The sequence below is a fragment of the Eutrema salsugineum genome, unplaced genomic scaffold, assembly GCF_000478725.1.
Source record: "Eutrema salsugineum unplaced genomic scaffold, Eutsalg1_0 scaffold_17, whole genome shotgun sequence".
In the NCBI taxonomy this organism is placed as follows: Eukaryota; Viridiplantae; Streptophyta; class Magnoliopsida; order Brassicales; family Brassicaceae; genus Eutrema; species Eutrema salsugineum.
The window spans coordinates 1,122,272-1,266,450 of NW_006256852.1; the positions used below are offsets into that span (position 1 = coordinate 1,122,272).

General features: G+C 40.9%; 7 protein-coding genes, 2 non-coding genes and 4 pseudogenes across 9 annotated transcripts; 6 read left to right on the forward strand and 7 right to left on the reverse strand.

Moving 5' to 3' along the window:
• Nucleotides 1–29,546: 29,546 nt before the first annotated feature.
• On the reverse strand, nt 29,547–41,389 carry LOC18020507. Its single transcript, XM_024157518.1, is given in 10 exon segments — nt 29,547–29,683; nt 29,886–29,996; nt 30,076–30,162; nt 37,959–37,964; nt 40,312–40,384; nt 40,473–40,531; nt 40,619–40,754; nt 41,051–41,136; nt 41,139–41,171; nt 41,294–41,389. Coding segments are annotated over 10 exon segments (699 nt in total). The 5' UTR covers nt 41,355–41,389; the 3' UTR covers nt 29,547–29,636.
• Nucleotides 41,390–41,537: 148 nt separating this feature from the next.
• Nucleotides 41,538–44,629, forward strand: LOC18020508 (protein transport protein SEC23). The gene is made up of 2 exons (XM_006403145.2): nt 41,538–42,512; nt 42,878–44,629. The coding sequence occupies exons 1-2, from the start codon at nt 41,796–41,798 to the stop codon at nt 44,540–44,542; spliced, it is 2,382 nt and encodes a 793-aa protein (XP_006403208.1). The 5' UTR covers nt 41,538–41,795; the 3' UTR covers nt 44,543–44,629.
• Nucleotides 44,630–44,682: 53 nt separating this feature from the next.
• Nucleotides 44,683–45,577, reverse strand: LOC18020509 (PRA1 family protein D). Its single transcript, XM_006403146.2, has one exon. The coding sequence runs from the start codon at nt 45,360–45,362 to the stop codon at nt 44,814–44,816; it is 549 nt and encodes a 182-aa protein (XP_006403209.1). The 5' UTR covers nt 45,363–45,577; the 3' UTR covers nt 44,683–44,813.
• A 3,378-nt stretch (nt 45,578–48,955) lies between these two features.
• On the forward strand, nt 48,956–51,684 carry LOC18020510 (transcription factor bHLH92). The gene is made up of 3 exons (XM_006403147.2): nt 48,956–49,328; nt 50,008–50,295; nt 51,547–51,684. Exons 1-3 carry the CDS (start codon nt 48,969–48,971, stop codon nt 51,643–51,645), a joined length of 747 nt encoding a protein of 248 aa, XP_006403210.1. The 5' UTR covers nt 48,956–48,968; the 3' UTR covers nt 51,646–51,684.
• Nucleotides 51,685–54,319: 2,635 nt separating this feature from the next.
• Nucleotides 54,320–75,684, reverse strand: LOC112087564 (annotated as a pseudogene).
• Nucleotides 55,713–75,096, forward strand: LOC112087562 (annotated as a pseudogene).
• LOC112087674 lies at nt 62,588–62,694 on the reverse strand. Its single transcript, XR_002900220.1, has one exon. It is a non-coding gene; the product is annotated as a small nucleolar RNA R71 (small nucleolar RNA).
• Nucleotides 75,685–78,135: 2,451 nt separating the features above from the next.
• On the forward strand, nt 78,136–85,169 carry LOC112087601 (annotated as a pseudogene).
• A 373-nt stretch (nt 85,170–85,542) lies between these two features.
• On the forward strand, nt 85,543–86,097 carry LOC112087563 (annotated as a pseudogene).
• An 18,601-nt stretch (nt 86,098–104,698) lies between these two features.
• LOC112087602 lies at nt 104,699–106,944 on the reverse strand. The gene is made up of 3 exons (XM_024157544.1): nt 106,507–106,944; nt 105,821–105,957; nt 104,699–105,682 (listed from the first exon to the last, which is right to left on the reverse strand). Exons 1-3 carry the CDS (start codon nt 106,907–106,909, stop codon nt 104,699–104,701), a joined length of 1,524 nt encoding a protein of 507 aa, XP_024013312.1. The 5' UTR covers nt 106,910–106,944.
• Nucleotides 106,945–109,673: 2,729 nt separating this feature from the next.
• LOC112087651 lies at nt 109,674–109,780 on the forward strand. Its single transcript, XR_002900197.1, has one exon. It is a non-coding gene; the product is annotated as a small nucleolar RNA R71 (small nucleolar RNA).
• A 15,117-nt stretch (nt 109,781–124,897) lies between these two features.
• On the reverse strand, nt 124,898–126,173 carry LOC18020511 (40S ribosomal protein S15-4). The gene is made up of 4 exons (XM_024157487.1): nt 126,096–126,173; nt 125,856–126,007; nt 125,714–125,771; nt 124,898–125,208 (listed from the first exon to the last, which is right to left on the reverse strand). The coding sequence occupies exons 1-4, from the start codon at nt 126,096–126,098 to the stop codon at nt 124,960–124,962; spliced, it is 462 nt and encodes a 153-aa protein (XP_024013255.1). The 5' UTR covers nt 126,099–126,173; the 3' UTR covers nt 124,898–124,959.
• A 14,391-nt stretch (nt 126,174–140,564) lies between these two features.
• On the reverse strand, nt 140,565–142,548 carry LOC112087603 (meiosis-specific protein ASY2-like). The gene is made up of 5 exons (XM_024157545.1): nt 142,293–142,548; nt 142,088–142,222; nt 141,714–142,020; nt 141,332–141,668; nt 140,565–141,248 (listed from the first exon to the last, which is right to left on the reverse strand). Exons 1-5 carry the CDS (start codon nt 142,546–142,548, stop codon nt 140,565–140,567), a joined length of 1,719 nt encoding a protein of 572 aa, XP_024013313.1.
• Between the last annotated feature and the right edge of the window lie 1,631 nt (nt 142,549–144,179).

Consider the following 144,179-nt stretch of genomic DNA (forward strand, 5'->3'; position numbering starts at 1 on the left):
ATGATTCCTATCTAAACCCCACATTTTTAATTTTTTGGGTCAGTTATTTTATTTTTTTTAATACATATTGAGTACAAATTTAATAAATAAATAACATTTTCGATGGACCTCTAAATTACTAGCTACAAAATAATTAAATACCGAAAATGAAATATATCAACAACAAATCGATTAATGATGTTCTCTCTTCAGTTCTGTTTCATGGTCATAACTGCACAATTCAATATATATGGAATCTAATTTAATTTTTAAAAGCTTAGGCAATATTTGATGTTGGATTGATCCACAGATGATCATGAGCCTAAGTTTATATCATCATGATCATCATCATAAGTTAGTAATAACCAATAAGTAGGCAGGCAAAATGAAGCTAACATTTTCTAATCCCATGACATGAATAATGCTCATTTTATGTAACCTCACCCAACATTGCAACCAATTTCCAGACATATATCCCTTTTATTTATTTCATTTGCGAAAGAAATTGGGGAACCTATAATTTTTTATATATAGCTGTTTATCTCTCCTAGTATGAACTACATACTTCTGATCAATAGATTAACAAAATAATTAAAAGACGGAAGTTTGTAGACGTTGTTTTTTGGGTAAAAATTATAGCTTAGTAGTTTTGCTATTCTGATATAATCCAAGTTCAAATTCATAAACATGAGTATGTATGTATGTGCGTTAACAAAAAAAAAAAAGAAATAGTTGAAATAGAACACAATCAAAATATTAAAGAAGATTATCAAAATAAATATTTAACTTCTCGTATACAAAATATGTGAAATCGTTTTGCGTAAGTTTTCCACAAGCCTTAAATATCAGAACTCAAGCTACAATTACATCCAAAAAAATTATATAAAATGAGAACTTTGTTTAAACGTTTTTGGATGTAACGTTTTAATTTGCATATAAACAGAATTCTCATTTTATGTAATTTTTGGATGTAATTGTAGCTTCGATTCTAATGTTTAAAAACTCTATAAAAATATGATTAACATTTTGCAGAACAATTTAAAAAATAGTACTAATTTTTTTTAATCATGAATATAAAGAAGTGAACGAAAATATGCAAAAACTTTAGTAAAGATCGACTGTGTATCCAACTAAACATTTGGAATCATTGATAAATTTTAGATTATTTAGTTATTTCTAACAAATAAAAGAAAAAATAAGATTTAAAATCCAAAGATAACTTTGAAAACCATTGAATTTATATTTTGTACAAAAAGAATGCGTGCAATATTTTCGATACAAAAAATTTTGAAGGTACTTTTAAAAACTACTAGCTGAATAACTTTGCATTTGCAATTACATATATTATAAGCTGTATAACAAATCACAAATGGTTTTATAAACTTGTGTCCATCATTGTTTAAGATAGGATTTTAATAAGTTCACAAACACTTAACTGATTTAATTACTTTATTTGTCAACAGTGTGACTGATTTAGATGTTTAGCAGAAAATAAAACATATGAAATAATCACTTTGTATTTAGCTAAAAATTATCAGTCAACAGTAAAAGCAACATGTAATTCCTTTGATCCTGGCTAGGTAGTTGACCAACAATAAAAATAAAACCTTTCTGAATAAGAAAAAAAAGACTGAGTTTTCATGTAAATCTATTATATAATAGGAGAGTTTTCTCTCCATCTAGAGTGTCCACATCAGCAAACTCATAAATTTTAACATCAAAACATATTTAAAAGGTGCATTCATATATACTTATATATATTATTAATATATTTAGTATAATTAATAATTAAAGAAAATTGTAATACTAACTCTATTAAAACTATATAGATTTTATTACAAAATCTATATAATTAAATTGAAAAAAAAAAGTTAAAGAAAATGATGATAGTTAAAAAAATTAAAAGTTGATGAAAAAGAATAAAAAATAAAATAAAGAAGAGAGATCAAAATATATTAAATAATATGTAAATGAAGACGAAACAATATCAGAAAAAGAAGAAGATGTAGAAGTCAAAAACCATAAAGAAGAATTTGAAAAAACAAACACAAAAAGAAGAAGAATATGAAACTAATGAAGATAAATTTTAGAAAATATGAAATCAAATATGTTAAAAATAAGAAAAGAGAACATAAGATGAAGATAACAAACTATGAGAAGATGAAGATAGAGAATAAGAAAAATATTTTTTAAAAAAAGATATATACATATGATGAATTAACTGTTCAACAGTTCTAAATAATAACAGATTAAAAATAAAATTTTGCACAACACACAAGTATAAATTAAAAAGATAAAAAGAATGTTTATGAAAAGATAATTAGAATCACACAATAGTGATAGACAAAATATAAAACCACACAAAAAATTAAAAGCATAATTAAAAGAAATTTGATCTTATATAAAAACAATAATAAGAATAACTAACAGAACACAAACATTATTAATACAATGCAAACATAACCAAAACATCTATTAAATTAAGAAAAAAATTATCAAATAAATTGTATTTTAAAATATAACACATAAAACAAATAAAAACATAAATATGAATTAAAACCCGCGTGAAATGTGGACTGAACTCTAGTATTATGAAATTAATAAAAACTACTACTATAGAATTATCTTTTTCCTGACGACGAAAAATAAAATAGAATTATCTTTTTCCTATAATCCGCCTTTTGACTTTCTTGTATGTGCGAGTTTTTTTGTTTGGTGATTAATAAAATTTTATTATTGCACAAAAATTGTTATATTCTTGTTGAACGTGTGATGAGCTGTGAGTAACTGAGTATACGACCGTGTGGCGGACATATGAATGCTCAATGCTCATTGTAGAAATGTGGGTCCCAGTGAGGAACACGTACACGTGAAATCGACGGTCCAGCGTGGGGTCAATTAAAAATTGAAATGGAGTATGTTATTTTGACACGTAGACTAATAGACGACCACGATATTCTTTTGCATCTCCTCTGTTTTTCAGTTTTCAGTAAAATGCAGAGAAAAATCTCAGTAATTTTTTTTCTAAAGGATTTGATCAAGTATTTTTTTCTTTTTTCTTCGAAATCTATTTGTAATAAACTTTGAAATATACATCGTAAGATATTTTGTAGATAACAAAGCTGGAAAAAATATAATATCTCCAAAAAGATTTCAAAACTAAAAAAAAAGATTCTTCAAAATTAAACTTAAACATTTTCAGAATGAGAAATCTAACAAAGAAAACTTAATTCGAATAAAAGAACACAACTATCAACTACAATTTTCACTCTAAACTAAATTAAAAAATACACATTTTTCACATTTAAATTAAAGAGATATTTATTGTGTTCGTAAAAAAAATTGCAAATGTTTTTTAATGGAGATCATATCACAAAAATAAAAGAAATATGATATATATAAATATTTCCCAAAAAATAATAGAATCTGAAACATCCGAGTCCGCAAAACCTTTTTTTAGTATTAACTATGGTCAAAAATATATTACTAAGTAATTATCTAAATTACTAGGTAATTATCAAAAGTAGAGTTGAGTTCGCGTTTCGTGCGGATTTTAATTTATGTTTGTGTTTTTATTTGTTTTATATGCTATATCTTAAAATACAATTTAATTTTTTCTAATTTAATAACTTTATGTTTGCATTGTGTTAACAATGTTTGTGTTCTGTTAGTTATTCTTATTATTATTTTTATATAAGATCTTATTTCTCTTAATTATGTTATTAATTTTTATGTGTTTTCATATTTTATCTGTCACTATTATGTGATTCTAATAATTTTTTTTAATAAATATTATTTTTATCTTTTTAATTTATATTTCAAGCATTGCACAAAATTTTATTTTTAATCATCTATTATTTAGAATTATTGAACAGTTAATTCATCATATGTATATATCTTTTTTTCTTCTTATTTTTTATTTTTGTTTTTTTTCTTCTTCTCGATCTTCATATTTTTATAGTTTGTTATTTTCATCCTATGTTCTCTTTCATCCTATGTTCTCTTTCTTTATCTTCATGTTTTTATAGTTTGTTTTCGTATTTTCTAAAATTCTTTTTTATTAGCTTCATGCTCTTTTTTCTTTTGTGTTTTTTTTTTTTAAATTCCTCTTCATGATTTTCCACTTCTACATCTTCTTTTCTTTCTGATATTGTTTCGTCTTCATTTGCATATTTTTTTTGTATTTTGATCTCTCTTCTTTCTTTTATTTTTTATTCTTTTTTATCAACTTTTGAATTTTTTTTAACTATCATCAGTTTCTCTAACTCTTTTCTTTCAGTTTAATAATATATATTTTGTAATAAAATATATATAGTTTTAATCCAGTTAGTATTATAATTTTCTTTAATTATTGATATCTATTTATCACTTATCTTTTTATTTACACTAAAATTCTTTTTATTTATTTAATTCATACTAAATATATCAATAATAAATATAAATATTCATGTATTAAATGCATCTTTTAAATATATTTTGATGTTAAAATTTATGGATTTGCTGATGTGGATACTCTAGATGGAGATAAAATTCTCCTATTATATAATAGATAACACATTCATTTTCTCATGGCTCATGAGCCACTTTAAAGCATAAGGACTTAATTCCATTTTTTTTATTGGTTGGAGAATACGGTGTTTGAAAATTGAGGTATTAGCTATTCCACAATATAGATATTGGGTCCATTGATATTATTAATAAATTTCTAATGGATTTCTGATAGATTAATAAATTTCTGATAAAATTATTAATATCTTACAATGTATATTTCAAAGTTTAATAAAAATAGATTTCAAAAAAAAAAGCAAAAAAAAATACTTAGACATTCTCAAAGTCAGAGATCTAACAAAGAAAACTTAACTCGAATAAAAAAACACAATTCTTAACAACTTTCACTCCAAACTAAAAAAAAAAAAAAATACACATTATTCACATTAAGATTAAAGAGATATTATTGTGATCTAAAAAAAAATTGCAGAGAGTTTCCAATGGAGATCTTATCACAAAAAAAGAGAAAAAAATACGACATATAGAAATTTTTACCAAACAAGAATAGAATCTAAGCCCGCAAAACCTTCTTTTTTAGTATTAACTATAATCAAACATATATTACTAGGTAATTATCCAAATTACTAGGTAATTATCAAAATAACACATTCATTTTCTCATGGCTCATGAGCCATTTTAAAGCATAAGGACTTAATTCCACTTTTTTCTTTTCTTGGTTGGAGAATATGCACTACAAGAAAGAGGTCCATTCAAACGAATTTGTTACGTCGATTCTAAATCATCATAAATTTACGACTCAATTATGTCGAACTTACGACGTAAAACTATTTCGTCATAATTTCGACGTAAAATATTGGTCTCGTAAAATCGTCGTAAAATTACGACGATATTACGACGAGTAAACAATGAATTTTACATCGTCGTAACTTTGTCGTAAACTTTACATCGATTATACGATGAATTGGCCTCCATCTTGTTGATGCGGTGTCGTGTTGTCAAGTTTTACCCTAAATGAAATCAATAGCCGCAAGTGCACAGCTGATCAATTGTAGTACTTAGGGATCGAATCCACAGGGAGGAGGATCTTTCCTGCAAAAGCCTTCGAAAGAAATATGAAGTAAGGAAGTCTAGAACCAAACGATTTTTGTGAGGGTTTTGGTGGTGTGTTTAAAGTGTAAAAACGAAATTTAAAAAGAAACTACGGGAATTAAAATGACCTAATAACTAAACTTAATGAAAACGGGTAATAAAAACGGGAAAAACGGCTAACCTAATTGCTCAAATAAAAATCGATTGAAAGAGTAAAGAAACTAGACTTAAGCTTGAATGAAAATCGGTGTAAATCTATAAGAAAGAAAGCGCTGGGGTTCAGTGAAGTTTTCTCAGGGGTATGAACGATTCAAAACATTGCTAGAGAGTAAATTTGATAAGATCTTAGCTTAAAATTTTCGAACTGGAGTCACGGACGTATGAATACGCCACTGTCGTGATCATAGACAACTATCTCTCTCAACCCTGACCAGTAGGTTTCCACTCTGGCCCTGAGAAGAAGAGATGCATTATGTTTAAGACTCGTCAGCATTCACAAATCGCCCATAGGTAGGTTTCCACTCCTATGTTTGTTTTGCTCTCCCAAACTAGATCTGACACCGGATGAACACTTTCGTGTCACCAAGCATCTGGATCAGATTGTAGTTCATGATGCTACTCTCATGCAGTAAAAACGAATTCAGAAGAAAAAGTTCTAAGATTCGGCTCAAAAGCTCATGGAATCCTCACCGAACATATAAATCCCCATCGAAAATCCCTTAGACCCAACAATAAAACTACTCAGACATGATAAACGAAATCAAAAACATAATATTAAAAAGTAGAATAGAAACCGAAATTGAAAAAGAAAGAACAAGGGTTCAAGAGACAAATCTCTCTCTCCCTAAAACCTAAAACTTAAAAAGTATTCTAAAACAATAAGAACATATGAGGTCATACGAATTAGGATTCCTAAAACATGAATTTATAGTGCTCAAGACATCTCTAGGGTCTAGGGTTCCGGAATCAAGGCTGGGAAAATGATATGGGCTTCAGAAATGGGCCTTCTGAGTCGGAATTAGCTGGACGCGGTCGGGATGTGCGTGACTGCGGGAAATGGGTGGCTGGCCGCGGTCAGGATGTGCGTGACCGCGGGGATTGGTCTGTTGGCCGCGGGTGGAAACGCTTGCCGCGGGTGGAAACGCTTGCCGGCTGGTTTACGGGACATCTTGCTCTTCGCGTATCTTTTGATTGAACCGTTGGATTGTCAAGCTGTAAAGTGTGCTGGAAAGCTGATACTTCCATATTTAAGATCTCCAAATTTGAGCTGGATCAGACGGTGAGAAGACCTTCAATCGGAGGTGAACTTCTGACGGTTTGACTCTGAGCTGAAATCTGGTTTTCTATCCATTTTGTTAAGCTTTTCCCAAAGTTACCTGAAAAGAGTCTTGGAACTACAAATACTAGAAAAAAAGTAATAAAAGTACTTAAAAGCAATTAAAAACATAGAGAAAGTATTTCAAAACGATCCATAAAAGTGGTCAAAATACGGTGTTATCAACTCCCCCAGACTTAAACCTTTGTTTGTCCTCAAACAAAGCAAAAGCCTGAACTGGTTAAGTGAAAACAAAAATAGGGAATGCACAAATCTCAGAGACATGAACTCCTAAACTAGGACCAAAGATAGTGCATCAATCCACAACTTAGTCTAGAAAATTCTCACCAATACACAAAAGATACTAGTCCACTTTTTCCGGCATGCAAAACTTAAACAATCTAAATCTTGATTCCAGTCAACTAGCTCTCTACATTCATTAAGTTCAATAGTGAGTTCTCATTAAAGACATCATCCAGGGTAAACGGCGTTTGGCATTAAAGGGCTGTTTAAATGGTGGAGTTAAAGTGTTTCGGGTTACCTGAAGATCTGGAGGAAGCAAGATAATATGCAAAACCGCAAGAGAGATAAGGACCTGTTGATGACCGCAATTTTCAGTCACTTTTTCTTGCCAAATGTTGTTGCATAATCCTTCCTCCTTTGTTGTAAACAGCTATTCCCCCAGACTTAGATTCTTTCCGGGAATCAGAAAATGATCTCCAAAACTCCATAAAATCGAACTCCAGTTGCCTTGGGACTTAAAATTCGACCTCTCTAGACTCTCTAAGGCTTTTATTTCATTTCTTTTCTTATTTTTGGATTTTTTTTTTTTGAAAAGGAAATGCCTTTTAAAGAGAGAGAGAGACTAGAGGACGAGATTGTACCAAAATTTGAGATTTTTCTAAGGAAAACTGAGCTTCCACTTGTGTTGAATCCTTCCGGGAACTTTTTCAGCAAATCGCAGGTCTCTGTCCTTGGTGACTGAAAACTGCGTCGTTCCTCTTTCTCTCCACCGTTTTTGCACTTATCTGCATATAAGACAATAGAAAACAAGAGTGCATGTGGTTTGAAAGAGGATTGGTTAAGGTGGGGAACTAGCTAAAGATGAACTAGCCATTCAGGATCAACAGAGAGTGGTAAAAGGATATAGGAGTCCTGAATGTATGATTCGTTTCCCTGGTCTAATGCTTCAATGAGAAAGTTAAGTCCAAATAAAACAGAGCTAGTGTATCCCTTCATATAAATCGAAATCATTCAAATTCCTCTGGGGTACTTCATTTCAAATGTGCTTAGCTACCGCCTAGTCTAGTCCTAAATCATGAATGAGCATGTCACTAGGAACATTCTAAAAGCACACAGTCAACTATCATTGATTCATGTTCACCATTCCTTTTTAAAACGTATTTTGTTTTGAAAAACGATTTCGAAAAACTTTAAGGAAAATGCAAAAAGTGTATAATGCAAGACTCATGAAAGAAAAGTGGTTAGAAAGGGATGAAATCCTCCTCCAGACTTAAATCACACTGTCCACAATGTGAAACAAGTTGAGATTAGATGAGAAAAATGCATAGGTAATCGAATTGGTAAGGCCAAAGAGAACTTACCTGGATCCGGGATGCTGGTGGAGATGAACCGGATTCATTCGAAGAGGTTTGGGAAGGTGATAGGTGGTGATGAAGGTGGTGGGAAGTGATGAATGAGGTGGAGTGGGGATTGGTGAGGTGGAATGAGGTGAAGTGGGTGGTTTGGGGTCGGGTTTGATCTCAACGACCATTTGTCGCGGTCAGGAGCCACGCGACCGCGGTGAAGTGGTGCTCGGCCGCGGTCAGAAAAACGCAGCCGCGGTTGAACATGTGTTTCCCGCGGTCAGAGCATCTGCGACCGCGGGGGCTTATATCGCGGCCTGTTCTTGCTTCTCCTTGGTTCCTGCTGGGCCGAGCAGTCAGGAACCATCCTTCTTTTTGGTCTTTTCGGTTTTTTATTTTTATTTTTATTTTTTTTTGCTTTTTTGTTTTATAAGAAACACCTGAAACTAAGAAAAAAAAAAGATCAATAGAAAAAGAAAGAAAAATCCTAAAGAAAACAATACCTGAATGGGTTGCCTCCCATTAAGCGCTTCTGTTTTAAGTCGTTTAGCTCAACTTTTGGTGTTGGACGTGGCTTAGTCTAATGAAGAAGACCTTGTCCTGAGACAAGTCTTTTTCGACATCTCCTTGCTTTCCTTTGTATATCCCTTATAACACCATTCCCAACTGGAAATGTTTTCCTCAGGTTCGAGATCGTAGCCTCCTCCATGATCGAAAATCAGTCTTGGAGCTCCTTTGAGGCATGAGTCTTCAACACCACTTTTGATAGGAGAACGTCTTAGATGCTTGTATGATGAGGTGAATAAGGTCTCTCTCACTTCATGACATTGAACCATGTTGCAAGATACAAGGACAGATAATTCTTTATGATCTGAAGTGGTGGAGATGGTTAAGCATCCAAGGTGGGGACAATTTGGTTGGAGAGGTGTCGCCATGGCTTGTGAACTGTCCAAGGGTCGGTACAAAGAGCATTCTCCGCGGGTGGAAGTGTCGCGACCGCGGGGAAAGGTGGTTTGGCCGCGGGTGCAAGTGTCACGACCGCGGAAAAACATGGGTTGGCCGCTGGTAGCGCACACGCGACCGCAGTGCCAAATGTCCTAGGAGAGATGTACAGAGCCTCTTGCTTTTTGTCTCCAATTCTTTTTCCTTGTGGATATTCTTCGTAAAAGAGTCTTGATGGCCATTTATGCTTCATTCTTGCTTCAATTAAGGAGCATTGATTGAAGGTGTACATAAGAAAATACCTTTGTTCGTCAAACTTGTAAATCCGGCGTTTTCTTTGGGTGCTCTTCTTTCTGGAATGTATCCAACATCCTTTGTTGCTCCTCCAGGGTCAAATATTGGATCATCTACGACTCCAATGATCATACAATGAGATTTCCTTGTAAGAATCGCCGGATGTGATGTTTTCTTGCTGATATTTGATAAGCACATCTTTTGATTCGGGTAGTTGATGAGTGTTTCAACAGATGCTAGGAACGAAGTACCAAATATCAAGGGTTTCGTTTCATCCTTTCCCATCTCCATAACATGAAAATCAGTAGAAACAAGACAAAATATCCCTTGAAGAGGCAATTCGGGTTTGAAACCAAGTGGGCCTGCACCAGAAAGATCTCCATAGTAAATATAAATCTTAGAAGGATGAAAAATTGAAATACCTGTATTCTCTGCAATGGTCTTTGGTATGAGATTCACATCAGGTCCAGATTCACATCAGGTCCAGATTCACAAAGAGAATCAAAAAATTCCACTCCCTTGATCGAGAATGGGGCATCAGACTTCTCGGGATCCTTCATCTTAAAAATCATCTCCAATGGTGGTTTTGATGTCACCATTAGTGTCTCATCTTTCACGTGGCCTGTCTTACAGTAAAGGTTGTGAGGAGCTGAAGGAGAAAAAGGCTTTGGTTCATCAACAGGAAGTGACTTATGATCTTGTTTGTCATCTCCAAAACACTTGAACAAATCGGTAGAGATGTGATCGTCACTCGGGTTAGAAACAGTTCTCCTTTTTCTTGATGGCTGTCTTCCATGACGTGATGATCCAAAGGAATTTCATTATACGGCCTCTTTCTAACGAACTTGATGGAGGATTCTCCATCTACTTCACAAGCTGCCCAATACCCGTCATCCATAGATTCATTGAGCTTCTGAAGCATATCATCAATTTCGGTTTGGGAGACAGACGACATATCTTCATCAAAGAGAGGATCATGGATATCTCCGTGGGCATTGTAAGTTGAATAAGGGTCGTGGTCCCAGTAGAATCCTTGTTCCTCTAAACCTTCGCGAATTGATTTGTTGTGGCTGCGAAGTCCTCTTGCGTGGTGGTTCGGAATTGAATTCTGATCCATTGAGGAGAGATCACAAATGTATTGTGCTTCTCGGTGTCGAGTGGCTTGAGGAGTGTTGTAAAAACCTCCCTCATAGTAGTAATTTTGTTTCATATGGTTCATTGCTTCATAACCTGAAACAAGAAGAACAAAAAACAAAAAAAGTAGAAAATGTGTTCTAGAGTCGATTTACCAACCTTTCTTAGGGTTTTGCAGAAAAGAAAGTGCGTGACTTCCCCGAAAACGGCGCCAAAAACTTGATGCGGTGTCGAGTTGAGGGTTTTCAAGTTTTACCTTAAATGAAATCAATAGCCGCAAGTGCACAGCTGATCGATTGTAGTACTTAGGGATCGAATCCACAGGGAAGGATGATCTTTCCTGAAAAATCCTGCAAAAGAAATATTAAGTAAGGAAGTCTAGAACCAAACGATTTTTGTGAGGGTTTTGGTGGTGTGTTTAAAGTGTAAAAACGAAATTTAAAAAGAAACTACGAGAATTAAAATGATCTAATAACTAAACTTAATGAAAACGAGTTAAAACGGGTAAAACGGCTAACCTAATTGCTCAAATAAAAATCGATTGAAAGAGTAAAGAAAATAGACTTAAGCTTGAATGAAAATCGGTGTAAATCTATAAGAAAGAAAGCGCTAGGGTTCAGTGAAGTATCTCTCTCAACCCTGACCAGTAGGTTTCCACTCTGGCCCTGGAAAAGAAGAGATGCATTATGTTTAAGACTCGTCAGCATTCACAAATCGCCCATAGGTAGGTTTCCACTCCTATGTTTGTTTTGCTCTCCCAAACTAGATCTGACACCGGATGAACACTTTCGTGTCACCAAGCATCTGGATCAGATTGTAGTTCATGATGCTACTCTCATGCAGTAAAAACGAATTCAGAAGAAAAAGTTCTAAGATTCGGCTCAAAAGCTCATGGAATCCTCACCAAACATATAAATCCCCATCGAAAATCCCTTAGACCCAACAATAAAACTACTCAGACATGATAAACGAAATCAAAAACATAATATTAAAAAGTAGAATAGAAACCGAAATTGAAAAAGAAAGAACAAGGGTTCAAGAGACAAATCTCTCTCTCCCTAAAACCTAAAACTTAAAAAGTATTCTAAAACAATAAGAACATATGAGGTCATACAAATTAGGGTTTACTAAAACATGTATTTATAGTGCTCAAGACATCTCTAGGGTCTAGGGTTCCGGAATCAAGGCTGGGAAAATGATATGGGCTTCAGAAATGGGCCTTCGGAGTTGGAATTAGCTGGCCGCGGTCGGGATGTGCGTGAACGCGGGAAATAGGTGGCTGGCCGCGGTCTGGATGTGCGTGACCGCGGGGATTGGTCTGTTGGCCGCGGGTGGAAACGCTTGCCGGCTGGTTTACGGGACATCTTGCTCTTCGTGTATCTTTTGATTGAACCGTTGGATTGCCAAGCTGTATAGTGTGCTGGAAAGCTGATACTTCCATCTTTGAGATCTCCAAATTTGAGCTGGATCAGACGGTGAGAAGGCCTTCAATCGGAGGTGAACTTCTGACGGTTTGACTCTGAGCTGAAATCTGGTTTTCTATCGATTTTGTTAAGCTTTTCCCAAAGTTCCCTGAAAAGAGTCTTGGAACTACAAATACTAGAAAAACGTAATAAAAGTACTTAAAAGCAATTAAAAACATAGAGAAAGTATTTCAAAACGATCCATAAAAGTGGTCAAAATACGGTGTTATCACTTGTATTCGACGTAATATCGATGTAAATATATGTAACTTTTATTTCGACGTAAATTTGATGTAAATATTCAATGGCAATATGTTGGTAACCAAACAAAAATCTATATATACCGTCTCTTCTCTCATTATTCCATCAACCCAAAAAAACATACAAAGACACAATTTTTTGAGTCTTTGAATGTTTGAGTAAAATTTTTAGTAGTTGAAATTTATATCAACGTTTAAAAACAAAAAGTTAATTATTTGTTTTTGAAATGTCTATATACGATCTACAAAAGTGGATGTATACGCCCAAAGATGTTGAGGGGTCGTTGATTGAAGACTTCAAAAACGGATTGGAAATATTCATGTACCAGGCCGGCCTTATGCAAACTGTAATTGAAAGTGGCAAAATGTATTGTCCTTGTGTGAAATGAAAAAATAGGAAACATATTCCTATTGACAATGTCTAGCAGCATTTATTGAATAGAGGGTTCATGCCGCAATACTTTATTTGGTATCAGCATGGAGCGATATGCTCAAAGTAGTGGTTAGATGGCTGCATGGAGTAGTAGTAATCATCAAGAACATGGAGATTTTGAAGTGTCAAATGATTATCAAAGTAGTCAAGTTCAGGGTGAAGATCAGGATAGGATGCATGATATGGTTACTGATGCATTTCATGAAACACATGCTGATATTGCTGAGGAGCCCAATGCAGATGCGAAACGCTTTTATGATATATTAAACGCAGCAAAACAGCCTCTTTACGAGGGATGTAGAGAAGGTTTATCTAAATTATCATTAGCAGCTCGGATGATGACAATAAAAACTGATCACAATCTATCTGAAGTTTGCATGAACGATTGGGCAGATCTTATTAAAGAGTATTTGCCAGATGATAATTTGGCTGTTGAAACGTATTATGAAATTCAGAAGCTGGTTTTTAGTCTTGGATTGCCTTCTGAGATGATTGATGTATGTATTGATAATTGTATGTTTTTTTTGAGAGATGATGAGAAGCTTCAAGAATGCCATTTCTGCCAAAAGCCAAGATATAGACCGCAAATTGCTGGGCGTAAGAAGATTCCGTACCAACGAATGTGGTATCTTCCTATAACTGATAGGTTAAAAAGACTATATCAATCTGAACGGACAGCTGCGTCGATGAGATGGCATGCAGAACATATACAAACAGATGGCAAAATAACTCACCCTTCTGACGGGAAATCTTGGAAACATTTTAACACCGTACATCCAAACTTTGCTAGATCTAAGCGAAATGTTTATCTTGATCTTTTCACTGACGAGTTTAGTCCATTTGGTATGTCTGGTAGGCAATATTCATTATGGCCTATGATCCTTACGCCATATAACCTTCCTCCAGATATGTGCATGCAAAGGGAGTTTTTGTTTCTAAGTATCTTAGTCCTTTGTCCAATCACCCAAAGGGGGCCCTTGGTGTGTTTTTGCAACCACTCATACATGAGTTAAACCAGTTGTGGCATGTCGGAGTACGAACATATGACTGTTCGAGTGGTAAAAACTTTACGATGCGAGCGGTGCTTATGTGGACAATAAACGATTTCCCGGCATACAGAATGTTATCAGATTGGACAATGCATGGGAGGTTATCATGTCCTTATTAATGTCTTGATAGGACTGATGCATTTCAGCTTAAACATGGTCGGAAAACCTGTTGGTTTGATTGCCACCATCGGTTTTTACAACCAAACCATCAATATAGAAGAAACATGCGTTTGTTTATAAAGAAAAAATGGGTTCGTCTCCCCCCCACCAGTGTACCTAATAGGGGTAGATCTTGAAGCACAAATAGATCATTGGGGTGGACTTGAAACGGTCCCCAAAGGAGGAAATTGGCACACTCCAGCGAATATGCCTGAAGGATATGGGGTTCATCATAATTGGCACAAAAAAGTATATTTTGGGATCTGCCATACTGGAAAGATCATTTGCTGAGACATAATCTTGATGTTATGCACATTGAGAAGATTTTTTTCGATAACATCATGCATACCGTTTTGAACATCCAAGGAAGAACCAAAGACAGTGTTAAATCACGGATGGACTTGCCTGATATATGTAATAGAATTGAGTTGCATATTGTGAGTAATGGAAAAGCACCAGTTTCGGTATTTCGGTTGGGTGCAGAACAAAAAGAGGCATTGTTTAATTGGGTATCATCAGCTGTGAAATTTCCTGATGAGTATGTATCAAATCTGGCTAAATCTGTGGATAAAGAACAAAAGTTTTCAGGGATGAAGAGTCATGATTTTCATGTGTTTATGTAACAATTACTTCCTTTTGCGTTTGCGAACTCCTACTGGGACATGTCCATGAGGCACTAGGAGACATTGGAGCTTTCTTTCGTGATTTAAGTACAAGGACATTATCAGCATATGTAGTTGCACAACTTTTGACAAATATTTCAATATTGTTGTGTAACTTAGAGAAAATATTCCCACCTGCTTTCTTTGATGTTATGGAACATTTACCTATACACCTCCCTCACGAAGCAGAGTTAGGAGGACCTGTTCAATTTAGGTGGATGTATCTGTTTGAACGCTTTTATGAAGCATTTAAAGGGTAAGGCTATAAACTTAGCAAAAGTTGAAGGGTCTATCATGGCGGAAAGTCTGACAGAAGTCATTTCACGTCTTACTATTTTGCTCCAAAGGTTCGTACACGCAAACGGGCTCCAAGACGTTATGATGATGGGGGTGTAGGACAAACTTATGCAGTAGAAAGTGTGGCAAATATTCTCACCAATTGGACGTCTAAGTGGGAAACTAAAAGAAACTTGTTGGTCAAACGAAAAGGACTACCACAGCGCACATACATACATACTTCTGAACTGCGACAAATTGGCACCTTACGAGAGGTACTACATGATTATATATATGCATGATTATTGATTACCATGAATTGATGATGCCAAAAAAATATATTCATTAACAATGTTTTTTTTCAACACTTTTGTCAGTCAAGTCCGAGAATGCATTGACGGTGTTTCAGTAGATGAAATTAACAATCGGAAAGACCAACATAATGCATCATGGTTAAAAGCTCAGGTCGATCATGATGACATGACATATGCAGTATGGTTTCATGAGTTGCTCCATGGTCCTATATCTAAGATAACTACTGCAGCTATGTACTTCACCCGTGGCTTTCATACTTATAGTCATGGCACTCAACGGGCAACTACCAACTATGGAGTTTGTGTACGAGGTGATGTGGACTTTTATGGGATCATAAAAGAGATAATTGAAGTGGAATACCCCGGATTAGTAAGGATGACAACTGTTTTATTCAAATGTGATTTGTTTGATCCAACGGTGGGTCGTGGAGTGCGTATTAACAAATTCGGAGTGGTAGATGTAAACGCCTCACGACGATACAATAAGTTCGAGCCTTTTATACTTGCATCACAAGCAGAACAAGTCACATTTGTTCCATATCCTCGAGTTCGAAGTACTGGAATTTCATGGTTGGCAGTTATTAAAGTTGCTCCAAGGGGTATAATTGATGGTGTAGATCTCCCGCCTATGCAACAAGATGATTGTGTAGACATTACTGAACCTGAGGTTGAAGAACGTGTTCTTTTAATTGATCCACGTAATCGACAAGTTAACGATCTCCATGGGGACGAAACTGAAGAGGCTGCTGATGAATTTGAAACAAGCAGTGATGAAGATGATGAGATTGAGGATGGCGAGGAAGATGATGATGAACACAATGACATATCTTCGGAAGACGTACCTAAATGCTAAACATAAATAATTAGTTTGTCGTTTCATGCCTTAAACGTAATTTTAAATATTTTGGTCAAAGAAAGTTTGTTAATTGTTATAAAAGTAACGTTTTATACTTCGAAATGTGAAAAAGTGAAAGACAATTATTTAAAGAAAATTAACAAAAGTTGACTTTGGACAGGTATTGACTTTTGCGATGGATTTATGACGATGTTGATGAAATCGTCGTAAATTCGTCGTAACGCTTAAACCCTATACCTATAGGGTTTGGCTTTCTCACCTTATATAATTTTTTTTGTGCATTTTCCTGAGAAAACTCATGTATTCTATAAGGAGTTCTAGTATAAGATCCAAAAACTTGTAAATCTATGGTTTACATTATGACGAATTTACGACAATATGTAGAGAATCGTCGTAAATTCGTCGTAATGTACCATAAAAATTACGACGAAATCTAACCCCTAAATCTTGTTATCATCATTTCCTTGGCTATATGATGGATTTCAAGCATGAGAATTATATGGTTTACCATCTCATAAGATACATATCCTTTATATACAAAAAAAAAAAATTCACATATATATGTTTATCAAGTGTTCTTAAGTACTTATATATATTTAGGGAAACATGTAAGGATTCATCTTAAACATTAGCGAATTCATCATTAAGCTGTATATACATACAAGAAGTTTGACTGAACACATATACAATGTTTAGTAATGCATGTAGGTACTTACGCATGTATAAATTTTTTATTTAATCAAATTTTGAAAAATATATCGTAAATTCATCGTAATGTTACGTCGAATTTACGACGACTTGTAAAAACTCAGTCGTTATATAAATTATGTTTTATAATAATATGTCGTAAATTCGTCGTAATATTACGACGAATTTACGACAATGTGCCATGATCATCGTAAATCCGTCGTATAACCCAAAGACAGCCACGTGTGTTTGTCCTATTTGATTTGTGGCTCAGTGGATACTGTGCGTCGGAATTACGACGGTTTCGTCGTAAATTCATCGTAACTTTACGACGAATTTACGACGAAAATAAAAACTATATATATGGACGCACCCCTCTCCACTTCGTCTCTCATTCCTCTTGTCTTCTCTCTCTCTCCACCTGCCTTCTCTCCTCTTCTCCAATTCTTCTCCTCCACGTCCTCTCTCCTTTTAAGGTAATTTTTTTTTAATTTTTTTAAATATATAATTAATATTAGTTCTTATTAATTTAGGATTGGAATTAGTTTAAGTTTGGAATTAGTTGAAGTTCAGAATTTGTTCGAATTAGGTTCAGAATTAGATAATAGGTCCGGAAAATCATTTTAATTATTTTTTTTCTTTTTGCAGACAATGCCTCCTCGGAAGACCCACTACATCAACTTTATGGCGGACAGACATTCTCTTTCCTGGACGTCTGCCTCGGGAAATACCAAGGTCATATCTTCCTCCGAAGCCTCCCAGGTTCCGAACACGGCGGCTGAGCAGTCTCCACCACCGCCTCCACCACCACCTCCACCATCGACACCCGAACCCCGCCCTCCGCATCCGTATGCACGATATACGGTGGATGACTTATTAGCCCTACCAGGACGGGGGGGATTTATGACGTCTCGTCTCCGGAAAAGCGGAACTAGACTCTTATTGGTAAATATAATTTTTTTTATCTTATTTTTAAAAATAATTCATTAATTGACTTAATTATTAATATAATACGTTTTTTTTGGTTTCATAAGTTTGGCTTGGATAATTGTGTCGGTCGGAGCGTTTGCGACACAATTAAGAGCTATTCCGTCGAGCCTCATTAAAACTGGGGCAAGGTGTCGATAGAGACGTTCGACACTTGGTACAAATGCTTCGCGGTAAATTTTTTTTTTCTCCTTTTTAATTCTAATTTATCAATTATTTAAAGTTTAATATTAATTTTAAATTATTTATATTTTGTTTTATTTTGCAGCAACGGTGGAACTGAGACATCAGGATCAACGAGGAGGTCCGGACAGCGTTCCGCCTGAAGGCGCAGAGACGCCTTGTCAACACCGTTTCCGATTGGAAGCGAAAGTGGGAGATAGACGGCGACGACGCGAAGCTGAGCTCGATGTCCACTTACTGCTGGAACGGGTTGAAGGCGTATTGGATGGATCCGCATGCCCAAAACGTAGCTGCTAAGTGTTCGGGCGTTCGAAAGTGGATCGGTCCTGACGGTCGGAAGTTAGTGACCCCGCATACTTCTGGCCAAATACCATTTGCGGGAAGACGTCTGATATGGTAAGTAATTTTAATTATTTACTTTTCTATTTTTTATTATTTATAATTATATAATATATTTTGTTTATATACACTAATGTTTAATTTTAACTTTTTTTTTGTAGGCCGAAGAGAACAGATGAGAGCTTCCTCCAATGACGAAGCTCTTTGAGATCACTTACCGGAAGAAGGATGGGACTTTTGTAGATGCTCGGTCTGAGGAAATCTACAACGCAGATATGCAGAGGATCGCCGAGCGGGAAACCTAGGTCACACCTGACAGTATTATCCAAGTACTTTTGACTGTCCTCGAGCAAAACAAGATCTTCGAGGAGATATGATTTTAATTTTTTTTTTTAATTTAATTACTATATTTATACTTATATATGATCTAACATTTTCATTTTTATTTGTAAGTTGCTCCAAGGAAGAAGGGCCACACCTTAGGGATGGGCTCTATTAGAGATTGTCCCGTCGCCTCGTCTTCGGGATGCCGTACGCACGAGGATCCGAGTCAACTGCGACAGAAGCTTGCTACGGCCAATGCAGAGATCACCAGTTTACGGCATGAGCAAGTGGCTCAGAAGCAGGAGCTCATCCGAGATGAACGGCCTCTTCAACATCATAGCGGCAACGGTTCCGCAGTTCGCCACCGCAATCCGAGAGAGGCAAAGGCGGGCACAGATTCTTGGAGGGGGTTCTTCCGGTGGATCTTCTGACCAGCAGACGACACCGGATCAGAGTTCGGATCCCGTAGTTCAGACAAGAAACGACAGTACAGCGGCTACGGGCGAACATGACGGGAAGCCTCCTCGGGACGTTGATCTCAACCTCGACGATTATGAAATAACTTTGTAGATTAGTTTTATTTTTCAAAACATTTTGTATTTAATTTTTTATTTTAATATATTAATTACTTTCGAATTTAAATTTTAAATTATAATTTTGTTTTATTTAATATTCATTTATTAATTTATTTTTAATATTAATTTATTAATTAAAAATAGAATTATTAATATTTTTCTTTATTATTTGATGTAAACTCGTAAGTTTACGTCAAATTTACGGCATACATTTTACGACGAATTAACGTCGACAGGTTTTACGACGAATTAACGTTGATATTTTACGACGAAGTTACGTCGATCTCTGATAAATTTAATTGTTTTTGAAGAAACAGATTGTCTTGTAATCGTTATAAATTCGATGTAACATTACATCGATTTTACGTCGATGTTGTGTTGAAATAATTTCGTCGTACTTGCGTTGGAAAGATTACGTCACATTTTCGACGAATTTGTTCCGACGAAGTTACGATGATTTCTGGGAGTTGGAAATTTTACGTTGATTTTACGACGATTTCATTTTTACGACAATTGTTTTACGACGATTTTTGTTTCATCGCTAATTCGACGCAAATGAGTCATTACGTCGATTTTACGTCGATATGTTCCGACGTAAAATGGCTTCTTTCTTATAGTGATGGTGTTTGAAAAATGAGGTGCTAGCTATTCCACAATAGACATTGGGTCCATTCATGATATTATTAATAAATTTCTAATTGATATATGTATTTGTGGGAAGATGCTCTAGCTATGGATATGTGTATAAGGCTGAGGCCAAGCGAATTAATAGACGCTCAAATGCTCATTTAACAATGTCTCTCGGCTCTACTACAGGTATATATGTTTCACGCTGATTCTCTATGCTGCTATCTTGATGTTTCATGATAGCAACTACGTACACATTGTGCTGACATTGGTTGGACCCTCCAAAACGGCATGGGAAAGTCACTTATACATCGACACTTTCTTATCTTCGGTGGAAGTTGAAGCTATAACACTGAGGATAACGTGGTCTATCGTAATACAAAAATGTAATTTTCTATACTTATTGTCAAGCTTTCCTTTCTTAGCTCTAGCAGAGACCGGTGATATATGCCTTCTCGCCGTTCTCGGTTTACATTACTGATCGTGAAGCTCGTTGAATCTCTAAACAAATTTCTCTTCAAATCAGTTGCAAGAGAAGCCAATGTAGTTGAAGACGCTTAGCAACGGATGCGAGAATATCCTCTAAACCAAATGTTCTCTTGACTTTAGTTCACAAATGTTTGATTTTGAATTCAATTAATTGGGATATTGTTCTCCAAATTGTGTCATTTATCACTCATCCAACGAATTGCCATCGTAATAATGCAAAGAACAAAGGTTTAATCTTGTTTACAAATCTTTAGTCAAAAAGTTTTTCACAAAGTTCATATGAGAGTTGATACTTGAAACATTTTTCTTTTTTTTTTTAACAGCAAAAAACATCATTGTTAATATCAACGTTAATGTATATTTCTTTTATAAATTATATTCTCTTGAATCCAATTTTTAAAATAAAAACGTTTTCTAAGTAAGGCTTAATCAATGATCCCAAACACTACTAGTTGCATGCTGAATAGTGACCACAATAACTTTGATCCGTTGCGGTTAACAGGTTAATTAGTTTAACCCAATACGAAACAAATCAACCAAGATTTAAATGAATTCATTGTTCCAATGTACATGCATATGTCTAAACATGCAATGTGTGAACACAAACATAAAACAAAATTACATATTCTTGGATAGGAGTCTTATTTCAGCAACATCATGTTCGATGTTTAATGGAATCTATAATCAACTGACAAGTTGGCACTTGGAAACCTCTCTAATCACACATTATCTTTCGTTTTTAATCTTAGTAAACAACAAAACCGAAACCCAAGAACAGATAATACAAATAGAATGCCATGTTTAACATACAAAATTTTCATTGATTCATACTCTTAAATCCCATACAGAGCGGCAGGAGAAATATTTACAAGATGATCAGTGAACTTATTTCAAGATCCTCCTTTTTTTCTCTCCCGAACCTTTTTCAGATCTGAAACTCTTTTTTTCCTTGCCGACACATTCATCCTCTCCGAAATATACATTAACGTTGCCGGAGGAGGGACCTCCTCACTCTCCTCTTTCGTTTAATATGCCTTTAAGCGCGGTGGCCGTTGGTTCGGGTGTAGCGTCGTGGTGAAACTTTCAGGCGAGTCTTTTCTTCGGGACCTCAGTGTAGAACCAAAATATTGAACACCACAAAATAGCAATTGAAATACGATAATTAGAAAATAAATGTTAAAGTAAAGAGAAACGAGTGGAGGCGAGACTATGATCTCTTTCCTTGACTCTTTGAAACGCCCGTAGTGCGACGAGTTTTTGTGATGCAAGAGTCGCAGGATACAACCACAACTATCCGTTTTCAGAAACACTAAGAAACACGGATCTACACGAACTAATTCTACTATACTCTCGGCAGAGGACTTACGAAAAATAAAGAGGGAGAAAGAGAGACTGTTGCGAAAATTCCAGAGTAGAGAATGAGAGGTGAAGTTGTAAAAATGAGAGGAAAACTCGTGTATATATAGTGGAGGAAGAGACTTGATGAGTTTTCAAAATCCCACAGAATCCGCGAGTCAAACACGAATCTCGGCCATCAATTTAGCAAAGTCAAAGGCGAAAAATCAGCAATGTGTGATTAATCACAATATGTTACGTTTTTGTGGGGATAATGAATATCCAATATTCTTTTGACTGAATCAAAAACATATGCAGAAAGTCAACATAAAAACGTTGACCAAACGCTCATAAAAATATGGCCCAAAAAGAATACCCGCCTTAAGCCCGAAGACCCATTCGACCAACACGACCCGCGCCCGCATCCGGCCTGGCCCGGCCCAACTTGGCTTGGCGGAGGCGGCACGCGCGTGGGGCTTATTCCTTTCTCTTTCACATATTATTTGAACATGTATGAAGCATATCTTAATATATAGTAGAGCTTCTCCCAACAAACCATCGATGTGGGACAACATCACTTACAAAATCACTTCATTTCCTCTTCACCCTTACTGGGTTTAAAAAGTTCGGCCCAACAGTCCCCCACAGAAAGAGAAATGACTCGAAACATATGAAGACTCAACTGGCTCGATAAAACTTAACTCGACTAGACTAGACATGACTCTGACTAGACTAGACAGACTTTCGAGAGTATACAAAAATGCAACTGTATCTGAGAGGTAGCATTTTTCAGCTTTGAACCCATCATTTTTAATATTCGTCGGGTTTACTTGGCCAGGAGGTGTACATGATGTCTTGAACCACCCAGACTTTGATGTAAACCGAGACAACAATTATCACGCAGCAACATTTTCTCGTAGACTTGAGATCTCTATTGTGTTCATTTTGGCCTTAAACATTCCTGGTTTCATGAGTGAACTTGGAGAATATAGCCTTCCTTTCATTCTCCTAGAAACGGCCCCATTTCACACTCATTAGGTGATCTGCCATTAGTTTTGTTTTGAAGAAGTAACCTGTAATACTTCATGAATATCTCAAACATATGGAATCATGAAAAGCTACATCTTAACCTTAACACTCACAGGTAACACTGTTTATCATCTTTAGGAACTGAGAACAAACATAGTCTCACAGTGCTCACTTCTGAATCCGCTTGATTTCGTTTTCCCTTTGAACCTAGATCTTGGGATCTCCAGTCACATAGGTAGGGTTACCATCAGGCTTCACTTTTATCTATAGGTTTTAAACACATTCCTCTTGATGATTTAACAACTTGATCTCGCGCCAGAATTTTCGTAAACGGGTCTGCTAGATTTTCAGCTGATTTGATTAAGTCTATCGTGAGTACACCAGTCGAGATCAAATGTCTAATGGTTTTGTGGCGTCTTCTAATATGACGAGATTTACCAATAATGAGCATGTCATCAACGTATAAGCAGAGCAAAACATACCTGTGAGGAGTATTTTTGATGTATACAAATTTATCACATTCATTAATGCTGAAATCATTTGACATCATTACATTGTCAAATTTTTTATGCCATTGTTTTGGAGCTTGTTTAATTCCATACAATGATTTAACAAGTCTACAGACTTTGTTTTCTTGTCCTGGGACAACAAACCCTTCAGGGTTTTTCATGTAAATTTTTTCTTCTAAATCACCATTTAGAAATGCGGTTTTCACATCCATTTGATAGATTTCTAGATCTCTCAGTGCTGCAATTCCAATCAGCATTACGATTGAAGTTATTCTCGTTACTAGAGAATAAGTGTCGAAGAAATCTAGACCTTCTTTTTGTCGAAATCCTTGCACTACAAGCCTAGCCTTGTACTTGTCTATCGATCCATCGGTTTTTAACTTTGTTTTAAAAATCCATCTACACCCTAGAACTTTAAACCCTTGTAGTAGATCGGTTATCTCTTAAGCATGATTCTGTCTAATTGAGTCCATCTCACTATTGACAGCTTTCTTCCAAAGAGGACCATCTGGCGTTGACATTGCTTTTGTAAATGTTCTTGGTTCATTTTCAGCTAGGAAAACTACTAAAAACTAACAACCAAATGTTTTTTCTTTACGAGATCTTTTACACCATCTAGGTTCTTCTTCTTTTTCCTTGTCGCTAATAGCAGTGCCCGAAGTGCTTGCTTCATTTCCAGAAGTAGAGGCATCTCGTTGATCACTAGATCGTTTATTGCTTTCTCTATCCTTGCATGGAAACACATTTTCAAAAAATAAAGCATTTCTTGACTCCATTGTTGTATTCACATGAATATCTGGTATATCTGATTTATGTACCAGAAATCGATAGGCACTACTATTAAGAGCATATCCGATAAATATGCAATCGGCCGTATTAGGTCCAAATGTGACCTTTTTAGGAGGTGGAGCTGCAACTTTTGCCACACACCCCCACACTTTTAAGTATTTATACGAAGGTACTCTTCCTTTCCAAAGTTCATATGGGGTTTTTCTCGTAACTCGGTATTTTGTTGAGGATATAATTTGTGGTATGCAAAGCTTCCCCCCCCCCCCTATGTTCTGGGGTAACCCAGATTTTTGCAACATTGCATTCATCATTTCTTTTAGAGTTCTATTTTTTCGTTCTGCAACTCCGTTAGACTCTGGTGAATAAGGAGCGGTAGTTTGATGAATAATGCCATGTTCTCTACAGAATTCATCAAAAGGTTCATCATATTCTCCTCTTCTACCACTTCGAACTATTTTAATAGTTTTATTAAGTTGGTTTTCCACTTCCAACTTATATTCTTTGAATTTCTCCAAAGCTTTATTTTTACTGCATAGTAGATATACATAACAGTATCTTGTGCAATCATCTATGAAGGTTACAAAATACTTCTTCCCACCTCTACTTTGCACATATTTTAAGTCAAATAAATCAGTGTGAATTAAACTTAGAGGTTCAGTTGTTATTTCCACGTTAGGTGATGGTGTTTTAGTGAGTTTAGCTTGAACACAAATCTCACATTTGTCTTTACTTATTTTGTGTTTAGGAATCATTTTCATGTTCATCAATCTACTCATAGTTTTGAAGTTAACATGTCCTAAACGTTCATGCCATAAAGTAGAAGACTCAAACAAATAAGCAACTGGTTTTTTATTCTCATTCATCTTCGAGGTGGAAGCTTTGGTTACAACATCGCTGCGAATAACAGCTTCAACACATATCTTAAAAAGACCATCACTAACAAACCCTTTTCCCAGATACATCCCTTTTTTTGGATAGCACCATCTTATCCGCATCTAACTTAACAATGAATCCATGCTTACTCATGTGAGATCCATAGATCAGATTCTTGCGCATGTCCGGCACGTGGACCACATTTTTCAGGGTGAGCTCACGTCCAGAGGTAAGCTTCAGAACAACTTTCCCATAACCTTCAATCTTTGATTTCGCAGAGTTTCCCATAAAGAGCTTCTCATCACTCTTGTTCTTGGTGTAGGCAGAGGACATTGACCTGTCCAAGCAAATGTGCCTGGTAGCTTTAGTATCAAACCACCAAGTCTTGGGATGGCTCTCAGCAACATTTGCCTCAGTGATCATCGCGCACATGTCTGGATAGGCGAGATTAACTTCATTTTTCTTTGGATTTTTTTGGCTGCGACACTCAAAGCATTTGTGGCCTGTCTTTCCACAATTGTGTCATGTTCCAGCAAACTTTTGTGAGCTTTCGCCACCACCAAACTTTTTCTTTTTGAACTTCTGTGAGTTCTGTGGTGATAATTTTCCTTTTCCTTTGTCTTGGCGTCCTTTGTTCTGGCGCCCTTTGTGTTGGTGTTCCACCACATTCGCATTGGGTTTGCGAATTTCCACACCTACTCCGTGGGTTCTTTTGGTTAGTTGACTCCATACGGAGCTTCATGGTTAGGTCTTCAAGACTCATCCACTTCTTCAGCTTCAGATAGTTTTTGAAGACCATCCAGTTAGGTAGAAACTTCTCAATGATACATGCGACCTGATAGGTCTCACACAGCCTCATCCCTTCAGCATGGATTTCATGGAGAAGAGTTTGTATCTCTCCCACTTGATCCATTATTGGTATGGAATCCACCATTTTGTAATCTAGAAATTTTGCCACAACGTATTTCTAAGATCCAACATCTTCCCTGCGATACTTCTTGTCTAGAGAATCCCATAGTTTTTTAGACGTCTCAACATTGCTATACACGTTGAATAGTGAATCAGCAAGACGACTCTTGATACAAGCACAGAGCTGTCAATGGCATATATGACTTCGGATAAACAGATCTTCAAGCAGCGGATTGATAGAACAATTTTGGGTGGATCGAAGAACGCCACTCAAGGGTGTGAAAACCCTTGTGATGAGTTCACAACCCTAGTCTCAAGGAATCTCACACAAGAGACATAGATTTAATGTTTACTAAGTAAAAGAATCCCACCTAACTTAGATAAACAAAAACAAAGCCTAAGCTTTAGAGAGAAAACTATTTCTTTCTATTTTTCCAAAAATCTGTATATAGTTTTACAATGACAAGTGATGAGGTTTTATAGGCTCATTTACAAGACCTTCAAAGTCAAAGAAATTAATTACAAGAGAAAATTATGCACAATTTAAATAAAAAAGAGGAGAAAAAATCAGCTAAATTAACTTTATGGTCTTCTTTCACCAATTTAGCTATCAGATTTAATGGAGATGAATACTTTGTATCTAGACAACTTCTTGATATATCCATGATCTGATTTTCTTATAGAAAGTTCTTGAGATTTTGGGCTTGATTTGAATTGGATCATTTGTTGATAGATCAAAGATGTGATTGCTGTTATCATGGTTGCATCAACTCTGAATGTATCCTTTGCACAAGAAGTCTCTGTGTCCATGCTAACTTGCTTGCAAGTGCATAAGCATCATCATTATCTGAGGAGAGAATAGGTTTCTCTTCACAGGTGTACTTCTCCAGCTTAAGTGTGGCCAAATAGAAGAACATCTTCTTCTGCCACATCTTAAAGTTGCTGCCATCAAACCTGTCGGGAAGGCCAGCTACTGGAGTTACAGCTGGCATCTGAACAGATTGATATTGTCCAGTGACCGCAGTTTGGACAGTAGCAGAGATCGGAGGCGGGATAACCACAATCACTGGTGGGAAAGTCCCAAACTGGATCTGTTCAGTCCCAACAGTGGTAGTGTGATCAATTGAGGAGACATTGAGAGTTTCGTTTTCCATTTCTGAAATGAAACACAATCCGCAGATATAATATGTATACTCAACACAATTTTCAGAATAAAAACGAGTTTAAAAGTATACAATTTAAAATATTATATGTATATTATTTATAAAATCCAACTCAAATCGCTATCAAATAAAATCGATAAACACCACAACCATGCATTTATTATTTCAAACCTCCAATGAGGGTTCGATCACAGGTGGGTTATGATTAGAGATGGAGAATAATAAAAAAAAAAACGTTTAAAGAAAATACTCGTATCCAATCCGTTCAATGTTTAAATAACAAGAACGGATTTAAAGAGTTAAGAGTGTAGGACCAAAATATTGAACACCACAAATAGCAATTGAAATACGAGAATAGAAAATAAACGTTAAGGTAAAGATAAACGAGTGGAGGCGAGACTATGATCTCTTTCCTTAACTCTTTGAATCGCCCGTAGTGCGACAGGTTTTTGTGATACAAGAGTCGCAGGATACAACCACAACTATCCGTTTTCAGAAGCACTTAGAAACACGGATCTACAAGAACTAATTCTACTATACTCTCGGCAGAGGACTTACGAAAAATAAAGAGGGAGAAAGAGAGAGACTGTTGCGAAAATTTCAGATTAGAGAATGAGAGGTGAAGTTGTAAAAAAATGAGAGGAGAAGTCGTGTATATATAGCGGAGGAAGAGACTTGAGGAGTCTTCAAAATCCCACAGAATCCACGAGTCAAACACGAATATCGGCCATATATTTAGCGAAGTCAAAGGAAAAAAATCAGCAATGTGTGATTAATCACAATCTATTACGTTTTTGTGGGGATAATGAATATCCAATATTCTTTTGACTGAATCAAAACATATGCAGAAAGTCAGAATAAAAACATTGACCAAACGCTCATGAAAATATGGCCCAAAAAGAATACCCACCTTAGACCCGAAGGCCCATTTGACCAACACGATCCGCGCCGAGCCCAGCCCGGCTTGGCTTGGCGGCAGCGGTGGTGGCGGCACGCGCATGGGGCTTATTCTTTTCTTCTCATATGTTATTTGAACATGTATGAAGCATATCTTAATATATAATAGAGCTTCTCTCAACAAACCATCGATGTGGGACAACATCACTTACAAAATCACTTCATTTCCTCTTCACCCTTACTGGGCTTAAAAAATTTGGCCCAACACTTAGCAGTGTCGCTGGGGTCGCGGTGGAGGAAGGTGTCCTCCATGGGTCGTGCCTCTCTTCTGTCTGCCTTGACGGGTCTTCGCTGCTTCTTCCTTTGCTCTCCGACGATTTTTTAAACGGATGCTCTGATTTCTTTTTAGGGCCTCCTCCGACGGCGTGCACTCTGTCCTTCTTGGTGTTTGGGTGGTAGTCTTTTTCCTCTCTCTCTCTCCCCAATTATGGTCTCACTCATGCTTCGGGTTTTCCGACGCGGCGGCAGGATAGCGTTTAGAGATCTGGCCTCCTCAGCTCTGATGACGGTGTTCAGAACCTTGAGGACTGGTTCAGCCTCCGTTTTTGGTGTGTAGGTCGGCTTGTGTCTGGTGGCAAGCTTCATAGTGGTGGCTCACGCCTTTCCGGCGGGTGTGGCTCCACCACCGGTGTGTCTCAGTGGTGACTTTAGACGGGTGGCTCGGCGTTAGCTTTCATCGGCTTTGACAGTTTATGCTTCGTTGCTGTCTTCCACATCGGTGTGGCACGGGATACCCAAAGGTGTGTGTTTCCAAAAAATGTGTAGTTGGCCCGCGTTAGTGTCTCAGAACTCGTTTCGTGTTGGCTCCGGGTGGGGTCTGGTGTTGATGGTGGAGCAATGCTCGACGTGATTATTAAGGCGCCGGTTTGTTGTTGCGGCTTGCTTGTAGCTGTGGGAGCTGGTTCTTGCGGAGATTCGTTTTTGTGGGAATAGCGGTCTGAGGTGACGCTTTGACTGCCTGCTCGGCCTCTCTTGTCGACGGTTGCAAACTTGTCCGTTACGGAAATCAGAAATCCCATTAATTCTCGGAGAAGCTGTAGGTGTCCCCTTAAGAGGTTTGAGGGCTGACCTCGGGTTGATGCTCGTGGCAACAATGATAAAAGTTCTAGTTCTTCGGGGCTATAGCAAAATGAGATGGTCCGCGTTAAGGTGTGTGATTGCTGCGTTCTCGTTTGGTATTGTTTCGGTTTTAGTTTTTTAATTTCTCAAGCCGTTTTTCTTAATCTTATGATGTGGTTTGCTGCGTATTTATCGTTATTTCATAGTTTTTTTAATCTGTTTCTTTGTATTTTTTGTAACTTTTGTCAAAAACCCAAAAATTGATAATATAATTTTTACATTTTATATAAAAAAAATTTATTAAGTTCAAATCACTCGCGGCCGCAATTAGAAACAATAGTTAAGCTCTCAGCCCATTTAGCATAAAAGCCCAATAACCAACAAGGCCCACGATCCAGAATCGTCAATTCTAACGCTACCTACAATGACGATGCCCGGGTCTTTTGTGATCAATGATAACAAATGATAACATAAACTTGACTTCAACTTTCTCCTTTCTTGTCACTGTCACCTTCACCGAGAAGCTTCCCTGCAACAGTCAAGATTTACAGAGAAGGCTTTCAGTTTCACAAGAAAATTATATTAATTAAGACAATTATGATAATCAGGAAAGTAACCACGGTTCATGGATTAATCTATGAGAGCTTGTAGTTTGAGTCAAAAATGTAGTGGATATAGTTCTTTGCGTTTATCTTAAACAGCAAGAAGAAAGATCAGAGGTTTTGCTCCACCTTTTAAAGACGGAGTTTCTTTCTCGGCTTGTGGGAAAAAGTGTTTGGCTTTGTGTGCTACTTCGGCTTCAAGAACTGCCTCCAGCACTAAATCAGATCCTCTTGCACTCTCTGCAACCAAATGAATTAAGAGATAAAGTTTCTGTCTTTTCACTCAAACCAAAACATGGTCCAAAACATTTATTTCTACCTTTGCGATTAGGGAGAAACTTTGCCATTTCAGCTGAAACTGGAAGAACAGGCAAGAGACTTGAATCACTGCTTAGAGTACGTATGACTTTTACCATTGACTGTTGGTGGTACGCTCCGTTCCCCGGTTCGGACCGGTTAAAGACCGAGACCGGCCCAATTGATCCCGGTTTACGACAGTTTTGGCCGAAATGGGCATGGCCTGACAGCACGGCCCATAGGAGAAAAAGCCCAGCGACAAGAGGCGGTGAGAGCTGAACGAGAAGCCCTAGAACTTCTCCTCGTTTATGTACTATAAATAGTGGAATTGTTACCGTAGAAAGGATCTTTTTCGGACCCGGAGAATAGAGACCTGAATATTGTATCGAGTTCATCGAGAGACCTCCGAACTGAACGAACTGTAATTGAGAACTTAATAAAATATAACCAATTTAATCTTCCGAACTCGAATTACCAAACCGACCTCAGATAGTTGAGAACCACAATCAACAATTGGCGCCCACCGAGGGCCGATTCGGTAATCGACCTCGAAGACATGACGACCGATGATGGACAACCGACCTCAGTCCAGGTCGGGAGTCAAATGACCTGTGCAGACGATCCCACCCAGATTGGAGGACATACAGGGGAAGACGAACACAGCCCCGTGCGACCTCAACCTGGAACACAACAAATCAGGGCAGAGCCGAGCTCAAGCATCGGGGCTCACCAGGCTTCGCCAGCTGCCTTCGATCCAACCGCACTCATGAACGCTTTCGCTGCTCAGATGCAAGAGCTAGTCCGAAGCAATGATGCCAAATTCGCGACTCTCACCGCGCAGATCTCTAGCCTGCAACAAGAGAGCCCGCTCCGACGACGGAACCTCATCAGCGACTTTCAGGGAGAGCGAGACCCGTAGTGCACGGTGGCACGGTCGGTAATACAGCAACAGCAACAGTCCGAAAGCCCGTCCCAGCACGTACGAGCTCATCCGATGGCGCGCGACCTGGAAATCGAACGGATGCAGGCCCAACTGCGAGAGATCAGTTCCAAATTTCACCAAGCCACCAGTTCGGCACCTAAAATTGACCGCGTAATCCAGGAAGCACAGAAAACACCGTTCACTTCTCGGATTACCAACGTCCCCTTCCCTAACCTAGAAAAGTTTAAACTACGTTCATACGAAGGGAACTCGGACCCGAGGCATTTTCTTACTTCGTTCGGCATCGTGATCAACCGACTAAAGTTCACCTTGGCCGAGCAGAAGGACGCGATCCAATGCCAACTGTTCGTTGAACACCTCGAAGGCATAGCTTTGGATTGGTTTTCAAGATTAGAAGCTGACTCCATTGATAACTACAAGGAGCTTTCAACTAAGTTCGCAAAGGATTTCTCGATGTTCATCGGGCAGAAAACCCGTAACTCCGAACTGTGGGAGATATCACAGGGTGAAAATGAATCACTCCGAGACTTCATGGCATGCTTCAAGCAGATCGTGGCGCACTGCACGGTGGACGACGAAGCCGCTCTCGAAGCTTTATACCAGAAAACATGGAACAAATCGCCTTTCCATAAAGAGCTTTGCAGGAACAGACCCCTCACCCTTGAGGACGCGCTCCACAAATCAAACATCTTCAAGAAGAAGAAGAAGAAGCCGCCAAAGACCGGCAGTATTCAGCGTCAAAGCCCGGCCAGACCTTGACCACCAAAGATAATTTGGAAACGAAAGTCCAGTCCGGCAAACCACGCGGAGTAGTTAACCAGGCAGGACCGTCAAACCAAAAGTCGGGACGGCCACTGAAATCTTGGAACACGTGGAATAGAGAAGACGATACGCCGCTAAATGAACGTTTTTGCGAGTATCACGAGCGATATGGGCATAGCACGGAGGAATGCCGACATCTGAGGGACTTCCTACTTCAATAGTTCCGCAAAGGCGAAATCGACACCGCTGACTTGCCTAAACCAGGACCCCGGCGGCCGAACCCGCGACCAAACAAACCCGACAATCAAGAAGGTGCTAAGGTAGCCGACTCTGATGAAGAACAGGTCGCTCCCCCTAAACGAGATCGCAAAGCACCTAATAGAGAAACGAATGCACCCAGAACAAGGAAGAAGGTCAATATGAATATGGGAGCCCTCGAATCATGCAACCACTCCGTCCAAGCCCTCAAAAAGTACAGCCGTCAAGCATCGAGTTCGCAACCCCAGACAACGGTGACAACCGTACCACTGTTATTCACCGAAGCCGACCTGTGGGGAGTGCATATGCCTCATAACGATTGCCTCGTCATTGAGCTTCAGCTTGGATACGTCGAAGTAAGCAGGATATTAATCGACACGGGGAGTTCGGTAAACGTCATATTCAAGGAAACACTCAAGAATATGGATTTTCCGGATTCCGAGATCAAGCCTTATATGGAATCATTGACCGGGTTCACCGGCGAGAAAACAAGGACAGTAGGGACGGTGAAGATACCCTTTTATGTCGGCGGGTCAGCCCGAATGATCAAGTTTTTGGTCCTCAACAAACCGGTAATATATAATGCGATTTTCGGAACGCCATGGCTCTTCAACATGAAGGCCGTCGCGTCAACGTTCCACCAGTGCGTCAAGTTCCCGACCCCGTCAGGGATTTTCACCCTCAAAGGAAGCCAAACCGCGTCCCGATTATGCCACCTAACCGAGTGTAAACTCAGTCTCGCATGGACATGCGTCATCAGCCCCTTTCAGGAAGACCATGCGGCCGCAGTAAGCCAGTTCAGACCACCTAAACAGAGCCGAGTTGAGCAAGTCGGTATCGACCCGACAGATCCAGAAAAATGTGTCGGCATAGGGGCCGAACTCGACAACAATATTCGGGAAGCACTCATCAGTTTCCTCCAGAAAAACGTCTCCACATTCACATGGAATATCAGCAACATGCCCGGAATCAATCCAGATAACACTTGCCCCGAGCTAAATATCGATCCTACATATAAACCTATCAAACAGAAGAGACGCAAGCTCGGACCCGAGAAAGCACGGGCGGTTAATGATGAGGTCGAAAAATTGCTCAAAGCCGGATCGATCACGGAGGTTCGATACCCGGACTGGCTAGCAAACCCGGTAGTCGTGAAGAAAAAGAATGGAAAGTGGAGGATCTACGTCGACTTCACCGACCTGAACAAAGCTTGTCCCAAAGATAGTTTCCCACTACCACACATTGATCGGTTGGTAGAGGCAACTGTCGGCAACGAACTGTTATCTTTCATGGACGCCTTCTCGGGATATAACCAAATCCTAATGCATCCGGATGATCGGGAAAAGACTTCGTTCATCACAGATCGAGGAATCTACTGCTATAAGGCCATGTCGTTCGGTCTCAAGAACGCGGGAGCCACGTATCAAAGACTCGTGAACCGCATGTTCGCCAGTCAGCTCAGAAAAACGATGGAGGTATACATTGACGACATGCTGGTTAAATCCTTGTACGCTAAGGACCACATATCGCACCTATCAACGTGTTTCGACATCCTGAACGAGTACAGGATAAAACTCAACCCCACCAAGTGCACCTTCGGCGTGACGGCGGGCGAATTCATGGGTTACTCCGTCACCGAGCGCGGCATCGAGGCTAACCCAAAGCAGATATCCGCAGTTCTAGACCTACCTTCCCCGACTTCAAAAAGGGAAGTGCAAAAACTCACAGGCCGAATCGCCGCTCTGAACAGATTTATCTCCAGGTCGACGGATAAGTGTCTGCTTTTCTACCAGTTGTTACGAGGTAACAAGCATCATACTTGGAGCGCCGAGTGCGAAGACGCCTTCAAGCAGCTGAAAACGTATCTCTCGACTCCCCCCATTCTAGCTAAGCCCGAGAACGGCGAGATGCTATTCTTATATATCGCTATCTCCACATCGGCGGTTAGCAGTGTTCTAGTCCGCGAGGACACGGGAGAACAGCGTCCAATATTCTATGTCAGCAAGTTGCTAAGTGACGCCGAGGCCAGATACCCGACCTTAGAAAAATTGGCGCTTGCAGTGGTAGTTTCCGCTCGGAAACTTCGGCCATATTTCCAGTCTCATTCAATCACAGTCTTGACCGACCAGCCGCTCCGAACCATTCTACACAGTCCAAGCCAATCAGGTCGCCTCGCGAAATGGCCGTCGAACTAAGCGAGTACGATATAGAATACAAGAATCGAACCAGTGCGAAATCCCAAGTACTCGCCGATTTTCTGATCGAGCTTCCTAAAGAATTTGTCGTCGAACAGCCGCCCCTCGAGCTATGGACTCTGCACGTCGACAGATCGTCATCACACCGGGGATCAGGCGTCGGAATCCGCCTAAAGTCTCCAAACGGCGAGATCCTCGAACAATCGTTCCACCTTGAGTTCCCAGCATCCAACAATGAGTCTGAGTACGAAGCCATTAGCCAAAGATCTCGGCGTGCGACATCTCCACGCCTTCTGTGATTCGCAGCTCGTTGCAAGTCAGTTGAGTGGAGAGTATACGATTAAAAACGAACGAATGGACGCGTACCTAACGACAACTAAGGCACTCATCTCAAAGTTTGAGACGTTCGAACTCACCAAATCCCTCGCGGTGAGAACTCGTCTGCCGACGCGTTAGCCGCCCTAGCTTCCAGTTCCGACCCGCATATGAAGAGAAAAATCCCGGTCGAGAGTATCTCAGATTCAAGCATCAAAACCGCGCTGAAATGCAATGTTGCCACCCGACGACGGAATTATGACGAAAATCCGACCTCGTCGAATACGCAACGCAGGAATCCGGCACGAGCAAATCAGAATGCCGAACAGGTTCTTAAGGAGAATGTTGAACAAGCTCTCGAGGATCTAGCCGCCGATCACGACTTCGAACACATAACTGAAGGAATCCACAGCCCATCGACCAGTGAAAAACGAGCCCGCTGAAGATTGGACAGCCGAACTGCGAGAATACTTCCTCAACGGCAAAGTCCCTGAAGACAAATGGGCTGCTCGCCGTCTTAAAGTCCGGGCTGCTCATTACACAATGCATAAAGATAAACTTTACCGTTGGAACGCATCCGGAGTACTCTTGTCCTGCGTCGCCGGGAACGATATAGTCGAAATCATGCGCGAAATCCACGAAGGGTCTGGTGGTAATCACTCGGGAGGTCGATCCCTTGCCCTGAAAATCAAAAAAGCCAGCTATTTCTGGCCGACGATGAATGCGGACTGCGAGAAGTTTGTCATGAAGTGCGATAAGTGCCAGCGTCATGGTCCAATGATTAACGTGCCAACCGAGCTGCTGCAAACCAGTACGGCGCCTTACCCCTTTATGCGTTGGGCCATAGACATCGTTGGCCCTTTATGCCGATCAACAAGTCAAAAACAGTATATCTTGATTATGACTGACTACTTCACAAAATGGGTTGAGGCCGAAGCGTACTCGGAGATCACCGCACTGGACATACAAAAATTCGTTTGGAAGTATATCATTTGCCAACACGGGGTCCCGCATGAGATCGTCACGGACAACGGACCATAATTTATCGCCGGAACGTTCAATGATTGGTGCGCAAAGTTCAAAATTTGTCTTAATTTCTCGACCCCGCGATATCCGCAAGGCAACGGTCAGGCCGAGGCAACCAACAAGACCATCCTGGACGACCTAAAGAAGCGTCTCGAGGCTAAGAAAGGCACCTGGGCGGACGAGCTCGACGGAATCTTATGGTCGCACCAAACTATTCCCAGGTGGCCGACCGGACAATCTCCTTTCTCTTTAGCATACGGACTTGAAGCCCTCTGCCCGGCAGAAATGAGCATCCCAACATTAAGATACTCCGTGCTCCCCGAGAACCCCGATCTCAACGACCAGATGATGCTCAACAACCTCGATAACTTGGAAGAACAACGATGCTTATCCCTCCTCCGAATACAGAACTACCAAAAGCTCGCTGCTCGCTACTACAACAAGAAAGTGCGGGGTCGGCATTTTGATGAAGGCGACCACGTTCTGCGCGAGGTGTTCCATAACACCGAGGAACTAAACGCAGGCAAACTGGGAACGAACTGGGAAGGTCCTTATCAGATAATGAGAATCGTCAAGCCCGGGGTTTACGAACTTATGCAACTCGACAGAACGTCGATCCCGCGATCATGAAACTCAGCTACCGCAAGCTCGGATTATTCATTTCACCGCCATAAAAAAAAAAAAAAAAAAAAAAAACAGTCCGGCTCCGGCCGAACTCACCCCTGTAAACTGAACTACGAGTGGCTTGATCCTTTGCAAAAGGGTACGTAGGCAGCTCGATTTCGAGTCCAGCTACAAATCCAATAAATTTCATCTTTTTCACTAACTCTACATATCGACTCCCCGGCCAGGAGATCGAACTAAGTATTCCCCATGAATACAATCTCAAAAGCCGAGATCCATCTCGCCCGCACCCCCATGGTGCCCACTATTCAAAGCCGGAACCCAATCCGCAATCACTCTTCCGAATAGCAATCCGCCAATCGCGATTCAAGCTCGGAGAACCTCCCGAGTTCGTCCGCATCGTCACAATAACATCACGAACTCCAAATCCAATAGAAACAAGCCGAACTCCCAACAGTTCGCAATAAAATATGAGAAAGGAAAATTCTAAGTAAAAGTCGCGATAAAAGAAAACCGTGCTCATGTCATTAATACTCGAAACTGCCGAACCAGACGGCAACAAATACAACGCCTAAAATTGGCGATCAAAACAAATCGTTAAGTTAAAACACGAGCTACGCGGGCAAGATAGTCTTTACAACAACAACAAAAACAAGAAAGAAAACTAAGGGAAACTAAGGGAATCATTGGCGAGCAACGGACGCCGGACTCTTAAGACTCGCTGCCCGATCAGCCGAGATGGACTTGGAGTTTGAGCCAAACTGGTCCAAGCCCTCCGGAACTTGCGTCCCCGTTGAAACACAATCCTAGGGATGAGATCGTCATCACTCGGGAGGAGGAAGTCTTCGCTCTCGAACCGCGGAAGGGGGATGACATCGACCTCCTTTGTGCAGTTCTTGACCCTACGCCCATACACCTCCACGATGTGAGACGAAACAATCATGTTGTGCTCCCTTCTGAGGAAGTCGCAGAAACCAACCAGAGTCGTCGCTTGGTTAAGCTTGAGGAACGGCGTCTTTCTGAGCTCGGACTTGTCCATGAAGTCCTTCATCTTGGCAAGCTTCCCCTCGCATTTGCCTCTGAGCGCGGCCATCATCTTTCGGCCCTTTGCCTCGGCATCTCGGTACTTCCGCCTCGAGCTCGCTTGTCTTGAACGACTTGGACAGAGCATCCATGTCGCCCTCCAGTTCGGCAGTCCGCCTTTCCAGAGCCCCAACCTTCTCCTCCAGGGTAAGGTTCTCCTTCTCCTTTTCGGTGAAGGCCAACACCGAAGCTTCGTACCTTTCCTTCTCGTCCCGGTACGACGCTTCCAACGACGCCCTCTCAGCAGCGACCTCGGCGTTAATCTTCCTCAGTCTCTCGACCTCAGAGTCGTACTCGCGGACGAGCTTGTTGGTATCACAGACGAGCTGAAAATAGAGATCAAAGTCAGATACTTCAAAAAAGTCTAAGTATTCAAATCAGAGAGAAACTTACAGCGGAGGCGGATTTCGCGACCCGAGCATAAGACTTGGGGCGGAAGAGGTCTTTAGTCTCAGGCATTGGAGACGAGGCCGGGACGATCTGCCTGAAGAGCTCGGCGCAGGCAGTTGCGTCGTCAAAAAAGGACCTCTCCTTATTATAGCTGAGACGGACCGAGAAAGATGACGAGTCAGAGGTCCGGCGCCTCTTGGACGACCTCAGGTTCCCTGTCTCGACAGCCAGATCCGGCGGAAGAATTTGAGAAGCGGTAGGCGAACCGCCGATGTTTTCACCGTGAAGGACCAGTGTCCCCTCACTCACAGCCGTCTCGGGGTCACCGCCCCTCTTCCGAGACGATTTCCTCGAGGACTTCCCTTTCTTCCTCCGGGCACGGTCGGCAATGGTGAGCTCGTCTTCGTCCTACTCACCAATCTCACTTTCTTCCATCTGAAGCTCAGGAACCGCCTCAGGAACACCAGTCCCCACCACTTCGACCTCCGGGTCTGTAACCGGGATCAAAGGATCAACTGGGCCGACCGGGACGTTGTCGACCTCGTTTCCACCCTCGGCTTCTTCCTCATCAGCCCCGAAGTTCATCATTGGAATGTCCGACTTGTCGAATGCCATCCTCCGACTCTTTTTGCTGCCTTTCTTCGATTTCTTTTTCTTCAGTACCGGCCTCGACGAGCTGGGTTAAAAAAAATAAATAAATAAAACAAGTATGTCAGCCGTAATCTATACAGCTAAGTAATAACGACCTCAAAACGACCCGAGAACTCATACCTCTATCCTGAGCTCTCTTTATCCGACGGTCGATCTTCTCCCGGTAAGCAAGGGGCCAACGGTGCTGTCCGGCGAGACTTAGCTGCTTCGCTAGGTCGGACGTAAGGGAGCGTTGAATAAATCCTGGAACGTGGTGATCTGCATAAGCAAAAAAAAAAAATTTATTAATACCGACCAAGAAACAGGGGAGTTAACCGTGAGATATGTACCAAAATCGACACTTCAGCCAGTCTAGAACGTGCTCTCCGGATTCTCAGCAGACAACGAATCGACGCGAACAATAGAAGTAACTTTGGTCTTAGTTCGAAAATTTGCTAGCCTTGTTCCCAGTAACCAGGTCGAACTTCAGGTTGCAATTCACCGACAGAAACCAACTTTTGGCCGATGAGACCTTCATGATAAAAAGCTCCTCGAATTGGGCCACGTTGATGTGAGCCCGGATGTCACGCCCGAGCTGGAGAATCCCGACAAAATTTACTATCGACGCCGGCTGAAGTTGTTATATCGCGCAGCCGCGACGATTGCAGTAGGCGAACAGCAAGCGGGGCAGAGGGAAAGTCAATCCGGCCTCGCGGGAATAAGCTTCGTAGACACAAATGAAGTCCTTGGGTGCATCCCAAGGGCGCTCTTCCGGTTCGGGAACTTGGATTATGATTCCAGGAGGGGCTCCGCCGATCAGCATAGCAGCCCGAACAGTCTCTGGAGATGACAAGGTGGATTTCACCGGAGCGCATATGCATGGCCGATCCATGATCGACATCATGTCATCATCGTTTGGATCCTGCGCTCCTCCATCCCCGACCTTGCGCGGTGGAGCGTCCTCGTCTGTCTTCACGTCAGGCTCCCGTCCCGAGACCAAGTCAGTGGGAGCCTGGCCTTCGGGCTCACGGAGATTCCGATCCATCCGCTCCGGAGCTCGAATCGGAACTCGACTACTAGAACCGACCTCGACGACCCGGGAATTCTTCCGAACCAGAGAAGCGTTCGAAGAATGCTCTGTAGATCCCGAGCTCGAGACGTCAGTGGAGGATTCCTCCCTACGGTGTTCGGGAAGAATAGCGGCCTCAGAGTTGGAGGAGGAGTCGGAAGACATCGTCGGAGCGGCTCGAGGAAATAACCGTCGACGAGAGAGCACGGCGGACGGCGACCGGAGACCCTAGAGAGAGAAAGAAGAAAATTTAGAGAAGGGAGAGCGAATACCTTGGCAGTAGGAGCGAAAGTGAGAAATGGGGAGAGCTGAGCCCTATTTATAGAAGAAGAGCGAATCATTGCGACTTCTCAAATTCCGCGCCTCGTAACGTCTCGGTTTCCTGCCTAAACTGATGCAACTTTTCAGCTCCCCACGGGCGAAAATACTTAAATACCCTTGCCGAAACACCAGAAGAATGAAGAAGGGTGTAAGTCGAGAACTCGATGTCACCGACCTCGGTCATTAGCCGATCCTGCTTCAATTTGGCAAAAGTCAGTCAGGTCCATTTACCGAACTGGGGGGGAGACATACTGTTGGTGATACGCTCCGTTCCCCGGTTCGGACCGGTTAAAGACCGAGACCGGCCCAATTGATCCCGGTTTACGACAGTTTTGGCCGAAATGGGCATGGTCTGACAGCACGGCCCATAGGAGAAAAAGCCCAGCGACAAGAGGCGGTGAGAGCTGAACGAGAAGCCCTAGAACTTCTCCTCGTTTATGTACTATAAATAGTGGAATTGTTACCGTAGAAAGGATCTTTTTCGGACCCGGAGAATAGAGACTTGAATATTGTATCGAATTCGTCGAGAGAATTCTGAACTGAACGAACTGTAATTGGGAACTTAATAAAATATAACCAATTTAATCTTCCGAGTTCGAATTACCGAACCGACCTCAGATAGTTGAGAACTACAATCAACACTGGCTGTCTCAGATAATCGTGAAAATGTCGTTGCTTGAGCGTGTAGGTTAACCGAGCCACTAAATTCTTGAGCCTTATGGACACAAAACAGAGAAGCTGTGAACGACAGCAACTAAACTACAAAAGAAAACAGATTAAGAAGGATAATAACATTGGAAGACCTTTGTCCAATGATCTGCACTCTTGTGTCTTTCTTCAACATTGACCGATGTAACATTCCCTATAAGAGGACAGAACCAGATAAAGGAAACAACCTCAGAACAAACAAGAAGGGACAAAAGTAATGAGTGTTGGTTTATAGTTCTACCATTGGTGCTTGGATTAGACTCTGGAGTTTGATTGTCAACTCTTCGAGTCAAAGGACTTGAATTAAAAAGAGAGAAGCTTGCTCCATGGCTAATAGCGTCCACTTGTGCTCGCAAATCTTGAACTTCTTTCGAAATCTAAAGCAAGTTTATGAGAACAAACGACGGAGATCACAAAGACTAATGCTTTACACGATACACAAACTAATCTAGCTACCAATATAACAAATAACACAAACAAGTCCCTATTTGATGTAGAACAACAATAAGTAAGAAGATTACAAGACTAATTGTTACATGATACACACTAATTAAGCTACCATTCTACATATAACACAAACAAGTCCCTTTGTTTTTTGATGTAAGATCAACAATGATCTTGGGATCAAACACTGTTGAAAATTGGAAAATTGTAACAACAGAAAAACACGAACCTCCTGCATTTGAGGTTGTTTCATGACACCATCTATGTGGCCACGAGCCATTTGGATGGAGCCAATGGCTCGTCCGAATAATCTTCTCCTGCTCTGGCGATAATCGGAAGATTCTTAGGACCTGGAAAATTTGGAGATTTTGAGTATCGGAGCCTTTCGATTAAAACTCACATAAGAATGAACAAAACATGAGATTTTGACAGAAAAACACAAATCTCGATGTTATAGATTGAAGAGACTAACCTACAACAGCAGCTGTTGCACCGATGATGACTAAGATCTCGCCGTAAGAAAGCCCGAGCATTTGCTTTCTTCTCCGGCGTCTGATCGTCGGTTTCTCCTCCGTTCCTCTCGCCGTCTTCGGTGAAGGAGAAATCTTCTCGATACAGGCTTGATTATTGGGCCGTAAAAAGCCCATTAATTGATATTTTAAAAGCAATTTTTATCTTTTTAAAATGATAATCGTCTTTATGCAGAAGAACGAATCTACTTCTCGTGGACAGTCTCTGAAAACGTAAAATCCAAGAATGTTTTCGATTCTTCTCCGGTCGTAGAGATTCTAGAAACTCCGGTGAAATCCTTTTACCGGGCTCGATCGAAGTTACCTTTTTTGAATCTTCTCTGCTCCGATTTTCCTTCGTTTTCCTTCATTTTCCCGAGAAACCAAACAGTTTCGCTTTATTTTATTCGGGCGAAAATTGAATAAAGCCTCACCATAGTTGATCTGCGAATCGAAGATCGAGCAATGGATTTCTTAGAACTAGAAGCGATCGAGGGTGTACGGTGGACATGGAACTCATGGCCAACAACGAAATCGGATTGTAAATCTCTAGTTGTTCCTCTAAGCATCATGTACACTCCATTGATGCAGTTCTCCGAGCTTCCCACGATTCCTTATGATCCGCTGATTTGCTCTCGATGCGGCGCAGTGTTGAACCCTTACGCTCGTGTGGATTACCAATCTCGAATCTGGGCTTGTCCCTTCTGCTTGCACAAAAACCTCTTCCCTCGCTCTTACGCCGGAATCACCGAGACCAATCTCCCGGCGGAGCTTTTCCCGACTTACAGCGCCGTCGAATACTCTCCGCCGCGTAAATCCGCATCCACCACGGCTGCTTCGACCGCTAGCTGGACGAATGGGATCGGTCAAGGGCTACAACCGTCGAGATCGATGTCTTCCTCTTCGTCTTTCTCGTCTCTCGCTTCTACCGTCGGCGGAGCTGGTGGTGGTAGCTACGGCGAGCTTGGGCCTGCGTTCGTGTTCGTTCTTGATGCGTCTATGGCGGAAGAGGAGTTACGGGCCCTGAGAAGCGAGCTTTTGCTAGTGATTGAGCAGTTGCCAGAGAATTCCTTGGTGGCTTTGATTACTTTCGATTCCATGGTTAGGGTCTATGATTTGGGTTTCTCAGAATGCTCTAAAGTTGTTGTCTTCCATGGCGAACGTGAGCTTCCTCCAGAGCAGGTAAAAATCTTGATTTGGGACTTTCGGTCAATGCTTCCTTCTTGCACAAATGGTGGCATTTGATTACAGTAGATACAATAGAGGGATACATATGATTGAATCGATACCTTTGTTTTCATTTGAAATGACTATATTCGTATTTTTGGATTAGTGTTTAATCAGATAGTTTGATGAATTTGAAGTGTGTTGAATTGTTGATGTGTGATTTGACTCTCTTTGTGTAAAAACAAGTACTCATTTTAGGCTTCTTGTTGTTCTTAAGCCAGAAATCTACTGTCTTCTTGTGTTTCATTTTGATTGTTTGTTTCGATAGATTGTTCTTTTTTGCAGTGTTTGAGTTTGAATTTGACAAAGTTTTTCATCAGATACAACAATTTCTCGGACTTGGATATTCGAAGCAGCTTCATCATGGGAAGATGTCAGCGATTCGGAAGCAGAGTTTCTTGCTTCCGTTGGGGGAATGTGAGTTTAACATAACATCTGCTTTTGAAGAAATCGTTACATCGGTTAATGTCAAACCCGGTCATCGGCCTCATAGGTCAACCGGTACTGCGATCTCGACAGCACTGGGACTGCTCGAAGGATGTTCTGTAACCACAGGATCCCGGATCATGGTTTTCACGTCAGGGCCTGCAACAAGAGGCCCCGGGATCGTTGTGGACTCGGATCTAAACCGTTCGATCAGAACACACAGAGATATCATCACTGGTCAAGTGCCTTATTACGACAGATCTTGCGGGTTTTACAAGAAACTAGCAAAAAGGCTCTGCGATTCGTCTGCTGCTCTCGATTTGTTCGCTTGCTCTCTTGACCAAGTTGGAGCAGCGGAGCTGAGGTACGCAGTGGAAATGTCTGGTGGGTTTCTCTTACTTGGAGAGACGTTTGAATCCGAGCAGTTCAAGAAATGTCTCAGACATATATTCAGCCGAGACGCAGATGGGAACTTGAACATGTGCTTTGACGTGTCTATAGAAGTTGTGACGACTAAAGATATGCGAATCTGTGGTGCGCTTGGTCCGGTTGTGTCGCTTAAGAGGAAGAATGATATAGTGAGCGAAACAGATATCGGTGAAGGTGGAACATATTCATGGAAGACGAGCACTGTCACTAATAAGACTTGTGTTTCGTTCTTCTTTCATGTGAGCAACGAGCAGAACCGAAAACCGCAACCCGGTTCAGCGTTCTTCATTCAGTTCATTACTCGTTACCGGTATGGAAATGGAGGATTGAGAAAAAGGGTTACAACGGTTGCTAGAAGATGGGTCGCCGGAAAATCGCCGGAGATCTCGTCTGGTTTCGATCAAGAAACAGCTGCTTCGGTTATGGCGCGGCTTGCGATAAACAAAGCAGAAGAGTGTTACGCTAGAGACGTTATTAGATGGTTAGATGACGGTTTAATCCGGTTCGCTTCACGGTTCGGAGATTATATTCAAGAAGATCCAAAATCTTTCAGGTTGACTCCAAACTTCTCGCTTTACCCTCAGTTCATGTTCTACCTAAGGAGATCACAGTTTCTTGACGTCTTCAACAACTCTCCAGACGAAACCGGGTTTTTCCGGTTAATGTTAAACCGAGAAGGTGTGGTTAACTCAATCATCATGATTCAACCAACGCTTCTCCGGTATTCATTCGACGGGCCACCGGTTCCAGTCCTCTTGGACATCCGGTCAGTGACACCAGACGCGATTTTGCTGTTCGATTCATATTTCTACGTTGTGATCCACCACGGTTCGAAAATCGCGCAATGGAGGAAACTCGAGTATCACAAAGACGCGAACCACGAGACTTTCCGTAACCTTCTAGAAGCGCCGGAGATCGATGTGGTGCAGCTAGTGAGTGATCGGATTCCGATGCCACGGATCGTACGGTGTGACCAGCACGGTAGCCAAGCTCGGTTTCTTCTCGCTAAGCTTAACCCTTCGGTTACTCAGAAAACCGATCATACCGGTGGTTCAGAAATCGTTCTCACTGATGATTTGTGTCTTCAAGATTTCCTCGACGATTTGCAATCTCTGGCGGTCAAAAGCTGAGAGAAAATCGGTAAATTGGTTTGGTTTTTTGACTAATTGGTTATACGAATGATTACCTTATTAGTGTTCAGCTTTTCCAGAATCGTTTAAATTTGAAGTTTGTATGATTTGGTTTAGCTGTATAGAAACGGTTTTAATCCTTGAGAACCAATCGTGCAATTACCAACGAACCGGGTTAATTCACTTTACATGTTTGAATCACACGGGGAAGAAGAAGAAGAAAAAGAGAAACAAAGATCCTAAATCCCCAAATTCAGATAAATCAAAAAGCTTATAATCCGCTGTAATCGCCGCGAGCGCCGCCATTGTCGTCGGCGACGTTAGAGAGCATAGCTCCGTATGGAGATTCGAGATCGTCCGTCACAAGATCGTCCGTTCCTCTAACCGCAGCGTGCAAAATCACGAGCAAAACGCCGAATCCGACGGTTGTAAGCGCTCTAAGCCAGACTCCGGTGATGAAAAGTGAAAAGAGTGTAAGACCGGCGAGAAACACCGCGACGACGCCGTCGTTAACAGAAAAACCGAAGATGTCGAGTGATTCCTCGCGAGCGAAGTAGAGGAAGTACCAAGCGAGACCGACGGCGATAAACGCGAGAATCGCGATCGGGCGTGTGATTAGAGCGAAGGCTAGGAGGAAGTAGATGATGATACTGTAGTTGATTCGGAAATGCGTGAGGTTTTGCGTCACGCGCGTGGTGGCGTCGGCGACGGAGGAAGGGAAGCTCAAAGCGGATAGATCTAGAAATTCACTCCAGGCACGAGCAGCAATGGAGATCGAATGTGCCGATTCTTTGAAGCTTGAAATCACTTGATTCGCCATTGTTGTTCTGGATTCTGGAAACTCCTGAAACCCTAGATTCGTTCGAGTGCGAGAGGTATGTGAAAAGAAAGGAGGAGCAAGTCAAACAGATTTCTGATGAGCTAAGACTTTAGAACGTTAACAGGCTCAAGCCCAGATAGTAAAGCCCAATAAAAAGTCCAACTAATACGATACTAGTATAGTCCGTGAAGGTTTTATACATTTATATTGTTTTTTTTTCCCAACTCGTATTAGAAGTTTCGAACAAAGAATCTGGTACAGCAATTCCATAAGGCGCTAGTAAATTCATAGAGGAACAACCTAAAAAGTTTTATTTTGTCACATTTTATGTAGATTGTTTTTTTTTTATAAAAAAAACATGCAATTATATCTTTATTTTATATAGTAATAATTAAATGTAAACCGTTTGAAACTCATCTTACTACAGTTTATCGCCCAAAATTAAACTGCATTTATAAAAGATAGACTTCTCATTGAAAACCTTCTGCTGGCATCTGAGCTTGTAAAGGATTATCACAAGGCTCCTATCTCTCCTCGCTGTGCAATGAAAATAGACATCTCAAAAGCCTTCGACTCAGTTCAATGGGATTTCTTATTCACCATTCTTAAAGCTCTCGATATTCCTCCACAATTTATTCATTGGATCAAATTGTGTGTATTCACTGCATCATTCTCTGTTCAAGTTAATGGAGAACTGGCTGGATACTTTGGTAGTAAACGGGGGCTTCGACAGGGCTGTTCACTCTCGCCATACCTGTTTGTTATATGCATGAATGTCCTCTCCAAAATGATCGACAAAGCAGCAGTTGAAAGGAGAATCGGCTATCATCCTAAATGTAAGAATTAAATCTTACACATCTCTGTTTTGCTGATGACTTGATGGTATTCTCAGATGGAAGTCTTGGGTCTATGGAGGGTATCATTACGGTATTTGATGAATTCGCTAAAATCTCTGGTCTTCAAGTCAGTTTGGAAAAATCCACAGTGTATCTTGCTGGTGTTTCAGGAGAGATGCGAACGACAACGCTTGACAGCGTTCCGTTCGTGTCAGGAACGCTACCAGTACGTTACCTAGGCCTGCCACTCTTCACAAAGAAGATGACGAAAACAGATTACGCCCCTCTCATTGATGGTATTCGGCGCAGAGTGCATTCTTGGACAGCTCGATTCCTTTCTTTTGCAGGACGTTTACAGCTGATAAACTTGGTGATCTCAAGCTTAACCAATTTCTGGATCTTGGCATACCGCTTTCCCAGAGGATGTCTTGATGAAATTGAAAGCATCGGCTCAGCCTTCCTGTGGTCTGGGCCAGACCTTAACACTAAGAAGGCCAAGGTCGCTTGGAGAGATGTTTGTTGCCCAAGAAAGGAAGGAAGATTAGGGTTTAAAAATGTTCGAGAAGCAAATGACGTCTGTGTGCTGAAACTATTCTGGAAAATCCTTACGACCAAAAATTCGTTTTGGGTCAGATGGATACACTCTTGCTATATAAAAGGATCCTCCATTTGGGCACTTAAAGATCCTACAAGTTCTTCACCAGGTTCTTGGATGTGGAAACAAATATTGAAAATCAGAAGCAAAGCAAAGGAATTTGTGCGAATGGATGTCAAGAATGGGAAAACAACTCATTTTTGGTTTGATCACTGGAGTTCAATGGGCAGACTTGTGGATCTGACAGGGGAACGTGGCTACGTAGACTTGGGTCTGAACTATAAAGCTACTGTTGCAACTGCTCTTAGTTCGCATCAACGACGAAGACACCGTTTCCCCTTATTCAATATGATAGAAGAGGAAATTCAGGCCGCTCCTCGAAATTATAAACCAGAGGAAGAAGACGTAGCTCTCTGGCGACAGAAGACCGGTGAATAAAAACATCGTTTCAGCACACAAAAAACCTGGGAACAGTTACGTCAACTGAAGCCACTTGTCGAATGGAGTAGAGTGGTTTGGTTTCGTCACAATACTCCCAAGTTCGCCTTCCATACGTGGATCACGATCCTCAACCGGCTGCCTACGGGAGATCGCATGCTAACGTGGAACCAACAGCTCTATACCTCGTGTGTCTTCTGTCTCCATCCTCTGGAAAGCAGAACTCACTTGTTTTTCGAATGCCCTTACACAGAGCAAATTTGGACCACTCTAGCGAGAAATCTGCTTGGAGATGCCTTTACATGTGATTGGGATAGCTTACTGGTGCACATCACTCACCAGAATCAGGGTCGTCTAAGAGCCTACACCACCAAATACCTGCTTCACATCACTCTATACCACGTGTGGCGAGAACGTAACGGAAGGCGTCATGGAGAAATTCAGTCAACACCGCAACAGTTGACACAGAGAATTGATAAAGGGATGAGAAATAGATTTAACTCTATCCGATTCATTGGCGACCAAAAATATGAAGAGGGATATCAATATTGGATTGCATCAAGGCCTCTTGCCTAATCTGTATTTTATTTAGCGAATTAAGCTGCTTCTGTTTTCGCAAACATCTTTATGTAAAATTTTTTGTTTTGGGTTCGAATAAATTTAACATTCATTCAAAAAAATGATTAAATGTAAATGATTTAAATTCAAATTTTATTTTCTTCGAAGAAGAAATATAGAAATTGAGTGTAAAAAATTATATTGAAAACGTGGAATGAAACCTTTTTAAAATAAAAAACAAATTTAAAATAATATCTTATTATATAAAACGGAAGGAGTAGAAAAAAATTAGATGCTTTTCTTGAATAGTTGGTCTGTAATAGAAATAAAATAGAAATAAACGAATCAAAATCGGTCAATTTTACAGTCAAGTCGTTCACACAAGGAAATTTCCTAAGGCTCAAGAGTAATGAGTAAATGACACATCAAAAAGATAATATCAAAGACTATTACAATTACAATAATAGAGGTAGAGTAAATAAGTACATCAACTGATCCACACAAAACAAAATCTAGTGATGATTTAAACATAACTAAACTACTAAAGCAACAAACACTCCAATACTTTGACCCAAAAAAAACTGCGATAATAACGATTTAATTGATTAACCTTTAACAATTAAAGAAAATGATTTTTTTTGTAAAACTTAATCATTTTTCGTTTTATGCATTCATTAAACGAGAAAACATCTACCTTCTCGCAGGAATTTCCAACCTTGCGGACAGTAAGCGAAATATATTCTACTAAGATCATCTCTTTTTTTTTTTTTTTTCCACGGTCTTGTTTTTTTCACCTCAGTAAAGGAAAATAATTGTCTTCTAAAATTGGAGAAATAATGGCTAAAGCTTCTTTTTTTCGTTGCCAATATATACGTTACTTGACTTTCTCTAGCTACATGTTTCCTACGTCAACTGACTTTTGTCTTGAATTCTCCTACATACGTGATACGTCACTAATATAAACAAGAACTTGTGAAACTATTCATTGACTTAAACCAAAACAAAAAGAAACTATTCATTGACCACGTGCTTGATATTGTTCACGTGTGTTAAATCAACAATACCTCACGTGTTTAATTTACAAGATAAATATACACACGACTACACGACACACACAACATCAACTCACAACTCAACATTCGAAAACAGTGTGTGTGAGAGAGAAAGAGAGAGAGAGAGATGGATTATTTCTTTCTAGATTGCGTTTGCCAAGAAGAAGAAGAAGAAGACAAGTTCTGGGATCTGATCGCCGGTGACGTTTCCGGCAACGGTGACGACGGTGAAAGAACCGTAAACAGAAGTGCGTTTAGGTCATACGTGAAGGATACGGAACAGAGGATGATGCCGTCTTCATCGACGGTGAATAACGTGAAGAGAAGAATGGTGAATCTTTTGAGAAAGAATTGGGAGGAGAAGAAAAATGCGGTGGCGCCGGAGAAAGAGAGATGCCGGCTACATATGATGAAAGAGAGAACAAGAAGAGAGAAACAAAAACAGAGTTACTTAGCTCTCCATTCTCTTCTACCATTTGCCACCAAGGTAGAGTACTTCATTGTGTTTATTAAATTCAAATAACAAATAAACAAGAAAATTAAAATACAAGACAATTCTTTAAATTATAATACCACTTTTTTAAGTTTTCGATTCAAAACATATATATATATATATATATACTAACATTTTTAGGGGAAAAAAAGAGAACATATACCAACACTAATTTATTTTTCCAATAATACCACCAATTCAATATCACAAAACTCTTATAACCTGGGGAAAAGAACTAAATATTAAATTAGAAAAAGAAAATCCAAACATAATGTATTAGTTTTCTTTGTACTTTCTTTAGGGTAAACAAATATTTTACACAATAATTTGTAGTATTATTAACAAAATAAACTAGTGATAGTGTGCTTGAAACAAAAACGTATAAAATATAATATTAAGGCATTTCTCTTAAATCAAACCTTTATAAATAATGGATTCTTTCCTTTAAACTATATATTCGAAAGAGACGGATTGGAGGTCCTTAATACACTACTTTATTCAGGGCTCCTAAATTTCTGATATTTTTTGTTTGTATAGTCAACACAAATTTATACAAAAATATAATTTTCATTGAATAGGCCTATATTAATAGAAATTGGGACGGACGCAAAACAATTAAACAACATCATTTATCCTAATAATGTGCATTGATGTTTTTGATTGTATGTTTCAGAATGACAAAAATTCAATTGTTGAAAAAGCTGTGGATCAGATTGGGAAATTAGAAAGACTAAAGGAAGACCTAGAGAGAAGAATGAATGTGTTGGAAGCAAAATCAGCAAAGGATGATGATGAATTGATTGGGACAAAGGTTAGGTTTAATCTACAAGAACCTTTGTCTGGGATCGATTCAATGGTAGAAGTTCTTCAATGTCTTAAATCAGTGGGGACAAAATTTAAAACAGTCCAAGCCAATTTCTCTCCTCATGAATTCTCTGCGACCATGAACATCGAGACTCAGGTACATATTTACATATTCAATTTGATTTTCCGTTCATTTTCTTTCAATTTGTTGGATTTATTTTTCTGTTTATAAAACACTAGATTATGATCCGCATGATGTATATGTAAATTCTATATAGAAAACATTACTTTGATCATGAAATTAATAACTCGCATAATTATTTTACAAAAAAATAAGAACCCACATAATTATGATTTATGTAATTAGATTTTGGATTCAGACCCACATTTATTTTATCTTGTGAAACTGAATCATCAAAGATGCAAGAACAATCGTAAACAATAACAACATATTGAACCTGTAAATTCGATACGTGCAAATCGGGAGAAACCAACTTTACATGAAAACATAAAATTTTAAGCACACACACACTCACAATAATACACTATTATGGAAATAGTTTTTTTTTTTTGTTGTTCAGAATTATGGAAATAGCTTGCATTAACAAAATCAAAGCATACACATTATACATACAAATTAATTATTATGTAAACTACATTTTTTTTTGTTAAAGAACGTATTACATAAACTACATACAAAATTAGGATTATCATATCATGTTGTTACATAGTCACAAAAATAAGTGTATATAGATTATTATTAATCTTCTAAATTTGACATTATAAATTTTATATTTTATATTTTTCGATCTTATAGTTTTTTTTCTTTTGCTTTTTTATTGTTTAGGATTTTAAAAGAATAAACGAAAACACCATGCTTTACTTAGATTTATGATTTAAACTTGAAAGATAAAAAGATATAAAAATATTGAAAACATGAAAAATAGAAAAAAATTATTTTTGTATAATTATTTTGTCATCTTTAGAATCTAAATAACTTAACAAAACAAAATATTTACGACAAAAAAAACATTTATTATTATATTGACATATAAAAAATCCAATCAACAACTACACATAACAGCACATAGGTAGTTATAATCTGATATGTGTTAAGCTCACGTTTCATTTTCTATATTTTATATAGAAAACAAAATAAAATTTCTTTGTTTTAATCGGTTTTGGTTTATAAACGAGTTTTCTCCAATGTTATTTTATTGTTATCATATAATTATTTTAAGATTATTTTAGATCTATTGTATAATTGGTTTGAAATATTCTCTTAAAAAATATTCTCTAGTATTTGGATTTGTAGTTAGAAACATATTTTATTGTATTTTTGTTAACAGTTACGTTATTTGGATTGTAGTTAAAAAAAGACTTGTGTGATGATATTAACTTTTGGCAGATACGAGGAGAAGAGGTGGAAAAGAGAGTGGAGAGAAGACTCCAGGAAATTGAATGGAAACTCCTCTTCCCACCAGAAGCTTCGTTTCTTAAAGACTAATGAGTTCCATTCTATTGTTTCTTTTATTCATTTTTTTTCGTCGTCTACTTCTTTATTTTTAGATCTTTAAATAAATTGAGCACTGCTTTGTTGACAAAAAACTTATACATATGCACTATTTTTTGAGCTTTGTATGATTCTGAATCCGTGGGTCATTTATTATCTAATTGAAATGTTACAAAAGTAGTATTTACAAAAGTTATGTAAGTTTTTGTGCTAATGATTTTTGTGCCAATGTTAGTAACTCAGAACCACTAGCTCATTCGGTTCAAGCGTTTTGGAGTTGGAAAACTTGCAAAATCAAACAAAGGTATGCTCAGCAATTTACCAGTGACATTGGATCCACACTCTCGAAGATGGGTTACAGTCTCCGTCGACTCGATGGATACAGAGATCCCAATGATCTCTAGTAATGTTAAGAAAGGAATAGTACTGAAACAGAAAGGCATGGTAACCTTCCACGATGTATTCCTGAAAATATGTTAATAAAAACGTCAATTATATTTATGTTTTTTTGTAATTCGGTAATTTAATCGATAGGAAAGCTTATAGGCCTTATCTAAATTAAAAGTAGTCATAGACATTAATTTTTTAGACTTTATGCAATTACTCAAGAAACTTGCAAAAACTTTTTTTTTTGAATTTATGTATGGAATAAAAAAAAACGATAGACTGTAAAAGCTTTTAACTCTAATATTAAAATAATATAAGAATTTGATGGTGACTCTTATGATCAGATAGATATGAAACCAAAGATAGGTGGTCGCCCTCTCCTTTGGTCAAGTGATGGTTGGTGATGAAGTGATCTGATATGTATGCGGTCACCCTCTCATGTGAAATCGGTTTAATGGAATACTGGCAGGATAAATATACGACACATAAGAATGGTGAGTCTCTGATATGTGTTAAGCTCAAGTTTCACTTTCTATATTTTATATATAAACCAAAATATCATGTTTTTGTTTTAATCGGTTTTTGTTTATAAATTAGTTTTCTCCAGTACTATGTTATCGTTATCATATAACTATTTTCGGATCTAAAATCAGATTTGTAGTTAGAAACATATTTTATTGTATTTTTATTAACAGTTACGTTATTTGGACTGTAGTTATAAACAGACGTGTGATGATATTAACTTTTGGCAGATACTAGGAGAAGAGGTGGAAAAGAGAGTGGAGAGAAGACTCCAGGAAATTGAATGGAAACTACTCTTTCCACCAGAAGCTTCGTTTTTCGAAGACTAACGAGTTCCATTGTATTGATTGACTTTCTTTTTATTCATTTTTTTCGTCGTCTTCCTCTTTAGTTTTAGATCTTTCAATAAACTAAACTGAGCACTGCTTTGTTGACAAAAAACGTATACATATGCAATACTTTTGAGCTTTGTATGATTCAGTCTGAATCAGTGGGCCATTTATTATCTAATTGAAATGTTACAAAAGTAGTATTTACAAAATATATATACAGACACAATTTTTAACTAGTATTATTTTCTTTTCTCCAACTTCATATTTATATGTTACGGTTCTTCTATTACAATCTTAATTAATCTATTTTAAACTATTTTATGATCAGCATCGAACACCACGTATTCAATTATTTCATCATAATGCTCATTACATAAATATGATACAAAAATATGATGCAAATTTTTTATAGAAGCGCTACACTATTTTGACTGGCTAAGTAAAAATTGTTAGATAGTTTCATACTTGTGAAAATCAATCCTCCACAATTAAGAATTACTAGTCCATTATTACTCAATTAAAGTGAGGGGTTTTCTTAGCTTTGATTTATCAAATTTTTGTTTTGGATGATGAATTATATTGTGGATATTTACAAAACTATAATTGGTACATCTAAGCTGATTTTTAAAATTTTTGATACGTGTGGTACACATATAACCACAGAGGCGGAGAGGCGGAGATAGTGAAGCCGGGACGGGATCATGTGCTCCATACTATTTTTATTTTTGTTTAGATAATTTTAATTAAGATATTTTTAATTTAATAATAAAAAAGAAAATATTCCTCTTAATTTTTTTTCTTTCTATTTATAAAAAGTATGCCTCCAACTAATTTTTTTCAAGATCCACCTGTATAACCACATCATAATTTAATAAATTTGAATAACACTGCATGTCAGACTCTTATAAAACCCATTCCACTTTTCAACTATCACATTGCTTCGTTGTACATATATGGGGACACAAATATATTCATTTGATCGAAAAGGTGCATTTTTAATTGAGATATATACTAAAAAAAAGTATTCAAACTTTATTATACACATAAACTTTTAAAATCATCAAAGAGGACCACGAATTTGTCACAGAATAATAAATACTATATAAACCTCACGGTCCTCATCTACCTAGTCAACATGAGAAAGAAAAAGAAAAATAATTCAAAGATATCTATAATTGCAGGTACCCAAAAATATTGTAGACAAATAATCTAATAATCATAAGAGAAAATTGTTGATTTTCAAAATTACTCTGCTTGATATTTTTCCAACACATTGAACAAGAATTTAGATAAACAAATATATAAAGAAGAGAGAGTCGAAGCAGAGTAAGATTACAGAAAACAGAGACAAAAATCTTCTAAAAACAGAAAGGAAGACTCAATTTTGGAGTTGGAGGAGAACGTAAGACTCTGAATAAGAGTTTTATTCACTTGAGAGGGATAATCCTGGAGGAGTTGGTAGCACTATGCAAACACCAGGCCTAGGCCTACCGTGCTGAATCGGTTTATATGAGATTGAGAACTCAATCATCTCTGGTTAATTTCCACTTAGTTAAAAGTCGTTCCATTGAATACACCGATGATGCTTCCAATCATTTCAGGCACAATAAGTTAATGACCATGTTCCTCAAGTGGGTTCTCACTGGTTCTGGCTTCTCACCCGCTGGTGCATCTCTCCTCTGCTCAAAACATAGAAAAGCCATAATCTTTTAGTGATTATAAAGCCATTTGATCATAAAGAACGAGCAAAAGTATATAGAGAAGCAATAATATATGCATAGAAATGGAGATACAATAACATCAGCACGAAAATGGGTACATTGATTATATCAAACAAAGATATACATGACGTTGAACTCGAAACATTCCTTAGTGTCATAGTGTGTAAAGCCATTTTGGTCGCAAAGATCAAAAACAAATTAAATGCATAGGGAAGAATGTATATGTGCATAGAGAAATGTATATCGAAATTAGCACAAAATTAAAACACTTTCCTAGAAGCAGATGTGGATACGTAAAAATTAAAAAAGATCTAATTAGTGACTAAGAGGGTTTTACCGCTTTGCGCAGTTTCTTGATCAAAGCCATTGGCTTTCTTGTCAATCCTCTAGAGAATCTATAAAAACAATTTGCATAAGAGTGACCGATCAGTCTCAGGAACAAAGTCACAGATGTACACAGAACCGGATCTGGGTCAAATCCAATAAAACATTTGTTTTAAGCTCCTCAAATTTTCAACTAAAATCCAATCCATAATTTTTTTTTTAATCCATAAAACCAAAAAATAATTTTTTTTCAACCAAATATTTAGGCACATTTCGACTCTAGTAAGACTCAGCAAAATAATTAAAAGAAAAATTTATAGAAAACAACTTTTTAAAGTCCACAATGACAATTAAAGTGAAAGAAATTTCTAAATTTTCTATATAAATAGAATATGTTGCTCTAGATTTTATAATTCGCACGGGCCTCCAAAAATAACCCACCTGAGATTTATCAAATTTGACAAAATCCAACAAGTATAATATTAGTTAGGCCGACGAGTCACAGAAGCTTTGGTTGGCAGTTTCTCAAATCGATTTATTTCAATTATTTCTATTTTAATCACAATCAAAATCTAGCAATGTCAGGTAGTATTTTTTAACAATAGAATTAAAAATTGAGATTCCTTCTTATTCTGTTTAGAGTTGGAATTTTGATTTTTTTTTTAACATGAAATTTCTAGGAATTTCAATACGAAAAACAAAGTGTAAATCAGGAGCTCAAAAGAAAAGAGAGAAGAGAAGAAAAGAAAATTCGGATAAGTCTCAAACAAATTCTATGTGGAAATTTGTTAAAAGATCAAAAGCTCTTCAAGTGGATGAGGGTGGTGAAGTTTGTGATGAAAATCCTACTGGTTTAGAGAATGATAAGGCAGAGGAAGAAGAGAAGATATCTGAAGAAGATGATTTGATCACTCAATAACAAGAGAGATTTTTGGATAGAAGTGATCCTGCAAGCTGGAAAATAATTGATCAGAGTTTGAAAGATTATCTAGTAAAAAAAGGTCCTATGAAAAGAGCATATGAGAATTACGTATTTTCAAAAAATGATGATGGTTGGCATTTTTCTTGCAAGTATTATAAAAGAGAGTTGAAAAATGGAGAGAAACAGGACAGGAATTGGCTACTTTATTCAAAAGTATCAGACCGAGCATATTGTTTTTGCTGCAAGTTGTTTGCTCGAGATCAAGATGCTAATCAGTTGTCAAGCAAGGGGTTCAATGATTGAAAGAATATCAGGATACGACTTACATGAAACAAGTCATTGCCATATTTTGTGTATGAGTCAGTGGATGGAATTAGAATTAAGACTAAAGAAGAATCAGACGATTGATAAGAGTCTCCAAGAAGAAATTAATAGAGACAAAACCCATTGGAGGGAGGTTTTGTTGAGAATATTTTCACTGGTGACAGCTCTTGCTAAACAAAATTTAGCTTTTGTGGGACTAATGAAAAGTTTGGTCAAAGAAACAATGGAAACTTTCTGAGTTTCGTTGAATCGTTTAGAGAGTTTGATCCAGTCATGCGAGAACATATCAGACATGTTAAAGAAGGTGAGACTCATTATCACTATTTAAGCCACACTATTCAGGATGAGTTGATTGTTATGCTAGGGTCTGAGGTCAAATCTATGATCATCAAAAAAATTCAAGAAGCCAAGTATTTCTCGGTTATTCTCGATTGCACTCCAGATATGAGTCATAAAGAACAAATGAGTCTTATTATCAGATGTGTGGATATCTCCATGTCTAAAACACAAGTTGAAGAGTTCTTTGTGACATTCTTAGAAGTTGCAGATAAATCTGGAGAAGGGCTTTTTGAGTTGCTTTGTTCAACGTTGGTTGGTCTTAATTCGAGTATTGATGATGTGAGAGGGCAAGGCTACGACAATGGATCTAATATAAAGGGAAAACACAAAGGAGTTGATACGAATTCCCAAAGAACGGCACACACTTGGTCGGTATCGGATGGATAGATCCTTGACTCCAGCTGGATCTCGGAGCAGATGCTAAGGCGTGAGAATAAATCCCGAAAATTCTTAGACCCAAACTCGCGGAGAATAACTTGGAACAAGGGGGTGGAACAAAGAGAAAGAGTTCGCCGGTAAAAGGATGTTAGGGCGTGGGAAATGGATTTCCGAAAATCCCTAAGCCCCGATTACTACTAACGGAAACTTAAACTTTGCAGGCAAAGACTGCGTCAAGTTCTATGGATTGAACTTGATAAACCGAAATGATTCAAGAGGCTAACCACCTAAGGAATCGAAAAGTTCAAAAAAAACAATGGAGAAATCTCAGTTTTATTTGATAAGTGAATGACGAAAATGAGAAGGGGTACAAGCCTTTATATAGCAGGCGGAGTAGTCCAAGAGACAAACTCGAAAATGACAGAAAAATTAATAAAGTCTTTGACTGAAATAAATAAGCTATGGACTGACTCTTGAATTGCCAAGCCGAAAATGACTCTTGCGCTGCCGACCCATGAACCAGACCGCAAACAAACCTAGGTCGAGAGATGGGTAATGGACTTAACCTCATTAAAACCCCACCCGGTAAACCCATTGGGACAAACCCGGGTATAAGAAAAAAGATTATTAAGCCATCACTCGGACCAGATTAGTTACAACCGTCGTTCATGAGCACGGTCACAATCTTGGGTGATGCTGGGTCGCCTGGTCCGATCTTGATCCCATTAAGTACAGCCTGAACCGTCCCTGCCAGCTTCTTAGCTCTAGATCGCGTCATAGGTTCATCCGGTACGGCCAAATGTGCTTCCGGAACCTCGATTCCCTTGTCTGGGTCGTCCTCCGGGTCCATGATCGTATCATCCTCCCCCTCTTGAAAAGGACTTGTCCTTAAGTCTGGTCCATCTGCGACAAAGGGAATAAGGTCAGAAATGTTGAAGCTGGTACTGACTAAGTACTTACCTCGTAAATCAATCTTATAGGCGTTGTCATTGATCCGCTCAAGGACCGTAAAGGGACCATCCACACGAGGCAATAACTTGGACTTTCTTTCCTCCGGAAACCTGTCCTTCCTCAAATAGACCCATACTAGATCGCCGGGTTCGAACACTTTTTGGCTCCGGCCCTTGTTAGCATGCTTCTTGTAAAGCTCGGTCTTTCTCTCAATGTTCTGCTTGGCCTTCTCATGAATCTGCTTGACAAGCTCGACCTTTTTCTTCCCATCCATACTTACACGCTCAGACAAAGGTAAAGGCGTAAGATCAAGAGGAGTAAGAGGGTTAAAACCATAAACCATTTAAAACGGGGAAAACAATGTAGTAGAATGAACCGCATGGTTATAAGCAAACTCTACATGTGGTAGACATTCTTCCCACGTCCTAAGGTTCTTTTTAATAACAGAACGAAGTAGTGCGGACAAGGTTCTATTAACGACCTCGGTTTGGCCGTCGGTCTGTGGGTGGCAAGTGGTGGAAAAGCATAACTAAGTACCTAGTTTTGACCAAAGTGTTTTCCAAAAATAACTAAGGAATTTAACATCGCGGTCAGAAACTATAGTCCTAGGCATTCTGTGCAACCTAACCACTTCTCTAAAGAACAAATCAGCCACATTAGACGCATCATCAGTCTTATGACAAGGTATAAAGTGCGCCATTTTTTAGAACCTATCGACCACAACAAAGACAGAATCCCGACCCGTCCTAGTTCTTGGCAATCCTAACACAAAATCCATAGAAATGTCCGTCCAAGGAGAGCTAGGAATGGGTAAGGGAGTGTACATACCTGGGGATTGGCTTTTGGATTTCGCATACTTACAGGTGATGCATCGGCCACAAATTCTTTCCACATCTCTTTTCATATGCGGCCAGAAGTAATGATCCTGGACCACACTAAGAGTCTTGGCCACTCCAAAGTGTCCCATCAAACCGCCGCCATGAGCTTCTCTAACAAGCAGATCACGAAGGGAGACATTAGGTATACAAAGGCGGTTTTCATAAAACAAGAAGTCATCACTCTGAAAATATTTTCCAGTGGCAAATTTAGAACAGGATTGATAAACTTCCTGGAAATCTGGATCAGAGGTGTAGGCTTCTTTAATCATTTCAAAACCGAGGACCTTGGCGTCTAAGGTCGAGATCAGGGTGTATCTGCGGGACAAGGTGTCGGCCACAACGTTTTCCTTTCCTTGTTTGTACTGGATCACGTACGGAAACGTTTAATAAACTCCACCCATCTGGCATGCCACTTATTCAGTTTATGCTGGCCCTTGAGGTGTTTAAGAGATTGATGATCCGTATGAATCACAAACTCCTTTGACCAGAGGTAGTGTTGCCAGGTTTGGAGCACACGGACCAAGGCATAAAGCTCATTGTCGTAGGTGGGATAGTTCAAGGTCGCGCCACCAAGCTTCTCACTGAAGTAGGCAATAGGCCGTTTCTCCTGCATTAGAACCACACCAATACATACACCAGAGGCATCACACTCAATTTCAAAGGTTTTCATAAAATCAGGCAAAGAAATAAGAGGTGCATGAGTTAGCCTGTTTTTAAGGAGTTGGAACGCCTCTTCTTGTGCCGTGCCCCATTTAAAACCAACGTACTTTTTGATTACTTCGGTGAAAGGCGCTGCTATGGTACTGAAGTCCTTTACAAACCGTCGGTAGAAACCGGCCAGGCCATGAAAGCTTCGGACCTCTCCAACCGTTTTGGGACTTGGCCAGTCTTTGATCGCTTGATCTTCTCTTCGTCGACCTGGATCCCATTGGCACCTACAACAAAGCCTAGGAACACAACACTATCCGCGCAAAAAGTACACTTTTTCAAGTTCCCAAACAATTGCTCCTTCCTAAGCACTTCTAAGACTAACCGCAAATCCTCTAAGTGCTCGGCCAAGTTCTTGCTATAGACTAAGATATCATCAAAGTACACAACGACAAAAACGCCAATGAACGACCGCAAGACATGGTTCATAAGTCTCATGAAAGTGCTAGGAGCGTTGGTTAAGCCAAAAGGCATTACCAACCATTCATAAAGCCCATGCTTTGTCTTAAAGGCTGTTTTCCATTCGTCCCCTTCTTTCATCCTTATTTGGTGATAGCCACTTTTCAAATCTATCTTAGAAAAAAGACAAGATCCGTGAAGTTTGATAACACCGGATTTTGACCATTTTTATGGATCATTTTAATATCTTTTACAGGTGTTTTTACTCCGTTTTCAAAGGTTTTCAAAGGATTTCTATGTTTCCGGATTTTAAAAGACTTTTCAGGTAATTTGGGATAAAGAGGCACAAAATGGAACAAAAAGACTCTTTTGGATAAATGCAGACCGTCAGAACTCTCATGGAGAGACGAAGACCTTCTCACCGTCTGATCACCCTCAAAATTGGACAACTTATAGAAGAATCAACCAGCTTTCAAATGCACTTGGTTTGGAGACATTCCAACGGTTGGATCTCAAGATATTCCATTAACCCCGAAGCCACGCGGAGTCGGCCAGCAACTCACGCGACCGCGGCCAACAAGCTATTTGCCGCGGTCAGAAGCTTCCCGACCGCGGCCAACAAGCCAATTGCCGCGGTCACAACACTCCCGACCGCGACATTCAACCTCCGACGTAAAGCCCACTTATCTGAAGCCCAAAGTCATTCCCAGCCTCAATTCCGGAACCCTAGAGACCATGGAGTATTGGAGACTATAAATACATGTCATTTAGGTCGTTTTTAGGAGAGCTTTACATACTTTACAGAAACCCTTTTCCTTTAGCCATTTTTATGAGATTTTTGTAGAAGATTGTTCAAGTCCGAGTTCTTCAATAGAGAAGCTTTCTTTATCTCTTTTCTTTACTGTTTTTCATTACTTTTATTAAAACCAATGATGATGTCGAACTCAGCCATGTCTGAGTAGATCCCGAGTTGGGCTTAGAGTTCCCGAAAGGGGCTCTCATAATCGATTAAGACATCTAGGTTTATAGATCTGGGATTTCGACCTGTTCTCTGTTTATTCTTGTTCTTATTGCATGTATGCTTGATTGATCACCTAGTATCTGATCTAGATAGTTAGTGTTGCAAAAGTTTTCATTAAGTATCAGCCCTAGAATGAAACAGGCGATTTTTCCGTAGGAGTGGAAACCTACCTGCGGCGAGATCGTGAGTTGACGAGTCTTGTGCAGCTCTTGCGTTCTCTCCCTTCCAGGGCCAGAGTGGAAACCTACTGGTCAGGGTTGCGAGAAACAGTTGGTTATGATCACAACAGTGACGTAGTCATACCGCCGTACTCTAGCTCTAGAACCCATATATTGTTATCCGTCAATCCCAATCTATACCTTAGTGTTAAAACCGATTATGATCCCTTAGAGTTCCCAAAAGCTCAGCGTTTTTAGCCATAGTTTACAATTCCATCGATTTTTACTTGCTTTTCTTAGACCTGCATTTCAATTTCCTTAGTTCGTTATTTACTTGCTTTATTTACCTTTCATTCGATATTTACTTGCCTTATTAGTCTTTCATTCGATATTTTACTTGTTCTATTGCCTTTCATTCGATTTCTTTACTTGCTTTTTAGGATAGATTTATTTACTTTCTTTTGCCTTAGTTTAATTCAAGAAAAACAACCAACCTTTAAAACCAATTTAGTCTACACATAAAGTTAAAAACCGTAGAAGAATACCAGGCACACAAATCTCTGTGGATTCGATCCCTAAATACTACAACTGATTAGCTGTGCACTTGCGGCTTTCATTTGTTTTGTTAAGGGTAAAACTTGTTCCCTCACGTAGCGAGCACGCATCAAGTTTTTGGCGCCGTTGCCGGGGATTTGTTTCGCTGCCTTTTGCTATTTTTCTTGTTTTAACTTCTGTTCTAGACACCTGATCCCTAGTTCTTTCTTAAAGTTTTTCTGAACTATCTTTCCCTTCTTTTGTCTTTCTCTGAATTGCATGAATACCAGGCGTAGACCTGCAGGAGATATTCCAATTTTAGACGAGATAGACAGACACGAAAGAGAACTTCGAAGACTTAGACGAACGCAAGGAATGGCCAACGACGACCAGCCTGGAGATCCTATCAATCGAAATTTAAATATGGACCAAGAAGGGTCCGAACATGGAGAAAACGAAGAGAATGATCGCATAGAAGGTGATCATGCTCGACAAGATGGAGAGGAGGATGAGGTTCTTCCAAGAAACCACCAGAACCGAGAGAGAGAAGGACGTGAAGACCTTGATCCACCCATCAATGTAGCCGATGGTGACCACCCAGCAATGCAGCCGAATGAACGCATTCACCGCCCCATTCCGCCAGCAAATCAACACCGAAGACAAGCCAGAAACCATCGCATAGCTGACTTTGATGCACCTACTCAAAATTTTCAGAATCGATCTGCGATTCAAGTACCATTTCCAAACCGGAATGAGTTTGAAGTCAAGCCTCAAATCATCTCATTGGTGAAGCAAAACCAGTTCCATGGAGTTCCTTCTGAGCACCCAATGGACCATATCGAGCTTTTTGAAGAAATTTGCAGCATGATGAGAACAAACCAAATTCCACCTGACTATTTAAAGTGTAAGTTGTTACCTTTTTCATTAGCAGATAAAGCTCACCGTTGGTTGAAGTCTTTGCCTGCAGGATCGATTACTAATTGGGAAGAATGTAGAAATGCTTTCTTGAACCACTTCTACACTAAGTCAAGGTCGAACAATCTGAGAACGAAGATCTCAACCTTTCAACAAGGGCCAACTGAATCTTTCTATGAAGCTTGGGAACGTTTTAAGGAGTATGAACGTGATTTCCCTCATCATGGATTTCATGGATCAAGCCTGCTGAGCACATTTTATCGAGGTTTGCAACCAAAATACAAACTTTCACTTGATACAGCTAGCAATGGAGATTTTGGGCAAAAGACAATAACTCAAGGAAGAGCCCTCATCAAAAATTTGGCTCAAGCCAATAGCAATGATTGTCCTGAATATGATCGATCGATGAAGCAAGCCGGAACAGACAACAAGGAGATAACCGAGTTGAAGAACATGGTGAGCCAGCTTCTGAGGAGCAACAATCGCCCAATCCATGCTTGTGAAACCAACAATGGCGCAGAAGAGGAAGGACCTAGTGATATCGATCACATTAATCAAGCATTTCAAGAAGAAGATGTGAACTACGTAGGAACACTGGTGCCATACCAAAATCGCTCCAACAACAACTTCAACAACAACTTCCGGAATGCAAATTACAACAATCTCTCTTACCGCAATCCAAATGTGGAGAATCCTCAAGATCAATACTACCCACCTCAGCAGAAATCCTTCCAAAACAAGTTTCAAGGTGGAAACTTTGGAGGAATAGTACCATACCAACCGCGACAGCCATATAACTACCAAGGTACGGGTTTTAACAATCAATTCGTACAACAGCAGGGAGTCACGACGAACCAGCTAGCTTCACAAATCGGTAGACTTGAACAGTCAATCCAACAACTCGTTATGACGAACGAAAAAGCATCTAAAGACGTGAACGTGAAAGTGGAATGCATGTACAATGATCTAAATGGTAAGTTTGAATCTTTATCTTCGCACGTAAAAAAGTTAGATGTGCAGGTTGCCCAAACAGCCGACTCTATGAAGAGGCAAAGTGGAGTTCTTCCAGGAAGAGTTGAAGATAACCCTAAGAAGTTTTGCAACGCCATAACCACATTGCCCGAAGAAGAGTCCGGAACCGATGGAAAGAAAGAAGAAACCCCGATCTTTGTACCACTGTACAAGGATATCGATCCCAAGCAGCCACCGTTTAAGGTACCCGAACGATCACCGTTTCAAAGGCTTACCAAAGCCGATGATCCGGGACATTTTGTTTTCCAATGGTTCATTTCAGGAATCAAGTTTACAGACTGCTTGTGCGATTCCGGAGCCAATGTCAACATCATGTCTAAGGCATTTGCCGAAAAATTGGGCATAAAAACCTTAAGAACATCGACGGTTAAGGTTATTTTTGGAGATTCATCTCAAAAAGATACTGAAGGGGCGATTCATGATCTACAAGTTCTAGTGGGAGATAAGATTGTTCCAGCAGATTTCCAAGTCTTGGAGATGGATAAAGACAAGGAGAGGCCACTCATTTTCGGGAGACCATTCCTAGCTACAGTAGGAGCAATTATCGATCACGCAAACCGGCATGCTGTTTTCCTCAATGTGGACAGAAAAAGGTACTATCCTACTATCTTAGATGAATTTCCAAGCAAAGGAAATAGGCCAAAAGAGAAAGAAAAGGAGAAGCCGAAAGCTTTTGCAAAGATCAAGATCATCATTCCACCGGACGCAACAGAAACTAGTGAGGACCAGATCCAGGATCTGATCGAAAACACAAAAATGGTTCTGAACAACATTAAAGTCCGAAAGAAGACTAAAGGTAAGAAAACTTCTCTTCAAGGAGAAGAAGTAAAACCTCCACTAACCGGAAGTGATAAAGGCACATCAAGTGGAGTGCCATTAAAATCAGCCTGATTCCTCATGCTTACGTCGAGCTAAACGACTTAAAACAAAAGCGCTTAATGGGAGGCAACCCATTTAGGTACTCTTTCTTTTAATTTTCTTTTCCCTTTTAGAGTTTATGCTTTCTTTTTCTTTTTAAGTATTAGGTATTTTATAAAACAAAAAAAACACAAAAAAATCAGAAAATTAGAAAAACCAATAAGAAAAAGGTAGGTCTTTAGCTGCTCAGCCCGGTAAAGACGAGAAGATTGGATAATAGGCCGCAGGAGGAAGACCCGCGGTCGCAACAGACCTGACCGCGGCCAAGAGTGCATCGACCGCGGCGCCGGAAATGTGACCGCGGCCGAGCCTTCATCCACCGCGGTCGCGCGTCTCCTGACCGCGGCCGTTGGTCGTTGAGATGGTTCCGCGGATTTCTGCCGTTTCTCGGTTCTGCCTGGTGATTCCCGGGATTTCCTGAAATGTTCCCGGTAAAACCCGAAAAGATCCTCCGTAAGTTTTAAACTTTCCTAATGTGCAAACAAGAAAAGGTAAGTTCTCGTAAACTTAAAAATTTCCAGAAATTTTCCGTTTTTGCTTCAAAAACGCTTTTTAAAGAAAAGAAACAAACTTTTTGGATCAAAACTCTTTCTTCTCTTCTCTTCCAAAAGACTTAGAGATTTAGGAGAAAGAACACATTTTTCAATTCTTAAGCTTTTTAAAAGATTTTTGGCTCAAACCTCACTCTTTTTCAAAGCTGATTTCAATTCTGCCATCAATTCTCTCTTTCCAGCAAGGTATGAACCTCAAACTCACCATTCTTACTCGATTTTGAACTTAGGGTTTTCTTTAAAAACCCAGAATCTTGGTCTATTGATGGTGGAAATAGCTCAAGAATGATAGATTATCCATTTAGGTTATCTAAAAATCGATTTTAGCACCTAGCTTAAGAGGAATTGAGATTTTTGAAATTTGGATTCTACATGCTTCATAAAAATCGAATTTGGTACAGCAAAATTGATGAATTTGATTTAGTCTTGTGTGATTTGTGATTAGTATTGGGTAATCTTTAGAATTCACATGGAAATTGCTCATAAAAACCGATTTTTAGAAGATTTCTATGTTGAGAACATCAAAAATCCGAATTTAGTCATGAACTACTTGATTTCTCTGATTTAATATCAATTCTGTTTGCTAATAATTTTAATTAATCTCTTTATACTAGTATTAGTATAACAGATCTTAATGTGGTAAAATTAGCTTCCAAATTCACTCTTTTCCCAAGAATCATTTCATTTTGCAGAAAATGGATGAAACCAGATCCCGAAGGAGCCGCCGAACTGGTGGCAGCTCCGATGACATTCCCGACGATGCTACTCTAGGAGAGTACATGCTGAACCAAGCCAGACCGAGAAGAAGAAGCTATGTGATGAGATTGCTCCAGCACTCAAGAGAAACATGAGCACCTCCCGAGCCTCAACAGATTCGATACATTGGGAGGGAGACGAACCCGAGAGTGGACTATGCAAGGCGTTTCAAGAAGCTGAACATCAAACCCACGCCTTGCATTGATTATCATACACTCGAGATGCTTGGAATCTGAGAGGATGTGATCTGGTACATCGATGCACTTAAGCTGAGACCCTACTTGGAGCTGAACCTTCCGACTTATCCTGAGCTAGTCCGTGAGCTTTTTGCGACTGTCACACTCCACCACATGAAGAGGAGGAACCCCAGAGCATCAGATGGCATCTTGTCATTCTCCATCCGCGGACAGCCTTATTCTCTCACCATTTCCGGGGTTTGTGAAGCTCTTAAGCTTCCGTACACTGATGGCATCTACCTTGAAGATGAACCTGATCTTAACCTATGGAGAGAGATGGGTAATGGAGCTTACGATAGTGGGAGATCTAAGTCAGCCCTTCTTAGCCACCCAGCAGTGAGAGTTGTGCACAAACTTTTAGCACACACGATCTTCTCTAGAGCCAACATGGGAGGTGTCTTGAAGACTGAGCTCATTACACTTCAGATTCCGTTTATGGATGATCCACGACTTGCCTGCTTTACCTGGATCATATTGCAGAATATGGTAAAGGTGAAGCATGATTTACATGGTTGCGATGACGCTACTCCAGCCTTCGAGAGTGCTATTACAGCGATACTACAGGCTGTAGGATTCGATTTCTCATCTGATGATCCACTTCCCGATGTCTGGTATGATCTACTTTATCTCTCTCGCGATCACACTATCTCTCGTGCCGCTTTCGATCCAAACAGGTTTGGTTACAAGTATTGCACTGGCACTGAGGAGCACCGAGTCCGCTTACCTTCATCATCTATCTCGAGATTGTGCAACGGAGGACGCCCTCGATGGACTCCGGAATCCGATGATTTTCTGCCATCCGTACCTCGATTACCATTCACCATTGGCCAGTACATAGTGGCCAAGGCGAGGCGTGATGCAGCTGCGGCCCGTACTCATTTTCAGCCATCCATTCTGACCGGCCACGCCTCATCATCCACATCATCACACACTCATTCCGATCTGGAGCGCAGAGTTGAGAGACAGGGACGACGCTTTGAGCGCGTTGTCACCTTCTTACAGGAGCAGCACCAGTTCGCAGACGACACTTCGGAGGATGAGTGATTGATCAGCACTTCACTACCATCACGGTTCTATCATCATTTTCTTTTCTTTTATCTTATTTTATCTTATTTTGCTTTTATTCACCATCCTTTCACCAACTTTTTCACACTGGGGACAGTGTGATTTAAGTCTGGGGGAGGATGTCTATCCGTACTAATTATTTTCCTGCCTTTGCTTTTAAATTTCAAGTACTTTTTAAATTTTAATATGTAACCTATTCGACATTAAGTATTTTTTTTTCAGGAATGTTTGACGCAAAACTATGATGATTTAGACCTGCACACTTCTACACTATGCATGATAGCTCATTTGTGGTTAGCACTAGACTAGGCGGTAGCTAGAGTACTTGCACTACGAACTCCCACCAGAGGACTTCTATTCATGGAGATTCTTTCTAACAGGATATACTAGCTCATTTTATTTGGACTTAATATTGATATCTAATTTTCTCATCATTGATTTTAGGCAGGCATCGACATACACATCTAGGACGTCTTTTACCATCATTTTTACCACTCTTTGTCGTCCTAGATGACCAGTTTATCTTTATCTGGTACCATACCCTAAACCCAAAACCTTTGTTTTCAATCCTCATGCATTCTCTCTTTAGTTTATATCAGCAGATATGTGCAAAAATGTCGGAGAGAAGAGGAGCGACGCAGTTTTCAGTCATTCGCAAAAGAGACTGAATGGAATTGGGAAGGAAGAGTATCAGAAACATAATAAAGCTTTACAAGACAAATATTAACTGGTAAATTCGTGCTCTCTAAGACTCTATATCTAAAGGTGTTCCCTTTCTCTAAAAAAAAAAAACGTGAAAAGAGAAAGGGAAACAAAAAGCCTAATGAGTCTTAGATTGTCGAAATTTATGTAGCAATGAGCAACCACTATTCGTTTAAGGAGCTATTGTTTTGAAATTTACAAAAATCTAAGTCTGGGGGAATTTGGAGAGAACTTGAGGAAGAAGACCACAAATCTATGTCGAGAAAAAGTGACTGAAAACTGTGGATACCAACAGCTTCACTCTCTCTTGCGGTTTTGCATAATGTCCTGCATCCTCCAGATCTTCAGGTAACCCTTAAACACTTTAAGCCATACCCCTAAAATAATCTTTCTTTACACCTAGCCTAGATTGCATTGCCTAGATTTTCTTTGATGAGAACCACCGAGATTTTTAATGAATGTTAAGAGCTAGTTGACTAGAAGTTAGATCTTAGTGCATAGATATCTGCATGACGGATTAACGGACTAGTTATGCCTGTATTGCTATTGAGAATTTTCTAGGCTATTCCCGATTGATGCATACTGATTGATATTGGTCTAGAAGTTTGGTCTCTGAAATTTTGTTTAGTTCCTGCGTTTTCAAACCTCTCGCCGAGATTTAGCCTTTGTTTTGTTTGAGGACAAACAAAAGACTAAGTCTGGGGGAGTTGATAACACCGAATTTTGACCATTTTTATGGATCATTTTAATATCTTTTACAGGTGTTTTTACTCCGTTTTCAAAGGTTTTCAAAGGATTTCTATGTTTTCGGATTTTAAAAGACTTTTCAGGTAATTTGGGATAAAGAGGCACAAAATGGAACAAAAAGACTCTTTTGGATAAATGTAGACCGTCAGAACTCTCATGGAGAGACGAAGACCTTCTCACCGTCTGATCACCCTCAAAATTGGACAACTTATAGAAGAATCAACCAGCTTTCAAATGCACTTGGTTTGGAGACATTACAACGGTTGGATCTCAAGATATTCCATTAGCCCCGAAGCCACGCGGAGTCGGCCAGCAACTCACGCGACCGCGGCCAACAAGCTATTTGCCGCGGTCAGAAGCTTCCCGACCGCGGCCAACAAGCCAATTGCCGCGGTCACAACACTCCCGACCGTGGCATTCAACCTCCGACTTAAAGCCCACTTATCTGAAGCCCAAAGTCATTCCCAGCCTCAATTCCGGAACCCTAGAGACCATGGAGTATTGGAGACTATAAATACATGTCATTTAGGTCGTTTTTAGGAGAGCTTTACATACTTTACAGAAACCCTTTTCCTTTAGCCGTTTTTATGAGATTTTTGAAGAAGATTGTTCAAGTCTGAGTTCTTCAATAGAGAAGCTTTCTTTATCTCTTTTCTTTACTGTTTTTCATTACTTTTATAAAAACCAATGATGATGTCGAACTCAGACATGTCTGAGTAGATCCCGAGTTGGGCTTAGGGTTCCCGAAAGGGGCTCTCATAATCGATTAAGACATCTAGGTTTATAGATCTGGGATTTCGACCTGTTCTCTGATTATTCTTGTTCTTATTGCATGTATGCTTGATTGATCACCTAGTATCTGATCTAGATAGTTAGTGTTGCGAAAGTTTTCATTAAGTATCAGCCCTAGAATGAAACAGGCGATTTTTCCGTAGGAGTGGAAACCTACCTGCGGCGAGATCGTGAGTATTGACGAGTCTTGTGCAGCTCTTGCGTTCTCTCCCTTCCAGGGCCAGAGTGGAAACCTACTGGTCAGGGTTGCGAGAAACAGTTGGTTATGATCACGACAGTGACGTAGTCATACCGCCATACTCTAGCTCTAGAACCCATATATTGTTATCCGTCAATCCCAATCTATCTACCTTAGTGTTAAAACCGATTATGATCTCTTAGAGTTCCCAAAAGCTCAGCGTTTTTAGCAATAGTTTACAATTCCATCGATTTTTACTTGCTTTTCTTAGACCTGCATTTCAATTTCCTTAGTTCGTTATTTACTTGCTTTATTTACCTTTCATTCGATATTTACTTGCCTTATTAGTCTTTCATTCGATATTTTACTTGTTCTATTGCCTTATTCGATTTCTTTACTTGCTTTTTAGGATAGATTTATTTACTTTTTTTTGCCTTAGTTTAATTCGAGAAAAACAACTTTAAAACCAATTTAGTCTAGACATAAAGTTAAAACCGTAGAAGAACACCAGACACACAAATCTCTGTGGATTCGATCTCTAAATACTACAACTGATTAGCTGTGCACTTGCGGCTTTCATTTGTTTTGTTAAGGGTAAAACTTGTTCCCTCACGTAGCGAGCACGCATCAAAGTTCATCAAGCATATCATCCAAACGAGGAATGGGATGTCTGTATTTTACCGTGATATTGTTGATTGCACGACAATCAACACACATACGCCAAGTGTCATCCTTCTTTGGCATAAGTAAGACCGGGACCGCGCAAGGACTTATACTCTCTCGTATATGTCCTTTCTCCATCAGCTCTCCGACCTGCCGCTGTAGTTCCATTGTTTCAACAGGGTTGGTCCGATACATGGGTCGGTTTGGCAAGGATGCACCAGGAACAAAATCGATCTGATGTTCTATTCCGCGTGGGAGGTAAACCACTTGGGCTTTCTTCTGGAAAGATGTCCTTGTATTCCTGCAAAAGAGGCAAAACGCTGCTCGAAAGATCCGGCTCATGGTCAGTAAGGCTAGCCAAAGCATTTCTAAACATTAAAAAGACAAAGGATTGTCTCGTAAGCACGGCGTGCTTAAGTTCACTTGGCCTCACAAAAAGAGTTTCTTTTCTCACGGGTTAACTCTCTAAGGCCGTTTCTGGGATTTTTCTCAGACTCTCAGATTTAGTGGAAGTGTTTAGATGGTCACTCACAACGCTTTTTCCTTTGTAGCTTTGCTCGAGTTTGATCTGGTCTAGGTAGACCTCTTGCGGAGACAAAGGCGCTAGGGTGATCTTGCAGCCTTGGTGTTCGAACATGTGTTTGTTGGAGAAGACATCATGAATGGCCTTGCGGTCATACTGCCAAGGTCGGCCCAAAAGGATATGACCAGCTTCCATTGGTAACACATCACACATGATCTCATCCTCGTACCGTCCGATAGATAATGGAACCGAGACCTGCTTGGTGACCTTCAGCTGCCTTTGGTTGTTTAGCCACCTAAGACTATAAGGCTGCGGGTGCTTGTGTGTCTCCATGCCAAGTTTCTCCACCATTGTAGTGCTTGCCACGTTCGTACAGCTGCCTCCATCGATGATCAGGCTGAAGACCTTACCCTTTACCAAGCACCGGGTATGAAATAGGTTCTCGCGCTGATCTTCTTCTTTTACGGGTTCCTGAGCTAGTAGGACTCTCCGGGCAATGAGCAATTCACCTTCTGCTACTCGTTCCTCATCTTCCTCATCGTCATAAATCGGTCCAGTATCCTCTCCATCGGACACGATTTCACCTGAGTCAAGAAGCAACATGGTTCGTTGGTTCGGACATTTATTAGCATAATGACCTTTACCTCGACACTTAAAACATTCAATGTCGCAGTGTCTAGCCGGTGTAGCCTCGGCTTTTCCTTTGAAGTCGGGTGCAGAAGAGCTGGGTTTGGAATCCGACCTGGGCTTAGCGTCAGATCGAGATGGGTAGCTCGGCTTATCTGTAGGTCGCGAACTGGAACCATATGCGGGTCGGTTGGTGCCTTTGCGTTTCAGCTGTTGTTCCACTAGTACCGCCTTGTGGAACATCTCACCAATGTCCCGATAGTCTTGCAGCTCCATACGGTCTTGTATATCACGGTTGAGGCCACTCAAGAATCGGGCCATTGTCGCATCCTCCGGTTCTACCGTATCGACTTTCAGCATTAGCCGATCCATCTCTTGATAATACTCCTCAACATTCTTGGATCCCTGGGTCAAACGTCTGAGTCGAGTGTGTAACTCCCGCTGGTAGTGGCTTGGTACGAATCTGCGTCTCATCATTCGTGCCATCTCGTCCCACGTTTCGACCGGTCGGTCACCGTTCTTTCTTCGGTTGGTAACAACTTGGTCCAACCAGTCTACCGCGTATCCATGGAACTCGGTGGCGGCAAAGTTGATCTTCTTTCTTTCTGAGAAGTTCTGACAACCAAACAAAATGTCGATCTTTTTTTCCCACTCAAGGAACGCGTCTGGATCGGTTGTACCATAGAAAGATGGGACCCTCAGCTTCATGCCTCCAAGGTCATTGTCGTTTCGGGCTTGGACTGGTTCAGGTTCGTAGTGTCCCCGGCCTTGATCTTTACGGTCTTGTCAAGCCTCGCCCCGGTTACGACCGCGGGTTGGATCTGGGTTGTTTCGTTCATGACCGTGGTTTGACAAATGGTTTTGACCACGTCTATCTTCTCGGCCGCGCCTGGGTCGTACCTGACTACCACCCGAGGTATGACCGTCAGCGTAAAATGGGTTGTCTGCGACAAACTCATTCCGGTTATGATTTCTCTCCCTCCGGGTTGGGTCCTCCTGGTCACTGCGATTAGTTCCTCTGTCCCGTCTGGGCTGATCCACTTCCAACCGTTCCATACGCTGGTTCATGTGATCCAGCAGCCGAATAATCTGGTCCAGCCAATGGTTCATAGTGACTTTTCTCACTTCTTTTGACCGAATAGAGGATGGATCGTCGCTAGAAGACATATAATACCTCGCAAAACAAACAAACAAGTTAACAAAAATTCTCGCAAAGTGTTTCACTCGGTGTCTCACTCAACTCTCTTAAGGATCTCACAAACACTCAAGAGACTCTCCTCGGTTCTAAGGGAACTAAATCAAAAACTCGATGTAGATCTCTAAACCAATTCAGAATATCAAACGATTATGAAGAAAAGAGAAGATAGATAGAAAAGATTTTTGGTTTTCCACAGATTTTTTTTTTTTTTTTTTTTTTTTTTTTTTTTTATAAAAAAAATAGATCTGGAATTACAAAAGAAAGAAAGGATAAGACGGAATTTGAAAAGACAAAAAGATAGATAATACCGCTTTCTTCAAGTGCGTGGCTCTGATACCACTTGATACGAATTCCCAAAGAACGGCACATACTTGGTCGGTATCGGATGGATAGATCCTTGACTTCAGCTGGATCTCGGAGCAGATGCTAAGGCGTGAGAATAAATTCCGAAAATCCTTAGGCTCAAACTCGCGGAGAATAACTTGGAACAAGGGGGTGGAACAAAGAGAAAGAGTTCGCCGGTAAAAGGATGTTAGGGCGTGGGAAATGGATTCCCGAAAATCCCTAAGCCCCAATTACTACTAACGGAAACTTAAACTTTGCAGGCGAAGGCTGCGTCAAGTTCTATGGATTGAACTTGATAAACCGAAATGATTCAAGAGGCTAACCACCTAAGGAATCGAAAAGTTCAAAAAGAACAAAGGAGAAATCTCAGTTTTATTTGATAAGTGAATGGCGAAAATGAGAAGGGGTACAAGCCTTTATATAGCAGGCGGAGTAGTCCAAGAGACAAACTCGAAAATGACAGAAAAATTAATAAAGTCTTTGACTGAAATAAATAAGCTATGGACTGACTCTTGAATTGCCAAGCCGAAAATGACTCTTGCGCTGCCGACCCATGAACCAGACCGCAAACAAACCTAGGTCGAGAGATGGGTAATGGACTTAACCTCATTAAAACCCCACCCGGTAAACCCATTGGGACAAACCCGGGTGTAAGGAAAAAGAGTATTAAGACATCACCCGGACCAGATTAGTTACAGCCGTCGTTCATGAGCACGGTCACAATCTTGGGTGATGCTGGGTCGCCTGGTCCGATCTTGATCCCATTAAGTACAGCCTGAACCGTCCCTGCCAGCTTCTTAGCTCTGGATCGCGTCATAGGTCCATCCGGTACAGCCAAATGTGCTTCCAGAACCTCGATTCCCTTGTCTGGGTCGTCCTCCAGGTCCATGATCGTATCAGGAGTACAAAAAAATATTGCTTGACATCAATTCAAGAGCATTTTATACACCTTGTCGTTGTCATAGTGTTAACTTGGTACTTTCTGATATGGCTAAATCATCTTCAAAAGCGATTGCTTTCTTTGGAATCATTCAACGAATATATTTTTTGTTTTCATCATCTTAATAGGTGGGAGCTATTCAAGCAGATGGTAGGAGGTCTCACACTTAAAGCACTATCAGAAACTTGCTGGGAAAGTCGCGTTGATAGTGTTCGAGCAATTCGATTTCAAGCTCCAAAAATAAGAGATGCTTTGGATTATTTGGCAGAAAATTGTGATGATCCTGGAGCTCGTAGCGATGCCGAAGCTCTTGCCACAAGCGAAACTCATGGAATTGTAGGGTTTGAGTTCTTATTTGGTATGGTTATTTTATATGATCTTCTATTCGCCGTCAATTCCGTAAGTAAGACGATGCAATCAGAGCATATTGATATTGATAATGCTATTGTTCAATCGAAAGGGTTAGTATCGTTTCTGAAAAAATATAGAGAAACTGGATTTGGAAAAGCAAAAGCAGAAGCTAAGATTATTGCAGAGTGTATGGATATCAAGCCAGACTTTTCAGTGAAACGAAAGCGCATTATTAAAAGGAAAAAGCATTTTGATGAAGCAGTGGAAAGAGATGATGAATCTGAGATGCTAAGCGAGGAAGAGAGTTTAAGATTGATTTTTTCTTGAGAATCGTCGATCAAGCTATAGTATCTCTTCAAATAAGGTTTGAACAATTTGAAGAGTATGAAAAAACTTTTGGGTTTTTGTTTGATCTACATAAGCTCAAATTGGCAACTGATGATAGTTTGAAGGCAAAATATATCAACCTTGAATCTTCTCTTAAACATGGTGCCAATTCAGACGTTGATGGATATCATTTATATCTAGAGATCAGAATTCTAAGAAATGTTTTTCCAAGTGAGATCAAGAAAGCTGTTGAAGTGTTAGATTTTTTAAGAAGATTTGAAGGTCATGGTTTACGTGGATTGCATATATAGTGATGCTAACTATTCCAGTTTCTGCCGCTTCGGTTGAAAGAAGTTTTTCCAAGCTGAAGTTAATAAAGTCTTACTTGCGGTCAAGTATGTTAGAAGAGAAACTGAATGTTTTGGCAATGATTGAGAGAGATATGATTGGAAAGCTTGACTATCAAAGTTTGATCAATAATTTTGCGGGAAAAAATGCGAGAAGACTTTTTTTCGAAATCCATAGATTGCTATTAATTTTTTTTTGGATTATTTGTGTATCATTAGTACTTTTGCCTTTTTTAAAGTTTTTTTTAATTTAAAATATTTTTTTATGATAAAAAATTAGTGACCCCGTTTTTTATTTTGTTTCAAGCTTCCAAAATATCAGTTCCGGCCTTAGATGTACAAAACCGAGACAAAATCTTTTGTGGTTCAAAGACTCTAATAACTTCTGCGAACACGAGCATCGAAGTGCTTAACAAGATCATCGGTAGGCATGTCGAGAAGAGCATCGAGATCAACTCCTTGTTAGACCAAATAATTACAAAGCCCAAAGCTTTTACAGTTGGTTAAATGTGAATACAAATAAGCCTTTTAAAGCTAATTAAAATACTGTATGAGGAACATCACAAATCCCATATCAATGGTTTTAGGAAATTTAAAGTCATATACTATAGACACACTTATAACATAGTTCAAAGTGTGTGAAGGAGAACCAAATATCCCTCACGCATCGCCGCTGCCGTCGAGCAGTCAAATGTTGATCTCGAAAATCACGCCCTGCCACACTGCGGAAGATATTTTGAATTAAAGAAAGAGACCATCACGCCTCTACTTCTTGTTTTTTTCCTTAATCCACTTTTACAAAACCTTTTCTATGTCTCAAATTATTTTCTTATATTGCAATATTTGTCTTCTCTAAATTTATTTCTTACACTCCTCTGAAAGAAAACTTCTTGAACGTTCTCTTTTTCACAATTTCAGCCACAGCAGCAATTAACCTTTTGCTATGGTGGAGGATATAAAATTTTAGAGATTGAGGAAATAACCATTTTTGGATCGATTAAATCCTAAAAAATCCATAGATCTTTCTTCAAACAATGTCTGTGCAAGCGACAAACAACGTAACTTAACGTAATCTCCAAATATGTACTTCAGATAACCATAGAAAACGTTTTCCTTTGTTATCAATATTCAGTAAAAATGAGGAAGGGAAATACTGTTTACCAAACAAGTAACTACAACAGGGGTGAGCTCAAAGTTCTTGTAAAACTTATCCTGTATAGTTTCACAAGAACTTCAAGTTCAACCATGTGTAGTTACCTGTTAGAGTAGCTGAATGAGGCAAAAAGAAATCAGCATATAGCATAAGACTAAGAAGATAAATCAATGCTAAAGAGTAATGAAAACACAAACCAATCTCCCTGGATTGAGGTTTGGTTCAACAACCTGAGATGCTTTCTTGTATTTTGGTCTACCTTCTACACACTTCGAAGCTTCTAGTTCCTCTTTAACGTTGTTCCAGTGTAAGCTATAATAACCATAAGTTCCTCTTTAACAAAGATTTTTTAAGAGACTAAAGCTTTGGAGAATAAGATTAGTAATGAAGATTCAAAGACACTACCAATGGATCTGAAAGTCAGTGAGTCGATAGAGACATACAAATTTCAAACCCGCTGTGATCAACTTCTTCCAATTGAGTTTCATCTCATGATTTTTCCTCTCTCCATTGCTTGTTTCATCAGAAGTCTAGCTAGCTTCCTCTTCTTTTCAGCAGGCGAGTATCTATCCGCAAACACTCCGAGAAGAACCACTTTTGACATCTTCACAGAACTAAATAACCAACGAACCAGAAAATCCAACTAAAAAACCCAGCAGCTAAACATCAAACAAACATCAAACGAAAAAGAACAACAACGTACATATACATATAAATATCATGTTTTAGCAAAAAATAAAACGCAGAAAAACAAGTTAACAGATCATTAGAGCAATACAAATGAAACAAAAGCAATAAAAAGAATCGCGTATCGAGTAATACAGATCAAAACAAAAAAAAAAAGAAGGTAAAAAAATAACGAACAGAATACCAAAAAAAAAACTCACAGGAACCGTCCACAAAAACCAGAATACCTTCATGGGATTAGTGTTCGTCTTTACCTCACGCAACCATCTCTGAATACAAAAACAAAACTCACAGGTACAGTCCATTCAAGATGAGTAAGACAATCAACGACACACAAAAAAAAAACAACAAAACATATTCAGAGAAACACTACGAAAACGACTATAAAACTCAAAACCAAAACAGTTAAACGTGTCACAAACGAAGCTCAAACCTCATTAGAGAAAATCCGAACGTTCAAACCTGTTAAATATAAAACAATGTAACTTGATTTTCATATTAATAGATGTTTTTTATAAGGGTATTTTATTGCAGAGCTTAATGCATATCACAAGAAATTACGAAATAAGAACAATAATTAGCAGGCAAGGGAGACAATAAGAAGAACAAAAAGAAGCAATAGGATATTCAAAAGAACAACAATTAGCAGGCAAGGGAGACAATAAGAAGAACAAAAAGAAGCAAAAGGATATTCAAAAGGAGATAAAGCATTAAAGCTTGATTAGTATTCAACTTGGAGAAAAAGAGAAGACAGATAACTGAAGTCCATGCGGACACGGAGGCTGTAGGAGAGATGGCAGCAACAAGAACCCTTCAGAAACCGGAGAACCGATTTAGCCGAATCATGCTATCCGTTCTAATCAGGGAACGAAGCCGAGGACCCAAAACCTCCTCCGGACCGACAAAAACCAGAAACTATCTAAACCTAAAACCTAGCAGCTCAGACAACTCGTCAAGACCTCAAACACAAACAACGTAACTCTAAAAGCATCGCCAATGCCGCAAGTATGATGCACGGGTACGGCAATTTGTACACGTCTCACTCTCGGGGACGGGTATTATTGGGGACGGCTCAGAAACGTTTCTGCAACGTTTCCATGAATTTGGTTAGGGTTATACTAATACAAAATTTCTCCTCGTATGATCGTAGTACAGTATTTGTGGATTTAGGAAATGATAAAACTATCTAGAAGTATTAGAAAAAAAAAATTTAGCCCAATTGTATGTACACTACTTGACGTAGCTATAGAGTACCCGTTTCCTGTCCCCGTTCCACTCCCAGTTTCCCGACCCCGTACCCAAATTGAGACAGCCATCCAGAGCACCACCAAAGACCAATTAATAAAGATAGATGTTAAAAAAAAAAAGAACAAACACGTGGCAGAAAATGATTAGTTAGGTGACTTGTTCTTTTATATACAGTAATATATAAACGTCTACTGTTCTAATTCAATCTGTGCAATCCATTACAGCAATTGAAACTGTCTCATGACGACCGATCAATCCCGATCACAGTCATCCCCCGTCAGAACCATGACCGTTACTTCAACGCCGGAAACACATCTAGCCTTCACCGACATCGCTTACTGCTCAGCTTCCTATCTCCGTCAGTTCGCTGTTCCGGGCACCACTGATCTCTTCTTCGTCGACGTCGCCGGCGTCTTGATTCTATCGCTCTTTGATCACGAGAAAGTTAATGATGGAACCATTGCTCTAAATTCTGTTCAACGAAGAAATGTTAGGGTTTCTACTGATGACACTGTAACGGTCACCAGGTAATAAAAAATTCTCACACGATTTTTTCTTAAAGTAAAGGCTGTGTTATGTTTCTAAAGAATTTCCTTTGTTCTTGCAGATTCGTTCCTCCTGAAAATTTTGACCTAACTTTGCTGGCACTTGAGTTGGAGTTTGTAAAGAAGGGTTCTAGAGCCGAAGAGGTATTATGCAATTTTTTTTTTTACACTTGTGATACGTTTTCTTGTGATGATCCTTGAACAATTATTTCTGTTCAGGTTGATGCTGTGCTGCTTTCAACCCAACTCAGGAAGAAATTCATTAATCAGGTAAAAAACGTTTTAAGGATTCTTGGTTTGTATGGCTTTAATAGCTCTTCCAGGGTTTATAGGAAAACGTAGCTTTTGATTTTTTTCTTCTTCGAAGGAAAAAGGGATTTTTTGGTTTTTTGGATTCTCTGCCTTTTTCTTTATGTATTTTGGCTTCTACCATATGATTTGTATACTTGACGTCACTGCAATGTCGCTTAAAGCATGTAAATGAGAGAGGTATATATATATATGTATTTTTGGCTCCTAATAATATCATTTTACGTATAGATTGCATAAACGGATTAGATGGTGTAAGATTTATCTTCTTTTTTTCACATTCTATCTCATTGTCTTTGTTTTTGTTAGTACTATTCAAATTTGATTGCTTCTGAATGATAGTTCCATGATACTCTGCTCGGCTTGTTTGACGCAATTAGCACTGATTTATCAAAACTATGCATACAGGTCTTGACAGTAGGCCAGAGAGCTACGTTTGAGTATCATGGAACTAATTACATTTTCACGGTTAGCCGAGCGGTTATAGAGGCTGATCAGAACCAATCTAATGGCATCGAAAGAGGGATGATCTGTGAGGATACATATTTTGTGTTTGAAGCATCAAATGCAAGTGGCATAAAGATTATCAACCATTGAGAGGCTGCAACTAGCAAAATATTCAAACAAAAGGAGTTTAACCTTCAGTCCCTTGCTATTGGTGGCCTAAAGAAAGAGTTTGTAGATATATTCCGTAGAGCTTTTGCTTCTCGAATATTTCCTCCTCGCATCAGGAACAGGTTCTGTGATTCTTTACCTTCAAGCAGAATGTTGACACAGTCATTGCCGTGTATATATGTTCCTTAAAGTTTGTTTTTTTGATCTTCCAGACTTGGTGGAAAGCACGTTAAAGGGATGCTTCTTTTTAGACCTCCTGGTACTGGCAAGACCTTGATGGCGCGCCAAATCGGAAAAATGCTTAATGGAAAGGAGCCAAAGGTAATATATTTCTGAACGCCCGGAATAGTCGCTGATTTCATCATTTGCTGTCTATTACTTATTGATTTAGACTTCACTCATCTAAGCCCCGAAATGTGTGTTAAAGCCTTCTTTTTCTTCTCTTGACATAATTGTTGATACCGAGTATCACACAAAGAATTTAGAGATTTTATTAAAGTTATAGCTGAACTCAATATAAGCTGCCTACGTACCCAAAAGAGGAATCAAGCCATTCGTAGTTCATATTACAGAAAGAATAAGAAAAAGATGTATTCTATGTCTTCTGCAGAGTTGTGAATGAATCCTTGAATGAACGATGAGCTCTTTATTTATAGAGGTTGAAGCCGGTCAATTTTCCTTTTCCTCCTTGACTTGATAATGCAGATTTCCTTATTTCTTGGAGCAGATAATGACAACTTCCTTTTTCCTTGAGAAATTATCTTCTCAGAATATTTCCTTTTTCCGGATAAGATCAGGAAATATTCTGCGGGTGAACCATCATAAATCGGGATTAATTGGGCCAATCTTGGTTCATACCGGGCTAAACCGGGGGTGCGGAGTACACCACCAACAGTAAGCCCCCCCCTCAGTCCGGCGAAAGAGTATATGTAGGAGTTCGGCGGATTTCGTAAATACTTTTAGTCTGGTGTGAACTGAGATTGGTGGATTCTTGCGAGGCTGTTAGCTCGGCTTATATGAGTTTCGACTTAGTCTATCGCGAATTGCGATAATTCGGCTTACATTTGCGAGTGTTGTGAACTCGGCTTACGGTGCGAATCTGAGGTGTTCGGCTTAATTTGTGCGAGTTAAATGAACTCGGCCTGGGGGACCCAAGTGAGCTTTCTCGTGCTGGAAGAGTGAAGTTCGAACTCTTGTAAACACACGATACGGACTCAAGGTTTCCTAAGTCGAACCAGAGTGTGCGAGATGGGCTCGGCTTATTGTCCTCGGTGACTTAGGAATAAGTAATGCGGGACTGGCCCCGGCTTTTAAAAATTGTGGATTCTTTCACCACGGCGCCATGTGGACGCTTGCGAGACGGATCTCGGCTTTTTAAGGTTGCATTGTTGAGAAATGCTATCGAACAACTGGCCAGGAAGTCGATGTAATACCGATGAGTTCGGTTGGGACTGCGAACATGTCAGTTCGGCTTGGAGGGACGGACCCTGAATTTTAAAGGAGCTCGGTTGATGAGCTAGAAGAGGTTTGAGCGTGGTATAGCTCGGGAGAAGAGTGTATTCTGAGATGGCGGACTCAAGTCGATGAACTGAACTTGTCTGACTAACTGAGCTGTTGTACCGAACTGAAACTCGAAATTCTGAACAAAAACTGATCTGATCTGAAATGAACTGAATATGATATGCTGAAATTCTGAGCCGAACTAAAAATCTGAATCAAAACTGAAATTCTGAAATTCTGAATTTGACGAACTCAAGTTGATGACCCTTAATTCTGAATCCAGACGAACTGAATCTAAAGCCCGAAATTGATGAACCAAACTCAACTTCTGGAACAACTGTCGAACAGCAACTGTATTGAAGTTCCATAATTTTGAATACTGAGCCGAACTGATGGGTGATGAAGCAGACAGAGAAACAAGCAGAATTGAGGCTAAAGAGACGTGTTAATAGCAGCTTAGTTCGACAGCTTAGTTCGGTAGGGGTGATGAAACGTGAGCTTAAGTGGGAGCTCGGAGCTCGTTTTTAGAAACAGCTTTGGGGAAGCATGAGTTTTCGTGGGAGCTCGGAGCTCGTCTATAAAGAGGTTTGTAGAAGCGTCTCTTTACTTCTTTTTGTTTTCTTTTTTGCGAACAAGAGTTCGGCTTGAAGGGACGGACCCTGAGCTTTATGTGAAACGATTTTATGAAAAAATAAGATTTGCAGATAGATAATACCTGGGTTTCAGGGAGCTCAGTTTGACGAGCTAAGTATAGCTTTGAGAGATTGGCAAGTAGCTTTGGATGTGAGCGGAAGCGGAACGAGATTGGTGAAAACAAAATTGGAATGAGTTCGGTGAGTATCCTTCTATGGAGAGCTCCATGCGGTTGTCTGCTTATAGCCTTGTCAAAGCAAACAGATTCTATGGCATTCGTGCACCAAATCGTCCTAGCCGGAGCTGCAACTTTTGTAATCCTGCGACATTGTAATGAAGGCTTGTGAAGACATTTTTCTTAGATTTTTGATCATAGTACTTTAGCAGAGAAAAATGATACTTAGCTTTTAATTGTGAGCTCGGTTCCTTTTTGGTGACGTCAATTGTGAAAAGCAGAGACGACATATGATAAGGAGCTCGGCGAGATGATGTCTGTTCATTTGAGGAGCTCTGGTTTAATCTTTTCTTGGAGGATTCTCTCTTGTAAATGCTAAGGAGTTAATATATGGATTGAATCAACAGTCAGAGTTTGATCCAAGTTGCAGCGGCTTTAACAATTTCTTTTTAACCAACCCAAGCTTTTAAATCCTTGGTCGTTCCTCTTTCTTGTGTTTCTGCACAAATCCCATTTTTATTGATTTCCTTGCCGCCATCACCAATATCTTGATCATCAAGTTATTTGTTTTCCGAAAGCAAATTGATCTGAGAGAGAGTCGTGAATCTATCAAGTTTTCTGAACCCGGGATAAAGATACTTGTTGTTGAGGTCGGCATTGATAAAATTCACAGGAATTGATCGGAATATGCAGGCCTGGTCGGAGGTTCGCCGATTTTGACTAGATCGGAGCTGGACTAGTCTTTCCGTCGAGAAAGGATCGGGAAACGCCAAAGATGAAGATGGTGAGAGAGATGGGCTTGAGTCTTCACATAATCTTGGGCCAGCTGTTGGGCCTCGCATAATATCAGATGGGGCCAAAAACCTGTTCAAGCCCAAAAGATTTGATTTCCTTCTATCACTTTGGTCGACTTTGATTTTGCAGGTGCGGTGGTTAATAGCGGCGACGACGGCGGAGCTTTGGGAAGCTCGAGGCGATGGTCGTGATATGATCGGAAAGCAGAGATGAATACAGAGCTCGCTGGTGGAGAGGATCTATATCTGAACTTTAAATCTGAGCTAATCTCAAGGTGTGGTTAGGTTCACGGGCTTCTTCTTGTTTGCTATGTCGCTCATCAAATTGAGAATAGTTCGGAGCGTCAAGATTTTGTCTATTTTTCTTCTTCCTTTTGCTCGAGATCTCCGTTTTATTCAGAGAGAATAGTCCCTTAGTCCCCACTCCCTCTCTTTTTTTTTATAAAGGGAGTTAAATGAGGTATCTTCTCCGTTTTTTTTTTTAAATGAACCGTGACTGATGTTTTCCTCAAATCGCCAATCTTGCGAGCTGCTTTTCTTCTTGTTTCTGTTGAGCTTGATGTCTGATAAGTTCAAAATGAGTTCGTGAGCCGCCTTTTTGAAGACTTAAATCAGGATCTGAGCTACCGTTCTCCATATGGGTTCGAGCTTGTTCTTGACTTAGAATAGAACTTATTCATGAGTGAACAAGTTAAACCGTAGGCTGGGTACTTGCATACGAACTGAAACAAGGCTGTGGGATCTCGTTTTTTGCAGATGCCGAGCTGACGGGCTCAAGCAGAGTTGACGATCTCGAGCAGAATATGGGAAGCGACAAACTGACTTCTTGACACCGGGAGATTTGACATCTGGCTTTGTACCTTTTATGGTCGAGGCCCTTGTGAACGATTTTCTTCCTTTTGTTGGAGAAAAAGTTATTAAGGACCTCTTTGTGAATTGTGAACGACCTTCTTTTTGTGAATTTTGTATCTCTTCCTCTTCATTGCATTGGAAACCTTATGTTCTTTCAGCAAAGGCGAATTTCAGGAACGCTGTATGAGGTCGTCGGATTCACAGTTTATTAAGAGCTTGGAATAGAAGATCTAGAGTAGCAGAGCTCTCGTTGGTTTCGCGAAATTTCGGAAGACATGGCGGAGTCGTCTACACCGGACTCGTCGAATTCTCAAAAGGTTGAAAAAAATCATGTTTCTCCTGTCCATGGAAGAAAAGACTTGTAAAGAGACCATATAATTTTTTTTTTTGTATGCAGTAGAGCATAAAGTAGTTCGACATTAATATGGTTCTTGTAAACCAACGATATACCAAAATTCTGGAAACAAAAATAATAGGGTTATGTAAAACTTAGCTTTTGTATTTGACGTCTCTGTCCGGTTGTCAAAGACCCATGGTTGTGATTGGAGAATGGAAACATCGATTGTGTAGGTTGATTTCGAATTTTGTGAACTTCCCTTCTTTTGTTGTCATAGTGTCGACCATATTGTAAGGGCTATGAAAAACCTAAGGCTCTTTCTTCCCTGGTTTCTTCTTGATCAAGTAACGCTAAACACCACGTCCTCATATTTCCAAATTGGTTCATCCTTAATATTAGCAAGCTTTGTCGCTAATAACTCCACTTTGATGTAAAGACCGTGGTGGTGAGATCGAAGAAGAAGATAAATATCGGAACTTGTATTTTTTTCTTGATAAAAATTGATCGGAGAATAGCTTGAAGATGACATCGTGATTTTGACGAGATTAGAAGTTGGAGATACTGCCGACGTTAGATTTCTTCGTTCTTCTTTTTAGTTTTAGTTTGGGAAAAATCTCGTTCCCCCCTACCTGGCGCGCCAATTGTTGATACCGAGTATCACACAAAGAATTTAGAGATTTTATTAAAGTTATAGCTGAACTCAATATGAGCTGCCTACGTACCCAAAAGAGGGATCAAGCCATTCGTAGTTCATATTACAGAAAGAATAAGAAAAAGATGTATTCTATGTCTTCTGCAGAGTTGTGAATGAATCCTTGAATGAACGATGAGCTCTTTATTTATAGAGGTTGAAGCCGGTCAATTTTCCTTTTCCTCCTTGACTTGATAATGCAGATTTCCTTATTTCTTGGAGCAGATAAGGACAACTTCCTTTTTCCTTGAGAAATTATCTTCTCAGAATATTTCCTTTTTCCGGATAAGATCAGGAAATATTCTGCGGGTGAACCATCATAAATCGGGATTAATTTGGCCAATCTTGGTTCATACCGGGTTAAACCGGGGGTGCGGAGTACACCACCAACAATAATAGATCGTGAATGGTCCTGACGTGCTGAGCAAGTTTGTCGGTGAGACAGAAAAGAATGTAAGAGATCTGTTTGCTGTTGCAGAGAATGACCAGAGAACCCTTGGTGCGGAAGAATTGTTATACACCTGACTCTTGTGCTAATTCTATTTCTTGTGTGTGTGTTTTAATCCGACATTCTTATTATTAAATTTTTCAGGTGATGCCAGTGAGCTGCATGTCATTATTTTCGATGAAATAGATGCTATTTGTAAGGCAAGAGGATCAAGCAGGGATGGAACAGGTGTCCATGACAGTATTGTAACCCAGCTCCTGACAAAGGTTAAGCCAACGATATATCAAGCTATTAGCAAATAATGTTGCAATATATGGCTGCTAACACTTTTTTTTTATCTTCCAGATAGATGGTGTGGAGGCCTTGGACAATGTTTTACTTATTGGAATAATTATATCATCTGTTAAGCAAAACATGTAAGCTTTGTATAAGAGTCATCAAAGTAATTAGCACAACGTATTCCCACACGAGAACTATAACATAGTTGTAAAACCACCCAATGTTTCAAACTCGACATATTTCCCCATGTTGGCAAGTTTGACAACTTATTTACACATAAACCACGATTTCGGTGGTATGCGAACTAAACCCGAAAAGAAACCAGTAAAACCAACTATACCGGAGTACAAATCACATTTAAAACCCGACGAAAGTGAAATCCATCCTGTTTCAAAACCCGACCCGGCGAGATCCATTTTTTTTAACACCGACCCGACGCGAAGAAATCTCCAAATCTACACAATAACCCCTAACATTTCTCTCGTCGAATTCCACATCAGCACGCGATTTTATGATGAGCGACATGTCAGGAGCTTCAAGTGGAACATCAGCTGTACGGGGTAGAGGTCGATTTGTGGATGGTGTGCCAAAGTGATGCTGGTGTGGGGAAGTGATTGTGCCCAGAATTTTGAAATCCAACAGTAATCCTTACCGGAGATATTACCGGTGTGCATTTGCGGTGGAACAGAAGGTAAACTGGTCTTTCTTTTTTTGTATAGCGCTTTAATATCTGGTGATGCAGATGATGATAGATAGTTGTTGTTGTGAATTGTTGTAGCTTATCAATGACAACCACATTTTCAAATGGGTTGATGAGGCTCTTTTGAATGAGATTGAGACATTGGCATTTAGAACTGGAAGACTTGAACAAGAGGTGAAAGAGCTTTTGTCAGTTTCTATGGATGCTGAGAAAAAAATGTTTGAGAAGCTGGAGGTTAAGTTGGAGAAAGGCATTTTCGAAAAAGTGGAAGAACTTCTTGTTGAAGCAAAGGCCGAAATGAAGAAAATGCTTCTATTTGTGGTTTTAGGGTGTTTGATCATTGTAGTTTGTAGTAAACTTGTTGGTTGAATCTTTGTTTTGGTTCTGCAACTATGTCATCGTGTAGGTTGGATCTTTGATTTGAATCCCAAGTTCTTGTGTTGAATCTTTGTTTTGTGCTGTGTTTTTTTGGGTCTTTTGCTTTGTTTGTCTTATGCTTTGTTTTAGGTAACTGATTGTGTGGTGTTTGTGGAAAATGAAACCTATGTAATTGGATCTTTGGTGTTATGTTATTGAACATATCTTGATCATTACTCATGAGGGAGCTGTAACTAAAAACCTGCATCTTGTTTGATCATTGGAAAACAAGGTTTGTGGCTGACCATTACAAAAGAAATAAAAACATGGTTCAACTCTGATCCTCAAAACAACAGTGAAGCAAATGAAACAAGTCCTACAAATTCGCAATTCAGCATAAAGTTAGATAGCAAAAAGGTCCTAAAATCATGATAAAAAGATGTCTACAAATCCGCCAAAAGCAGACTACAAATCCGCCAAAAGCAGCCTATCTTCAATCCACATCTTCAATCCTCAGCTGAGTGAGAACTCCTTGTGAAGATTCAACCTGAGAGGATGATGCTTCACCTAGAAAATCCTGAAGAAAGAAGAGAAAAATAGAGATTAGCTGATTACATTAGAAAAAGAAAGCAAAGGACAATACATTTTCGAAGTAAATAAGGATAGACAAACCTGATTCGGTTTCTTCTTGTGAAAACGTGAGTTATGACCCTCTTTGCCACAAATACGACAATGCATTGTCCTCTTCAACACTTTGTCTTTCTTCTTCTTTGGTGATTCATTCACTCCTCTCTTTCTTTTTTTATCAGCTTTAGTAACTTTCTGTCGGCCAGGCATGTCTGGAATGACAGGCTGAACTATTCGCGGCTCATCTCCAACTGGCCAGAACTTTGCGCCTCTTATTGGAACAAGGTCGTCTCTGTAGATGCTCCTCCACTTGCTGGTCCTAAACCAGTGACAAACAAAGTCCTGAGCTTCTAGTCCTTTCTTTAACATCACGCCGTATGCATGTTCACAAGGAATGCCGGTGATTTCCCATCTTCTACATGTACAGGTTCTATTCTCCAAGTTGACTCGATAAGTACATCCACCGATTTGGGATTCATACATCTTGTTTGTGGATGGCTTCACAATGCAGTCTGACGCTTTCTCATGCAACTCCGCCAAGTATTTACTCACATATGGAGTGAAAATGCCTTCGTGGTAACTTGCTTTGACATCTCTTTTGGCTATGCGAACCATTGCAAGTCTTGCAATGGTCTCCAGCATTGGGAATAGAGCTTTCTCTCTTGCTTTACCTGAAAAACAATGAACCTTCTGATAAACAAAGACATTTCAGAACATAGACATTTCATAACACACATTCATAAGCAAACATACCTATAGAATTGTTGAATGACTCCACAGAGTAATTTTCCACATCCTCACAATATGGCCCTAACTTGTAGTATGCCCTACACCATGTTTCTGGTTTTGTTTTCAACAAATCCCTATAAAGAGAGACATCATAGCGCCTTATCTTCTCCAGGTTTTCTTTGTAATCTATCTCATTGTAGCTCCAAGCAAGATGCCAAATTAAACCATTAAGATCTGGTAACCCTTTATGCCCTTTCTTCAAATTCATGTAGATGTGTCTAACACACATTCTATGCTCAATCCCAGGTAACTCTCTCTTAACAGCATTTATCAAGCCCTACATATAACATGAAGTGAAATCAAATAAGCAATGATCAGACACTAAACAAATAAGCAATGATCACACAAAAAAATAGAAGATAGCTTCATAAGTGTTACCTTTTGACGATCAGACACTAAAACGTATCCATCTTCATCTCCTAAGTCCAAATCTTTCTTGATCTTCTGAAAGAACCACAGCCAATTATCCGTATTCTCTTTCTGTACGACTGCCCATGCTATTGGATATATTTTATTCTCTGCATCTCGACCATTAGCAACAAACAACTCTCATTTTTGAATGGTTTTCAAAAAGCACCCATCAACTCCAATAAGCGGCCTACAATATTCTTTCCATGACCGTCTAAGGTTAGCAAAACAGACGTAAAACCTTTGGAAGACATGTTCTCTTTTCTCATTTGTGATACAATCAACCTCCACCGAAGATCCAGGGTTTGAAACCTCTATCTCAGCTTTGTAATCACGGAGACGTGAAAACTGCTCAGCATACTCTCTATCAATCCACCTCAAAGCTTTATTTCTACCGTGTTGGCACTGAGCTCTTGTCACAGATATTCCCCATTTCTGCATGATCATTTCTTCAATCTTCATTGGCATAAAGTAGGTTGGCTCTTCATAAATCTTGTCGATGAACAAACGGGCAATTTGAGGAACCTTAAGCATTGTACAAGTGCCATTAGGTACACAAGTATGCTTTGCCTGAAAGATTGATATCTGCCACTTATTCTTAGAGCCAAGCGAGCAAAACACATGCCATGAACACCCTTTACCATTACAGCAAAACCCGATCTTCGTTTTGTCCCACCTCGTCTGCTTAATATTTCTACCAGTTTTCAGAGCGTAATCGAGTACTGCTTCTTTAAAAGCTATGCCGCTAATGAAGACTTTATCCAAGTACAAGTTACCATCACCTCTTCTGATGTTGTTGTGCCTTCTAGCTCTTTGTTGCTCCTCATCATCATCTGTATCCGGATATACATTATGCATCATAGGCGGCTCATCACAAAACTGAGATAAGGCTTCCTCAATGTCGAACTCACGACGCTCTCTTCGATCCTCACCATCAGAGTCTACATCAGGCGACTCTCTTTGATCCTCACCATCAGAGTCTACAAACAGGTGGCTCTCTTTGATTCTCACCATTGGCATCTTCATCTGGTGGTAAGTTCTCTTCAAAATCGGGCACATTATGCCATTCCACTATCGACATTGCAGAGAAGAGACAGCTAACAACAACAAAATCGACGAAAACGAGAAGGAGCAACAACACTTGGAGCAAACAAGAGTGAGCAAAACCCAGAAATCAAAATCAAAATTCAAAACAACATAGAGCCAATAATCTGTCGAAATCATTAAACTGAAGTGAGACATACCTATCGATTACTCAGGACTGAGACTTGGGTGTCGAAATTTTGAGAGATTGAGCGATGATATTGTGTTCTTCGTGATTTAGGAAATTAGGGTTTGAATTGGGGATTTTTTTTTTCTGGGTTTTAAGGAAATGGGTCAAATTAAGATTTACGGGTCAAATTATGGTTTAGGAGTTTAATCGGGTCAAAATCTGGTTTATTGGAGTTTTTTAATGGTTAAGCTTTTCTCGGGTTTGTGTTAACCGTGTTTAAGTATGGTTTACGTGGGTTTTGGGTAAATATGTTGTCAAACATCTTCTTATGTGTAAATAGGTTGTCAAACTTGCCAATATGGGGAAATATGTCGAGTTTGAAACATTGGGTGGTTTTACAACTATGTCATAGTTCTCGTGTGGGAATACGTCGTTTTCCCCAAACCAAATCACATATTTCAATTCCATTTCCATTCCAAACGATTATGAAAAGCTGAACACTAATATGTAATTGTTCGTGTCTATTATTCAAAAAACTGTTACCCCGAATATATTAGAAACCACACCATTTTACTGGTATGCTGATTGACATTTTCTCAGCCTTTCACTTATCAGATATCGAGGAGGACTGGAACAGGTGGTCCGTTGAAAGAATAACGGAGAAGCGTTGGTTAAATCATGAGTTGTTTGAGTTAATCACACCTTCTCGGTTTAACAGCAACCGGAAAAATCGGTTTTTTCCGGAGAATTGTTGAAGACGTCAAGAAACTGTAATCTCCGAAAAGACACAAATCATCAGTGAGAGCGATTTCTAAACCATCGGTGTGATCCATTTTCTGAGTAATCGAAGGATTGAGCTTACCAAGAAGAAATTGAGCTTGCAGTCCAACTGCACCAGAGGCGGACCCATGCCTAATGATACAGGGTCAAGTGACACAGAGGCGGACCCATGCCTAATGATACAGGGTCAAGTGACACTCCTTACATTTTTAAAATTCATGTTTATCTTGTCATATAACATAAGCTTCCTTGCATTACACCATCTTAAATGATCTTAACTTCAGATAGATAAGTAAGATTTTCCTTTAATGAAGAAATAGAAAAAATTTCCATGTTACATAACTTAATTTTTTTGGTCGACTATGATATATAACTTCTTCTTAATTTTTACTTGAAAGAAATTCTTTATTTTCGATCAACTTATTTATTCATACTGAAAAATATCTTTAATTGGTTTAATTAAAAAATATTTTTTTAAAACAAAACAATGAAATTATTGGATAAGCTTCTTTAACTTGAGGCTCAAGACATTATTAACAAGACGGTTAATAATACGATAGGCCTAAAAGGAAGTTTTCCTAGTTCTATTAGAAGTAGGACTAGGGAATCTAAAAACCTATATATATGTGTGTTTATTGAGTTCTGATAAACACAAAATAAGCATAAGAGTTATGGTGTTTAGTTTTGAGCTATTTTCACATTAATAAGAAGAGTTATTTCTTATACGAGAGCTGTTCTTGCTTATACGACTTTATTTGGTAGCAGAGCAAATCGAGAAGGAGAAGAAGCCGAGTAGAAGACGACGACACCAGAAAGAATGGCAGGTGAAGGAGACAATTCCTCCAAGGCCATCATGACCGCCGTAGCTGCTCGGAAGGAATCAATTCCTTCGTCGATCCAATGCCCGATGCTGACGTCTACAAATTATACGATATGGGCTATGAGGATGAGAGTAATGCTGCGACTTCATAAAGCTTGGGAAACGATCGAGCCAGGCTCGACAGATCCTGATAAGAACGACATCGCATTGGCACTACTCTTCCAGTCAATCCCGGAAACCCTAATTCTTCAAGTTAAAGATAAGAATTCTCCAAAAGCAATTTGGGATTCGATCAAAACACGTAACTTAGGGGCTGAACGCATCAAGGAAGCACGGTTACAAACACTGATGTCTGAGTTCAAAAGAATGAAGATGGCGGATTCAGACACCGTCGACAGCTTTTCTGGGAAGTTATCTCAGCTTGCATCGAAAGCTGCTGCTCTCAGAGAAACAATTGAAGAATCAAGACTTGTTAAGAAATTCTTAAATAGTTTGCCAAGAAGCAAGTATATACAGAGTGTTGCCTCCCTCGAATAAGTCCTCGATTTAAAGACAACAGGTTATGAAGACATTGTTGGGCGAATAAAAGCATACGAAGAAAGAATCTCAGGAGATGACAAAGAAGAAGAGACTCAAGGAAAGCTTTTATACGCAAAATCAGACCAAAGCAACTCGCGAGGTGGCAGAGGAAGCAGAGGACGAGGAGGACGAGGGAACAGGGGACGAGGCAGAGGAGGAGGATCTAATCCTCAAGCTCAAGAAAAATCGGCAAATCAAACCAAGGAGAAGAAGGACAGATCAAGTGTACTATGTTACAGGTGCGATAAAGCCGGGCACTTCGCCTCAGTTTGTCCCGACAGAAAACAAAATCAGGAGGCCAACAAGATAGAGACAGAAGAAGCAGACGAAGCTCTCTACATGATCGAGTCGGTATTCCTGAATGAAGAGAACTTGGTACCTAAGAAATACGAAAAGGAGAAGGCGAACAAGGTACCTGGTACTTAGATAATGGTGCAAGCAACCATATGACAGGTGTGAAATCATTCTTCCTAGAGTTGAATGAAAACATCAAAGGCAAGGTAAAGTTTGGGGATGGCTCGTGTATTGACATTGGTGGCAAGGGATTGATCTTGTTCGAAGGAAGAACAGGCGAACAAAAGATTGTTCCAGACATCTACTATATCCCTGCGCTTAAAAGCAATATTCTTAGCTTGGGAAAAGCAACCGAACATGGTTGTGATGTTAGAATGAAAGAAAACTTTCTAACACTACACGACCCAGATGGAAGACTCTTAGTAAGAGTACTAAGATCAAGCAACAGGCTTTACAAGATAAACCTAAAAATTGGGAAAGCAGTTTGCTTGCACTCAAAGATGGAAGAAGACACATGGAGGTGGCATGCCAGGCTCGGTCACATAAGCTTTAAAACCATTAAAAGCATGTCAGCGCTCAAGATGGTTCAAGGCTTACCAAGGATCGAGACTGAAACACAACTTTGCGAGTCATGCTTGGTTGGAAAACAGACCCGTCAATTATTCCCAGCTGCAACTCGATACCGATCTTCTCATCCTTTGGAACTCATACATGCTGACTTATGCGAACCAATATCACCAGCGACACCAGCTTGCAACAGATATATCTTTGTGATCATTGATGATCATACAAGGTATATGTGGACGATATTGTTAAAAGAGAAGGGCGAAGCATTTGTGAAGTTCAAAGGCTTTAAGAATATGGTAGAAAAGGAAAGTAAGAAGACGATAAAGACGCTTCGAACTGACAGAGGTGGCGAGTTCACATCGAAAGAATTCCAGGAGTTTTGCAGCATAAACGGAATTAATCGACATCTGACTGCCCCCTACACCCCACAACAAAACGGAGTGGTCGAAAGAAGAAATCGGACACTAATTGAGATGACAAGAAGTATCTTAAAGGCAAAGGGGGTGCCAAACTACTTGTGGGGAGAAGCTGTTCGACATTCAACATATTTGTTAAATCGAGTCCCCCCAAGAGCCTTGAAAAATCAAACACCCTTTGAAAGCCTTAAGAACAGGAAGCCTAGTGTTGATCATCTCAGAGTTTTTGGTTGCTTGGCTTACGCGAAAATCAAGCCTGTCAACATGAAAAAGCTCGACGATCGATCACAGCAGCTGGTACATCTCGGAATAGAACCTGGATCCAAGGCATATAGGCTTTACAATCCAACTACAAGGAAAGTCATTGTAAGCCGAGATGTAGCTTTCAATGAAGAAACAACTTGGAATTGGAAGGGAGCCAATACAGAGGACAATAGAGAACCAGGAAGATTTCGAATGATTTGGGGAGCAGTCACAGATGAAGGACAAGGTCCTTACAAAGAAGTTACCATTCCACCAGAGACCAACGATGATGTGGAAGTTCAACAAGAGCAACATAGTGACAGCGAAGCACACGAAGAAGCAATGGAAGAACAGAGTGCTGAGGAAGAACAGATAAACGATGATCATATCATAGAAAATCAGGCAAGATTCACACGGTCAGGAAGACAAGTGAATTTACCAGAACATCTCAAAGACTTTGTTCTTCTGGCCGATATTGAATGTGAGAGACTTCTCTTGTCATTAAATGATGAGCCAATGAAATATAGCGAAGCAAAGGACTTAAATGAATGGACGCAAGCTTGTAAAGACGAGATCTCTTCGATTAATAAAAAAAAGACTTGGACACTAGTTGATAAACCAAGAGGGGTCAAGGTCATAGGTCTCAAGTGGGTTTTTAAAATCAAGAGAAACGCAGATGGCACAGTAAACAAATTCAAAGCCAGACTTGTTGCAAAAGGATATGTTCAAGAATTAGGAGTAGATTTTGACGAAGTATTTGCACCAGTGGCTCGAATAGAAACAGTGAGGTTGCTCGTGGGATTAGCTGCTTCTCACGGGTGGGAGATTCATCATCTTGACGTCAAGACTGCATTCCTACACGGAGAGCTGAACGAGGATGTGTATGTGTCTCAGCCTGAGGGGTTCAAAAAGAAGGGAGAATAACAGAAGGTTTTCAAACTCTCAAAGGCTTTATATGGCTTATGACAAGCCCCGCGTGCATGGAACACGAAGGTTGATCAAATTCTGAAGGGTATGAACTTCAAAAGATGCTCAAAAGAAAGTGCTGTGTATCGCAAGGCTGAAGGTGCGAAGCTTTTAATTGTAGCTGTATACGTCGATGACCTGTTTGTGACAGGGAATTTGCTTGGGATTATACACGAGTTCAAAGCAGGAATGTCGTCCAAATTCAAGATGTCAGATCTCGGCAAGCTGACCTACTATCTTGGTATAGAAGTCAAACAGAGCATAGAAGGAATTGAGATGAAACAAGAAGCATATGCTCGAAGAATACTAAAGGAAGCTGGGCTAGATGGTTGCAATCCAACACATATTCCTATGGAGTTTGGTTTAAAGATGTCTAAAGCCCAAGAAGAAACACCCGAAGATGCCACTCTGTATCGAAGGAAGATAGGTTGCTTAAGATATTTGCTGCATACAAGACCTGATCTTGCTTTCTCAGTCGGAGTAGTCAGCAGGTATATGCAGGATCCGCGACAGTCACATGGCAAAGCGCTGAAGCAGATTTTACGATACCTCCAAGGAACAGCAGGCTTCGGCCTAACATATAAACGTGGAGGAACAAAGGAAATTGTGGGATATAGCGACAGTGGCCATAACGTGGACCTAGACGATGGAAGAAGTACAAGTGGTCATGTGTTTTATTTCGGTGAATCACCAATTACTTGGTGCTCGCAGAAACAACAAACTGTTGCGTTATCATCTTGTGAAGCTGAGTTCATGGCTGCGACGGAAGCAGCGAAGCAAGCCATATGGCTCCAAGAGTTGTTGAGTGAGATCACTGGTCGAAGTTATAAGAAGACGACAATCCGAGTAGATAGCAAGTCGGCCATTGCTCTAACTCGAAACCCTGTTTTTCATGGAAGAAGCAAACATATTCACAAGCGATATCACTTCATCCGAGAGTGCGTCGAAGATGAACAGATCGAAGTGGAGTTTGTATCTGGAGAAGAACAGTGTGCAGACATTTTGACAAAAGCCCTTGCAAGAATCAAGTTCAAGACAATGATGAGTTTGATCGGTGTTCAAGACCTCGCAGAAGTGGACTCGAAGCTTAAAGGTGATTGTTGGATAAGCTTCTTTAACTTGAGGCCCGAGACATTATTAACAGGACAGTTATTAATACGATAGGCCTAAAAGGAAGTTTTCCTAGTTCTATTAGAAGTAGGATTAGGGAATCTAGAAACCTATATATATGTGTTTATTGAGTTGTGATAAACACAAGATAAGCATAAGAGTTTTAATGTTTAGTTTTGAGCTATTTTCTAAACATTAATAAGAAGAATTATTTCTTATACGAGAGCTGTTCTTGCTTATACGACTTTAGAAATTTCAAAATCATTTGTTAAGTTAAAAATATATTTTTTATCAACAATGCATTGATTCAATCTTTTTTTTTAATTATTATTGTGTATTTGATAGTACTAGATATATATTTTTAAAAAATAATCAGGTTTGAAATTATTTGACTTAATCACACATACACATAACACTATGTGATATTATTCAGTTTTGGTTTTCAATGGAGTTTATATCTATCCGCAATCTATTGTTTTTCAATAATGGATTTTAAATCATTTATAAAAATCCATTGTTATTGGATCCATTATTTTTTAGTTAAAAATTTGAATAGACTAATGAAAGTCTTATGTTATTCATCTTTAACAGATTCTTATAATTGATTTCACATAAAAGAGTTTCGACTGAATTTGAAACTAAATTTATGTTTCTTATGTGTTTTTTATTTGTTATGAAATTCAATTCTATTATAATTCAGATGGTATCATATTGACTCTCTAAAAGTACTGCCACATAATTGAAAATTTTAGATAATTCATATAGTTTAAATTCTAAATGAGCTATTTTTTTAAAAAAATCTGATCTATTTTAAATTTAACGGAGTTGATTTAAGCCTATACAAACCAATAATACTTTATATATTTGTTTTTGTAGAAAACACTATAATGAACTATTAGCGTACGAAAAAACTATTAATCGTTAATCTGCTACTAATTGTTTTTAGCTCCAATGTTGAGATATATAATGATGAAATTATAAAACATTGATATATATTTAAGATATTATTCAAAAGATAAACAATTTATATAATATATTGACCCTAGTAAAAGATATTATCTAAACTATAACAAAACTATAAATTGAATATGAAGAAAACATAATTGAAATTATAAAATAAAGCAAAATATAAGCAACACATAAATAATATATAAGAAAAACATAAGTGAAAATAGATAAATATGATACAAACCATTTTTTATCTAGAGAATAATATTTTTTGAAAAACATGAATATTATGTGCTTTATATACTATTAACCTAAAATTAAATATGTGGTCCATATAAAACCAAAAAATATGGTGGTTCTAAGACATAGTCTAGTCCGCCTTTCTGACAGCCACACCTGGCGACAATAGCGGTGAACTGATATTCTCGTGAAAATTGCACAATGAAATGCGATTGCTAGAAATGCACCTGAATCTGGCAATACCAGTGGTCTTGGGGTCATGCTGACTACCGAAGACTTCACTTCGGCTATGAGTGGTATCACGCCAGCCAAAGAATCATCTGATATTAAATCAAAACTTAGACTAATTTTTAAGACCTATAAAAATTTGGGGTTTTTTTTACTATTCAAAGCATCTACAAGGCCTACTTCTTACAATATCTTAATTACATTTTTAGTTTTACATTTTAAATGATAATTGATTGTGAAGAAGAAAAGATATTTGAAAACAAAGATATTTTGATAGTTAAATTAAAACTCTATAAAATAGTAAGATTGATGAAATTTAGCTTATATGTATACGAGTAATGAATCTTGGGATTGTTCTTTGATTTTATAAATGAATTTAAACCATAGAACACAAAAAGAATTGTTAAAAAAAAACACACACAAAAAGGATTGAACATATTTTGTTTTGGGAAAGCAAGAATAAAAAAAATAAGAATAAAGGGGGGGGGTGGGGGGGGAATATTATTTGACCGGGGATATTTAATGATTTCCTTAGCAATCACAACCGAATTAATTTATAGGAGCAACTACCTCCCCCTACCTAAAGGGGGCAGCTGCCCCTGATTATACCAACAATGAGGTGGTCTAGTGGTTAAGTCTTTGGATTACCACAAACATAAGGACCTTGGAGGTCACACTGTTGATTTATGTTGGGAGGGGTCTGCTCTTCAAAGGGGAGTTAAAATACATGGTTTCGGCCTCGTTCTAAGGAATGTATGGACCTTAGAGTCCAGAACTTGCTAATCATAAAAAAATATTTAGTGATTATTGGATACTTAATTTGAAATGTACAGATCAATGCCCGCTCGTCTTTGCATTAGTAGAATGTTAACCTTGAGTCCCAAGATAAAGATTAACATTCTCGGGATTTGTCTGTAGTTTATAGAGAAGACAATGAAAACAGGACTAAAATCATCAAGAATATTGATAGACAGAATAGTAATGATGAAACAAAAGTTGAAGTTTACAATTTTCATGATGAAAGGTCATTCAAATGGACTAATTCAAGAATAAATTAGAGCTATCTTGGGGTATACAGATGCTTTAGATTGAACGCAAATTCAAATTTATTGTGAGAAACTCAGACATCAATTGTTAGTTGTCACATGTGTATGTTCGAGCTTCAAAGAGTAATCCGTTATGTGAATATATCTGGAGAACAAAGTACATCGATAAGCATTAATGCCTTTCAATAAGAATTGGTGGACCAAAATTAAGCTTAATCTAGAGTTATAAGTAAGCTTATTTTGGAAAATTTTGGAAATGCTGGTATATATATGAAACTAAAGATGATCTCTACAAACAGACGATCTTGTATTGATTCAAAATATTTGAAGATATGGAAAACTGGGGATAGTGCTCAGGAGGAGGTAATGAGTACTCCAGAAAGTTGTTATGCTCAACTCCCAGTATATATCCATAAGATTCATAAAGCTAATCATGGCACAATAAAATGCCTCGATGTTGGTGACCATTAAAGGTTTAGGTGCATGTTTTTTTTCGGTTTTATGCTTTACCAAAAGATTTGAATTCATGAAAAAGGTTGGTGTAGTTGATGGGATCTTCTTGAAACGGAAATATAAGGACATTTTGCGAGTTGTAACGACTCAGGATTGCGATTATGGGATTTACCAGCATTTAGAATTGTAGATTCTAAGAATGATGCATCTTGAGAGTGATTTTTTCACCAAATTGAGGTTTGTTGTATCAAATGATCCTCGATTAGCTATGATATCTGAGAGACATGCTTCCATTGCTAAAGTTAACTGAAAAGTGGTTGGAAAGACCTTTGCAAGTTAGATGAGGAAATGCAAAGGTTTTTCCATTTGGAAAATTGGAAATTTGAAATAGAGGCAATTTTATTTTATTTATTTGTATGAATTGTCTATTACTGAGTTCCATGTAAAACTAGAATCAGCACGTTATCTAAGAGTTTTTAGTGAACTGAACACGAGACAGTCCATGTTGGAACCATTATTATGAATGTTGTCAGCTAAGATGTGCTAAAGTTTCTACTGATGACATTATGATGCTAAGGATTCGAGGACCAATCTTTCTTGGTCGGTGAGATCTGTGCTCTTCATTATTATCTTTTAATTAATACATTAAAATTATTCTAGATCTTCTCGTTTTTAGTTTTAAGATTTATTATAATAAGCTTCTTAGGCTTGATGTATTATTTAGTTTTTGATTATTTAATAAAAAGAGATTTTCTGAAGAGTTTTGATAAAGCAGTAAGAAGAATATTTTCAAATCCTAGTTTTAGGTAGTTTTACAATCAACAGATCTCTAGTTCTATCACTAGAAGCTTCCACTTATCATTTGGTATTAGAGTTATGTTCTTTGATTGCTCATTCAAAGACTGATTCTCGATGTGACAGTGATTTTTTGTCGATAGAGAATACCATGAGATCTACAAAGAGATTAATGGTGATCCGATCTACGACACCTATCGAAGAAAATGAGATTTACAGATAGATCTAAAATATCCAATCTATGACATCTATGAAGATGATGTCTTAGTTATCGATCAATCGAATTCAATCTATGACACTTTTGCAATTTTGATTCATGCAGAATTAGTGTTGATTGTGAATCTCAACTATTTAGGGTCGGTTTAGTAATTCGAGTTCGGAAGATTGTTTTTATTTTAATTAATTGAGTTCGGTTTTACAATTCGCTCCACGAACTGGGTACAATAATACTGAGGTCTTTATGACTCCGGGTCCCAAAAAGATCTCTTCTACAGTAACAAACCCTCTATAAATTAATGAGGAGAAGGTTTAGGGTTTCACCCACTAACTTTTACCGCCTCTTGTTGTTGGGCCTGTCCGCTAGTGGGTCGTGCTGTCAGACCAAGCCTATTTCAGTTTAGACTGTCGTAAACCGGAATCAATTGGGCCGGTCTCGGTCTTTACGGTCCGAACCGGGTAGCGAAGCGTACCACCAACAGTATGTCCCCCCCCAGTTCGGCAAATGAGCCCGGCTGACTTTTGCCGACTTGAAATTGGAGTGGTTGATGACCAAGGTCGGATGGAGCTGGATCTCCGGTTTCCTTACGCGCTTTCTTTTTCCGATGTTTTTGATGAGGGTATTTTGGTCTTTTTGATTGTCGGGAACTGAAGTCGTGTTGGTTTTGACGGGAAAATGAGGCGTTGTGAGCCGTTGAGAAGCGCGGAATCCGAGAAGTTGATCTGCTCAAAGTTTAATCCCTAAGCTACTCTGCAAGAGCACAGATGTGCAGTTGTAGTATGTAGGGGTCGAACCACAGAGACAAGAAATCACTCAATAAACCTTATGTAGATAGAGTTACGCTAAGCCAAGATATGCGAAATAAATAGTATTGCGACAAAAGTGAATAGAACAGCGATGAAGATAATTGTAAATTCGATGTGATAAAGGATAGGTCTAGGGTGATTTTCAGGAAATCAATGAATGCAAATCAACTTAACAAGTCAGGGTTCAGTTAAGCACAGTTCTTGAACTCAAAACACAGAACTATAATTAACCAACTTCCGTTGTGAGAATTATCTAAGTTAAAATCCTAGAATTCCAAATTCCTTTGTAAATCCTACAGATTTAAACCAGCCTTAATGCACAAGTTCGATATGTTCACAAAGCTCCTAAACCAAATTCCTTTGCGAATAGTTACTTTGCTCAACTCAGGTTCTTTCCAGTTATTCAATTACACTTCCGTGTCAATTAAGCAACCTAAGATCTAAGTTCTAGGTGGCCAATCCAGAACTACCTTTAAGAACAACCTAAGGTGAAGAACAAATAGATATGAACCCTAACTGGCAAGTTAATCAAACATTCAAAGAAAACCCTAATTAACCCTAAACCTAACAAGTGATCTACTCAGACATGGTTATTGAAACAACAAACATGATGAATAGAAAGCAATAGAATAAATCGAAATAGATAAAGGGGTTCGAAATCTTCTCTCTAAACGAACAGAGTACAGACTTGTCTCCCAAAGCTCAGAAATCGCAAAAGCCAAAAACTCAGAGTATCTCTCTCTCTCCAAATCTAAGTGTCCGTAAAAAGGGAATAAAAATCCTATATATATCTCTAAGACACGTTTTGGGCTTCCTTGAAAACGTTTGGGCCCAACTCCTTCTTCAAATAGGAAACAAAATCGCCTTTTCCTTATTTCTCTGACAAGTGTCGCGCGTCACTCTCCATGGTGTCGAGCGTCACCAAAGCACAAAATCCATACTTGACGAATTTGATCCTGATTAAGCTCCAAAGTGCTCCAAAGTCTCCAGTTAAGCTCCAAACGTACCTATGACCTGAAAAGACTCCAAAAGACTCGAAAGACACTAAAAAGACTCTATAAATAAGACATATACCATGGTTAAAAACCATAAAAACCATGATATATCAACTCCCCCAGACTTAGCATTTGCTTGCCCTCAAGCAAACAGAACACCAAATAAGAGAAAGAAGTTTGAAAACACAGAGACTCAACCTTTCATTGGAACATCGCCCTTGACCAATTGCCTGCAACTCAACTACTGCTTCCTTATTCCAAATCGAACCACCATGTACTTCTCCGCAAACATTCACAGCTTTCCAAATTAAGTCCAAAATTCCACAACATTGTCCATAAACCCTCATCGCTGGATCTCACTGATGATTCCAATACCAAGAACCTTCTAGATTCTTTCCCATTCTGTACTCAAACAAATCAGCCTTACAAACTTTGGTACCTTTTCTCTCCCCCAGACTTATTCTTTTCGCATATTCATCATCTCTTTTCTTCTTTCTTTTTTTTTATGGCGCATACTCGATAAGAGTAAAGCTGCGAGTACTGATGGTGTTTGCCACCAAGTCCCCGAGTTGTCCCCTTACCTTGTATCAAAGGTTTTCAGCGAATAGTGGGGTCATGGGAAACATTCCTACCCCTCACTTCCTTCCTTTGTGTGATCATTCCAACTTAGAAGTGAAATAATGGGATCATTGGAAACATTCCTAGCCCTTCACTCTTAAGTGAAAATCATCTCAATCTTTTTGCCTTTTTTCTTTCTTAGCTCGTCACAAGGGAGAGAAATCGCTTCATTAAATTTTACACAGGCTTTCATTGATCAAGTACGAATGAGGAATCAAGCTCTAAAGCATTAGTCACATCAGCGAGTTAAAAGTGAAGTTCAGTACTTAGCTCAGGTTAGTGGATTTTGTTGGAAACATGGACGCCTCTAGTCAACTGGTCAGCCTTTGGATTTTTCATTAGTCGGATCTAGACTGAATCTGCAGCAGTGGTCACTTAGGTGAAAGGTCAGCACAATAATTCCAGGAAAAGCATCATGATCTCCAACAAGTTTTGACTCAGAAACGTTTTGACACAACTGACTCTAAAGAAAAACAAACACAATGTCAGCAACTACCTCCCCCAGACTTGAACAACACTGTCCCCAGTGTTATCAAATCCGAAGTTGGTGACAAAAGAGAAAGTCAGAAGGAAGAATGCAACGGGTTAGAATATCTTACTACTCAGTTAGGTCGACCAACACACAGCTCAGATTCAGAAGAAAACAAGCTTAGGTCGAAAGTGCAAGGGTGGTGACGCGCGATACCAAAGATGGTGTCGCTCGACACCACAGTGCAGAGAGCAATCGTCGCGATCATCTATGTTAGCACTGTCAGATCACTCAGAGAAAAGTTAGTAGTAACAATACAACCCATAGATGCATAAATCCAACAAAGTCTCACAACAGGTGTGGCTAACACAACAGACTCAAACAAACGAAAATAAAAGAGAAGAAAAACAGAAGACAAGAAAACAGAACCAGAATGACAAAGGAATTAGTCCTCATTGCTAGTAGTAGCATCATCATATGGCGTGGGTGAGCGAGATCGCGGGCGAGTAGGGCAAACACATCCGCAGCGAGAGAGAGTAGCGATAGCACTCCAGATGCTCTGAAAACTCTGAATGACATACCGCTGGAAAGCAGCAACCTCCATGGGAACCGCTGGCTCAGTGGGAAGATCAGGGAGAGGTATTGTGGTGTCTGCGGAGCGAGGTATCTGATCGTCCTCGGAAGTGGAAGCACGAGCTCTGGAAGAAGAACCGCGAGACACAGTAATCAAGACTCTCCTCTCGGGCATGAAACGAAGCGCGGCGCAGGTGGTGCCTATGTCAGTGCGTGCACGATCAGGGAGCTGAATCCAGTATGAACCATTTGTAGTGCGAAAGGACCACTGATTGTTGTGGTTAATCCAGGAAGCATGGCGTAGGTGATCCAAATCAATAGCTCGGCGAGTCGTGACAATGGTGCTGTTCTCCGTGCTGATCCGAAAATATTGGAAGATAGGGGTCAGCAAGCTACCAACAGATTCAGTGCGCTGCGTCGTACCTGCTCCAGAGAAAGGTTTGGTTTGCAAAGAAACCAAGTGATGAGCGAAAACAGCTCCCATGTTGACATCAGTAGCGTGCGCGGAATTCCGGTAATGCTCACCATCTGTCAAATCACCAATGCCAACATAAAGAAGAGCCAACTCAGAGAGACGCATCTTACCCGGGGTCGACTTGCACTGAATAGTGTTGCCCAGGACACGTAGAAGGCATCGCAGAACAGGGTGGCGCACGTCGGTTTGGGATGTAGTCTTCGAATCATAACGCCCATTCCCAAAATGGGACCAGAAATCCTGCACATCGAACATCTGAGTAGGGAGGGTGACTCTCGGGAGATCCTTGCGAAACCCATATAAGGCACATAGGTCGCGAAAAGGGAGCCTGTAACGAACTCCGCGGATCATGAAAGTCAGAGTGCCTTCCTGCGCATTTGGAGCACGTTCGTTGGTGTAGTAGATGCGAACAGAGGCGAGGAACTGACGAACAAGGTCAGGAAACAGATCGTAGGGTCGGGTAGCCATAGATCCCAATCCAAGCTTCGTCAACAAACGCAGGAGCTCAGAATCCAAACCCAAACGCCTCATATCCAGAATGTCCAAGAACCTGGTGGGAAGTATCTTCACATTGAGCCAGGCGTTGTAGAAGAAAGTGTCGTAATCATCCCAGTCATCTGAAATTGGCCTGTGTAGACACTCAACACTCTCAGCAACAGCTCGAGGTGGCTCGTCCCAGATCCTGCGTGTTGGAATGCGCAGATTCTCTCGTTTAGGCCAAGGGCGCCTAATCCTCTCGTCAGGTGAATCAGGGAGTGCAGGAGGCGATGGTGGCGGTGAGGCGGAGGCTCGTGGTGGTGCAGCCGGGCGAAGATGGGAAGTCGGGAACACCTGCAACTCCTGGGAGTCAAGGAATTTGACCAAGTAACGAGAGCGTGCGAGTACAGCTTTCACGGTTGCACGTTGCCACAAGTCACCATCCAAAACCTCGACGTGGTCTCCGAGTTGGAAGGTTAATTCGACTGGAGGTTGCGGACTGGAGGCGGCGGCCCTGCATTGTCGCTTGCGTGGAGGCATCTGCAAAAGAGGAAACAGAGCAAACCAACAAAAGAAAAGAATCTCAAGTCAGTGAACAAGTAAGTACAAGTGATGTTCTCCAGCAAGTCGGGTCTGCGACGAGGAGGGGTCCAGCTACACATGCATTCAGAAATCGCCCTAAGACCACAACAAATTTCACACTCGCAAACTTTGAAATGCAATAGGCATGAAGAACAAAATTTTCAAACTAGCCAAATGAACCGTTTAAAGCGCATGGGAGTGGTCTAAATGGATCGCCATAGGTGAAATCAAGCAAAGCATCAACCCAAAAAGAGCAATTTCGACAAACAAACCTGAGGTACCGAAATCGAAAAAGTGGAGAATCGAAGTGTGTACCTTGGTGGAATGGCAAATCGATGAGAGAAACAGATAGAGGGTGAAAATCTGATGAGGTTAGGCTTTGGAAGCACCCAAATCGGTGAAGATTTGAGTAATTTCGTTTGTGGTGAGGGTGGTTATGGCGAAAGTGTCGAGTGCGGCGAGGAGGAAAGGAGGAAAAAGGGTGTGATGGTGAAGGTTTTAAATAAACGTGGGAAAAAGAGGACTTACCTATTTGTGAGTGACGGGCGACACCCAGGGTGGTGACGCGCGACACTTGCAAAGTGCGAATGGTATTTTCCTCGTGCCCGATCCGCTTCCAACTCCCCTCCGGTGCTGGAATTCCGGTTAAGCGAGGTCCTAGTTTTTTTTTTTTTTTTTTTTTTTTTTTTTTTTTTTTGAATAGAGTAACAAGTGACAGGCGACACCTAGTATGGTGTCGCTCGACACCAGCCCTGTTTCACCTGAAACATGAAAAGAAAAATGAAAATCAATTGAAACAAAGACTTATTTACAGACTCACCAGTGGATTGCCTTCCACCAAGCGCTTGTTTAAAGTCATTAGCTTGACTCGATGGCGATTCAGGCAGGAGGTGCACCATCCAGAGGCACGATATGTCCATCCGGAATCTCAGCTTTGGCCCAGTAGTGCTTCACTCTTTGTCCATTCACTGTGAACTCTCTGCTACCATCTGGTGTGAGGAGGACGACAGCGCCATAGGGGCGAACCTCTTTGACTATGAAAGGGCCTGACCATCGAGAACAAAGTTTACCAGGAAACAATTGCAAACGAGAGTTATACAGAAGTACCTGATCATTCGGTTCGAATTGCCTAGAGAGGATTTTTGAATCATGATACGCCTTGGTCCTCTCTTTGTACAACTTCGAATTCTCATAGGCATGGTGCCTGATTTCATCCAACTCATTCAGCTGTATCAGTCGCCTCTCTGCAGCAGACTTGATGTCGAAATTCATCAGCTTTATCGCCCAGGCTGCCTTGTGTTCAATCTCCACTGGAAGGTGACAAGGCTTTCCATAGAGCAGGTGGAAAGGTGTGGTGCCTAGAGGTGTTTTGAACGCTGTCCTGTACGCCCAGAGTGCATCGTCCAACTTCGCAGCCCAATCCTTTCGAGTTTTACCCACTGTCTTCTCCAGAATCTCTTTGATCTGACGATTCGAGACTTCGACCTGTCCACTTGTTTGAGGGTGATAAGGAGTTGCAACTCGATGATGAACTCCATGCTTCCTTAGGAGTTTTTCGAAAATCTTGTTAATAAAGTGAGAACCACCATCACTTATAACAATACGAGGTACTCCAAAGCGAGGAAAGATGATGGTCCTGAACATCTTAAGGACCACTGAAGAATCGTTGGTGGGACTGGCAATGGCTTCGACCCACTTTGAGACATAATCAACAGCAACCAGGATGTACTTGTTTCCATAAGAAGAGGGAAAAGGACCCATGAAATCGATACCCCAGCAGTCGAATACCTCAACCTCAAGGATGAAATTCTGTGGCATCTCATGTCTTTTGCTGATCTTTCCTCTCCTCTGACAAACATCGCACTGCGAGATGAATGCATGTGCGTCGCGAAACATGGTGGGCCACCAGAAACCTGCTTGAAGAACCTTAGACACTGTTTTGAATGTCGCAAAGTGTCCAGCATATTCGGACCCATGACAGTGAAACAGTACTTCTGGAACTTCTGACTCTGCAATGCATCTTCTGTAAATCCCATCAGAACAGTGCTTGTACAGATATGGCTCATCCCAGTGGTATCTTCGCAGCTCTCTCAGGAACTTCTTCTTTGCATAGCCCTTAAAGTTCTCAGGCTCAGCCTCTGCAGCGAGATAGTTGGCAATGTCGGCATACCAAGGGCGTTGGGTAGCGGATACAGCAGCTGAACTGGTCTCAGGAAGTCTGTTTCGAATTTGGGAGGTTTCTGTGTTCGCCTGAGAAAGGTGACGCGCGACACTAGTGGTGGTGTCGCTCGTCACTAACGTTCCTCCAACTCGAAAAACCTGCAATTCTTCGTCAAAACTGCTCTGGAATTTGGTTTCCACATAATACACATCCTCCTCTGGCAGGAAATCGTCTATGGGTACGTCGTCTTCAACCCTGATGCGTGAAAGATGATCTGCCACACCATTCTCAACCCCCTTCTTGTCCTTAACCTCAATATCGAATTCTTGAAGGAGTAGCACCCATCGCAGCAACCTAGGCTTCGCATCCTTCTTCTGCATCAAGTATTTGAGTGCAGAATGGTCTGTGTGCACAATCACTTTCGATCCCACAAGGTATGGCCGAAATTTCTCAAAAGCAAAGACCACAGCCAACAGCTCTTTCTCAGTAGTAGCATAATTCCTTTGAGCATCATCCAGAGTTCGACTGGCATAGTAGATGGCATGAAGCTTTTTATCCTTCTTCTGTCCTAGAACAGCACCAACAGCAAAATCACTAGCATCACACATTACCTCAAAAGGCAAATTCCAGTCAGGAGGCTGCACAATGGGGGCGCTGATCAGGGCATGCTTGATCTGTTCGTACGCAGAAAGGCACTCATCTGTAAACTCAAACTTAGCATCTTTGCAGAGCAGAGCAGTAAGAGGGCGTGCAATCTTGCTGAAATCTTTGATGAAGCGACGATAGAAACCTGCATGACCCAGAAAACTTCTAACCGATTTCGCAGAATCAGGTGGTGGCAAGCTCGTCATGACGTCAATCTTTGCGCGATCCACTTCGATGCCAGCTGCAGAAACCTTATGCCCAAGCACAATCCCATCTCTGACCATAAAGTGACACTTTTCCCAGTTAAGGACCAAGTGTTTCTCTTCACAGCGAGCCAGAACCTTGCAAAGGTTATCCAGACAGTCCTTAAAAGATGATCCGTAGACGGAGAAATCATCCATAAAGACCTCCATGAAATCCTCAATCATGTCAGTGAAGATGGACATCATACATCTCTGAAACGTCGCAGGAGCATTACAGAGTCCAAAGGGCATCCTGCGATATGCGAAAGTGTCGTATGGACATGTAAAGGTGGTCTTCTCCTGATCGTCTGGGTGGATAGGGATCTGGAAAAATCCTGAGTACCCATCGAGGAAGCAGTAGTAGGGACGGCTTGCAAGTCTCTCCAGCATCTGATCAATAAAGGGCAATGGGAAGTGATCTTTCCTGGTTGCTGCATTCAGCTTCCTGTAATCGATGCACATCCTGTGTCCAGTCACTGTGCGCATCGGAATCAATTCATCCTTGTCATTCTTCACAACTGTAACCCCTCTTTTCTTGGGAACCACGTGCACAGGACTCACCCAAGCACTATCTGAAATTGGATAGATGATTCCAGCTTCCAGTAGCTTCATGATCTCCTTTTTGACGACGTCTTTCAGGTTAGGGTTTAGCCTGCGCTGGTGCTCGATCGACGACTTCGACTCATCCTCCAGGTGGATTCGATGCATGCACAAATCTGGTGAGATACCTGAAATATCATCAAGAGAATAGCCAAAAGCTTTGCGATGCTTGCGCAGCTTGCTCAGTAGTAAAGTAACCTCGGCATTATTCAAAGAAGAGTCGATAATGACTGGATAAGTAGAATTAGAGCCCAAGAATGCGTACCTTAGTCCTGCAGGGAGTTGTTTGAACTCAATCTTGGGTGCTTTCTCCTCACTCCAGTCGGATAACTGCTTCACCTTTGCAGGAGTCTCAAGCTGTTCAACCTGTGATGCTAGCTGCATCACATGCTCGCTGGAGTCCAACATCTTCGAGTAAGATGCCGAAATTTCGTCCAAGTGTTCAGCTTCAGATGCAGACGTGGTCAAAGCTCTCTCAAGTGGGTCTGTAGGAAGCATCTCATGGAAAAACTCCTCAGCAAACTCTGTGAGAGTGTCGACATAGAAGGTCTGACCATCAATGGTGGGCTTCTTCATCAACTTGTCCATGTCAAAGTTCATCACCAGATCTCCAACATTCAGAGCAATCCTGCCTTTCCTGACATCGATGATAGCACCTGCTGTAGCTAGAAAAGGTCTCCCAAGGATAAGAGGATCTTTAGGCTCCTCTCCATACTCCAAAACCACAAAGTCAGTCGGTATCATGCAGTCTCCAACCTTGATTGGAACATCTTCTAGCACCCCTTCAGGTATCCTTGTCGAACGATCAGCTAGGATGAGGGAGATCCTTGTTGGCTTGAAATCAGTCATGCCGAGATTGACAGCTACCGAATAAGGCATGAGATTAACACTTGAACCTAGATCACACAGCGATCTCTTGAATCTCTCTGTGAAGATAGAGCAATCCAAGACAAAGCTTCCTGGATCAGACAGCTTCTCTGGAATTCGGTTCTGAATCACTGCACTGACTTGCTCAGATATCATCATCACTCCCTGTTCATGGCTGAGATTATTGGTTACCATTCGTTTCACATAGCGTCTGATGACAGGGGTGATTTTTACAGCATCAACCAAAGGTATCTCAATCACAAGCTTTTCCATCAGAGCTTTGCATCGTGCATCGTCAAGCTCTTGCTTGGACTTCCTAGGGCTCCTTGGGTAAGGAACTTTAGGTTTGTAGACTTTTTCCTCTGCAGATTTCGAATTCGGAGCATCAACAGCTTCGCTCTGCAATTGGTGACGCGCGACACTAGTGGTGGTGTCGCTCGTCACCGGCTCTGCAATCTCAGGAACTGCTTCAGAATCTTCTAAGTCCACGACTTCAGGTGCATGAGGCGTCTTCTTGGGCTCAGAACTCAAATTTTTACCACTCCTCAACGTGATAGCACTGCAGTGATGCCTTGGATTGGTGTCAGTCTTCCCAGGAAGAAAACCCTCTTGCCTTTTAACAGAACCTGCAGTTTGGGCTACCTGTGTATCGAGCTGCTTGACATGGGTGTTCAGAGCTTCGATTTTTCCATTCAGATCGAGGTAGAGAGCATCCATCTTCCCATTAAAGTCCACGGTGAGCTTCTGCTGACCTTCCAGAATCTGTTCCAGCATAGACTTCATCTCATTGTCAGGATTTTGAGGTTGAGATGAAGGAGTGCTGTAGTTTCTGGAAAAACTGTTGCTGGAAAAAGGTTTCTGGTACTGAGGCTTAGGCGTGTAACCAGAGAAGTTCTGATTACTGTTGAAGGTATTCCTCTGATTGTTTCCACTGTAATTTCCACTGTAGCTTCTGTTACCTTGCTGATTACCAAACCTCCGACCCTGAAATCCTGATCCACTGACAAAGTTGACATCCTCTTCCTCAGCTGCATCCTCAGGTTCGAAACTCTCCACCTCCTGTGCGAATCTGACCGATTTCTTACCCACTAAAAGGCTGTGCACAGAATCGAGTTTAGCCTTCACTTCAGCGATCTGCGATCTATCCATGTTCCCAGCTTGCTTCTTTCGCTCAAGATCAGCATTCTTGGTGCTGTTGCTGGATGCCAAGTTTTCGATGAGCTCAACAGCTTCTTCTGGGTATCGAGTGTTGAAATTGCCATTGCTTGCTGCATCAAGCGCCATCTGATACCTCCAGTCGATGCCTCTGAAGAAAATACCCAGCAACTGCACATCGCTGAAACCATGATGAGGGCAGTCTCGCTGGTACGATTTGAATCGCACCCAAGAAGCCTTGAACGCTTCAGTAGGGTCCTGAGAGAAAGTCGAGATCTTAGTCCTCAACTCCTCAGACCTAGCATCGTCGAAGAAGTTGTGCAGGAAGGCGTTCCTGGTCTCTTCCCAAGTGGTGAGTGATCCTGGCTCCAACTGCTTCAACCAGTTAGCTGCTTCTCCAGCAAGAGAGTAAGGAAACAGCTTGCAGAGGAGGAAATCATTGGACACTCCATTGTATTTGATGCTGGTGACCAAATCCTCAAACCTCTCGATGTGATCCATAGGGTGCTCATGAGAGTGGCCATGGAAAGGATGTTGACCCACAAGAGTGTAGTACACAGGCTTCAGCTCAAAATCGTTTCTTTGAAACGCAGGAGCGCGAATCGCAGAACGATTTGCATAGAACTGCTCAGGCCTGTTGTAGTCTCCAAGTGTTCGTCCACGTCCAGCTGCAGGTGCAGGTTCCCTCGCATTCCGATCCTCTGGAACGTTCCTCTGTTGTGGAACGATCGCAGCATTCCCACGCGGTGCAGGTGGTGGATTCTGGTCAACAACATCCACAGGTAAAGGAGCTGGTGGAATGATGTTACCATCTCCATCAATCCTTTGGCCTCTCGCATTGCACAGATGACCCTCTCGGTCTCTCCAGGTTCCATCATCATCACGAACAAGTCCATTGGCGTTTTCCATCATTGCCGAATCTCTTGCTTTCCGCTTCGTCCGCTCTAACTCAGCTAGCTGTTCGTTGCTCAAATTCACTAGCGGGATGTCCTTGTTGCTCCTGGTTCCACGAGTATGCATAAACCTGAAACACCAAAAACAAAGAGAGAAAACGAAAATAAGTAAACTAGGTTAAAGAAAAGAAGGTGTCGCGCGACACCACAAGTGGTATCGCTCGACACTAAGTCGAAAAACTTAGTCGAAACTCAAAAACTAGGTTTAATGGCGAAATCAAGTCCCCGGCAACGGCGCCAAAACTTGATCTGCTCAAAGTTTAATCCCTAAGCTACTCTGCAAGAGCACAGATGTGCAGTTGTAGTATGTAGGGGTCGAACCACAGAGACAAGAAATCACTCAATAAACCTTATGTAGATAGAGTTACGCTAAGCCAAGATATGCGAAATAAATAGTATTGCGACAAAAGTGAATAGAACAGCGATGAAGATAATTGTAAATTCGATGTGATAAAGGATAGGTCTAGGGTGATTTTCAGGAAATCAATGAATGCAAATCAACTTAACAAGTCAGGGTTCAGTTAAGCACAGTTCTTGAACTCAAAACACAGAACTATAATTAACCAACTTCCGTTGTGAGAATTATCTAAGTTAAAATCCTAGAATTCCAAATTCCTTTGTAAATCCTACAGATTTAAACCAGCCTTAATGCACAAGTTCGATATGTTCACAAAGCTCCTAAACCAAATTCCTTTGCGAATAGTTACTTTGCTCAACTCAGGTTCTTTCCAGTTATTCAATTACACTTCCGTGTCAATTAAGCAACCTAAGATCTAAGTTCTAGGTGGCCAATCCAGAACTAGCTTTAAGAACAACCTAAGGTGAAGAACAAATAGATATGAACCCTAACTGGCAAGTTAATCAAACATTCAAAGAAAACCCTAATTAACCCTAAACCTAACAAGTGATCTACTCAGACATGGTTATTGAAACAACAAACATGATGAATAGAAAGCAATAGAATAAATCGAAATAGATAAAGGGGTTCGAAATCTTCTCTCTAAACGAACAGAGTACAGACTTGTCTCCCAAAGCTCAGAAATCGCAAAAGCCAAAAACTCAGAGTATCTCTCTCTCTCTCCAAATCTAAGTGTCCGTAAAAAGGGAATAAAAATCCTATATATATCTCTAAGACACGTTTTGGGCTTCCTTGAAAACGTTTGGGCCCAACTCCTTCTTCAAATAGGAAACAAAATCGCCTTTTCCTTATTTCTCTGACAAGTGTCGCGCGTCACTCTCCATGGTGTCGAGCGTCACCAAAGCACAAAATCCATACTTGACGAATTTGATCCTGATTAAGCTCCAAAGTGCTCCAAAGTCTCCAGTTAAGCTCCAAACGTACCTATGACCTGAAAAGACTTCAAAAGACTCGAAAGACACTAAAAAGACTCTATAAATAAGACATATACCATGGTTAAAAACCATAAAAACCATGATATATCAGAAGTCGCAATGATTCGTTCTTCTCTATAAATAGGGCTCAGCTCTCCCCATTTCTCACTTTTTCTCTCACTGCCAAGGTATTTGCTCTTCTTTCTCTCTAAGTTTTCTTCTTTCTCTCTCTAGGATATCCGGTCATCGTCCGCCGTGCTCTCTCGTCTGACGGTTCTTCTTGCGGTGCTCCGACCATGTCTTCTGAATCCTCATCCAACTCCGAGAATGTCGTCCTCCCCGAACACCGCCGGGAGGAATCTTCAACTGGTATCTCGAGTTCGGGATCTACCGAACACTCCTCGAATGCGTCTCTGGTTCGGAAGAATTCTCGGGTCGTCAAGGTCGGGTCCAACAGTAGGGTTCCGATTCGGGCTCCAGAGCTGATGGATAAGAATCTTCGCGAGCCGGATGTAAAGACGGATGAAGATGCTCCTTTATTGGAGGTCGGGGAAGGAGGAGCCCAAGATCCAAACGATGACGACATGATGCCAATAATAGATCAACCATCCGTGTGTGCTCCCATGAAATCCACACTATCATCTCCTGAGACAGTCCGGGCTGCCATGTTGACCTGCGGAGCCCCTGCTGTATTATAATTCAGGTTCCCGAACCGAACGAACGCCCTTGGGACGCTCCTGAGGACTTCATCTGTGTCTACGAGGCATATTTCTGCGAAGCCGGGCTAACTTTTCCCTTACCACGCTTGCTGTTTGCTTATTGCAATCGTCGCAGCTGCGCGGTATCGCAGCTGCAGCCGGCGACCATAGTGAATTTTGTCGGGATCCTTCAGCTCGGACGCGACATCCGTACTCACATCAACGTTGCCCAGTTCGAGGAACTCTTCATTATGAAATTTGATTTGGTCACTGGGAATAAAGCAAGCAAATTTGCGGACTGGGACAAAAGCTACTTCTTTGTTCGCGTTGACTTGCATTCTGCTGAGAATCCAGAGAGCACGTTCCGGACTGGCTGGAGTGTTGATTTTGGTACATATCTCACGGTTAACTCCTTTGCTTTTTTATTGGTACTGACCGCTCTTCATTCGTGCAGATCGTCACGTTCCGGGATTCTTGCAACGCTCTCTTACGAACGACCTAGCGAAACAGCTAAGTCTTGCCGGATAGCGTCGTTGGCCCCGTGCTTGCCAGGAGAAGATAAACCGGAGGATAAAAAGGCCCCATGATAGAGGTATTAATTCCCGACTCGTTTCCCCTTAAAATGATGCTGAGGTCGTCATTAATTACGTTGTTTTACTTATAGCTAAAACTCAAGCCGGACCTAGCTCCTCGAAGAAAGCACCAGGAAAGAAGATCCCAAAGAAGAAGAGTAAGAAGACTCGAAGAAGGATGGCATTTGACAGGTCGGACATTCCGGTGATGAACTTTGCGGGCGATGACGAAGACGATAACACTCCAATTAACATCGTCGGCCTTGATGGGAATGAGGCCGGTGGGACTGACGTTGCTCTCGAGCCCCTGCCTCTTGATCAGGCTGATCCGGCTATTCCAGTGACGGATCCCGCTCTGGAGGAGGTGGGGACTGGAATCCCAGAGGCGACTCCTCAGCCGCATTTCGAGGAAGGAGAAATCGGCGAGCAGGATGAGGATGAGCTCACTATTGTTGATCGTGCTCGGAGAAAGAAGGGAAAGTCCTCCAAGAAGTCTTCTCGGAAGAGGGTCGGTGAGACTGACGCTTCAGTTAGCGAGGGAACTATGGTTCTCCATGGCGGAAGCATCGATGGCTCGCCCGCAACTACTCAGGATCCTCCCGAGGGTCAGGCGGTTGAAGCCGGGAATCCGAGGTCGTTGAAGAGGCGTCGAGTCTCCGATTCGTCGTCCTTTTCAGTTCGCCTGAACTACAACAAAGAGCGGTCCTTCTTTAATGATGCTTCTGCCTGCGCCGAACTCTTCAGGCAGATTGTTCCGGCTTCTGCCCCAATGCCTGAGACGAAAGATTTCTTTCGCCCCAAGTCCTACGCCCGGGTCGCGAGATCCGCCTCAGCTGTAGGTTCTTTCTCTTTCTGAACTTTGATATTTTAACTTTGATATGTTGTTAACTTAGCTCGTCCTGATTTCCAGCTCGTCTGCGACACGAATGAACTCGTTCGGGAGTACGATTCCGAGGTCGAGAGACTGAGGAAGATTAACGCGGACGTTGCTGCGGAGAGGGCGTCATTGGAGGTTTCGTACCGGGATGAGAAGGAGCAATACAAAGCTTCCGTGCTGGCCTTTCACCGAGAAGGAGAAAGAAAATGCTGCTCTGAAGGAGAAGGTCGAGACTTTGGAGAAGCGGGCTGCCGATCTGGAGGGCGATTTGGATGCTTTATCCAAATCTTTCAAAACTAGCGAGCTCGAGAGACGTAAGTTTCGGGACGCCGAGTCGAAGGCCCGGAAGATGATGGCGGCGCTGAGGAGCAAGTGCGAAGGGAAGTTGGCGAAGATGAAGGATTTCATGGACAAGTCCGAGCTGAGAAAGGCGCCATTCCTTAAGCTCAATCAGGCTACTGCCTTGGTCGGCTTTTACGACTTCCTTAGGTGGGAGCATATCTCATCGTCCCGTCTCATATTGTGGAGACGTATCAGTGGAGGGTGAGGAACTGCACTAGGGAGGTCGATGTCATTCCTCTTCCGCAGCTCGGGAATGAAGATTTTATTCTACCGAGCGATGCTGAGCTCATCCCGAGAATCGAGCTTCCCCCGGGCTCGAACTCCAAGTTCATCTCGGCTGACCGGGCAGCGAGTTTGAAGAGTCCGGCTTCCGTCGCTCGCCAATAGTTTATCTTGTTGCTTTCCTTATGTTGCTTTTAGGTCGTATAGCTATCTTACCATCTTAGTTCGGGATTAACTGATTTTGTCGCCTGTTTTTGGCGTTTAACTGTTGTCGTCTATTTTGACAATTTCGGATATTTTCCGTTTTAATGGAATGGTTATGGATGTTTCTCTACTTGCTTCTTAATTTCGAGTTTATTTTCCTTGTTGGACGTATTGCGTATTTGATTTACTTGCGAACTGTTAGGAGTTCGGCTTGTTTTCCTTAAATTGAAGAGTTCGTGATGCTATGATGACGATGCGGACGAACTCGGGGAGCTTATCCGAAGTTGAGTCCGGGTTTGCGGATGACTAAACGGAGAAGCGAGTGCGGATTGGGTTCCGTCTTTCTTAGCATTGGGGCATCATGGGGATGCGTTCGAGACTGATCTCGGCTTTTGGCAATTGTATTCGTGGAGAATACTTGGATCGATCTCCTGGCCGGGGAGTCGATGTGTGGAGTTAGTGTTGAGAAAAAGATGGATTTTTATTAGAGTTGTAGCTGGACTCAAAATCGAGCTGCCTACGTATCCTTTTGCAAGGGATCAAGCCACTCGTAGTTCAGTTTACAGGGGTGAGTTCAGCTAGTGCCGGACTGTTTTTTTTTTTTTTTTGGCGCTAGAAAGAGGGGATCCAAGCTCGCAGTGGCTGGGACTTAGTAATAGTACCGCTTGAGGTTGGCCGAGTTCCACGATTGCGGGATCGGTGTTCCGTCGAGCTGCATGAGTTCGTATACTCCGGGTTTAACGATTCTCATTACTTGGTACGGGCCTTCCCAGTTCGTACCTAGCTTGCCTGCATTAAGCTCCTCGGTGTTATGGAACATTTTGCGTAGGACGAGGTCGCCTTCATCGAAGTGCCGGCCTCGCACCTTCTTGTTATAGTACCGAGCGGCGAGACTTTGATAGTTTGGGATTCTGAGGAGAGCTAGGCATCATCGTTCTTCCATGGTGTCGAGGTTGTCGGTCATCATCTGATCGTTGAGATCGGGGTTCTCAGGGAGCACGGCGTATCTTAGGGTCGGGACGTTAACTTCGGCCGGACAGAGGGCCTCGATTCCGTATGCCAAAGAGAAGGGAGATTGTCCGGTCAATCGTCGAGGAGTAGTTCGGTGCGACCATAAGACTCCATCGAGCTTGTCCGCCCAAGTGCCTTTCTTAGCCTCGAGACGCTTCTTTATACCGTCCAGGATAGTCTTATTGGTTGCCTTGGCCTGCCTGTTGCTTTGCAGATAGCGCGGGGTCGAAAAGCTAAGGCGAATTCGAAACTTTGCGCACCAATCGTTGAACGTTCCTGCAATGAATTGCAGTCCGTTGTCCGTGACGATCTCGTGTGAAACTCCGTGCCGGCAAATGATGTATTTACATACAAATTTCTGAACGTCAAGGGCGTTGATCTCGGGTATGCTTCGGTTTCGACCCATTTCGTGAAGTAATCCGTCATGACCAGGATGTACTGCTTTTGGCTTGTTGATCGGCATAGGGGTCCGATGATGTCCATGGCCCATCTCATAAAGGGATAAGGTGCCGTACTGGTTTGCAGTAGTTCGGTGGGCACATTGATCATTGGGCCGTGTCATTGGCACTTGTCACATTTCATGACGAACTTCTCGCAGTCGGTGATCATTGTCGGCCAGAAATAACTGGCTTTTTTAATTTTCAGAGCAAGGGACCGTCCTCCCGAGTGATTGCCGCCGGATCCTTCGTGAATTTCTCGCATGATTTCAACTATATCGCTTCCGTTAACGCAGGCCAAGAGTACTCCGGATGCGCTCCAACGGTACAATTTTATTCTTATGCATCGTGTAGTGAGCTGCTTGGACTTTAAGGCGGCAAGCGGCTCATTTGTCCTCGGGAACTATTCCATTGAGGAGGTATTCTCGTAGCTCGGCTGTCCAATCTTCGGTGAGTTCGTTTTCCTCGTTCTCGTCAGTTTCTGGGTTATGGATGCCCTCGGTTATGTGTTCGAAATCGTGGTCGTCAACTGTATTCATGGGAACCTGCTCGGGATCCCTGTTCGTGTATGCTGGATTTCTTTAGTGCACTCTTTGCGGGGTGGAATTTGGGTTTTTGTCGTAATTCCGTCGCCGAGTAGCGACGTTACATTCTTGTGCGGTTTTGATGCTTTGTTCCGAGATGCTTTCGACCGGGATTTTTCTCTTCAATGGGGGTCGGAACTGGAGGCTAGGGCGGCTAAGGCATCTGTTGAGGAATTCTCTCCGCGCGGGATCTTTGTGAGTTTGAATGTTTCAAACCCCAAAATGAGCGCCTTTGTTGCTCTTCGGTATGCATTCATTCAGTTGTTTTTGGTCGTATACTCGCCACTCAACTGGCTTGCAACGATCTGCGAATCGCAAAAGGCATAAAGATGTTTTATGCCGAGTTCCTTGGCTAATCGCAGTTCGGCAAGTAGGGCTTCGTATTCGGACTCATTGTTGGATGCTGGGAACTCAAAACGGAACGACTGTTCAAGGATTTCGCCTTCCGAGGATTTGAGGCGAATTCCAACACCCGATCCTCGGTGCGATGATGATCCGTCAACGTGCAATATCCACAGTTCGCGGGGCGGTTGCTCGATGACGAATTCTTTGGGAAGCTCGATCAGGAAATCGGCCAGCACTTGGGACTTTGCGCTGGTTCGGTTTTTATACTCTATGTCGTATTCGCTCAGTTCAACGGCCCATTTGGCGAGGCGACCTGACTGACTTGGGCTGTGCAGAATAGTGCGAAGCGGCTGGTCGGTCAGGACCGTGATATAATGAGACTGGAAATACGGTCGAAGCTTCCGGGCAGAAACTACCACTGCGAGCGCCAATTTTTCTAAGATCGAATATCTGATCTCGGCGTTGCTTAACGATTTGCTGACGTAGAAGATCAGACGCTGCTCTCCCCTGTCCTCCCTGACTAGAACGCTGCTAACCGCCGTAGCGGAAATTACGATGTATAAGAACAGCGTCTCGCCGCTCTCGGGCTTGGCTAAGATTGGCGGGGTCGAGAGATATGTTTTCAGTTGTTTGAAAGCATCCTCGCACTCTGCGCTCCACGTATGATGTTTGTTTCCTCGTTATAGCTGGTAGAACGGCAAACATTTGTCGGTTGACCTGGAGATAAACTTGTTCAGAGCGGTGATCCGACCTGCTAGTTTTTGAACTTCCCTCTTTGATGTCGGGGAAGGTAGGTCTAAGACCGCGGATATCTGCTTAGGGTTGGCTTCGATGCCGCGCTCGGTGACGATATAGCTGAAGAACTCGCCTGCTGTTACGCCGAATGTGCACTTCGCGGGGTTGAGTTTCATCTCGTACTCTTTAAGGATATCGAAACACGTCGATAGGTGCCCTATGTGGTTCTTGGCGTGCAGAGACTTGACCAGCATATCGTCAATGTATACCTCCATCGTCTTCCCAAGCTGACTTGCAAACATACGGTTTACGAGTCTTTGGTACGTGGCGCCTGCATTCTTGAGGCCGAAAGGCATGACCTTGTAGCAGTAGATTCCCCAATCTGTGATGAATGAGGTCTTTTCCCGATCATCAAGATGCATTAATATTTGGTTATACCCCGAGAAGGCATCCATAATAGATAATAGTTCATTTCCGGCTGTCGCTTCTACCAAACGGTCAATGTGCGGTAGTGGAAAACTATCTTTGGGACATGCTTGTTTTAGGCTGGTGAAGTCGACGCAGATCCTCCACTTTCCGTTCTTCTTCTTTACGACTACCGGGTTCGCTAACCAATCCGGGTACCAAACTTCTGTGATCGAGCCGGCTTTAAGTAATTTTTCGACCTCGTCATTGACTGCTCGTGCTTTCTCGGGTCCGAGTTTGCGTCTCTTTCGCTTGATTGGTTTGTAGGTTGGGTCGATATTTAGTTCGTGGCATGTGATATCTGGGTCGATTCCCGGCATATCGTTGATGGACCATGTGAATGTTGCGACATTTTTCTGGAGGAAACTGATGAGCGCTTCCCGAATATTGTTGTCGAGCTCGGCCCCAATACCTACACATTTTTCTGGGTCTGTCGGGTCGATGCCGACCTGTTCGACTCGGCTTTGCTTTGGTGGCCCGAACTGACTTACTGCGGCCGTGCAGTCCTCCTGGAAAGGGCTAATGACGCATGTTCGCGCAAGGCTGAGCTTGCATTCGGTGAGGTGGCACAATCGAGATGTGGTCTGGCTTCCTTTAAGGGTGTAGATCCCTGACGGGGTCGGGAACTTAACACATTGATGGAGTGTTGATTTGATGGCTTTCATGTCGAACAGCCAAGGTGTTCCCAGAATGGCGTTGTATATCGCTGGTTTGTTGAGAACCAAGAATTTGATCATCCGTGCCGATCCACCGACATAGATTGGTATCTTCACCGTTCCGACTGTCCTAGTTTTCTCTCCGGTGAATCCAGTTAACGATTCCATGTAAGGCTTGATTTCTGAGTCCAGGAAATCCATAATCTTGAGCGTTTCTTTGAATATGACATTTACCGAGCTTCCGGTATCAATTAGTATCCTGCCTACTTCGACGTCTTCGAGTTGAAGTTCAACGACGAGGCAATCGTTATGAGGCATATGGACTCCTCGTAGGTCGGCATCAGTAAATAATAGAGGAACGGTGGCCATCGTCGTCTGAGGTTGCAAACTTGATGCCTGCCTACTATATTCTTTCAGTGCTCTGACGGAGTAGTTGCACGATTCTAGGGCTCCCATGATCATGTTGACCTTCTTCCTGGTTTTGGACGTTCGTTTCCCGGTTAGGTGCCTCGCGGTCTCTCTTAGGGGGGGGTGGCCTGCTCTTTGTCGGACTCGGCTGCCTTTGCAGTCTCCTGGTTGCCGGGTTTGTTTTGTCGCGCATTCGGCCGTCGGGGTCCGGGCTTAGGCAAATCCGCGGTGGCGACCTCCCCTTTGCGAAACTGCTGAAGTAAGAAGTCCCTCAGATGCCGGCACTCTTCCGTGCTGTGCCCATATCGCTCGTGATACTCGCAAAAATGTTCGCTCAGCGTCGTATCATCTTCTCTATTCCATGTATTCCAAGACTTCGGTGGCCGTCCTGATTTGTGGTTTGACGGTCCGGCTTGGTTCACTACTCCGCATTGCATTCCGGGCTGGGCTTTTGTTTCTGAGTTGTCTTTGACTGTCAAGGTTTAGTCAGGCTTCGACGCTGAATACTGCCGATCCTTGGCAGCTTCCTCTTCTTATTCCGCGATGAAAATGTTTGATTTGTGAAGCGCGTCCTCAAGAGTAAGTGGTCTATTCCTGCGAAGTTCTTTATGAAAGGGGGATTTGTACCACGTTTTCTGGTATAGCGCTTCGAGGGCGGCTTCGTCGTCCACCGTACAGTGTGCCACAATTTGCTTGAACCGTGCCATGGAATCTTGGAGGGACTCGGTTTCGCCTTCTGATATTTCCCACAACTCAGAGTTACGGCTTTTCTGTCCGATAAACATTGAAAAATGCTTTGCAAACTTGGTCGATAGCTCTTTGTAGTTGTCAATGGAGTCAGCTTCCAATCTTGAGAACCAATCTAGTGCGATGCCTTCAAGGTGTTCGACGAACAATTGGCATTGAATCGCGTCTTTCTGTTCGGCCGAGCTGAACTTGAGTCGATTGATTACGATCCCGAACGACGTAAAGAAATGTCTGGGGTCCGAGTTTCTCTCATGAGAACGCAGTTTGAACTTCTCTAGGTTAGGGACAGGAACGTTGGTGATTCGGGAAGTGAACAGTGTTTTCTGTGCTTCCTGGATTACGCGATCGATTTCCGGTGCCGAACTGGTGGCTTGGTGGAATTTGGAACTGATCTCTCGCAGTTGGGCCTGCATCCGCTCGATTCTAGGTCGCGTGCAGTCAGCTGGGCATGTACTTGTTGGGATGGGCTTTCGAACTGTTGCTGTATTACCGACCGTGCTGCTGTGTGCTGCGGGTCTCGCTCTCCCTAGAAGTCGCTGATGAGGTTTCGTCGTCTAAGCGGACTCTCCTGTTGCAAGCTTGAGATCTGCGCGGTAAGAGTCGCGAATTTGACATCGTTGCTTCGGACCAGTTCATGCATCTGAGCGGCGAAAGCGTTCATTACTGCGGTTGGATCGAAGGCAGTTGTCGTCGCATGGCAGACTTCGGCGCTCGAGCTCGGTTCCGCACCAGCCTGTTGTACATTGGGTTGAGGTCGCACAGGGCTTTGGACATCTTCTCCTGTATGTCCTCCGACCTGGGTGGGGTTGTCCTCACAGATTGTCACATGACTCCCGACCTGGACCGAGGTCGGTTGTCTCTCGTCAGTTGTCATGTCTTCGAGGTCGATTACCAAATCGGCCCCACGGTGGGCGCCAATTGTTGATTGTGGATTTCAACTATTTGGGGTCGGTTCGGTAATTCGAATTCGGAAGATTGTTTTTATTTCAATTAATTGAGTTCGGTTTTACAATTCGTTCAGTTCGGAGGTCACTCCACAAACTAGGTACAATAATACTGAGGTCTCTATGTCTCCGGGTCCCAAAAAGATCCCTTCTACAGTAACAAACCCTTTATTTATAGTACATTAATGAAGAGAAGGTTTAGGGTTTCCCCACTAACTTTCACCGCCTCTTGTTGTTGAGCCTGTCCGCTAATGGGCCGTGCTGTCAGGCCAAACCTATTTCGGTTTAAACTGTCGTAAACCGGAATTAATTGGGCCGGTTTCTGTTTTTAACTGGTCCGACCCAGGTAGCGGAACGTACCACCAACAATTAGTATGTGAAGGTTCCATGCAAGATCTGGTTTATGAATAAACGAGATATCATCAAGAAGAAGAAACCAAACAGTTGTGGAAAATTGATTGAAGCTTCGAGGATGAATCTTTATTGGTCAGCAAGACCTGATGAAGCACATCTTAAAGATTGAAAGACAAATATTTTTCGGCCAGCGAAACCTGTGCAACAACTAGATACTATTTTGTGCAGCTAGATATTTAAAATATCTTCACTATTATATTTTATTTAATCAATTAAAATTTTTCTATAATTTATATGTTTTAGGGCTTTAGAATTTGTTATTACTTAACCGTTTAGGTTTTGTATTCAATTTTTGATGATATAATAAAAAGGAGATTTACTGAAGAAATTTTAATAAAACACTGAAAATAGTATTCTTAAATTCTAGTTTCATCAACCGATCTCTAGTTCTATCCCTATATCTAGAAGATTACATTGTAACTGTCAACAGGTATTTATCATTTCTCACACGGTGTGTGTCTTAAAGTAAAGGCTATGTTGTATCTCTAAGGACTTGTAGATTCGTTCCTCCTGAGAATTTTAACCTCACTTTGCTGGCACTTGAGTTGGAATTTGTAAAGAAAGGTACTAAAGCCGAAGAGGTATATTGCATTTTGTTGATGCGTTTTCTTGCGAGGATCCTTGAACATCTATGTATAAAATGTTAGAGGTGGGTTAGCACCCCTTATTTAGGCCAACCCAAATCGATAAGGCCCATAAAATCCGACAATATTAGCTTAGCAATTTGGCCCATCAGCAAAGCCCATGAAGCTAAACCACCGACATCACGTTACCTGCTTGCTAGTTATAAATAGAAGAGAGGAGAAGATGAAGAAGGAGGCAGAAAAAAAGGGACAAGAACATTCACCTCGACGACGAGTTCACATCGATGATGAGAGCACTTCGCCGATGAGCAATCTTACCTCGATGACGACCATACTTTGATGAACATTAACATGAAGAAGACGAGCATGAACATCAACGCATCGCCATAATTGTGTATCAAATACTCATAGCATAAACGACGTGCATGGCAAGCAACGTGGAATCATGACGTTAATTAAAACCATGGGAAGGGATAAGTTGAGCTTGGAGGAAAAGATATGTTGACCTCGTCGACCCACCACCACCTCTTCATGTACCTCGTCGACTCACCACCACCTCGTCGACTCACCACCACCTCTTCATGTACCTCGTCGACTCATCACCATCTCGTCGAATCGAACCCACCACTACCTCGTTAGCTCACCACCACTTCGATGATCTCACCACCACGCTCTACCATTTGTCGATAAAGTTTAATTCAATTCGCCAACCTCGGCGACCTCGTTCTTATCGATTCAAGCTTTGTTTAACAGAAAGTCTCCGAACTCCCAAAAAAGATTAACTTGTTTGATCCGTGCGCACCTACGGTTCAACATTAAAAATTATTTCTGTTCAGATTGATGCTTTGCTCCTTTCAATCCAACTCAGGACGAAGTTCATTGATCAGGTAATAGTTTGGAGGAGTTTTTTTTTTTTTTTTGGTTGACAGGGTAACAAACTTCTTGTACTTTGGACAACAACTGATGCAAGATTCCTTAAAACTGTTTTGCGTACTATGTTCCAGTACTGAGGACAAAGGATCCCAAGAACGTAATCTGTTTTCTTTGCAACTTACTTTTTCGATCCTTGACAAAAAAAAAACTATAGTTTATAACATGTTCCATGGTTCAAGTGCTGGAGCAACTAAGCACGTTTTCACGAAGCTGCCAAAGCCCTTAATGATATATGTGTATTGATCAATATCTATGATTACTACCCTTAAATCAGAATTTTAGAACTGATTAATAAAAAGCTCTTAATCATCATAAAAAACATTTTCGGACGATTACATTCCATTTTGTTCTAGATTCCAGTTAAGCTGCTTTATACTCTTATCGAGACAGCAGCACAAAGAAATGGCAGGTCTAAAGAGCCGATAGACACCAGGAGAGCAGCGCAACTCAACATCACTCATTTCGTAGATTGTCTTCAGGAAGTTACCGAAAATATGTGAAGTTACAGTATGATTAGATTACTTTGAGACTCCAGTTTATTTTTTATTTGTAATGAAATTGTACTAAGGAGAGGACTCAAGATTTGCATTGTCGAGATTGTTTATTTTGTAATGGATGATTATTATTACAACATGATTATGGTTTATATTTCATACTACATCTTAAGTGCTTTGTCACTAAGAGAGAATGTGAACAACTTGCACATGATGTAATTGGCAAGAAACTCCAGTAATACGCGTTGTGCCTAAAATTTCCTCAAAATGTGTCGATATGGTCAACATGATGCTCCGTGGACAAACTATGGAATTAGTTTTGTTTCACCGTTGGATGATCTGTTGCTTGATTTCGAAATCGATCCTTTGAGGGAGAGGTGGACGAATTTTACACTCGTTCAAGAAGAAAGCATCCGAAGAATCAAAATCACCAATGGTTTGGTGGTGATGATGCTAGACGATTTGTGCTCTTCTTTGAGGTACATGCTGTTGGAAGTAAGACGTCCCTTGGTAAAGAAGGTGCTGAGAATGTTGATGTTCATGAGGGTGCAAATTTACATAGTTCGGAGGCATTGATGCTGATCATCTACACATGCGGGGAAATGCATATTGGAAGAGGGGTTCTGGTCGTCTTTACGGATAGATAGGTTATATATATAGTATATTGGCCAATTTACTTTACTCACACTGTTCAAGTTAACGAAATCAACGAAATTAAATCTGTGCAATTGATTCTTCTTCCTTGTTCCTTTTGGGTTCGTTATCCTCCTCATCATCTTACCGATTCCGTTTTATCAAGTATGTGTAGGCCGTAGGGTTATCAAGTTCAGGTTACAAATTTCAATTTTGCATTTCATATTTTGGATTCTTTTAACTATGCAGAAGACATATTCTAAAACTCCAAATATGGAGAAAACGGTAGAATATATATTCTAAACTACGTAAAACATAGAGAAAATGGTAAAATACCTATTCTAAACTTCGTAGAAGATTGAAAAAACGGTAGAATTCCTATACTACACTTACATATCATAAACATCGTATTTCATATATCTAATGTAGAATAAGTACATATGCTGTTTGTGAGGTTCTTCAAATTGTACTTAACAAACACACAATTTTGTATAACTAAAGGCGAGTCTTAATCTATAAGATGGCATGTACATATCAACTTCAAGAGAGGCCAAGAACTCTTGAGACTCCTCCTCATAAGCTACTTCTCTCAGTTCCAAGAGGGATTCAATACCCATGTTCCCAAGCAATTATCTAGCCAAATATTTTAGTTTTTACTCTCTTATCATGGGGTCTTAATCTAATTTACAAATGATGATTAGAGCTAATTGTTTATTTCTAAAAATGTTCTCTATTATTTAAACGCATGATAGACAAAATCTAAACCAGCGTAAGAAAACAAAGAAATGAAGACAAAAATGTTCCAAAAACAAAGAAAAAAGAAATAAAAAAACACAATTTTGGTGTTGAGCAGAACAGAAGACTCTGAATAAGAGTTTATTCACTTGAGAGGGATAAACCTGGAAGAGTTGGTAGCACCTACACCAGGCCTACCATGCTTAACCGGTTTATATGAGATTGAGAACTCAGCCAAGTAATGCCCAATCATTTCTGGTTTGATCTCGACTTGGTTGAAAGTCTTTCCATTGTAAACACCGATGATGCTCCCAATCATTTCAGGCACAATGATCATGTTTCTCAAGTGGGTTCTCACTGGTTCTGGCTTCTCACCAGCTGGTGCATCTCTCTTCTGCTCAAGACATAGAAAAGTCACATGTTTATAGTGATTAAAGCTATTTGATTGTAAATTACGAGCAAAAGATTGTACAGAGAAGCAATAATATATATGCATAGAGATGGATGTACAATAACAATATTTGCAGAAATTGGGGTCTTGATAACTAAACTAAAGAGATGACGTTATGGTAGGCATAATCTTCTATTGTTTAAAGCCATTTGTTGGCAAAGAACAAGAAAAACAATTGTCTAGAAAGATGAATACACAATAACGACATTAGATGCAAATGACAATAATCTTTAACTAAGAATGATATTAGCAATTATATAAATCCGGTTCAGCAATCAATCACATTGGCCAAAAGAAAAAATGTAATTTGATCATCAAAATATCTTAACATGAGAACAGAAGATACACGGTCTGAGAAAACATCTTCCTAGAATCAGATTTGGACATTTGTAAATGTGACAATTCAAACGAAGATCTAATTAGTAATTAGAGAAATTTAGGGTTTTACCGCTTTGCGCAGCTTCTTGATCAAAGCCATAGGCTTCCTGGTCAATCCTCTAGAGAATCTATAAAGAAAAATTACAAAAACGAAAACAGATCAGTCTCAAAATCGAAACAAAAGCTTGTGTGCTTCAAAAAGACTCTAATACCTTCTGCGAACACGAGAACTGAAGAGCTTGACAAGATCATCTGTAGACATGTCGAGAAGAGCATCGAGATCGACTCCTCTGAAAGAAAACTTCTTGAACGTTCTCTTCTTAACAATTCCAGCCGCAGCAGAAACTTCTGGCTCCGTATCCGCCTACAGATTCCCACTGGGAAAGAATTACAAACACAACGTTCGAAAATGTAATCAGGAGGATAAAAATTTCAGGGATCGAGGAAATAACCATTGTTGGAACGTTGAAACCCTAAAAAAATCCACAGAGCTTTTGTCAAACAATCAGAGCCAATGTCTGCGCAAGCGACAAACAACTTAACTTCAGCACCAAATATATACCTCGGATAACCCTAGAAAACTTTTATTTATTTATTAATAGGTGCTTATGTTCTTTTTCAGTTATCATCCGGGTCCATATATTTGGAAAATAAGACCAATACAAACCATGCATTATTGAAATTTTTATAATTAATTAATAATTTATATAAAAAAAAAACAAATTTCAAAACGTTTGGACACAAGTATGTATAATCATTAATCATAACCTTCCGACTTAATGAGCGGGTTCCGAGCTCATTCCCACATTACAACGACCTGCTCATTAATTAACTTTCCGAGAGCTTAATCAGTTAATCTGGTCATCATTTCCTGCTTCCACAGCTTTGTTCTTTGTGTCAGGTGGTTTACTGGGCCATATTTAGGCCTTACCATGTTGTGTAGCTCATTAATACGTATATTATATTATATGATATTGGTTTATTGTAACTTGTATATAGGTTTCAACATCGACATCATTAATAAACTCTTTTAAAACTTTTAAAAGCTTTTTGACATGGTATCAGAGTTTTAAAACCTGATCTAAGAGCATCTCCATCACTATAGTTTCTCAACTAAGTACATAAACTAAAACTTATTATTATTTTAATAAAATTAAATTATTCAAATAAAATATAATTCATAAAAAAAAGTTAAACCATTTATACACTGACATGAGAGTTTATCAAAGATATTTATTCTCATTTGAGATACTTACTATTTGATACAGCGCATCATCACCCATCTATCTATTTTATTTTGTTTATTATTATTTAACGTTGGGTTTTTTTTATTTATTTTGGGTTTTCATAGTTTTTGGGTTTTAAGTTGCAATAAACTATTTTTTTTTTCCATAAGCCTTAGGGTTTTAACTTTATTTCGTATTTAAAGCCAACCTTGTTTGTAAAGATCAGCAGTTTTTTAATTGAACAAAGAGTTGTTAAGCTTCTTTCTTGAATCTCAGCTATTCCAAGGAATCATCGATTTTCGAGCTTTGTTCTTTGTTCGACTATTCTTTGAATCAACGAACTTTGAACTTGTTACGTTTGGCTGCACCAATTTTGGTATCAGAGATTTCGACTTTCCTGTCCAATTTTTTTTTTTCTAAAAATCATGGCTTCTACCTGTAACAGCAAACAAGGTCAGGAGAGACGTACCAATGATCAGTCCTTGGATTGGGCAGAACTTTGAAAGATTCTTTTGGCGATGCAAGAGAATATCCAGGCGACGATAACTAATATGATCCATGAACTAGCTGAAACTGTTTTGCACCAGCGTCAACACTAGTCAGAGACGGATGACGAGGGTTCAGTGGAGAGTTTTAGAAACCCTTTTGCTCGAGGTCATCATCACCGTGATCACAATCGAGATGATTCATGTGAGTGTGAACGCGATGACAAGAGGTGGGAAGCAGGCTTTCGACTTGAGATCCCCGAGTTCCATGGGAGTGTTTGTGCATGGAGACGAGCTGTTGGATTGGTTTGTACCAGTTGAGGAGCTGTTGGAGTTTAAGCAAGTACCAGTGGAGCGACAAGTAGCGTTGGTGGCTACTAAATTTTGTGGTCATGCGGCGTCTTGGTGGATGCAGCTGAAGACGACACGAGCTCGTTTCTACCGCAGAAGCACTTGAAGCAGGTGTTTCTACCGCAGAATTATGATCCCACCATGTACACAAAGCTGCAGAATTTACGATAATGGTCTCACACATTTGATGAATACGCAGATGAATTTTTTCTGCTTATTACGAGGAATGAGATCTTTGACAATGAAATTCAGTTGGTCTCCCGTTTTATCAGAGGGTTACGTCCCCAAATTCAGAATGCTTTGGTGGAATTTGACCCCACTTCAAATGTAGAGGCACATCGACGAGCATTGGCGTTTGAGCAACAGTTCAAATCAGGATCTTTGTGGAGTGTGGCGGCACGGAACAGGGGGTCCATTGGAGTTCCCAGTGATGGGGGACATCTCGCAATCAATACTCGTGATGGTGATGATCTGGGGTCCCAAGAACAGCAAACAACAGTGGTGTCGAGGGACACACCTGCGCTGCGTCGATCGAGACGGCCAAACGGATTGCGCTGTTTTCATGTGGAGAGCAGTGCCATATCCAAACGCCATGTCCAAAGTATAGTAAGCGTGGTTTGTTTGTGGAGGACGTCAAGTGGGATGTGGACGAAGAGGGTGATCGTGGTCATGAGGAGGATGAAGATGAATTACCGGAGGAGCGTACCTCTAGTGATCTTGGGCTGATGTTAGTGGCTCGAGCTTGTCTTGCTCCGATAGCCTGTGAGGAGCCATGGCTGCGTACAAACATCTTTCAGTCGACTTGCATGATTAAGAGCAAAATCTGCCAATTCGTGATTGATTCGGGAAGTTGCCAAAATGTGGTTTCCGAAAACTCGTGTCGTAAGTTGGGATTGCGACGAGAAGATCATCCACAACCATATAAGTTAACGTGGTTGAAGTTGTGGAGCGTATCAACAATAATGCTTACCGTCTTCACCTTCCACCTCACATCAAGACTGCAGATGTCTTTAATGTCTAGTACCTGTCCAAGTTTCGCGGCGACAATACCATTCCAGATTTAGGGACAAATCTTTTCCAACCCGGGGAAACCTGATGCAGCGCATCATCACCTTATCTATATATTTTATTTCGTTTATTATTATTCAAAGTAGGAGCTTTCTTTTATTTTGGGTTTTCATATTTCTTGGGCATTAAGTTGCGATAAACTATTTCCTTTTTTCATAAACTTTAGGGTTTTAACTTTATTTTATATTTAAGGTCAACCTTGTTTGTAAGGATCTACAGTTTTTTTTATATATTGAATAAGAATCAGAGCTGTTAAGCTTCTTTATATTCCGAGGAATCAATGATTTTCGAGCTTCGTTCTTTTTTTTTTCGGCTATTCTTTGTGAGTCAACGAACATTAAACTTGTTACGTTTGGCTGCGCTACTATTTCTGTACGTCTCCTATTTTTTTTTCTTTTGTATATTGTTGAGATATCCATTGAATATTTACCGATAGAGATGCTCTAAAAGATATCAAATTCTGCTGAGAAATCTCATTATTCTATTGTGCTTCTTGTTTATTTTTTATTTTTTTTTAACCTTCATACTTTATTTCTCTTTTATTCCCTTTTTTGAATCACATCATTATTCTACTGCACTTTCTTTCTATTTTTGACCTAAAACATTTGTTTTAACTCTGAGACGATATTTTCTTTACGATGGCTTATAAGAACTCGATGATTATTCTAACAACTTCTCAAATTCCAACTGTAACTATTCGCACGATATTACCATAGAATTTGACTTCTTGAAATAATCCTAGTACTTTAATCTCCGCAAGAGCAAGCAAAGGTGATGGCTGTTGCATATCATTATCCTTCATATTATGTTATAATAATGTAATTACTTTATTCTTAAACCAAAACTAATAGACTGATTGATAGGTTGTGTAGTTGTGATGTTAGGAATTGATAATGATGTTTAATGAGTTAGGTTGATAGAAAAATAATTGATGAATGATGGTTGGTATTGTGATGTTTGATATTTAGTGTTACAAGTTGCTATTTTCTTGCTTGCGAGTCTTGAACCTAGATGAATGTCTCTTTGGTAGGAAGAAACTGGTATTGCTTGTATTAGGAATAAACCGGTATTGCTTATCACAGGTAACTACTGTGGTGCAGGCTTTCTTGCTGGGCTGAGGGATGCCTATAGGGATCATCAGTTCTCAACGTCTGGAAGGTTATGGCGAACCCTCATGGATATCTATGTGATCATAATCGTGAGCTTTGATGTGCTGATATGTCAGGTCATGTATTTGTAGGTGGTATCAGACGTGCAAGATGTGTAGAGCATTTTGCTCTTGCTTGAAAATTGAGTTGAAAATGAGGAATGGTGAATGGACGATTGAGGATCATGGACTATCATTACCATGGATTATCATTACCATGGATTATTATTACTGAGGTTAATGGATGATTGATGGTGAAAAATGGAAATGGAGTTGTTAAAAAAACCCTGATTGATTGTTTAATTGGAAATAGTTAGTTATTAATTTCTTTATATTCTTTCCATGAGCTTGTTTTAGGTTTAGATTTTTTATATGTTATTTCATATTATGTTTGGAAGTGATATACAAGTCTCTCTAAGACTGGTCTTCATTAAATAATCCCAACTACCCATCCTTGCTCTTTCCTTTTATCTTTTGAGGATAGCTTGGATCGCTCTATCAAAAGTTGTTGTTGTTACACAAACGTTTTTGTTCCTGGCAGACCTATTGCTCACCAATAGACCAAACCTAGCGTTTAACCGAATGAGGTTAGATGACCACACCAGTTTCTCCGGTTATCTTCGGAGATCTAGGAAAGGGGCGTTACACGATCAGTACCACATAAGTTCATCAGGTTATCACTAAGATTTTGACTTTATCATTACTAATTTACGATTTCTCTTTAATGAAAACAACTATTAAGATAATTGAAGTACGAGTCAGAAAGTGGAATGAGACATACAAACAATTCTTCAATTCATTGAAAACAGATAATGTCCCCCCACCCCCTAATCCTGCATGATTGATTTAATTTGAAATTGTGATACTATTTTTGTATGCAAGCTTATTACTAATTCATTATCTTTTACAGGATATCTTCGACCATAGTGATCATGCGTCTGTCTTTGACTACAGTGATCATGGCCTGTATTTAGAGATCAAATTAACAAAGGAAAACATGATGTTAGCTATAGAAATGGGTTTGGTTGCATATTTATGATGTGAATGGTGAAAGAAAGAAGTTTGAGACTCTAGAAAAAGTAAGAAGAAATCATCCATATGTTTGTTATCTATTTTCTACTTAGTAAAATACACTAATTTTTACATTTTCATTGTAGTTTTTTTTTTCAGTTCAGGTATATACGCTATCAGGATATATTGGTTAGTTTAAGGTTTTTATTATAAAGACAATGGATTAATTAATTGTCTTGTGATGTTTACATAATTTTGTAATGAATAATCTCCAAAAGAGCTGGGTTGCTCTGTCTGGCTGGGGCCGCAAGTTTTGTTCTATCGTTCGGAGGCTAAATCTAATGGTTGGAGTGACATTTTTGATGAGTCATTGAAGTTATTAAGACAAAATCAATAGCCAGATCGGTGGGTTTGTCTTGGCGTTATTATCTTCGGCATGCTGAAAAGATACCTCATGAGAAGGATCCTGGAGAAGAAACAAAGAAGAAGACTGAGAATATGGAATCAACTATCATCGAGCATACTGTGGATGTGTTTTAGTGGGTATGGACATGGAAGAACTGAAGAAGCAGAAGCTTGTTGTTGAGGGTTTGAAGAAAAAACCGAAGATGAAAAGAAGGATTAGGATGTGTTTTTTGTTTTGTTTGTAGATTGACAGTTTTAATTCTGTTATGCTGTGGAACGATGTATGCCTTCTAAAGTTGAGAATAGCTCTCTTGCAAACATTGTACTAAATTTGGACCTTTCATAGAAAAAAAAACTCCAAAAGAGCTGAAGATAGTAGAAGAAGTATAGAATTTTGTTGCAATTTTCAATAAGCGAATCATAGTGGAAATGTTCAAAATTTGGGGAAAAAATGAGGAAGAAAAAATGTCTCTATATGTCGTCGAGTTGTTCTGAATTTTGTTTTTTTTAGATAATTCAACGAATTTTTCTTTTGGGAAAAGATTTGATACGTTGACGCTTTTTTTTTTTTTTAAAGTTTTTATTCTCTCTCTCAACTGCTTGAGAACATCATCTTTCGTTTTATAATCTATTATGCATTTGATATTCTATGACATTTTTTTATTTGTAAATAGTTTCTTTTTTTGTTGATCAAAAATGAATTTGATATTCAAGTTCAACAAGAACAGAAAAAGATGTGATGATTTAGTTGTTAGTCTAACTGGGCTATACCAGTTCGATAAAGCCCGAACTCAATAGAAGCGGTGACGACGAGACCTATATAAAAAAATGGTAATTTAATTACTATCATCATATCATATCATCATGGGATCATAATCATATGGTCAATAATCATATATATATATATAATAAAATATATAACCCATAACCCGTAAAAAAATCAAATCGACTATCAACATTATATAAATTATATAAAAGAAAATGATTCAAACGTAATAACTAGCAAAATGATAACATATGTCAAATAAAATGATCAGATTTCGATACATATTTAATTAAATTAAAAAATTTAGTAACTCACAAAATAATGACATATATGAATTAAAACAATCAGATTTTGACACGTGTTTAATTAAATTTAAATTATATTTTGATTAATCTTAATTTGAAAAAGAAAAATTTAAAGTTGAGTCTTAATCCTAAAACTTAAAAAAAAAATGAAATTTTTTTAAGAACCTAAAAAATTTGTTTAATTAAATTAAAATTATATTTTAACAAATTTTAATTTGAAAAAGGAAAAAATTAAGAAAAAGAATAAAATGTTAATTAAAATTAAAGTTTGAAAAAAATTATAAAGTTAGATCTAATCCTAAAAAGTAAAAAAAGGAATAAAACCATAGATTATCCAAAAAAATAATTTTTTAAAAAAGAATATAATTCTAAAAAGAAAATGAATTTTAATTTCTTACCTCTATAAAAAAATTGTTTGATAGCATCTCAAATTCATAACCAAAATTTTTTTAACGATCCAAACAGTTCTAAACTATATGTAATTTTTAATTTCATGAAGATTTTTCTAACGAATATAAGGGTTTAAACATAACAATACATGTTACCATGATTTCATTTACCATGATTTAAAGTTAATAATTCGCCAGATGTTAACACATGTCAAGATAAATGATTAGATTTTGACATGTGTTTTACACATATTATTTTTTTTTTCAAAATAAAAATTTATTGTAGATTAGAATAAGAAAATTAAACAACTCGTAACAATAAAAAAAAATAGAAAACAAACAAAAAAGAAAAGAAACTGAAGGTTCATCCGGTAATAAACTCCGGCGAGTCCGGTTATCGGTTTTTGTTTATCTGATCGGATTTCCTTTTGCTAAGAGTTTAGCGTTTTAAATCTATGTATTGAATCTCTTTTTGCTGGAACCGAGTAGTTTCTTCATGCTTTATGAGTAGTTTTCGCTAGTCTTTTGTGGAGCGAAGTTCCATTCAAATTGAATATTTGTTCGGTTCCAGTGATGAAGCTTAAGGTTTTCCGTCCTCGGATCTCATCTCTTTCTCTGGTCTATTGATTTGAAATCAAGATGCTTTTCTTTCATCATTGTGCTCGATTCTCTTATTTGGGGAATGTCAATATTTGCCCTTTGAGTTAGGGTAAACTTTCTCTTTCAAATGTTTGAATTGTGTGTTCAATTAGTTTGGGGATTTGGTTAAGGCAGAATCTGCTGTCAAAACTTTATGTTGGGTTTCTTTCGATGATTTGAGGAAGCTTCTGCTATTTTCACCAGAGAAATTTGAGAAAGAGGATGTTATAGTGGTGCGTTTGGAGCTGAATTTCGAAGTTCTACGGCAGTTCATGGCGGTGATAAGTGTTGTAGGTGGGCTGAGCACAGCCCCCTTTTTGTAATTTCGTTCAGGCCCGTTAGCGAAATGGAAGCCCAGTAAGATCAAAGATCGACAAGCCCATGCGCGAAGAGTAAAACGAGGTCGTTCGGGGAGACGACCCTTTCATATCAAAGGGACAGCTCGCCACCTCGACACGGATGGGACAGCTCGCCACGTCGACACAGATGAAACAGCTCGCCAGCATGACATTTTAATAGACGGTCGGTCAGGTCTATCTACCCGGCCGCCCAAGCTAATCTGACCGAGATGTAACCTAATTTCAACACTATAAATAGCCCTGTAACTTCATTTATTACGGGATCCGTAATCTGAAATAGAGACTGAAAAACTCTACACTTAAATCTTCAACTCTTACCTCGTATACTTGACCTCGTAATATCACCTCGAAAACATCATATCGATCTCACCTCTATTCAAACAAGAATCTCCGAGCTCCACCTAGATACATTTACCAAAGTGACCTCGTGTTCAGATACAATACAACAATTGGCGCCCACCGTGGGGCGAAGAGATTTCTTTCTACGCAAAGAGGAGCTCGATAATGTCAGGAATTCAAATCAACGAAACAACTAACCTCCCCATCTCAGCTGCTGCCGAGGAGGAACTCCTCGTGTCACCAGTTAGCAATCCGGAGACCTCGAATAGGCAGTCACCAACGATGAATCCCGTGGAAAACGCAACTTCACACCCAGAAGCACAAGATGCAAATCGAATCACACCAGCTCCTACCGACGTTGCAACGTTATTCGCAACAATGATGGCTCGAATGGAAGAGCTGAATCATCAGACAAGCGCTCGCCTGAACGAGCTCGCCGCGGCACAACTTTCTTGCCAAGATCAAGTCAACACATTACATTCTTCAGAGACCCAAGCCCCAGAGAGACGAGCCCAAGAAATTCAACGCGTACAGCGCGCCTTATTCGGAGATTCACCCGCACCACCAACAACAGAAAATCATCCAACCACGAACTGCGATGAAGTGAACATCGGGGCTCCCGAACACGAAACACGTCGGCTTCAGATAAGAAACTCGCAGCAAGATGAAGAAATGCTCGAAATGAGGGCCAAGCTGCGAGCCATGACTTCGCTTGTCCATCAAGCCACTAGCTCGGCACCTGAGATCGACCGTGTGTTGAAAGAAAGCCAAAGCACGCCGTTCACGACCCGAATTACCGACTTCCCGATAAGAACTCAAATGAAGTTCAATCTCCCGACGTATACAGGCAACTCGGACCCAAGCCAATTCATGACCGCGTTCAGCATTCAAATAGGCCGAGCACGATTCACCCCCGAGGAGAAAGATGCAGGCTTCTGCCAACTGTTCGTTGAAAACCTCGGCGGTGCGGCCCTCGTTTGGTTCTCCAAGTTAAAAGTGAACTCGATTGACAGCTACCAAGCGTTGTCGACCGCATTCCTCAAGAGGTACACGATGTATATCCAAGGCGCAGTTTCCAGTGCCGACCTCTACCAGATCAAACAAGGCGAAAAAAATCCCTTCGGTCTTTCATCAGCAGGTTCAATGCGATCGTCTCTCGAATCACCGTGACTGACGAAGCATCGCTGCCAGCTCTTCGGAATGCCCTGCGAATCGATTCGAAGTTTCGGGACAGCCTCAAGTTCAGCAAACCCCGAACTCTCGAAGACGCGCTTCACCGTGCCACTTTATACATCGAAGACGAAGAAGAAAAAGAGACTGCATCGCCAGCAAAAGCGACATCGAAGCAGCAACCTCACAAGGATACCCCCAAACAAGATTATCAGGAACCTCGACAACACCTCGACAATAACTATCGAGGTGACAATCGCCGAGGAGCGACGTACAACATTAGCACTCAACAGCAGCAAAATCGCCCGTACCAAAACCAATCAAACACCTGGCAGCGAGGAGATCGTGGGGAGACACGGCCCTTCTGCGATTATCACAACAAGTATGGTCACCCGACTGCGATGTGTCGCGAACTACAGGCCTATTTGCTCGCCAAATATCGCAAGGGGGAGATCGCATTAGCAAACCAGCCCCAAAACACCACGCCGCGAAACAGCGGGGCTCGACCAACGGCTTCCGCCGAACAGCTTCCGCCGAACAGCTTCCACCTCCTCCCCCAACAAACGAGCAATCCAACGACGACGTCGCGAAGAGAGACCGTGGAAACCAACCTCGAGGTGACACTCCTTCGGCATCTCGAAAGAAGGTGTTCTTTATCATGGGAGGCCTATCGACGTGCAACGATTCCGTCAGGTCAATAAAAAAGTACGGCCGCCAGGTCATGCTCGCACAAAAATGGCAAGTTAAAAGCCCCAAGACCGCCGATAACGATGCGATCACTTTCACCGAGGCCGACACGGAAGGGGTCGATATGCCACATAACGATCGGCTTGTGGTCGAGCTGCGGATCGCAGATTGTGAAGTATCTCGAATACTAGTCGATACAGGAAGCTCGGTCGACCTGATCTTCAAAGAAACGCTTGACAAAATGGAACTGACGAACCATTACCTCAAGTCATCAGTTAAGCCACTTACGGGATTCGATGGAGACACAGTCTACTCGATCGGAACTATCAGGCTTCCAGTCTACGCGGCAAAGACGACTCGCCTCGTCAAATTCGTCGTCGTCGACAAACCCGCCATCTATAACGTAATTTTGGGAACGCCCTGGCTGCAATCCATGAAGGCGGTACCATCGACCTATCATCAATGCCTCAAATTCCCAACCACCTTCGGGGTAAAAACCATCCGAGGTTCTCAGGAGATATCGAGACTCTGCTTCGCCGCAGAGCACAAGCTCCGATCCAAATCCGCGATTCCAGCCAAGGCGTGTCTTACGATTCTACCCGTAACTCAAGTCGATTTGCCAACTCAAGAAAGACCGAAGCAGGAGCTCGTCGTCGAAGTCAACATCGACGAAAGCGACCCCGAACAATGCGTAGGAATCGAAGCCGATCTAAAGGAGGAGATCAAGGTTGAGCTCGTACGACTTCTTCGCCGAAATGCAATGACATTCGCCTGGTCAGTAAGCGATATGCCTGGGATCGATCCCTCAATCACAAGTCATGAGCTTAACATCGATCCTACGTTAAAATCGATCAAGCAGAAGCGGAGGAAGTTAGGTCCAGAAAAGGCGCAAGCCGTCAATGATGAGGTCGAATGTTTGTCGAAGGCTGGATCGATCATCGAGGTCAAATATCCAGAATGGCTGGCAAACCCCGTTGTCGTCAAAAAGAAAAACGGCAAATGGCGAATCTGCGTAGACTTCACCGACCTCAATAAAGCATGCCCCAAGGATAGTTTCCCCTTGCCGCACATCGATAGAATCGTCGAGGCGACTGCAGGCAACGAGCTCCTGTCATTCATGGACGCCTTCTCCGGGTACAATCAGATCACGATGCATCCCAAAGATCGTGAAAAGACATCCTTCATCACCGATCGAAGAACCTATTGCTATAAGGTAATGCCGTTCGGCTTAAAGAACGCGGGCGCAACATACCAACGACTAGTCAACCACATGTTCGCCGATCAATTGGGACGAACGATGGAGGTTTACATCGACGATATGCTAGTAAAGTTGCTCACCGCCGGTGATCACATCGGCCATCTGCAAGCTTGCTTCACCGTTCTAAATCAATACCAGATGAAGCTCAATCCGACTAAGTGTACCTTCGGGGTAACTTCCGGAGAATTCCTAGGCTACATCGTCACAAAACGAGGAATCGAGGCAAATCCGAAGCAGATTGATGCCCTACTCAATCTCCCATCACCTCGCAACACTCGCGAAGTCCAACGTCTTACCGGCCGAATTGCAGCACTCAACCGATTCATCTCGCGATCCACAGATAAGTGTCTTCTGTTCTATCAACTTCTCCGAGGCAACAAACGTTTCGAGTGGGACGGTAAATGTGAGGAAGCCTTCCAACAGCTCAAGGGATACCTCGCCAGCCCTCCAATTTTAGCCAAACCTGAAACAGGCGAAACCCTCTACCTCTATATCGCTGTATCGAGCTCGGCAGTAAGCGGCGTTTTAGTCAAAGAAGATCGAGGCGAGCAGAAACTGATTTTTTACGTTAGTAAAACTCTGGACGACGCAGAAAAACGGTATCCGACTTTGGAGAAACTCGCACTCGCGGTCATCATGTCTGCCAGAAAGCTACGACCCTACTTTCAATCCCATTCGATCATCGTCTTGACCAATCAACCACTTCGAACCATACTGCACAGCCCGAGCCAGTCAGGTCGCACGGCAAAGTGGGCTGTCGAGCTGACGGAATATGATATTGAATATCGCAATAAGATAAGTGCCAAATCGCAGGTCCTCGCAGATTTTCTGGTAGAGCTTCCGCCAGAGCTAATCCAGACCGACCTACCTGACGAGAAGTGGTCCTTGTACGTCGATGGATCCTCCTCGTCCCGAGGCGCAGGTATCGGCATCCGCCTAGAATCTCCGACGAAAGAGATATTGGAGCAATCGTTCCGGCTCGAATTTCCAGCCTCCAATAATGAAGCAGAGTACGAGGCTTTACTCGCAGGACTACCTCAGCAGATGCACTAGCCGCCCTCGCATCGACTTCTGAACCACATCAAAGGCGCGTAATCCCGGTCGAAAGCATCGATTCCCCCAGCATTGTCTTACCTCGAGGAGTATACGCGGTTCGAGAACTCGAAGCGAACAGATTGGACGCCATCGAGTTACCTCCCCCCGAGGTCATCGATGAACCTGCCGAACAAGAGCCAGCAACCGAAGACTGGAGGATCGAAATCTTGCTCTACATTACAGATGGCCAAGTTCCACCCGACCGATGGGCAGCGAGGCGCTTAAAACTTCGAAGCGCTAAATACATTCAGTCACACGGCAACCTCTATCGTTGGAGCTCGACGGGCGCCCTGCTCAATTGTCTTCACGGCGAAGAGACACTCGATGTCATGCGGGAAACACATGAAGGAGCGTGTGGAAATCACTCCAACGGTCGAGCTCTCGCTCTAAAAATCAAGAACCACGGTCATTTTTGGCCGACAATGCTTACCGATTGCGATCGATTCGAAGCTCGCTGCGAGCAATGCCAACGACATGCGCCAATGATCCACGCACCAGCCGAGCTTCTGGCTGCTTCCTCGCCACCTTATCCCTTCATGCGATGGGCGATGGACATCGTCGGTCCACTTCCTCGATCCCGACAAAAACGATTCATGCTTATCGTCACCGATTACTTTATGAAATGGGTCGAGGCCGAATCCTACGCCAAAATCAAAGCAACCGACGTGAAGAACTTCGTTTGGAAAAACATCATCTGCCGCCACGGACTACCCTACGAGATCGTCACCGATAATGGCCCCCAGTTTATCTCCGACGTATTCGAGGACTTCTGTGCAAATGGAAAATACGACTTAGCAAGTCAACACCGCGATATCCACAAGGCAACGGACAAGCCGAGGCAACTAACAAGACTATCCTCGACGGCATCAAAAAGAGACTCGAGGATAAGAAGGGGTTATGGGCAGACGAGCTAGACGGTGTTCTATGGTCGCATCGAACTACACCGCGCCGATCGACGAATAAAACTCCTTTCTCGTTGTCTCACGGCATGGAAGCCTTAGCTCCCGCCGAAGTCGGTCTACCAACCATACGCAGAACGATGTTGACATAGGACGATACAAAAAACGGAAGAATGATGAAGGATAGCCTCGACATGCTCGAGGAAGAGCGAGATCTCGCCCTATTACGTATGCAAAATTATCAGCAGCAAATCTCACGATACTACAACAAACGCGTGAAAGGAAGGCACTTTGAAGCCGGCGACCTCGTCCTTCGAAAGGTGTTCGAGAATACCGAAGAATACCGCGCCGGAAAATTAGGCGCAAAGTGGGAAGGCCCCTACCAAATCACCAACGTTGTAAAACCTGGCGTTTACGAGCTGATGACGATGGACGGCGAGCTGATACCTCGATCTTGGAACTCGATGAACATCAAGCGGTACTACTACTAAAAAAAAAAAAAAAAAAGACGCTCACCGAGCTATACTCGGTCAAGCTATATCTCGAATGTGAACTACGATCGGCTTGATCCCAGTTTGTTGGGTACGTAGCAACCTCTTACGAGGTACAGCTGTTAATAAAACTTTATTTATACAAACTCTCACTTCGACATCTTTCACATCGACATCCTAGCTAGATGTTCGATCATCTAATACGCATTTCCCTACAATGCAAACTCTTAATCAATCCTAAGGAACAAAAACCTTACGATTGTGAGAGAATAAGCCGGGATCAGTCCCGCATCCTTTCTTAAATCGCCCGAATAACTACGTCGAGACCATTCTCACTATTCGGACACGATTAATGAAATAAAACAGAATAAGCCGAGTCATACCTCGCACATATTGTCCCCTTAAGCCGAGTCATACCTCGCACCTATTGTTCCCTTAAGCCGAGTTTTACCTCGCACCTATTGTTTTTATCTCGCATCTCGTACCTCGTATCCATTATTTTCTTAGGCCAAGTCTTGCGCCTATCATTCGTAAGTATGGCCCCGATAAGTAAGTTCTCACTTCGTTCCAACCTTTTTGAATCAATTTTCACCTCGTTTCGAACGTTTCATCTCGAATCTATTGTCGTTCTAATTGCGAGCTAAAACTAGGAATACTCGCATTAGTCATGTCGTTTTGCTTACGTATACCTCGTATTTATTCTCTCTTTATAATTTAGATCGCGAGCTGATACTTTGAGAAAATAGCATTCATTAATATAAATAGGTCGAGTCCTTACAAGCAAAGTTAAATAAAAAAAGTCAAAAGAAAAAAGGCAAAAGAAAGTATGATCTATTCTTCGGGCTCATTGCCGCCCTCGTGGTTCTCTTCATCCTCAGCATCATCTCGATCCAAACCACCATCTGGAGTTTCGGGATAAGCCGGAGGCAAGTCGCCCTCCTCGAGGTCCGTGAAGCTGAGGTTCTCGAGCTTCTGTTCGCAATCGCGCTTCGACGATTCCAGCTCGGCTCTCAACTCTGCCTCAGACATCTCTTGCCCCTTCAAGAGATCAAGGCATTCCAATGTACCTCGAGCCTGAACCAGATCGAGCTTAACCTTCTCGATCGCCTCCTGTTGAGCAACCTGAATCCTCAGCCGATCGATGCGACCGGAATACTTTGCCTCGGCATCCGCCCAAATTCGGGTCGTCTCCGCCTCGATTCTCTCATCAGCTTGTCGCTGTGCCCGGATGACCTCAGTGGCGATCGACTTCTCGACCTGGATCTTGGCCTCATTGACGATCAGCAGGTTATTCACTAAATCGAGGTTCTCTTGCTTCATCGCCTCGATCTTGTCGGTTAGCTCTTTAACCCCTATATCGAGCTGCTCCGCCTTCCTTTTCATGGTCTGCCAATTGTCCTTGGCGACCCTTTGCTCCTCGATGGCGAAGTCACGCTCTTTCACTGCCTTATCGCCAGCAGCCTGGGCATCCTTTAGCCGAGCGGCACCATGTACTGACCCCGTGCACGGTTGCAGCTCGCGATGAACTGAGAATAAAAGCAAAAAATATATCAGTCGAGCTCATACATTAAAGCATAAAGTGAAGATTCCAGACATACCTTGAAGGCGAAGCTCGCCATATCTTTGAAAGCCCCATCGGTTCCAGAGGGGACCTCGGAAGTGGAGCCTCTTATCATCCCGAATAGCTCAGCACATTTGTCGACGTTGTTGACAAATGGTTCACTCGACTCGGGGTATTCGAACTTGAAGCTCCAGTCGATCTCCTTGGCTTTGTCATCGCCAGCTGGATCAACCCTAGGCCGTTTGGTCGCAGCCTTCGCTCCAATTTGACCGCCATCGTCACCATCCCCGGAAGATTTCCTCTTTTTACCTTTCGCCTTAGCCTCGGCGACCTTCTTCTTCTCGGCGAGACGAGCAGCCTCGGCTTCCTCCTTCCTTTTCTTCTCCTCGCGCTTCCTCTTCTTTTTCTTCTCCTCGCACCTCGCCGACCGCGTGGTTTCATCGGCCTCATTGTCTACTTGTCGAGTGGACACTTGGTCTTCGGCACTCTGAGCCTCGACCTCACCTTCTGCTGCATCCTCGAGATTTACGTCGCGCTGAGGAACGACCTCGATCTCCCCTTGAGCCGGCACCGGATCTGTGCGCGCAGGCCGAGATGCAGAAGGACCTCGATCCTTACTCCCGCTGTTCTTGGCCTTCAAGCGTGCAGTGAGGCTGGGTGCGTTGACTTGAATCGGAGCCATTGCTAGTGCTCTTTCTCGCAGGTTATTCTCCCTCCTCCAACTAGCTGAAACAGAAAATAAACATTTAGGTCAATGTCGATTACGAAAGAAACATAAAAACGTCGAGCTTACCGTTCGTGATACGAGTGATGGCAGCCTCGACTTTTCGACGATGTATATCGGGCCAATGTTGTATCCCAACAGCCCTGATCTTCTGAAGATTCTCGTGATAGTTCTCCGGGAACGCTTCGAGCTGAACGTTTCGATCTGCGAAAGATAAAGGAACATCAGTAAAAGATAAGGGAAGACTCGAAGTATGACCAAACTGATAATCTACCGATGCTCCTGCTCCACTCGCTCCTAAAATCCCTGGTCGTATCGACGACCAATGCCTCATCCACCTTCGCATAGAAGAACGATGCCTCCCAGCTTGGTGTTCTGTTGACAGGATAAACCAGGGAACAATCCTTCCTGGCTTTTATGGTGTACGTGCCCGGGATCGAGTTGTTCTTTTGGACGTTGGTCATCTCCTCGAAGAAACGCCAATCAACGTCGACTCCAGCCTCGCTCCCGAACAGCAGAGCTGCGACCATAAACCGAATTCCCGCAGGGAGAATTTGCGAGAAAGCAATACCCCTTCAGTGGACGTAGTCCGTCAACAACCTCGGAAGGGGGAACCAGAGATGACAAAGACTGAACCACGCCTCATAAAGCGTGACCCAGCCCTCTGGAGCTAGCCATGGTCGATCTTCAGGTCCCGGCGCCATCAACTCGCCTCGAAAACCATATCGCGATCTAAACTCCTCCAGACGCTGAACCGTCATCTGTGACGGAATATTTTCCAAGCGATTCTTGATGGCTCCCTTGCGCTTGGAACCTTTACGTCGAGGTCTAGCCTCCTCGTCTTGTTCCTCTTCCCCGCCCTGACCGTCTTCTTCTTCACCCCCTTCGTCAACCTCTTCCTCGACATGCTCAGCAGCCCTCCCATCACGACCATCTTCCTCGAAAGGAACTATTTGAAGAGACGTCGCAGTTTCACCTCGCGGAGACGCCCCATCAGAACGAACTCGATCCGCCAATTCAACCAATGAAGACTCACTTCGATCCGATTGGGTGTCGGATCTCGAAGACACCTCAGGGGAAGAGCTAGTATTCCCAGAGGCTTCCTGTTCGGATCTAGAGCCAGACTCTAAGCTCGACTCGATGCGCTGGCCCCCCGAAGACATTACTCGATGTCGGATAAAAATAAAAACAAAATACCAAAAGGACAAGTTCTAGAGAGAGAAAGGAATTCTAGAGAGAAGGGAGAGCAAGATTACCTTTTGTAAACGGAGAAGAAAATGAGAAGAAGAGGAGGAGAGCAGAATATATAAGGAAGAAGAAACAGCGGTTACCAAGGAAAGTAATCATGACCCGGACGCTTCCCAGTACTTTATTTAGTGACGGATTCCACGCGCTCCCCGAGAATCATGCTTCCGCTCGCGACTCCTTGTTGCCCAAGACGACCGTTACCGTTTGCGACCCTTCACTGCCCGAGACGACCATTGCTCTTTGCGACTCCTCGTTCCCCCCTAAGTATCACCTCGACTCCGAAGACCCCACATCGATATCGAGGTCCAAAGGAATGAAAGTTCTACAGCTCGATGCGTTGAATATCGAAGCAACATCTCCATCAACGGACTGGGGGGGGGACAATTGTTGTAGGTGGGCTGAGCACAGCCCCCTTTTTGTAATTTCGTTCAGGCCCATTAGCGAAATGGAAGCCCAGTAAGATCAAAGATCGACAAGCCCATGCGCGAAGAGTAAAACGAGGTCGTTCGGGGAGACGACCCTTTCATATCAAAGGGACAGCTCGCCACCTCGACACGGATGGGACAGCTCGCCACGTCAACACAGATGAAACAGCTCGCCAGCATGACGTTTTAATAGACGGTCGGTCAGGTCTATCTACCCGGCCGCCCAAGCTAATCTGACCGAGATGTAACCTAATTTCAACACTATAAATAGCCCTGTAACTTCATTTATTACGGGATCCGTAATCTGAAATAGAGACTGAAAAACTCTATACTTAAATCTTCAACTCTTACCTCGTATACTTGACCTCGTAATATCACCTCGAAAACATCATATCGATCTCACCTCTATTCAAACAAGAATCTCCGAGCTCCACCTAGATACATTTACCAAAGTGACCTCGTATTCAGATACAATACAACAATAAGAT

Bases quoted from the DNA above. Each gene is read 5' to 3' on its own strand.
- LOC18020511 (XM_024157487.1), bottom strand. The intron at 125,772-125,855 runs GTATTAGAGTCT...TTTTCTTTATAG, and splicing joins AGTTCTCGTGTTCGCAGAAG to ATTCTCTAGAGGATTGACCA. The intron at 125,209-125,713 runs GTAAAACCCTAA...TGTCTTGAGCAG, and splicing joins TCAAGAAGCTGCGCAAAGCG to AAGAGAGATGCACCAGCTGG.
- LOC112087602 (XM_024157544.1), bottom strand. From the start codon at position 106,909: ATGGTCAGAGATGGGATTGTGCTTGGGCATAAGGTTTCTGCAGCTGGC. The intron at 105,958-106,506 runs GTCGAACTCTGG...ATCTCGCTGCAG, and splicing joins TCATGCCATCTACTATGCCA to AGGCTGAGCCTGAGAACTTT. The intron at 105,683-105,820 runs GTTCCAGAAGTA...TTCATCTCGCAG, and splicing joins GATGCATTGCAGAGTCAGAA to TGCGATGTTTGTCAGAGGAG.
- LOC18020509 (XM_006403146.2), bottom strand. From the start codon at position 45,362: ATGGCGAATCAAGTGATTTCAAGCTTCAAAGAATCGGCACATTCGATC.
- LOC112087603 (XM_024157545.1), bottom strand. From the start codon at position 142,548: ATGGTCGCAGCTCTGCTGTTCGGGAGCGAGGCTGGAGTCGACGTTGAT. The intron at 141,669-141,713 runs GTGCGAGGAGAA...GGAGAAGAAAAG, and splicing joins GAAACCACGCGGTCGGCGAG to GAAGGAGGAAGCCGAGGCTG. The intron at 141,249-141,331 runs GTATGTCTGGAA...GTTCATCGCGAG, and splicing joins TGGCGAGCTTCGCCTTCAAG to CTGCAACCGTGCACGGGGTC.
- LOC18020510 (XM_006403147.2), top strand. From the start codon at position 48,969: ATGGATTATTTCTTTCTAGATTGCGTTTGCCAAGAAGAAGAAGAAGAA. The intron at 49,329-50,007 runs GTAGAGTACTTC...TGTATGTTTCAG, and splicing joins TTCTACCATTTGCCACCAAG to AATGACAAAAATTCAATTGT. The intron at 50,296-51,546 runs GTACATATTTAC...AACTTTTGGCAG, and splicing joins CCATGAACATCGAGACTCAG to ATACGAGGAGAAGAGGTGGA.
- LOC18020508 (XM_006403145.2), top strand. From the start codon at position 41,796: ATGGATTTCTTAGAACTAGAAGCGATCGAGGGTGTACGGTGGACATGG. The intron at 42,513-42,877 runs GTAAAAATCTTG...GTTTTTCATCAG, and splicing joins GTGAGCTTCCTCCAGAGCAG to ATACAACAATTTCTCGGACT.